At 46.2% G+C, this 142,349-nt stretch overlaps 5 protein-coding genes across 6 annotated transcripts in view; 3 read left to right on the top strand and 2 right to left on the bottom strand.

Moving 5' to 3' along the window:
* MRRF (mitochondrial ribosome recycling factor) overlaps window positions 1–32,440 on the bottom strand; it is a 42,778-nt gene extending 10,338 nt beyond the window's left edge. Inside the window, exons 1-4 of the mRNA XM_090274680.1 lie at window positions 32,236–32,440; window positions 29,101–29,256; window positions 24,635–24,753; window positions 18,100–18,191 (exon numbers count right to left, since the gene is read on the bottom strand). Coding sequence (XP_090130806.1) covers window positions 18,100–18,191; window positions 24,635–24,753; window positions 29,101–29,256; window positions 32,236–32,419 — 551 coding nt within the window. The 5' untranslated portion in view covers window positions 32,420–32,440. The remainder of the gene's footprint in view (window positions 1–18,099; window positions 18,192–24,634; window positions 24,754–29,100; window positions 29,257–32,235) is intronic.
* A 6,164-nt stretch (window positions 32,441–38,604) lies between these two features.
* Window positions 38,605–59,016, top strand: RBM18 (RNA binding motif protein 18). The gene is made up of 6 exons (XM_090274679.1): window positions 38,605–38,749; window positions 40,906–41,034; window positions 48,250–48,376; window positions 51,542–51,628; window positions 53,318–53,403; window positions 57,049–59,016. Exons 2-6 carry the CDS (start codon window positions 40,922–40,924, stop codon window positions 57,206–57,208), a joined length of 573 nt encoding a protein of 190 aa, XP_090130805.1. The 5' UTR covers window positions 38,605–38,749; window positions 40,906–40,921; the 3' UTR covers window positions 57,209–59,016.
* A 9,924-nt stretch (window positions 59,017–68,940) lies between these two features.
* On the top strand, window positions 68,941–91,912 carry LHX6 (LIM homeobox 6). Of its 2 annotated transcripts, XM_090275982.1 has the most exons (10): window positions 68,941–69,131; window positions 70,288–70,359; window positions 70,740–70,922; window positions 71,267–71,388; window positions 79,991–80,211; window positions 82,962–83,062; window positions 83,288–83,383; window positions 83,598–83,772; window positions 86,653–86,756; window positions 91,144–91,232. In XM_090275982.1, the coding sequence occupies exons 1-10, from the start codon at window positions 69,069–69,071 to the stop codon at window positions 91,162–91,164; spliced, it is 1,158 nt and encodes a 385-aa protein (XP_090132108.1). In that variant the 5' UTR covers window positions 68,941–69,068; the 3' UTR covers window positions 91,165–91,232. The 2 variants fall into 2 exon arrangements, with proteins under 2 accessions (XP_090132108.1, XP_090132107.1); XM_090275981.1 differs by lacking the exon at window positions 86,653–86,756 and having other exon boundaries at window positions 91,144–91,912.
* A 3,575-nt stretch (window positions 91,913–95,487) lies between these two features.
* On the bottom strand, window positions 95,488–127,233 carry MORN5 (MORN repeat containing 5). The gene is made up of 5 exons (XM_090275980.1): window positions 127,141–127,233; window positions 124,485–124,632; window positions 122,664–122,775; window positions 118,968–119,099; window positions 95,488–95,654 (listed from the first exon to the last, which is right to left on the bottom strand). The coding sequence occupies exons 1-5, from the start codon at window positions 127,185–127,187 to the stop codon at window positions 95,575–95,577; spliced, it is 519 nt and encodes a 172-aa protein (XP_090132106.1). The 5' UTR covers window positions 127,188–127,233; the 3' UTR covers window positions 95,488–95,574.
* A 126-nt stretch (window positions 127,234–127,359) lies between these two features.
* On the top strand, window positions 127,360–142,077 carry NDUFA8 (NADH:ubiquinone oxidoreductase subunit A8). The gene is made up of 4 exons (XM_090274677.1): window positions 127,360–127,523; window positions 132,812–132,975; window positions 138,208–138,373; window positions 141,760–142,077. Exons 1-4 carry the CDS (start codon window positions 127,473–127,475, stop codon window positions 141,895–141,897), a joined length of 519 nt encoding a protein of 172 aa, XP_090130803.1. The 5' UTR covers window positions 127,360–127,472; the 3' UTR covers window positions 141,898–142,077.
* The last annotated feature ends 272 nt before the right edge of the window (window positions 142,078–142,349 follow it).

Here is a 142,349-nt window from a genome sequence, read left to right as displayed (position 1 = left end):
GGTGAAACAGTGGCAAGCATGTGTTAACAATTTAGTGGCATCCACCTGGTATTTTTTCCCCTGATAGGATGAGAAGAAAACTTTAAAAGTTTGAGAAAGAATACTCTCTGAAGTCGACGTAGACAGCTGTATTATAAGTAAATCCTTCTGGATTCAGCTCATTGAAGGCATTCTCAAAATAAAAATGACCCTGATTACTACCATTATTAAGCCCCTCTTTGCCAGGTGAGTACTTTAAGTATATAACCTTAGGGATCCTCACAACTCTTCAAACTCGATTCTCCTACCCCCATTCTGCCAAGAAGAAACTGAGGTGCACAGATGTGAACTAAGTTGCCCAGGGGCTTAAGGGGCAGGACTGGGATTCAAATCCAGGTCCTCCTGGCCTGTATTCTCTCCATGACTCCAGGCTGCCTACCCCTTGTCATCTATTTCACATAAATTATGCACTGCTGCCATTACTTCTGCTTCCAGGCAGAAAGCTTTTCAAAGTCAGTAACATGAAGCTCAGGACTGAGAAGGACAAAACCACCATGTCAGGAGTTTAGGGATTTGGATCAGATCTTGTTACTTTTATGGTTTTTAATTCATTGAACAAAAATCATGCTGACATGTTTAGGTCTCTTTTTTGTTCTGCCAAAGCATATGTCAGTATAAGGAAGGAACAGGAAAATTAAAACTTGATCCACTGATTCAAAAAAACGTAATCCTGCTGAAATACTAGGAGGGGCAGGAAATAAATGAATCTAAGCCAGTAAGAAACCTCTTAAACTTCCCTAACAAGAAGTATTTCAATCTTATATTTCATATATAATTTGAAATACGTAGGTATCCTACCGTTTAGACAATCTTTAATAAAATAAAAATTTTTTAATCTAATCAACATCCTTTTTGCTAATTGTTTTATTTATATTTTACATGAAGAAAAAAACACACATTTAAAGTATATAAATTGGGGCTCAAAAGAATCTTAAGAGTAGAAGGCGATATAAAGAAAACAAAATCATACTATATGTAATATGGCCTTAATAAAGTGCATTTTGTATGTATTTAGTATAAATGGGGCATTACTACACTGTTAACACCAGGCAGTTTCCACGCGTAACAGTATCCAATTATGGACGCTGACAAAAATATTTCAGTTTCAGGATGCAAATATGGGGGCAATAATCTAAGGGAATGGAGAGGGGAGTACAGTGAGGAGGGGAAAGAGGGGAGGAGAGAGGCGGGGTGCCTGGCACTGGAAGGGCTGAGTTTGGGGTGTTGAGCTGAAAGGTAGCTAAACTACAAGGTCAGAAGCAGGGAGGGGGATGGAAAGACGGTGGTTTTGAAGTCAGACAGTCCTGTTTCATTCCCATACGTATCACTCCGAAGCCGGCCATGCTTGGAAAAGCTACTTAGTACTCTGAGCCTCAGTGTCCTCACCTCAAAGGTGAAGATATTAAAAACACCTTAATATCTTAAGTTATTGGAAGAAGCAATCACAACCTGTATGAAGTACCAATAAAGGCAGCAGCCCATAGTAACCTTGAGTAAATGACAGCATTTATGAATGTTTTAATCAAACACTTAATTACTTTCACGTGAAACAAGGCACATCTGTTTTAGAGAAGAAACATACTGTATTATGGAAATATTTTAATGTCTTTCCAAACCAGTGATTAATACATCCGATCATCTCCGTCTCGCATTCGCTGGGTTCTCTGAGTACACGCTAGTCTGTGTTCCAGGCTTCTGGACTCCGCCAGTGGGTGCTGAGCACCCGCTCTGCACCCGTCGTGCGCTGGTTCCTCAAGCACTGTCTGCGGCCCGTGTTCCGTGCCAGACCCTGGGCCAGGCTGAGCAGCTCCAGAGGAGGCAGGCCTGAGCCCACGTCTGCAGAGGCTCGGTCCAGCGGTGGAGACAGACGGTCAGCCGCTACAGGACAGAGGGACAGATGGTCTGTGGGAGGGGCATGCCGAAAGTACAACTCGTACTGCCCTGAGATTTGGAAAATGCCTAGGGGATGCACAGCAACTTGTCAGCTGCGGAAGAAAGGAAAGGGCATTTCCGGCAGAAGCGCAGGGAGAAGTATAATGGCAGGAGGGCATGGGACTTACAAGGAAGGGTGCATCGGGGTCAAATCTGTTCTGGAGGCCCGGAGCTTTCAAATTCTTCGTTAGCTACAAAGCCCTGGTTTCAAAGAAAATCCAGGCAGATAAAACGGGAGCTGTCCCAGTGACTGAAGGAAAGGGCACTAGGGGAGGGCATGGCCTAGGACGCTTAGCTCCACCCTGACTGCCCTGGACTTCTGAGCCACCACTTATACTGGCTGAGTGACCTTAAGCAAGCTATTTAAACTCTGAATTTTGCCCTGACCAGTGCGGCTCAGCTGGTGGGGCGTCATCCCGCAAACCGAAAAGTCGCCTGTTCAATTCCCAGTCGGGGCACATGCCTGTGTTGCGGGTTAGGTCCCCTGTCAGGGAGCATACAAGAGGCAACTGATCCATGTTTTTCTCCCTCTCTCTCTCCCTCCTTCCTTTCTCAGTTCTGATCATCTCATCTGGAAACAGAAATTGAAAACAAACCAACAAAAAGTAGCACCTACCTTTCAGAGTTACTGTGAGGATTAGATGAGATGCTACATGGGAAGCATATGGTACAAAGTTTGGTAGAGAACAAACAATCAGAGCGTGTCAGCTGTCTTTGTTGCCACTGATATTTACATGTTGGCAACCGCTGAGTCATCTTCAAATAATGAAGAGTTTATTCAGGAAAGCATTTATCAACAGAGAAAGAGTAGGGCAAACCATCTATCCTTCGGTAAGATGACTTTTTGAGATCTGACTAGCAATTTAACATCTCGTGGACATTTTAAAATACAAGTGCCCCCAGCATATAGCCCTGAAACTTTCGTTCTTCGGTATCCATTTGTTCATTCGGTTTACAGTTTCGTTCTATAGCTGTTTCCAGGGCACCTATTCACAGCCACTGTGTCAGATCCTGGGGATATAGCATCAAACACACTCAAGTTCACAGCACGGCAAGGAAGGCAATCGTTAAACAAACACATGCACAAGCAGTCAATACATCAGTCATAATGAGCACAATAAGGACATAGAGTTCCATGGGAATAATTAGCAGGGACAGGGTAGTCTGACCACGCTGTCCTTGCGGGACCCCAGGAACTGAATGAAGAGACAATTGAGCTAAACGATATTTAAGTTAAGATGAGTAAGAGTGGCGGGGCTCGGGGGGGACCATTCCCACCAGACGCAATGGCCTCTGGGAAGCAGGGGCACTTTTCCAAGTAAGAAGGAGGGCCTTTAGAGACTGGAAACAGGCCATGTGGCTGCAGTACGGAGCGCAGAAAGGAGACTGTCCCAAATGAGGAGGCTGAGAGGCTAGCAAAGGCAAGGCTACACTCGCAGGCCCTTCCGGCCATACTGAGTCTTGGCAGATGCGTCGATGGGTAAGTGGATACACAACGTGGCACACACACACAGAGGAACCGTACTCAGCCTTAAAAAGGAAATCCTGACTCACGCTACAGCTTGGGTGAATCTTGAAAACACGATGCTAAGTGAAAGAAGCCAGACACATAAGGACAAATATATGATGCCACTTATATGAGGTACCTAGAATGGTTAAATGCATGGATACAGAAAGTAAAACAGCAGTTATTAAGAACTGGGGGATCAGGGGATGGGGGGCTGTTGTTGAATGGGTACAGTTTCAGCTTTCCAGGATGAAGAGTTTGGAGATGGGCTGTACACTTAATCCCATTGAACAATACACTTAAAAATGACTAAAATGGCTATTTTTAAAATGTTTATCTTATCGCAATGAAAAAAGGGCGAGGGAAAAAAGAGTCTTGGTAGATTGCACCTAAGAACAACCAGGAACGCCGCAGCTGTCTGAGTGAGGCAGGGGAAAGGTCACCAGGTTTGTGCTCTGTGAAGACTGCGATATACAAACCAGATCTGAGCACATGGCACATGTCCGCCCAGGAGCCTCCAAGCAGGCACAGGGGCAGCTCAGGACCAACCCTGTGGGAGCTTCTTGGCTGAGTGGTGAGGACAGCAGCCTTTTCCGCTAGGATCAGAGAGCCTCTTGGCATTGGGCAGGGGTTTTGGCTGAGCTGGCAAAGTCACTCTTTGTTTGTACAAACTCCACCAGGCAGGTCTTCCAGGAACATCCTGGATGCGGGTGTTCCTGCAAAATTCCTTGAGCATGTTCCCATGAGCAATAAGCCGAGAGCATGCCCCACTGGGTAACTCGCACAGCAAAGAATCCCACTGACTGAAGTATTTCCTATCATTGCAATGAGGACGGGCACACGTACAAGGCCATTCACCAGGCGATAGGAGAGGAAGCCATGCTCAGCTTGGGCAATTACAGTACAAACCTGTTGTATGTCAGCACCTGACTTCAAAAGGACCTCTGGTCACTTAAAGGAGACTTTAAAAGGTAGAAAAGACATGGTTTAAAGCCGGAAGATGTAAGCTGGATCCCAGCTCTGCCACGTGTTAGCTTCAGAACTGCAGGCACACTTTCAACCTCTCCAGCCTCAGTTTCCTCACACAAAATGGGAGGAAGAATGTCACTGAGAGGGTGGGAGCAAGGATTACGTGAAATGACACTGACGAGGCTCGACCCCCTGCCAGTGTGCATGCACAGTAGAAGCACAGTTCAGGATGGCTGCATTCCTGTTTTTAATGCGGAATCCCCAGGACTTGGGGCTCATAGGATGTGAGTGGTGAGGGTGAGGATGAGCAACAGGATTTGGTCTCTAGGAGCTGGGGCCGTTGGGTGGGTGGTGAGCGGAGGGGAAGAGTGGGAAAGGCGGGGAGCAGCAGGCAGCAGGGCCGTGGAGGTCTGAGTTCTGCTCCCGCCGTGGTGGGGACAGGCTGAAGGAGAAGGAAGCTGCGTTTCCAGGACTGCCCATCACAATGCACTTCTGCCCGCTCCATGGACAGAAACCTTGCCATCTCCTCACTGGGCTTTGGGGAGACTTCCCCCCAGTGGAAGCATCAGCCTGCAATCAACAGCAGACACACGCTTTGCTTTATTGTTTGCTGGTGGGCGCTGCCCAGGGTCTTGGGGCCCCGAGCTTGAAGGAAATGTTTTTGTTTGTGTAGCTGAGCCAGACTTCCTATGCTTCTAGGTGCACAGTCCCCCCTCCTCTTGCCTTCCACTCCACCCCCCTTCAGCTTCACTCTGAAAGGACCTCTACCACCAGCAGAAACTTTAGTTCTCTCTGGGGACACAACTGGCCACCTGCTTTCAAAGGACTGTCCTGTGACTGAGGCCTGGCTAGCCCAGACAGACCATCCTGAAGCACAGTCCAGCATGGTGGAAAGAGAAACCAGGCTGAACTCCAAACGCTCATCTTCTCCTTCCTTGTCACCCCAGAAGGATCGGACATCCAAGTCCAGGAATAAGTAAAGGCAACACTTGCCTCAGCACGGAAGTACTGGGGATCACGGAGACTGGACTTGCCGTCCCAGCTCTGCCACTTGCAGAGTAAGTGGGTAACTGTGGAGGTTAAACTGGCCTCTCTGAATCTCAAAGAAGGATGTCTAGGAAAGCGTTTAGCAGAACTGCCTCTGAAGCCAGACTGCGGAGGTGTGATGCCCAGAACTATCATTTCTTAACTGTACGGCCCTGGGCAAGTAACTTTACCTCTTCGCCCCAGTGTTCCCATCTGTCAGATGTGCATAATACCATTAACTTAGTGGGACTGTTATAAAAATTAAGAGTTACTAAATGTGCTAGCACATGATGATGTGCTCAGTAAACATTATTTGTTTCTTCCTTCAATTGTCTGATGGGGGCGGGAGGAAGGATAATGTTACCTTTCTTCCACAGTGAGTGTTAGGAGCCAATGAGAGATACGATGATCAAAGAACTTTGCATTTGTAGGTATTGAGTTTTCTTTCTTTTCTTTTCTTTTTATTTTTAGATTTTTATTTATTTACTTATTTTTAGAAAAAGGGAAAGGTAGGGAGGAAGAGAGAAACACCAACGTGCGAGAGAAAAACAGCTATCGTTTGCCTCTCACAGGCCCTCAGCTGGAGACCTGGCCCACAGCCCAGACATGTGCCCTGACTGGGAATTGAACCAGCGACCTTTCAGTTCGCAGGCCGGCACTCAATCCACTGAGCCACACCAGCCAGGGTGGTATTGACCATTTTAAAGCTGCTATATCATATCATATCACATCATATCATATCATATCATATCATATCACATCATATCACTAGTAATAAAAATACCAGTGATGTATCCTACTGAAGGAGGGGACAGTATAGTAGCTAGAAGCGCAGACTCAGAAAGACCATCGATTCTTCCAAAGACCTACATTCCCCTGGGACTCAGTTTCTTCATCTGTAATAGGGTAACATACTCTACTTCAAAAGACTTGTGAAAATGTTAGTTAACATACAAGGAGTGCCTGGAACAGCAGTGGGCATGTAGCGAGTGCTCGCATTCACTGATTCCATCAACACCGGCTGCACTGTTGCATACGTACCACATGCTAGGACCTGTTCCAGGGGCTAGGGCTATAGCTTACATATATGAACAACAGCTTCTGCTTAGATATATGAACAAAAGTGACACAGCTCCTCCTATTCACATTCTAGTGAAGGAGACAGAGAGAAGACAAATAAATATACAAAAGGACACATAAGTGTGATGAAGAAAGCAAGACAGGAAGGTAAGGAAAAATCTTATTATCACAGTGAGGGCCCACTTATATCTGCCTAGACATCTGACCCCAAAGTCATCTGCTCCCCTTCAGTAATTAACATTTGCAGAGCTCTTGCCATGTGCCAGGCTCTGAGCTGATGCACTCCGTATGCTTTAGCTCAGTGAATCTTCGCAACAGTCTTATGACATTAGCGGTGTTATTACCTGGACTTTACAGATTAGAAAAGGGAAGCTCAGACAGATCGAGCGACCTGCCCAAGGCCACACAAGCTCCTGGCAGGCCTGGGATTTGAGCCAGCACAGTCCCACTCTTGAATTCCAGGCTTCCTTTGTTGATGCCAGACAAATCTAAGCAGCTATTCTCACTGGTGGCAGTAACGAGAACAGCAATGCTCTTACACCAAATGCTGCTTAGGTATGTGGTTCATTACTCCTCCTCCTCCAAGTCCAAGGGCAGTGGGGAGAAGGAGAAAGGATACCCACAGATAACTGCAATGGGCTAGTGACCTGACTCACAGCTACCAATTGCCAGGTTTGGTAAACAGGGCAGGACACAACAGAGGGGCAGGAGGAGGAGGAGCCTGTCCTGCTGGGTGTAGTTTTGGCACAGGTGTTGGTGGTAACTTTATCTTCCCCCACGCTCCACTCCTGATTCCTGATCGCATCTTCCTGCAGGTTTCAACTAGAACATCTGTGGCTGGGAGGGAGTCCCCAGTCCATACACTTGGAACCTGAAATAGTAAGAAGGGCTTTGAAAAAGCCCTAGGCCAGGTGGGAAGCAACACTGGAGAGGAGAAGGCAGGCATCCTAAACTGCATGGAGGCGGCCCAAGCCTGGAAGGCACAGGAACTCAATGTGCAGAATGAATGGCTCCAAGAAAGCAGCCTCGGCAAAGCAGGCAGTGGAATGAATGGGCGGGAAAGGCAGCTGCAGTTGCTCAAATGCAGTTTGTGGCTGCCCGGCCCAGATGAAATCGTTAGGCATTCTTCTCTGATTTCTCTTTTCCTTTCAAGATGGCTAAAGGTCTGTATGTGCGTGGGTGTCGCAAGAAAAGGGAATACTTGCTGGAATGTGCATGTTATACACAAGGCCCCTGGCACAAGCTCCACTCGGCCATACGGCCGCTAGAGAAGGAGGCCACAGAGCTGAAGGGGGCAGGTTCAGGACAGTCTCCCGTGGAGCAATGTGATAACGTGGCAAGGACTCGGGCCTCAGGAACAGACAGATTTGATTTGAATAATGACTCCTCCAATTGCTAATCTGTGACCCTGAACAAATTACTTACACTGATCCCCAGTTTCCTCATCTGTATTACGCCCATCTCAAAGGGAATTTCTCTGCAGCCACAAAAGCAATGAGAGCCCCATGAAAGATGTATAAGATATTGTTATGCAAAAAAAGCAGGTTGTGGTACTGCAGATATTTAAGCCCATTTATGTAAATTATATGCTTCCTTTTTTTTTTTTTTTTTAATCTGGAAGGATACATACTAAATTTACCAACAGTTACTTCTGGGAAGAATACTTTCAGTAGAGTAAGCAGTTTTATTTTTCTGCAGGATTTGAATTTTTGCAATAAATGTGTATTCTTTTTACGATTAAAAAAGAGAGGAACATCATATATCTGATAAGATTCTAGTATCCAGAATATATAAAGAACTCTTACAACTCAACAGAAGGACAAACAACACAATTAAAACATGGGTGAAGGACTTGAATAGACATTTTTCTAAAGATACATTTGGCCATTTGGCAAACAAATGCATGAAAAGATGCTCAACATCATTAGTCATTAGGGAAATGCAAATCAAAACCACAAGGAGATACCATTTCATACCCATTAGGATGGTGGAAATAATAATAATAATAATAATAATAATAATAATAATAATAATAATAAATAATAAGTGTTGGCAAGAAGATGGAGAAATTGGAAATGGGAACCCTTACGGAGGAAATGTAAAATGTGCAGTCCCTGTGGGAAAGTCTGGCAGATCCTCAAAAAGTTCACAGAGTTATCATATGACCAGCAATTCTACTTATATGCATAGACCCGAGAGAACCGAAAACACGTTTACACAAACACTTGTGCAATAATGTTCATAGCAGCATTATTCGCAATAGCCAAAAAGTACAAACAACCCAAGTGTTCATCAACTTATGAATGAATAAACAAAATGCGGGTTAGCCACACAATGGAATATAATCCAGCAATAGAAAATAAAGCACTGATACATGCTGCAACGTGGGTGAAACTTAAAAACATTATGGTAAGTGAAGAAGCCAGTCACAAAACACCACATCCTGTGTGATTCTATTTATATAAACCGTTCAGAAGAGGGAAATCTGAAGATCGAAAGCAAATCAGTAGTTGCCCAGAGCAACGGGGAGAGAGGGTGGCAGTAAAGTGGGAAGTGACCGCTGGTGGGTTTCTTAGTGGGGTGATAAAACAAAGTCATAAACTCTATACTTTAAGTGGGTGACTTATATTTTAAGTGAGCTGTTAAAAACCTCCGAGCCTGTCTGGCTCTGTCACTGAGCAGGGCTTCTCTCCCGGTCGGAAAACTTCCTGACAGGCAGCACACCTTGGTCTCCTCGGCTGTGTCACGGCAGCGACGGCTGCCCTGAACACCGAGCAATCACTGCATGCGCAGAAAAGGCCACAGGAACGCTCACTCACAACAGCGAACTTAATCACGACAATTTAAAAACGAACATTCTCTCTCATTTACTGAATATAGTTCCCTTACTCGCAGGCGTCAGACCCGCACCGCAGCCTAAAGGCTCGCCCTGTTCCCTTTATCCTTCACAGGAGTTTCTCCCAGTAACTGCACAAATATCAATATCGCTGTTATCCCAATTTACAGATGAGGAAACTGAGACTCAGAGGGTTGAAAGAACTGGCCTAAGGCTACATAACTCTTCTTACTGGTTTTCTTCTAGTTTTTCTGACTGTAACCGTGGCTCCTCCACGCATCAATTCCGGCTCCCGGGCTGCACAGCAGCTACCCCTCTATTTAACTCGGCCTGGGGACCTCCTACCCTGCCAGACCCCACTTGCTCTCCCTGGTCATCATCCATTGGAAGCTGTACATCAGTATATGGCAGAGGAAAACACTTAAGAAAGAAAATTCAGGCTAGGAGAACTATAATTCAGGGTTTTTCCCGTTACCTGTAAAACCCCTGGTGTGATCCTAAGTAGAATCCTCCTTCAGGCTGTCACCTGGGAACAAAGTCTGAGGGAAGGAGCCAAGTTCAGGCCTAGGTCTAGCATCCAAGCCAATTCCAGAAGGAAAGTGGGAGGTGATGATGGCAATTGCCCAACTTTTGTGAGGTCTTAGGGAGCAGGTCAGTGGGCCGAGGGGGTCTGGAAGGGCCAAGCTCCCTCGGCCTTACCAGACAGACACAAAGCAAATCTCATGCCACAGGAAGGACCAGCCATCAGATTTTCTTACTTGGAAGGTATCTTCCAGGAGGTCTAGTTCACCATAATTCATATTCAAAGAACAAACCAAGTGCTCATTAACAATCAAACTACAGTGTTCCCAAGCAACTTAAATTCCAAAATAATTACAACATAATGACTCGACTCCTCTCATCCCTAAAAATGAAGGAAAGCATAGGGGTTAAAAAATGAACATGGGTTGATGGGGGGTGCTTAGGGAGGAAGAGAGGGAAAAGGAATGTTAAGGACTAAAAGATGAATCCGTAAATAGAAATAAAATATCATTGTTTTTACTCCCAAACAATCAGAAAAAGAATGTTTTCAAGAACTTCTTAACCAGAATTAAATAATGACACATACTCTAAGATAAAGGAATTAATATTTATTAAGTATCTATGACACACTGGGCCTCATACCAGGAGCCTCATATATAATATCTCATTACTTCTCAAAACCATAAAAATTATTCCCATTTTACAGTTAAGGAGGCTAAAGCTTCAAAAAATTAAGCGACTTGCCTAACCTCACGGCAGCGGGCCCATCCCCCGGGCTGCTGCCAGCCGGTGACCACGCATGGCAGAGAGACGTCCCCAGTGGGGGTCTTCCCCGGCCTGGCTGTCCTCAGAGGGGCAAGGCAGTGTGTCTCCTTCTGCCCAAGACTCCTCTTTCTCTCTTCACTGGTGGCAGACCTGCATCTCGTCTCTTTCACAGGCCTTTCCTCCAATAAATCTCCTGCACATCGAATTCTGTCCTGGCGTCTGCCTCTCAGAGGACCCAAACTGCCATACCCAGAGTGACAGAAGAGGGATTTGAACCTAGGTCTGTCTAAGCCCAAAGCCCTTGTGCTTTCCTTTATGCCCAGACATTAACTGATATATAAACCAGGTCGCTAACTCCAATGATCAAGTCTCAGACCTTCTCTTCCTGACCCATCAGCAATATGCAGCGCAGGTAGGTGATGGCTCCCTCCCCTTCGATACACTTCACTAGGTTCCTAGGACCCCACACCCTCCCAGTTCCCTGGCCACTTATTCTCAGTCTCCTTTGCTGGTTCATCCTCACCATCCTGACGCATAAACCCTGAAGGAATATCCAGGTCTGCTGGGTTTACTGCCCACAGATCCTGGGACTTACTGGCCTTCATAATCACACAAGTCAATTCCTTATAATAAATCTATTTTATACCCCGTTGGTTCTGTTTCTCTCTAGAAAACCCTGCCCAATACAAAGACCTTGTGTGATCTTGGCCTCCTGACCTCACTCTGGCTTCATCTCCTATTTCTCCCCTCCCCCGCTCTGCTACAGCCACGAGAGCACGCTTGCTGCTCCTGAATGTCCCAGGCACACTCCCACCGCAGGGCCTTTGCACTCGCTGCTGCCTCTGCCTTAGTGCTGGACGTAGGCATAGTTCTCTCTCTCACATCCTCAGTTCTCTGCTCAGATATCACCTTCTCCCTATTCTATGAACACACCACTTAAAATTACACCATCCCCACTACCTCCACACGAGACATCCTTTATTTCTTTTCCCTCACAATTTTGTTCCACAGTGAGAAAAATATGACCATCTGACACGCACAGGGTAAGTGTCTGTCACTGCCTATCTCCCCAGTGGACGTTCCATAAGGGCAGAGGCTTTGTATGGCTAGTTCACTGCTGTATCTCATGTCTAGAACTATGCCTTACACATAGTAGGTACTCAAAAAAAATGTTGAATAAACTTATAAATGTCCTAGAAGTTTCAAATTTCAGCATAAGATTTCTATATCATCATAAAAGCAGTTAAGATGTTGCCTGGGGTCAGAGGAGAAGTGAGGACTGATGTGCAAAGGCGTACACGGGAACTTTTGGGGTGACTGTTCTAGATCTTGATTGAGGTAGAGGTTACAGGGACACATATTCTTCAAAAATCATTACCATATACACTTGAAATGGGTTCATTTTTGTGAGTTATACATCAATAAAGTTGATTAAAAACAAACACCCTATATTCCAGACCGCCTCTCACACACACAAAAAATGGTGCACAAATTCACTTTTAAACTATGCATCCTGATTTGAGCTTTGGAAATTCTGTTCCACATGGTTTGAATTGGTATATAATTAAATTTTAAAATACTAATTGCTGCTCCTTGCTACAAAAACAAACAAACACAAAACAAAAAGTGCTCTTAAAAGTCCATAGGTTTAAGAATAGACTTTGAAGTCAAGAGAACCCATATTTAACTTCTGCTCAACTCTGCTAGCTAAATGAACTTGGGAAAGTTATTTAACCTGCCTTGGGCTTACTTAGCTCATGTATTAAAAAAAAGAAAGAAAGAAAGAAAGAAAGAAAGAAATAGCCTTGATTAGGTGGCTCAGATGGTTGGAGCATCGTCCTGTACACCAAAAGGTTTCAGGTTCAATCCCTGGTCAGGGCAGGGAACAGGGGATGGAGGGACCGGGGAGGGGGGGGCCGGGGGTGGAAGTAGGGGTGGGGGATGAGAGGTGGGGGGGGGAACCAATTGATGTTTCTCTCTCACATTGATGTTTCTCTCTTTCTCTTTCTCTTCCTTCCTCTCTAAAATCAATAAACAAATCCTTGGGTGAGGATTAAAATAATAATAATAATAATGAATAATAGAATGAAGTGAGGTGAATAATATAGCATAGAGTCTAAAATATAGTTCACTCAGTACACAGTCACTTTGCTGAATACTATTACTGCCATGTACAGCTAGGAGAGCCATTTGAATATCAGTGGATTTTCCTAAGACAGGGAGGTCAAGTTTGGGCCTGAGGACCACTGGTGGGATCACCTGAGAGTGTTGCAGATGGTAGCTGGCCCTGAAATGTCCCCACTTGTACGAAGCACGGCACATGCAGCACAAGGTCACAAACAAGCTCTGAGACCATCAAGCAGCAATAGCTACACCGAGCCCCCCACATTCCATTCACTTCTCTCCCAATTACAGTCTCCCCTCTACCACGCCTCACTCCCGGCAAAACAGGAACCGCCCTAGGAAATCATAACACTGTGAGTAAAAGGGTAAAAAATTTAAACAACTAAGATATTCAACAATTGCGAACCAGTTAATGCTACATGTGAAATGCAAACACCATGCATCCTTTAAAAAGAGTGGGAAGAACTCTCATCAGAGAAAGCAATGACATACTGATAAGAAAAAGAGCAGAGCAGTATGCATAATAGCATCCCATATCATTACAAGAAAAAATGGAGGAGGTACAGACACGTATTAGAATTTGCACAGAAAAAAAATCTAGAAAATCAAGGTGCTAAAAGTGGTTCCCTATGGAGACTAGAACGGGGGTATTTTCATTTTTTAGTTAATTCTACTTAAAATAAAACCAATGCAGACATTGATAAAAAATAATGAGAGAGGGGGACAATCAAGGAAAGATGTCACCTTGGTGTAGAATGAGTCAATCATATACACTTTTATTTTTCTGGTGAATTTGTGATTCCTTACAGGTTTATTTAAAATCAGACAGGAACTCAGTGCTCTCAAACCAAAGCAGCCTCATCCTACTCTGCGTGGTCTTCTCACTGATGTCTGATAAAACAATGCATGAAAGAGTGTGTGTTTGCTTGTGTTGAGGTATAATGAAGACGTAAAATAGGGTGGAGGCAAAAATCTGTCTGGTCAAAAGAAGATAATGCTCAAAACTTTTCAGGGTCTCCGATGATGAAGTGAAAGACTGATATTCCAGAGACCTTCTATTAGGAGACAAGAACAGGAAAAAAGGCAGCAAAAGACACCCGAGTTCCAATCCAGGTGTGCCACTTAGCAGCTGTACAGCATCAGGCAATAACTCCCATGAACATCAGATCTCTCATCACCACATGGGCATAAGAAGAGTCTCCTGCCCTGACTGGTGTGGCTCAGTGGGTTGGGCGTCATCCCATAAACCGAAAGGTCACTGGTTCGATTCCTGGTCAAGAGCACATGCCTGGGTTGTGGGCCAGGTCCCCACTTGGGGGTGTGCAAGAGGCATCCAATCAATGTTTCTTTTGCACATTGATGTTCCCCTCCCTTTCTTTCTCCTTTCCTTCCCCTCTCTCTAAAAATAAATGAAATCTTTAAAAAGAAAAAGAAGAGTCCCCTGACCTCCTAGCAATGCTATGGGAATTTGGAGAGAATCTGTGAAGCTTTCAGCACTGCACGCACCTCCAGGCACTACAACTTGAGTGTAGGTGGGTAATAAACACCGCCCAAAATTTGATTCCATAGATTTCAGTGAATTTTGATCGAAGGGATGTCCAAAGGATCCCTCCAGCTGACGGACTTCTCTCAATGAAAGAACGCTGCCCAGGGAAGAAAACCAAAGCCACCCGCATTGCCCGAGGCATGGACATAAGCCAGAGCTCCTCAGGTTCAATGCCCTTTCACTGGGGAGAGCCAGGAGGAAAACGTGCATGCGGACACATAGAGCTGGCTTCCCAAGGCCGTGAAAGGAGGAGGCCCCAAGTCTGACCTCTTACTGAGTTAGGATTTATCTTCCACCTTCCTCTCCAAAGGACCAGAGGCATATTATGGCTGAGAGTCACATCCTCAGGAGATTAATTTTAAATGAGAAAATAAGAATCGACGGCATGTTTTGCGGGTGAAGCACTGTCTGAGATCTGCGGCAACTGAAAATAAAACTTAGCTCTGGGCGTCCAGAATTAAGGCAAAAAGGCAAACTTGCAAACTATCATTACGCTGAGGAAGAATCACGATCAATCAGGAAAGGCAAATTTTCCTAGAACTAAACTCAACATGCTATAATCAGAAACTGATCCTAGCAAGTTGTGCTTCTGACCCCCTCCTACCTCCCGAACTCCCGGCACAAGCCCGGGTGTGTCAGGTCCCTCCTCACAGCTTTGCCAGTTTCCAGCTGTGTGACCCCCAGCCAAAGCCTCTCCTCTCTGCATCTCGGTTTCCTCGTCCTTAAAAGGGAATGATGATCCTACTTATATCTGAAAGGGAGTAAAAGAACTTCCGCTAGCACCAACTGGGTGCTTGCTAAACATTATCTCACTGAAATCGCCCAATAACCATATAAGGCAAGTCCTATAAGCATTTTACTGATGAGCTCTCTGAGATTCAGGGAGGTGGGGACTGTTGCCATTGTCACACAGCTAAAAAGCAGGTGAGCCAGAACTCAATCTCATGCTTCCGTAATATGAAGGCACAAGTTGACCTTCCCTGTCAATGTCAAGTACAGTTCCTGGCACATAGTAGGCACTCAACATATTAATCCCCTTCCTCACCCCTTCCTTTTCTCCTAAAGTGTGTGTGTATATACAGGGTGAGGCAAAGGTAGGTTTACTGTTTTCGAATGGAAAATAATACAATAATTAATAAATAATGATACAAGAATAAACTCTGTTTCACATACAACTGTAAAACCTATTTTTTCACCACCCTGTGCACACACACACACACACACACACACATATATATATATTCAAAGTATAATAAAATAATATTAATATCTTATATTTACATAGCTTCTTTCCTCTAAGGAGATCATACTACTTAATCTATTTTCTCTACTAATCCTACCAAATCTCTACCTATCATTATTACTTTACTTATTTTACAAATAAGGAACTAGAAGGCAGCAAGCCGCTAGGGTGACATGCCCAGAATCAAATGGAAGTCACTGCCAAAACCAAATATAAACCTTGGTCCTTTATTCGTCTAAATCAACCTTTATCCTCTCACATGACACAGCCTCCATAATAAAGAACAGAGCATTCATTTTTTATCTGGAAAACTACCAAACGTACAATTCAGTAAGGGGCCTCATGACCTTATCACCTTGTCAAAGGGAAGAAAGTATATAAAAAATGAGGTTTGCAGGAACAGACGGTTTTGGTCCGTCAACTTTCTCTTGGATTACGCCATTAGCTAACATAAAATAATGTAAAATACAATGTAACAGATCCCCAGGTCTTTGGAAATTCAAGTTAAACTCACTGATCCTTCAAACTTATGTACACAGCACCAATGGTGACTGTTAAGTCCTGTGGGGACTGCAGAGGTGCGCGGTATGTGAACTAGATCTTCGAAAGAAAAATAGGATACACACTCTAGGAGGAACTGAAGCCAGCAGTGAGCATTTAGCAGCATAAATTCATAGCCTCACAGAATCCTTGAGCTCCACAAGGGACCTGGCAGACCACCAAGAGCAGCCCCTTCATCTGCTATGGGCAAACAGGGGCTCAGGGAGGTTAAGTGGCTTTCCCAAGATTTCACAGAGAGGAGAGCAAGGACTAAAAAAAAAACCAAAAAACAAAAAAAAAACCCTTCTGACTACTATCCATCCCACTTGCAAATCTGGCTTCTAATGTGCATGTGTACACTTATCACTTTCCAGGATCACACGTCTATTCAGTGAGTACAGGAAAGAGCCTGCATGCTGGTAACAGAAAAATCAGGATTCAAATCTGGACTGCCGCTTACTGACCATGTGATCTTGGGGAAGCCTCTTAATGTCTCTGAATTTAAGTTGTTCTACCTATAAACTGTGGGTACAGTAATTCCCACAAGTAAGCTGCAGGCAATGTAAACAAAGGGATAGCCTGTGAGCCCCATGAAGGCGGACATCAGGTCTCTACGTCTCTAGCATCTGGCACTGAGCTTGTCACGTGCTACCTGCTGAGTAAATCAACAACGAACCAAGCAAACGGATACTGGACTTGAACCCAGGTCTACCTGACAGTTAAACACTAGGCTATATTGCTTCCAATTCATATAATTTCAAGGCAGAGGATTAATGCTGACTTACACAGCACTGAGAACATAATGGAATAAGATGGTCATTTTCTGGTCAGAAAGCAGGAAAAAAGCGTAGTGGGGCAAGTTCCTGGACTCTCAGTTTGGGGAGTAATGCTTGTTGCTAACATGGGCGTATCTTGAGGCTTTGGAACGACCTAAACCCGGGTTTAGTCCCCAGCTGCAGTACCTCACAGCGTCGCAGCACTGCTACTCTTGCGCTTCGGGGCCATTATCAAGTAAAATAAAGGCAACTTGGACACAAGCACTTTGATACCACAACAGTCAGTCTGATAACTCCGACGGCTACCAAGTGACTGAGGACGGGTGGCACTCACAGCATCGGGTGTGCCGGCAAAGGGACCACTCGCATCCCAGGTGGGATGGAGCGGCCGGCTTGCGATTTCATCGCACCAGTCAGAATGGCGCACGATTTAAAACTTATAAATTGTTTACCTCTGACATTTCCATTTAATATTTTTGGACCACAGCTGACCATGGGTAAAAAGGCTGAAAGCTAAACCACAGATAAGGAGGTGGGGGGACTACTGTACCTTTTTATTCATTTAAAAGTCTAAGTTCTATATATTTATATAATTAACAACATTCTGGTCTTATGCCTAAAATTCTTCAATAAGCAAGGACTCAAGTAAAAATAACTGTTTAACAAACATGGATTCAAGATTACAAGTAGCGAGAGCTTTTCTGTCTTGGGGCCTTAGTCTTGGCAGTTCCCTCTGCCTGAAATGTCCTTTGCCAAGGCTGACTCTTCCTCAGCATTCAGCTCTCAGCAAGTGGTACCTCCTTAAAGAGTCCTCCCAGGCTAAAATTGTCCCTGCCACCACTGCCCACAGCAAGTCCCTCTCTGCTGGGTCTCACTGCCTTTTCTTTCCACTTTGCATTTCATGATCTGTAATGGCTTTATCTAGTTATGTGCCCCATCTTTCACACCAGGCTGTACACTAATGAGGACAAGGACTTTATCAGGCTGACTGCTGCATCTCCAGCCCCTAGTACATAGCAGGTACGCAATAAATATTTCTGAATCAGCAAACTAGACCTCAAAAGATGTTGGAATTAGCCAGAATGAGAAGTACAGGTAAAGTACTCTATCTGCCTAATAGTCTCATGGGGTTGGTTTCCTTTCAAGAACAACTTCCCCACTGCAACAAAATATGTAAACTTCAGCCAAACTTACTTGGGAATGGGTACCCGAATTAGCGTCCCTTCCATTTCTGGGTTCAGATTCATTCCACTTTCTCTTATAGCCTTGATAGCTGCAGCTGTACACTGAAAACCAGATCAAAAGGTAAACAGAATTAGTAAATAATTATTACCAGATGCAAGCCCTCTGTCGATAACTGGCAACCCATCTTGGCAGAACATGGAAACATTTAGTTCTGTTACCAGTAAGATCAGGAAGTTACATTGGTGCAGAGTGCTTTGATCAAGCAGAATAGCAAACTATGTCCACTCCTGGTACCAGTGTACTGCGGGAGGAAAAAAAGCAAAGAGAAGGAAAAAATAAAAAGAAAACAGCTCTGCTTCTTTGAAAAGATTTCAATGGTTTGAGGCAAGACAGATCAAAACCACAATAAATCCTCAAGGGAGGGGGGCTGGTCTGTGCAAAGATTGGTGTAAAGACAGATGAAAGATTTTATACATTAAAAATTCCAGTTGACATTTTACACTCAAAATATACCAGTGCCGATTTGGAATGAGTAAATAAATTTAACTCATTCGTATCTACACTCACACCAACCTCACTCGTGTTCTGGAATGAGCAGACTCCCTGTTGGTCCGTGCTCCAGGGAAGGCAGAATGATACACAGGCTAAAAGCATAGGCTTTGGAGCCAGAGAGATCTCAGTTCAAATCCCAGCGCTGCTTACCATGTGACCCTGGGCAGCAAGCCTAACCTCTCTGAGCCTCCATTTCTTAATCTGAGACCATGTGGGACCTACACCTCAGAGGGGATTGAATGAGGTGACATCTTGCTCTGTATCTAGCCCACACAGTCACATCCAGGGAAGTTACTATATACATTTTGTATACAAAGGTAAGAATGCACAAAACCCCCAAACGAGGCTGAGTTGATGCCATCCCTTAGCTCACGCACTGCTGTCCTGCCTGTCATCCTCCAGGGTCTTCTCTGGCACAGTCCTGCTCTCTGCTGTGCCAGGTTGTACACCGGTACACTGATTTCCCAGAGTGCCTCACCCCGCCTCAAGCAACATTATAACCACACGTGCTATGCAACCCTAAAGGATAAGAGAGCAGTGTGGGAGCGATACTTTCATTGGTGCGGCAATGTGGAATTCATAAAAACGAAGCCTCTGACATCTTCCAAAGCAACTTTAGGTTTGACCAGAGCCAATCCACATCCCTTGGATTCATGGGGCCAATTCTCAGCCTTGAGTTCCTCCCTAGACTTCTGGTTCACAAGAATGGGGTTTGTGGCATACCTATTTTACTTTCCCTGGGTTTGCTTTGGTTTTTGAGGGGGTGCCTAAGAAACTTATCTATTTCATTTTCTAAGTGGTCTTAATCTACAAGGTCATGAGGAAGAACCATAAGGTCAAAAGATAAACCAGAACTTTCACATGCAGATGAATCATTTCCTTGGGAGGCTGTACACAGAATCTAATAGTGTGGGCCACTGCTTAAAAGCATAAATTCTTAAAATGGTACCTTTGACCACAGACTATTGGAGCTGGAAGGCATCTATGACAAAACCAAGTACAGGCCCTCCCTTATGTCCACAGTGACCTGTGGACTAAGGTCACATCCCTAAGCACAAGTGGCTTCCCAGAGAGCGAAGCGCCTGGAGTAAGAACCTCACCCGTCGTACTTACGCTTGCTGGCTGCATTAAGAGGAGACACTAGACTCCTCAACGCTCAGTCCAGTGATATCACTCTGTCTACATTTTCTTCTTGATGCCCTAGCTCAATGTATTTAGTAACTGTAGCACAGGGGATTTGATTTTTTAAAAAACAGCCAAAAATAATTTGGAATTAGGTCTGCTGTATTGAGGGTTCAGCCAAGGTAAATAAAAGAGCTAGATAAAGAAATGAAATATTCCTCTGCAAGAGAACCGTTATTTTCCTTAATAAAATGAAGAGAATTTCCACTTTGAAGAGGCGGCCTGATCTCCAGTCTCCCAATCCTCCTTTCCGGATGCTTCTCACTGAATGACTGATGCCTCGTCTGGTAACATCCTACCACCACCTCACCCTTTCACAGTCGGACCCAGAAGTCTTCACACAACCTTCCCCTGTAAGCACAGGAGCACCGACTGCTGAAACCACGCTGGCCGGTCACTATGTCTCAATGTTTACATCTTCCCAATATAAGGCTCAGAGCCAGGCACACGGTAACGTGCTCTGTAGAAGCTTGCTGAATGAGTATACTAATAAACAGACTCAGATCTATTAGAAAAACTCAGCTCCTTACTTTTACTTCATATATAGTATATAACCCCCTCCAAACCTTACTTTATAGTTGTTCTATATCTTTTCACATGCATAAAAGAAAATGTAAATCAGGAGAGGTTTCATTTTGCAAAGAAACCTACTAGAAGAGGTAGTTCCAAAATATTCTAAATACAAATATTTTAGTTTGATGGGGTAGGATGCAGAGACTTGGGAGAATTACAGTCATTTTCCCAACATGACTTCCGAACTACTGATGGTTCAGCTAAAAAGGGCTTTTGTTTCAATCTCATTTTCATCTCTTTTTTAAATCCTCACCCAAAGGTATGTTTATTGATTTGAGAAGGAGAGGAAGGGAGAGAGACAGAAACATCAGTGTGAGAGCAAAACCCTGATCCCTGACTTGGGATCAAGCCTGCAGCCTAGGTATCTGCCCTGACCAGGGATCGAGCCCACAACCTTTGTGTGTGTGTGTGTGTGTGCATGGGCAACACTCCAACCAACAGAGCCACTGGCCAGGGTGTATATTTCCATCTTTTATCATAGCCTTTGTCTCCTCACTGAAGTGATGCTCACCAGCACCCGAGGGCAAACAGGCTGTTCTCAAACGGCAACACTGACCAACTGATCGTGGCTGCTTGGAGTACCACGTTAAGAAAGATCACAGACCCCATCTCGGGTTAGGCAGGAAAGAGTGCTGTCATCAATTAGCAACATCTGCTATTGCCATTCTTAAGTTAATCTGTACTGAAGGACAGAAGATGATAAAACTTTTGTAGACAGGTGAACAAGTCCTTGACCCTTTGGATTCAAGTCAACTCGGTTAGTGCTGTTTCAATTACTGGTGTTCCATTTTCTTTATATCCCAGGGTCCCTGGACTGTAAGGTCTATGAAAGCAGGAACCTTGTTTCTCTTAATCATTAGTGAATTCCAGCACCTCAAATAAAATCTAATTACTTGCAGGGATTCAAAAAATATTTGTTGAATTAATGAATGAACGGTAAAGGAGCATAGAGGTTAGTGTCAGACAGATCTATGTTCAAATCTTAGTTCTATCACAACAGCGTGAACCTACAGATATTTTACTTCTCTGAGCCTCAGTTTTCTCATCTATAAAATGAAATAAATAATGCTTAATTTTCGAGAGTACCTGTGTTGATCACATGAACCAAACCATGAGAAAGTAGCGCCTGGTAACAACAGCAGACACTCAATACACATTAGCTTTCTTCCTTCTACAAGGGCAATAATGGAGACTGTCTTTTTTTTTTCATTTGCCTTGTTCGAATCATGCCGTGTTCTTTTACTCCCTTCTTCTCTTTCCCATCATTAACTCTAGCTGCAGGCAAGTTTATGGAAAGCAGCAACTATGTGTATCATTTATCAAGCAGGACACATGTTAAACAAATGCAACACACTTTTCTGTCTTCGATGCATTTGAAAAGATTATGCATGTAAATCTGCATCATGTCACTACAGCATGACACAGAAATGCGCAGGTTTGGAAAGAAAGCCAACCGCATGTGAAACAGAAAGGAATTACATAAACACACAGAGTATCAGCTCAGCATTTTGAAGCTATGAACCTGGGTACTTGATGGACAGCTTCTAAAGTGGAGGAAGGAAATGTTTAGTTAAGATATTTGTTTAATATACACACCAGATGAGATAAAGGAATTCAAAAGACAATGTAACTCACACTTCCTCATTCTGCCCTTGTAAAGAGCCGCTCTCCTAAGATGCTTATAAAAGTTTTTTGTTTTTTGTTTTTGTTTTTCTCCCTTCAACACCCACAGAACTGCAACTTGGAGAAATGGCAAAGATGCCTTGGTTGAGAAATGAAGATATACTCCAACTTCCCAAGGAAAAATTAAGCTGTTAATACCTCCTCCTGCCTCCTAAGATGCGCTGGTGGCCAATCAGGGGCTTCTTCTGTGAATTCCATTTGCTATTTAATAACAGAAGTGGTTGGCTCTGAAAAGCAATCTGCCTGATGAGGTCTTCAAGCTGTGTAATTAGGGGGCTGTTCCCCAAATTGGCCGGCAGTGCCTATGGGATTAGAGGAACCAGGAGAGGGCTCAGCAGTTCTGAGGGGGCCAGAAAGAGAGTTGACAGTTCCCTTTTCATCCACTTCTCAGCTCCTCCGTAAAACCAGGAATGAAAGCCTCCCTTCCACCAGCCTAACAGCAAGTATCCATTCCAGGTGCACTGTTTCAGGTGCTCGACACAACGCACAAGCGAGATACGATTCCTACGTTCCAAGCTCACAATCCAGTGAACGTGAGATGGAAAATACAGGTGTAAATAAACATACAACTACTCACAGTGATAAGTGCAATGAAGAAAAGAACGGTGCTCATAAGAGAGGTTAGCGTGGAGGAATGATTTAGGTTGAGTAGGCTAGGGAAGCCTTCCCTGGGAAAGTGACACTTGAGCTGTGATCCAACTGATGTCACCCCAATAAATTCAATAAAAATATAAATAAATAAAAACAAAAAATAAAACAATAAATAGCAAATAAATAGATAGGTAGTAATTAGCCAGGCAAGGGTGTTCCAAGCAAAGGGAAGGGCACATGCAAAGCCCTAAGGACGCAAAGAGTGTGGCGTGTTTGAGGAACCGAATGACCGGTGTGGCCAGAGCGGTGTGCAAGGATGACAGTGGCACAAGACTAGAGACATTGGGACATACAGGCAGTGGCCACATCATACAAAGCCTTTTAAGCCACAGTAATCTTTTTTTTACTTAGCCCTGGCCAGTGTGGCTCAGTTAGTTGGAGTGTCCTCCCATAAACTGAAAGGTCGTGGGTTTCATTCCCAGTTCAGGCACATACCTGGGTTGCAGGTTCAGTCCCCGGTTGGGGTGCATATGAGAGGCTACCAATTGGTGTCTCTCTCTCTCGCATCAATGTTTCTCTCCCTCTCCCTCCCTTCCCCTGTCTCTAAAATCAATAAACATGTCTTCAGATAAGGATAAAAAAAAATCAAACAGATAAAAAGCCGTGGTGGTGTGGCTCAGTGGATTAAGCACTGGCCTATGAAACACAGGGTCCCCAGTTCGATTCCCAGTCAGGGCATACGCCTGGGTTGTGCGCCAGGTCCCCGGCTAGGGATGTGTGAGAGGCAACCACCCATCGATGTTTCTCTCCCTCTCTTCCTCCCTCCCTTCCCCTCTCTCTAAAAATAAATTAAATCTTTAAAAAAAAAAATTACTTGAAGCCACTGATAAATGTAAAGCATGAGAATGACATAACCCAATGTATATGTTTAAAAGTTCACTCTGGCTACAGTATGGAGAATGGAACGGGGGGCTGTGCCGGGCACATCGGCTACTGGAGCCCTCTGGTATGACAGTGTTAATAGCAAGGGCTTTTCCTTACTCCTGTCTCTAACCCAGTTTGTCAAATCCAGCAGGTTCACCTTTGGTTTATGTCTTTGGGATAGACACACTGAAAACGGGAAAGGAAAGGACTTCATATTCCTTCTTCTCCTATTAACAAATGAGGAAATGGAGGCCCAGAGAGGGACGCAAGGTCAGCGAGCCAGCTGGCAGTGGAGACAGGACCAGGCCCCAGGTCCTCTAGGCCTCCCAGTCCAGGTCAACTCCCACTGCACCAGTTAAAAAAAAAAGCCCGTTGTCTTCCCCACCTAGACTTAAAAGCACAGCTCCAAGGTTGCAATAATCTAATGCAACCCACCTGCCGGCCTTGGAGGCACTGTGCTCTGTGCAATATTCTGCAGTGGTCAGTCCAGTTTGAAAGGAATGGGACTTCCTAGACTAGAGGATCTGCTCCAAATACTAATGCAGAGGTCACAAACTAGTGGCTCATTAACGTGTTTTTTACTCACAATCTTTTTTAAAAAGTGAATTAGTTAGCCATATTTAACAAGGCTCTTACATAAAAAGTTGGGTTATGGGCTTCTTCTGGAAATAAAAATCTTAATATCTGCTGACACTGGCGATGACCAGCGCCCTCAGACAGGGCACAGGCTCCCCAGTTTATCACAGCCCCCTCTTGGTTGGCCAAGTGTCAATCACCATCACAGCATCGCACTATTATTCTCTTAGATGGGGCCTTTTTCAGTATTCAAATTACCTGCCTGGCTTCTGTAGTGTTTGAGTTTAACGGAAAAGGAATTTAGGAACAAGAAAGAGCTTTTCCCTATCCCTAAATTCCCTTTATTATGCCTTGTCTCTTGTTTTATCCCAAGCTGAAAGGAATACTTCTTCTTGACTTGACCCAGCCTCCTCCACTCCAAAAGAGACCATGAATAAGGACCCTTTTAGCAAGGTCGCCTTACCTCTGGGAAGCTGGCCATATTCACCAAAATCAGCTGTGGTGACTTCATGGAGATCTGGCCAATCTGGTTTAAAGCAAACTTCCCATCAGCAGTTACCACAGTGATATGATCAAGGGATCCTAAAAAAGATTACAGGGTCTTAGAATTCAGAAGGGTCTTAGCAGGCCCACACCTAAGTCCCCACTTAATTGAGATTCAACTAATATTTAGGGGCCCCTTATCAATGCGGCAAGACTATTCAAGGGGCTTTCGTAGGCACAGCAGCATCACGTGATGGAAAAAAGCTTTGACACGTTGACAGAGCGAGGTTGGAACTCCTTACCAGCGACCAGGGTGGCCAACCACCCCGGTTTGCCTGGGCCTGAGGAGTTCCAGAGACGCAGGACTTTGAGAGCTACAACTGGAAAGAGCGGGTCACCCCTCCAGCAACTTTGCCATTTATTAACCATGAAACCTCAGGCAAGTTTACTTACCTTCTCTATACCTCGGTTTCCAACTCAGTCAAAAATAACTATCCCACAGGATTAAAATGAGGATTATAGCTCAATACAAACAACCAAGTATATAAGCAGCAAAAAATAAGCATAGAAAAGGAACCCCTCAAGCTCAGGGATGCTTAACTCTAATTCCAGTCAAGGTTGTTTCCCTTATCCCAGTGGAACTCAAATTTGGCTGTGCATCAGAATTGCCAGGGAGCTTTTGAACTTAGACTTCTGGGCCATACCCCCAGAGATCCCAATTCTATGGGGGGGGGGGGGGGTCAGGAGTCTGTGATTTGGGAGGAGCCCAAAAACATATATATATATATATATATATATATATATATAAGATCACAGGTTTGAAGCCATTTCATTATACCACCCTGATTTTGGTACTTAGATCCCATTTAGAAAAAAACAAACAAACACCAACTATTAACCCTTAACTGTTACCTGGATCTAATCTTCATCCATAGCTGAGTTCTAGAAAACCCTGGGAAAAATTTTCAGAAACCCAATAAAGCAAGCAAATAAAGTCATAGTTACAGGTAGAAAAGGGGCATTAATTAAAAATCTTTGATTCCTCATTCAAATAAGAATGAGAGAAAAAAAATCCTACTATTAACAATAAGAACCACTCATGGATGCCTCATCTGAGATACACAGAGGAAGGAGTTGTGGGGGAAAGGAGTCTTTTAGACAAATGGGGAGCTGTCCCGGCAAACTGCTGTTAACATGATGCTATGGCCCAAAGATCTGATTAAAGTACCCAACCAGATTCAATGTCATCACAGAAAGAAGGTGGCTGGCACCGCTGCCTTCAATCCAGAAAGGCCCCAGAGGTATAATAGTAAAAGTTGCCTTGATTCTAAACACAAATGTTCTGGGTTCAAATACCAACTCTGCCACCTCCTGATCGTGTGACCCTGCGCAGAGCCCTTCAAGCTTTTGGGTGTCTGTTTCCTGATCTCTAAACGGGGCATAAGAATTGTACTTACCTCATAGGGCTGTTATGAGGATTAAATGAGTTTCTGGAAAGCACTAATAACTATGTTCTGGCATATGCAAGTGCCCAATAAATGATAGCTATTATTATCATTTTTTGACTCTCTCCTGTTTTAACCAAACTAACCTATTTACAATTTCTCTAATATAGTTTGTTCTTTCTGGCCTCAAGGCCTTTAGCATATCGGGGGGAAATTGGGACAACTGTAATAGAACAATTTAAAAAAAAAAGATCTTTAGCATGTATTTTTCCTTCTGCTGAGAATGCCCTTGTCTGTTCAGATTCGTCGGCAGCCGTCCGTCTCGAGAGACGATGGTGTAGCTTCCCAAGAGTCCATCTGCACCGCCGAGAATGGCTGTGCAGTCCGACTCGGGAGTGACATCGTATCTGTCTCCTCCCGTGTTGAATCAACATCTTGCGATGACGCTGAAGCTACAGAGCCTGGGCAGGGTGATATGGAGGGTCTGCTGTTGCCCATGCAGCAGACCCCCCCTCTCTTCGCAGCTGAAGGGTCCAAGGGAAAGACGGAGTCGATACAGCTTGGCTTCAGGTGCGCCGCAGGAGTTGCCGGTGTTGACTACAACGTCAAACCGCCTTAGGGACTCCGGCTCCGGATTTTCTGTCAGGGTTTACTCCCTTAGCCTTTCCCCTGAAGAGGTATGCCGCAAGGCAGCGGAGGTTTTTTGGAGTCAGAGTTTTCCTTCTCTGATGTTCAGATCTGTTCAGATTACTCCTGCTCATTTTTAACACTCAATTATAATAGCTTCTAATCTTGGAAATTTTACCTGACCTCTTAGGCTGGATTACAAATCCCCTTATGGGCTTCCAAACATCCTATGCAGGCTTCTATAATAATGATAACCAATATCTGCTGAACACTTCTATGAGCAAGACATTGTGCTAAATGCTTCTATCATTTATTTGCTTTCATTATCACAATAAACCTGAGATAGTTCCATCATTTTACAGATAAGGAAACGGAGGGACAGAGAGTTAACTTACTCAAGGTCATAAGAGCTCTTAATAATAGAGCTGGAACTCAAACCCAGGTCTGACCAACTCCAAAGCTAAGGTCTTCCCCACTCTGATTTACTATGACTTTATACATTTTGGTTTATGCCTACTCCTTCACATTAGGCCCTAGACTCTGGGAGGGTGGGGAGAATGTATGTCTTTTCTCTCTCTACAGCACCTATTAATCAGCATAAAATAAGTGCTCAGTAATGCTTTGATGAATAAATGAATGTATGGATGGGTGAATGAGAGAGGGCAAGAACAGACAAACGAATAAACACATATCTTAGACAACTATAAAAAAAATCAACTACCTTGGAGATAGAAACTGTTGGTAGACAGATGGAGGTGTAAGAAGAAAAGTGCCTGCTGGTTCAGATAGTAATGAAAGATGATATGGAAGAATCTAGCCAAAAAAAGACAGGCTACATTCAGCCGGCTTCACCCAGTCTCTTCATGGCCCCCAGTCCTACATAAAACATTACACAAACAAAACCCTAAAGAGAAAGAAGCAAAGAGGAAATACCAACGGGAGGCCTTTTGAAAATGGACCTTAAATCAGCCTTCCTGGTCTGCCTGAGCTCCCCTGCCACAGAAGTCCCAACCTGGGCTTCCCAGTACGCAGTGTGGTGCTCCCATTCCCTAAATCCGTATCAACATAATGCATCAAATCCTTTTCCCTCAATCTGTCCCCAGTGAGAATCTCCCTCAGCCTCATTCCTGCCCCTCATTTTCTCAGAGGTTAACTTTTAACAAATTACGCTCCCAACCTCTTTCCAGGCCCATCATCTTTTTAAGTTCAACAAGAGTGGAGCTCGCTGGCTAATTTTAAGGATCACATTTCTCCCTGAGCCCCTCTCAAACTGCTCTCTGGTTTCGGCTGCAGAATGTTAACAGGCCAGAAAGCACAGGGGAGACAGAGCACTTTATCAGTTTCATACCTAAAATAATAAGCAAGTTTAAAATAAACAGTTGGGAGAGATTGAATGGCACGCTCTACTGTCAGCAAAAGCACCAGTCTGAAGGCTGACAAATGACGGAATGGTCTCCTGGTTTCACACTGGATCTTGTCTCTGAACTCTGTATATTTCTGCTGGTGTTTGTAAGCGAACCTGTATATTTTTCACTTGGTTTTCTTAAGAAAAAGTTCATGAAATAGTCTCTAGTTTCCTTATGAACTATCCAAACCAAGATGTGAGTGGGAACAACCCAAGCTCCCGCGGATACCTTCCGAGGGGGTCCCCAGCTTGACTCTAGTATGATGACAATTTCCAAAAGGCCAATTTAACAGCAATTGGATTTTTCCTGCCTGCCTGCACCATTAGCTGACAACTCATTTCTTCTATCACATCTGCAAACAGTTCTCCTAGACAGTTCTGACATTTCCCACTTAGAAAAGCCACTTTCAGGAAGTTATTAACCCAAACGTAATCTTCCTGGTCAAGCTCAGGGGTACAGAAATGCCTCAGGTGGGCAGGTTTGCAGCCCGTTAGTTCCCAGTAAGGGATAAGAATGGCCAAATAGGACAAATTGGAAAAATCAGACCAAAGATGTCAGTTACTACAATGCTAAATACCTAGAAGCATATACAGTGTTTATTATAGCCAAAATAAAACTCCTAATTTTTCAGTGTAATTCTATGAGAGCAAAGACCATCCCTGTTTTTGTTCACCACTGTGTACCAGCACAATGCCTATTTCAGAGTAGACAAATATGGGCAGAATGCATAAATAAACGTTAACTGTGCCAGCCACTGTGCTAGAACCATTACATATGTTACCTCACTTATTTTAAAACCCACCCCAAAGCCATAAAGTAGGAATTAGACAAGGAAACCGAGGACCATAAAAGTATCGTAACTGCCCATGGTTGCCAATTAGTCAGTGTTAAAGCTGGGACTAAAATACAGCTCAGCCAAAGACTATCTTTCCACTGGCCATTCCCAAAATATTGCTTCAGTCACTAACCTGGTGCGGTCCTTATATTGACAGTCTTATTGAAATTATCCTTGAGTGCTTCCAACACAGACTTCATTTCTTCTTCCACCTCTTCCAGGCTGATTATATCCTCAACCAAGGCAGTATTAAGATTCACTCTGGTTTGGGACTGTCCTTTCCCTTTGGCTAGAAAGTCAACATTCAATGAATAAGAGAACAGCAGGCAATAAACAGAGACAATAAGTAATCAGTGAAGAAATGCCTACTATGTGCAGAGCAAAATTCCAAGTACTAGAAAATTATAGAACATTATCACTGCCCTATAAAAAAGCCTGCATCTCCGGAGTGTCTACTGGAGACCTGGCATTGTGTGGAACACTTTCTCAGAGTAGCGAAGGCACAGACTTTATAAAGAGGTAACCCAGGTGAAAATCCTGGCTATGATACACACTAGCCTTAGGACCCTGGGCACAGACTACTTTTCTGAGTGTCAGCTTCCTTAGCTGTGAAACAGGGATAATAGCTATATCACTAGGCTGCTACATGGACACAGACTAAGAAATTCAAAAACCTAAAAGAGCACTGTCCACATGGCAGGCACTCCAGAAGTGAATTAATGCCTTCTTTTTCAGAAAAATAAACAGAGATGAGAACGGTACAGTGACTTCCCAAATGTCCCAAAGTCATGAAAGAGTAAAACCACGGTGTGGTCCCAGATCTCACTAATTTTAAATCCATGAGCTTTCATCAGGCTGCCTCCATAAAATCTAATTGGAGATACAGGAAATATATTAGTTAATTTTAAAAGGAATACTAACACAAGGATATACAAAGTATCCGATGGCTGGTACACACAAACTGAACAACAGTAGTTCAGAAACATTAAGCACTAACAATAGTAGTGACATTGGCTTACACTGTATCTTGGAAAATTAACAGCATTGGAAGCTAAATAAAATTTTGTTTTCTGTCTAAACCATCATGGCAATTTTTACTGTACATATACACAGTAAATGTGTATATACACAGATCACTTCAGTGAGTAATACAAATATTCTTACATATCTTTATGGAGGATGGGGGAAGGAGAAAAATTAAAATATTTAAATAATAACCTACAGCAGTTTATTTATTAAATAGTCAACAAAAATTTATTGAAATTCATTCACAACATTTATTGAACATATACAGTGAGCTAGCTCCTATGCTATTTATATAGCATATTATAATTTTCAACACAAGTTCAAGTACATTCTTCTATTAGATAGTCAAAGCAGCTTTGAGGTAGGAAGAACAGAGATTATTATTGTTCCCATTGTACAGATGATAAATGTAAGGCACAGCCATTTCAATTTTCTGCCCAAAGTAACCAACCAGTAAGCAGCAAGAGATTTTTAAAACATTTATTTGTGTGTGTCCCCATCATGCTTAAAACCTCATTGCTCTTAAGTTAACAGGCTAATGACTTAGAATTTTCCAAACCAATGAAAGACATAAATCTTCAGATTCAGAATCACAAGACCCAAAGAGGAAAATAAAAGTAAATTCATACTCAGATTCTTGGAGTGCCAAAAACCAAGGACAAAGAGATCTTAGAAACACCCAACAAGAAAAGACAAATTATCCATAAAGGATCCAAGTTTAGGACAATAGCATACTTTCCAAGAGCAGCAACAAAGCGAGGAACAATGGAAATCATTTTTTCCATTTCAGGTTTTTTAAACCAAGGAGTCATGTTAAAACTTTACAGGTAAGGAACTTGATACAAAAGACCATCAAGTAAACAGCTAAGGAAATACTTGTGACACATACAATCAGCAAAGGATTAGGGTTCCTAATACAAAAAGAAACAATAAAACTAAGAGAAAAAGCCAAACCAACTTTTTAAAGGGGCAACCAAAGACAAGAACTAAATAGCCAATTAGATACGTAAGGATGCTGCTCACATGCTGCAGCTAATGCGTCGCTACTGGAAGACTACATTGCTGGGGCATCAGCAGCCCCGTTTCCAGTTCTGCCATTAACTAGATGTGACCGCGGGCAAATGTCTCACATATGCAGCTCATGTTTCCTCATTTACCAAATGGTGAGATCTGTGCTTCACTAGGTAATTATAAGAATTTCTTCACTGGATAATTATAATTCCTTCAACGGATAATTAAAAGAATTAAATTATTAAGTGTGGGTGAATTTTTAAAAAAATTTAATACAACATACAAATTAAAAGTTATTACTATTACTATTAACAGAATATAAGCCTTCTATGCATTGGTAATCTTTTAGCAACTTGTTAATTTTCCTATTAACAGAAAAGGGAAGGTCTGCACGAAACCATAAAAAGGAAAGTCAATGGAAAAATCATTTAGCAGCATATTTCTAACACCATCCTTAGGAGTGGACTCCCTGACCCACCACTGCAAATAGCAGGTCTGCTTGACAATTTCCTGTCACTCATTTATCCAACAAAAATTTTTGATACATACTATATGTCAGGCCCTCTTAGATGCGAACCAAGAAAAACAGACCCTACCCTATTGGGTCCAGCATGGAAGACATATAACAAACAATAATCAAACCTATAATGAATTAACTAATTAATGAGTGCTGTGCTAGGTACATCAAAGGTAAAATAACAGTGCGCGCAAGTGCATGTGACAAGGGACCTGACCCAGTCTAAGAGGTCAGGGAAGGCTTCCCTGAGGAAGCGACATTTAAGCTGAGATCTGGGGTGTATCAAAGTCTCATTCTTGGATGACACAAACCATTAAGATCATCCATCTAAATCCACAGCTCTAATACCCCGTACCCAACAACCTTCTGGTTTTAATTTTACTTCTAACATAGATCCTCCTATAAGAAGAAAATATGTTGATCCCTGCCTCAAGCATTCTGGTGTGCTTGGCACTTATACCTCTAATTCTAAATTTAAAAGAAAGAAATTAGGCATTTTTGAGCCATGATAACATATGAGGCAACATGATAATGAGAACACAGACCCCCAGGTTCTCTATCACTGTGACCTTTTAAGCTAATCAGTTGTATTATCTGAGACACCATTTCCTCATGTGGCAAGGGGAGGAATTCAGTATATCTCTGATATCCTTCCAGCTATAATAATTCAAGGGTTAAATACAAGAAAGGGGTGTGGAGGTCACACATCTCTACCTTTGGCTTTCTTGGTAGCAAAATGACGAGATGGGACAGCTGGATAGGCCATATATTGCTCATGGCCATTTTGTCTTCCACTCACTGTCTTCAGCATAGCTTCTGAAACAGGTCTGGTCAAAGCTGCAAGGCAGTTGCAAAAGGCAGGGTGGACCAAGCGGAAGCACCTTAAACCCAAGGCCATGACTGAAGACTCCGTGTGAACATCTACTAAAAAGAATAAGACAAAAAGATCGAAGTAAAGCAGACTCTACTACAATTTCAGAAAATATTTGGTACCAATTATCAAACAACTCCTATAAAACTAAGCTATGTGCTAGACAATTTGAATACATTATCTCTAATCCTCCTCCCAAAAGCCTACTAGGAAATATTGGGTTGGCCAAAAAGTCCGTACGGTTTTTTGTAAAATAAGACACATTTTTCATTTTCACCATTAACTTTACTGATTTGGCTACTTTGAGTATGTTGGCTCTCTCCTGCGTGGTCGAATGTTGATTGTTTCCAGTTAATGTCTCAATTTGACCACGATCAACTTCAACTTCAACTGGTCTCCCCGACCGTGGAATATCGTCCAGCAAGAAATCTCTATAGCATGAAACTTCACAAACCACTTTTAACACATTCATTCAGTCACACTGCATTCTCCATATACTGCACAAATCTTTTTTTGCATTTCAGTTGCATTTTAACCTTTCTGGAAATGATAAACCACAATAGGCCAAAAATGTTGCTCATTTTCTTCCATCTTCAATATTAAAATGGCTACACAAAAATTCACCAATTTTGGTAAGCTTTTTAATGCACACGGATATGACAGCTGTCACAATATGATCTAACAAAATTGTCTCGAATGAAGTTAAAGACACTAAGCGCTACTCGAGCCATCTTAGGAAAATACCAAACAAACATTTTGGCCAACCCAATATGATTAACCCCATTTTACAGGACAGAGGAACTAAGTTCACAGAGATTTCAGTAACTGGCCCAAGTCTGTAGGGCTCCAAACCACCATGCTCTTTCCACTGCACCAAATGCCTCTCAGTATACAAGGAACACAGTTACGCAAATGCACAGCAGCCTAAATCTTTAACGATGCTAATTAAATCCTTGTAGGAGAAAAGGCACAAAATCTTGATAAAGTTATACTATAAAAAGGGAGGGCAGAGCACTGGAAGAGGACTTGAAATAAGAAAACCATTCCAACAGGCATAAAATGACTGGAAAATTCACGCGACGGCATTTAATTAAAATTTTCTTTGGTTCCTTATGCACTGATTACCAATTAGAATGCACTTTACTTTAATGTGAGTCTGAAGCATGGTTGAGGTTTGAGGTCTTCCATATTATAGAACTAAAGCTCTGGAAAATGCCGCCCTTCTCTGTGCTAACACAAGTTACACATTATATATCTGAGGTCTTTGACCATGGAAAGATGCTAGAGCCTACGGCTACCTCGGAGACAGAACACAGTCCTAGCAAACCAACAAACATACTTCTGCCAGGAATCTGGCTATTACTTAGATAAAAATTAAGAACAATGAGCCTCAACTACCTGGAAGTTACTATCTTCGAAAATCAGTCCCAGACCTCATTAAAACAACAACAAAAGAAAGCCCCATCCTACATTTTGATGCAGTAACAATGGACTTTGCAGCCAGGAAGACTTGGAATCCAGTGCCAGCTCCATCGCTGACTAAATGTCCCTGATCAACTGTCAAATGGGGATAATTATAGTTATTTCTCAGGGTTGGGAAGAATAAATGAGTTTATGCAGATAAAACACCTGGCCCAGTGGCTAGCAGATAGCCAGCGTCCCCCAAAGGGATATCTATTGATAGCTTTGACACTTTTCCTTTCAAAGACTTCCATGACAGGAGCAGACACAATAAAGAAATCTTGCATTTCATTACTGATGAACAGGTAGCCCAGAGTCAGTCAGATCTGCATGTAAATTTCAATTTTGGGCAATTCACTCTTTTTCTGGGCATCACTCTCCTCATGTGCAAAATGAGCAAAATACCCTGATCTTATAATGAGATGGTGAGTATATGTAAAACACCTAGCACAGAGTCGGGAACATAACAACTGCTTAATAAAAACTATCATTATCATTATATTTTTTTTAAAAAGCAAATGAGTAGCACAAAGGCAAATAATTTCTCCTGATGGAATTTTTAATAACAAGGAATGCTAGATGTCAGTGATCAGCATATGAAGTCAGTAAAAACAGATCTGGATTTTAAAAAATAAAGAAATAGGTTTTCCTCTTCTTCTTTCTTATCAATAGCTATTATTAAAGTTGGGCCTGGGCTGCTTGCTTGATCCATATCATTTCATTTACTCCTCTTAATAATGCTACAAAAAAAGTATAATAATCTCCATTTTATAGATGTAGAAACTGAGGCTCAAAGAGACTGCCTCTGTCCAAGGGCATGGAACTAATAGCGCTGCCCTATTTCAGCAAAATTATTCACAAAAGTTTGGCTCCAAGTGTGTGGTTTCCATATCTAGGTTTTTGCCTAATATAGCCAATGCCTAACCCACACTTACATCCAAATTTGGCTGCATAATAATGTGTGGTTTTTTTTTTTAATCTACAGGGTTTCAATCTGGCTGCTCCATTTAAGACAGGTTTCCTGCTGTTCCTGTTGCAGGTCATAATACCAATCCAGAAAGCAACAGGAAATCAAAACGGGTTAGAAATAAACAACCTTTGACAGAAAACGCAGCACCCAAAAGCAGATCCAGTACACATGAACCGGAAAGCCAACTCTATAAATAAACCACATTGCTGAAATGCTTAAGGCATAGATTTTAATTGCACAGAAGTCAGGAAATTTCTAAGTGGAAGTTCAATAGAGGCAGTCCCTTGGACCCTTTTTACCTTAAGGATATGAATGTTAACACTCAGTTCGGCACAGAAGAAATCAAGGAAAGGAACCGTTATGGGAGACCAAGTATCATTCCAACAAAATTAACCTATATGCAGAAAAATAACATGGCAGGAAGCATCTGGGCTTTGGACTGCAGTCTTGAACTGGAATTTCAGTGTGTGACTTACTAGCTGTGTGACCTTGGGTATATCATTTAACCTTATTGAGCTAGTTTCCACTGCATCTTTATCATGATGATATTGATGAACCTTTAAAAAGATAACGGTAACAATAATAATGAAACAATAGCTAATACTTGTTAGGGATAAAGAAGCAAGCCAGTGACTCTCAAACCAGTAGGAGATAATTAACAGATGAATCATGGAAAAGGGGCAAGGAAATGACATTCCCCAGCTCCTCACACATATCTCTGGGATCAGAAGGAGGAAGATTGTTGTCACAAAACACAGAGAAATGGGAAGATGTAGCTAGATAACTATGCAAATAAGTTGGAGACAGACCTATAACTAGATTACCCATACTTAATCACACTCTGAGTTAAGTAGTTAATCGCGTTAGATCGTAAACCCGGATTAATTGTAATGGAGAAACAGAGGAGGAGAGGCGAGGGGGAGCTCATCGCATTAGTATAAAACCAGTTTTCTTTGTCTACTTGGCGCACACATGCTCCTGACTGGTGGTGCGCCCGACTCTGCAGACTTGTGAATAAATGCCTTGCTTTGCTGCTCAATCCTGTGTCCCGGTTTTATTGTGAGCATTTCTCACATACTTATATAGGGATGACTATGTGCTAGAAACAATTCTAAGTGCTGTACTGTATATGTTAACTCATTTGAGCCTTATGATAACCTTCTGAGTAAAGTATAATTATATCCATTTTATGGATGAAGAAACAGAGGCACAGATAAGTAATTTGCCTGAGATTTTATTTCAGACAGTCCAGCTCCAGAGTCTGTGCTCTTAGCCACTACACTATACTGTGTACATAAAACACTCGGTACAATTATTGGCATTATTATTCAAACTGTTGAGATATTTTTTAAAACTACCTGAAGCAATACTCTTTGCCCAAAATTGAGGTTCTTAAAACTTGAATTTTCCTATTTTTCATAGAAGGTTCATTTTAATTTCAGAAAGAACTAGATGAGGACACAAAGTCTTGACTTATCCACTATCCCAGCAACCCCTCCCAATCCAGCTGTGTATAGCTTATAATGTACATATTTTTATAAATATGGGTGTACACACACACAGACCCTTGCTGCATATAAAATACTTCCACACTGTGGACGAAAAAGGGGGTTCCACAGAAAGTTACCTTGCAGGGAGATTTACTGATAAATTCCTAACAGAGCAGGCCATTGTGTACAGTCACACCCCAGGAATATATTGTAACTTCTATAGCAAAAGGTTTATCTTTGCCTTAACAGATGTTGTCCATTGCTTCTGTGCGTCTAGGTTAACACACGTTTGCAATGCTTCTTTTTCAAACTAACCACCCTCAAGAGAGCACGTAATCTTTTAAATACAACTGTAATTCAACCCCTGCCTTGCTTTCCCCCACCCTAATGTAATCTTACGTTCCCTCCTTAGTTCCAAATGTATAAAGAAACTGCAAACTGTCATTCGCCAGAGCATCTGAAATCTTGCTTCCTGGCAATTGTCAGTTTTGGCGCAATGAATCCTCCACAGGTTTGGACGTTTCTTACATCAACAGCACAGATTATCTAATTCCTACAATATCCAGAATTGTGACCCTCACTGACATTTTACAAATAAGCAAACTGATCTTTCATTTCCTTGAATACTCCTCCTGCTCCAGGGTCTTCAAACACACTGTTGAATCTGGAATAATCTTCCCCCACATCTTTAATGAACTACCTTCCATTTTTCTTTCAGATCTCAGCTTAGGCATCACTTCCTCAGAGGACTGTCTTCCTTGGCCAGCTCCACCAGCCCAACTAGGTCACATGGTCTGCAGCCCACTTTCATAGCATCCTATACTTTTTTTTATAGCACTTACTTTAACAATATCAATTAATATTTGTGTAGTTATTTGATCACCGTCGAACGCCTTCCATGAGACTATAAGCACTACAAGGACTGACGTATGGTAGTCTTGCTCATTGTTGTATCCTCAGTGCCTAGTACAGTTCCTGAGCACAGAAGACACTGAATAAATGAGATGGATAGATGAATGAAAGTCTAGAGAAATGAAGTCCTTGATCAAGGTCACAATGCTGGCACCAGAATTGAAATCTAAGCCTCCGACAGTAGACCCTGAGCTCTACTTCCCAGCACTGCTTCAATTATCTTCTGGTTTGCCAAATTTTCACTCAGAAATAGTAGGACATGTTTTTCTCTAAATTCAGGGCCATGGAAAGTGATTTCTATTATCCGTCTATGTCATGTCCCTGGCACAGCCCAAGGAGGGATGGGATCCTTTAAAGGCGGAAAAAGAGCTTTGGCCCAAGAGGTGGCAAATCTGGATTCCAATATTCCTGTCTCATCATTCCCTGCCAACCATCCTCTTTAGATTCATAACCACCTTGTATCCAGAAAGCATTTGTGGCAGCTCTACTACTGACTTGTGACTTTTATCAGGTCATTTCTCCTACCTAGGTTTTGTTTCCTCAGCTATAAAATAAAGGGTGAGGCCAGGTTTTCATTCTTTCCCATTATAAATCTCTCCAAGATTCTGAGAAATGCAACATAATGTGGTAAAAGGAAAGGGCACCAAACTTAGAGAAGACCTGGAAAAGGGTCTTGGTTCCAGCACCTACTAGATGTGACCTTAGAAAGGTCAAACTCTCTGGACCTCAATCTGATCTGTAAAATGTGGATGACAATACCATTTGTCCGGGTTACGGGGTCGATCAAATGAGATAATGGCTGCAGAAACACTTTGTAAACAGAGAAGGGCTACTGAGATGACAACTGTTTTGCCACTGGAAGGCGCAGAATAATGGTTAAAAGTTGAGGTGAGGCTTTGGAATTTAAACTCCATTAATTACTAGCCACGTGATCCTGGTAAAGTTATATCTCTCAGCTTCCGTTTCTTTATCGCGGGAATAATGGTATCTACACCCATGGTGGTGGGCTACTAAGTTACTAAGTAGCAGCTACAATTTAGTAAGTGATCGCCCCCCCCCCACACACACACCCCAAATCGTCGAGGGTCCTAGCGGATGAGCTGTGTTCCGCGCCCCCACCAGTCAGACCGGCTCCCGTGAGACAGGTCCCGCCCCCAGCCTTAAAGGTCAAGCGGGACTCGAATGGGACATGTCGGGCGACCATGATCGGGCCCCCTGAGATCCCTCAGAAGTCCTTGAGTAGAGATCTCTGGCACCGGGAACCCTCGTGCGCCTCCACGCTGTGCCGAGGCCACTCACCAGCTATCACCCAGGATACTAGGAAAAGACTCTTGTGACAGCAGCGACGGCGGTGGCGGCGCTGACGTCGTGACGTCACGAGGCGGTGCGGCGGCGCAGGCGTACTGCGTCACCCGCGGCCTGGCTGCGGAGAGCGTTGAGGGAGAGGCGTATTCAGCGTTATCGACCGTGGGTTCGGAATCTGTTTTGGGGGCATGAGCCCGGGGAAGACGTCGAGACCAAGAGGTGAGTCCGTGCCCCCGCCTTTGCAGCGCCGTCCCGGGAGGGCCTCCTAGGGGAGGCTGCCCTAGAAGACGCTCCCCAGGCCCCGCCCCGGATTGTCCCGCCGCTGGCCCGGAAATAAGCCGAGTAGTGACCCATCGCGTCTGGGAAATCGCGGCCTGGATCGGGAAGCCGGGGTTCCAGGCTTGACCCCGCCGTTACGGTTAGCTCTTAGGAACAAGTGCCTTTGCTTCTCTGCCCTTCGTTTTCCCCAAATGACTACTCCTGGCCTCCAGGGTTGTTTCAGCTCAGCCGGGGGGATGGATGAAAAGGCGTTTTTGTCAATTCTGTTAACAATCTAGGGGGTTGTCGCCCGTGCAAACTCAAAGGCATTTTGAGAGTCTCATGCCGCCTTGATGTCTCACGACACTTTACTGTTCCACAGAAAACTCTGTGCTGAGCTGTCACAGATACTGTCTTATTTAAGATTCGTAGTAACCCATTAGGTAGGAGGTAATTGTGCCCGTTGAAGGAAGAAGAAACTGAGGCTCCGAGCAGAGACGTGGCTTGCGTCATCATTCATTTAGTAAATACTGAGCACCGGTCATGAGCCGTGCTGGGATTAGAACCATGATCTGAGTAGGCAAGACCCTGTCCTCTAGTAGCTTAAACAGTAAGTAACAATAAATGAGTTAGTATTGTAAGGAGAGAAAAAGGTGGCTGTGTTAGAGATCAAAAAAGAGCTCACTATTAGGGTAAGCTTTGCTGAGGAGAGAACCCGGAAGCGAGATTATGACTTTATTTATAGCTGGCCTCTCGCTTTTGGTCCTCTCAGCAACCTTAAATGATAAGCAGGGCAAGGTGTGTATTATGTGGAGATGAGGAGACTGAAGCTTAGAGAGAAGTGACTTCCAGTGGAAATGCCAAAGTTGGATACCTGGTCTTCGGACACCAGGTTTTTGCTCGTTCCACTACTGTCTCCATCGCAATCATCATCTTCCTTTCTTGTCTGTTAGATGAGATATTTCAGGAGCTAAGACTAGTAATAGTTTAAGTTAATATTAACATGTTGTGTAGTGGTACTTAAATGCCTTTTAATTTTGTTCCAGCAGGTTTTTAAGACTTAAGTATGGTTATATGGCTAATATTAATGAAATGACTTCACGAAATTAACAATTAAGCTACTACTATCATTAATTAATTAAAAAAACCAAATGAAGTTACTACTGAAGGTCTAAATAACCTTACTTAATTGTTTAAAATTACACGATCAAATGCCGAGAATTCTCGCCATCCGAACACAACGTGTTAATGGAATGCTTCTTACGTGTGTTAGGTGTATTAACTCTGAATCTACAACTCTTAGGAGTTGTTATTCCCATTTTACAGATGGGTAAACTGAGACACAGTGGTTAAGTAATTGGCCCAAGGTTACAGAACTAGTAATGGTAGAAATGGAATAACTAAGGAGGAAGTTAGTCTCTTCTTCCCAGTCTCTCAAAATATTAAACGTGATAATAGCTGATGCTTATTGATTATTTACTGTTGTCAGATGCTGTGTTTAGGTTTGTTTGTTTGTTTCATGCATCATCATTCATCTTCACGGTGGCTCTATAAGATGAGAAATGCGATCTCCATTTATATAAGTGAGGAAACAGAAGCCGAGAATAGCCAATTTACCAGGTCACACAACCTTTCAAACCCAGTTCTAACTCCAAACTCTATGACCTTAAATTTCCTATCTTGCCCCTTCCCTGAGGAAGAGAAGTACTACTGCTCTTCGCTACCCGTCTCCTTCAGTGGCCCTAAGACTCTTTCTGGTGGTTTCCAAAGCTTCTTTTGGGTGATAGTTGTTAAACTGGAGTATGTGTAATAGTAGAGACTGTAGAGTCTCTGGCCCCCTGCCAGCCAGCCTCTGGCTTCAGAAGAGGGAAAGCTTTAGTTTCTACACACACAACCACGCCCCATTTTGCCTTAAATGGAAGCTTTTGCCTTCTAGCTGCCCGAGGAGCTGTCCCAAGGGACTTGGTGCTGGGGGCCTGGTTGTGGAAGAACCGAGGCCTTTTGAAGGACTACCCAGGGCTTGCCCTCCTTGAATAAATGTTTGTTGAAATGAAGTTGAAGTCGTGTATTCACACAGTGTTGCTTTTCTCCTGCCTTGATGTTCACATTTCCTGTAGTATTTTATAAAGATTGATGGAAGCAGAAACCAAAACTCTTCCCCTGGAGAACGCATCCATCCTGTCAGAGGGTTCCCTACAGGAAGGGCACCGGTTATGGATTGGCAACCTGGACCCCAAAATCACCGAGTAAGTTGAAGTTACCTTGATTCACTCCCTATAAGTTGGGATATTTGCAGTGATGATGTTCAGAAGAATTCTCAAGGGATGTAGGATCTATTTTGACCCCTTTGCTTATGTTTTCATTGTTTTTAAAGGGGATGTGGTATTATTAGCCTGTTCTCCTATTATCTTGACATTTTTCTTACATTTGGACTCTTCTGCAGAGACATAACCTTGAATAGCTTCTAAACTGTGTACCTTTTTCCACTTACCAAAAATGTTCTCCTGTTTTCAGCCATTTGAAGTCCTTGTACCCAGCGACCAGGAAATTATTTTCTAGAATGAGCCCTGGGCGTGATTCTTTCAGAATGAAAGCACAGGTGGAAGAAGTCTCAGTACCTTCACAAATAGGCAAAGAGGCAGCACTTGACTCTAATTCACATTAAAAGCCATAGGAGGTCAGAGCTGAAAAGGATCTTAGAGATACCCCAGTCCCTTTGACTTTCATTCATTCATTAAGTGATTTGAGTGCCTGCTGTGTGCCAGCTGCCCCGTGCTAAGCAGTTTTCAAACTTAAAATCTGAGGACCCTTGTCTCAAAGGAATCAGAACTCATATATAAAGTAAAAGCTCAGAGCTGCTCTGATGAAAGGGGAGAAGAGGCGCACCCAGAGTCTTCTGGTAACTGCTACCCTTTAACAGTCACAGGACTCCATGAAGCCCATTTGAAAACCTCTGATATGTCCAGCTTTCTTAACCTACAGTAAAGGAGACCGAGGCCCAAGAGCTAGAAGTGCCTTGCCCGCCCCAGTCACAAAACTAATTGAATTGTTTTGACTGCTCACGCTTTCCATGGCAGATATTATAGTGGAAAGGCATTTCTTGGCAAAGAGAATAGAGAGGTCTTTCCTCCCCCCAGTTGTTCAGTAGGAGCAAGGTGGTGGTTAATGGCAGGATAGTAAGGGTGAATGGATTGAGCTGGTTAGGGACAATGCTTAAAGTAAGCATGGAAGAGACAGACCATCAGTCCTAGAAGTTACTCCCTTTGTGGTAGTGTTGAAAGGAAGGGCAGAAGAGACTGAGGGACCTCCAGCATCTGGGATAAGAGGAGATATAAAACGGGTTGGAATTAAGAGAGAGGAAAAGCGATGTAAACTAATGTATCATGACAGAAAAGTTCGGTTCCTTAAGCCTGCTCAAGCTCAAATCGGCTAAATGTAGATACTGCTGGGTCCTCTGGAAATTATGGTGGTATTTAAGATGTGTTGCCCTGTGTTACGTAACCTTGGTCACGAGGGCCCTAAAATATTGACTGTGCATTGACGTTGGTTCTCTTTATGGCTCATGGCTTTGAGGATGAGTGTGTGAATCTGCCCAACCTCTCAGTTAATGTGTGTTGATCAGAGAAACCATTTCCATCGTCTAAAACCCAAGCTGTGAGGGGATGCTCACAGGAGTGGTTTCCATTCCCACCTCTGCCTGTCCGAATGGAAATCTGGAGTCTGGAAACAGTGCCCATTGTTTTGGCTGCAATTCCCTGTAATGAGACCCTCATTCCAATTGTGTCCTGCTGCTTGACAGGAAGGTTCAAATGATGGCATCTGCCATCTCCATTTGTTGTCATAAGTTGGAGTATATGAACGTTTTCTTCAGTTAACAGCGTTATTGGCACATTGAATCAAAACTTCTCCACTGGTACCTCTGCTCTTTTTCTATCAGGCCAAAGGTGGATAACGAGTGCTAACCTGCAGGTTGGGGCCCTGCTGGGTCTATCTGTGGCTTCCCACCTCATACCACCAGAGACCATATTTACTTTTTCCTCTTATGGATTCCTTATTTTAAAACATTTTCTCTAATAAACAGATTTAAAGATTTTATTTACTTATTATTTATAAAGAGAGGGGAAAGGAGGGAGAATGAGAGGGAGAGAAACATCAATGTCCAAGAGATACATTGATGGGTTGCCTCTTGTACGCCCTTGACCGGGGGCCTGGCCTGCAACCCAAGCATGTGCCCTGACTGGGAATCGAACCAATGAGCCTTTGGTTCACGGGCTAGCACTCAACCCACTAAGCCACACCAGCCAGGGCTTGAAAGCTAACATTTTAGTATGGTAGTTCTTATCTTATAGAAGTATGTGATTTTCAAGTTTTTGAAGCACATAAACTTCTGGATTCTGTTCCTGTCAAGATAGACAATAGCCTAGACTAATTATTAAAATGCATTCCTTCACACACATTGAAGGGATTACATGATAAAACTTATGTGATCACGTGGTACGTGGTTTATACTCCAGTCTCAGGAAATATTATTTGAATCTGGATCTCTAAACTTCTTATGACTCTTGACAGAAGTTTGTAGAGCACTCTCCCATTTTCTTAAACTCACACCCCGCAAACAAATTGGTACTAGTTCCTGCTGTCTCCCATTCAACAAAACCCTTCTTATCTCTCTTTCCACTCCTTATTCATACTCTTTACCATCCCTCTCCCTGATCTCTTATGAACTGGTTTGAATACTCCTCCTATAGAAATGCTTTCTTACCTCTTGTTAGTAGACAAATTGTAGTATCTTTTTACTGTCATGAATGGTTAGAGGAGTATGTAAAACAGCAACAGTTAAAAACTTTTCCACTCAATTTTTTGTAGTAATAATCCTGTGTGTGTGCTTATTAATTATTAATCTGAGTTATGCTCAAGTTATAGTAGGATATCCATCCATCTCCTCTCAACAGCATATGCATTGCTAACTGAGTGTCCATCACTCTCATATTCTGCTGCTTGTTTATTTGTGTTCACTTTGTGGTTGCAGCGCTGCCCATTTTAGGACTGTGCTAGAGGCCAGGAATGTCTCAATGACTAAACAGATCTTAGGGATGTGGATTCAAGGGAATGATGACATACTTTTATTTACGGAAGTAGCAGATTCCAAACCCATGTTCCTTCTACTGAATGCTGATTCCTCTCAACTACATTATACTTCTTATTTCTTACCCATAAAGAGAATATTCAACTAAATGATCTGATTGTTTCTCCTAGCTCTAACGTTGCATTAGTTCCTCCTATTTAAGCTCAAACAACCTTGTGAAGCAGGTGAAATAGATGATATTTTCTCTCTTTCATAGGAATAGTTGTGAGTTGACTCAGTTTTCCACTGCTTAATATAGTGCCCTTTGCACAAATGGATAATAATTATGATAGTCCACATAACTGAATAGTTATAACCTAAAGCATCCTATTCTAAAATTTTAAATGTAAAGATTCCTTTTAAATTATGAGAGCCAATCTAACTGTAAAGTTAAAACAACACCTCTAAATATCATTACTAGTGCCTTCATTAGAAAAGCCGAAAAGCTCATGTCCTTAGATATTGTCTTTCCCACACTGCAGTTTCCTCTAAAAGAATGAATACTGCTTGCTTTTTCAGACATTAAATGTGCTATCTAGAAAGCCAAATTAATAGCCATAGCATTATGTGTAAGAAGAAGCATGAGCGGGAATAAAGCCAGAAGAAATTCTAAAAGAAGGAGCATTCTAAATGGTTGGTGAGTTATAAATAAAGGTAGTGCATGAAAGATTGTTGTGCGAACAGAATATCAGGAAGACCTTTTCAGCTGAAGGAGAGGTTAACTACTAAATGATAATAAAACTAATTGGATACTATCCAATTAAGACAGCCTTTAAAATTCATTCAAACGAGTTTGAATTTCATGTAGAAGAGACTCACTGTGGGTGTTTGGTAGGAGACTGACATCATGAAGTGATGTTTTAGTAGGGTGCTAGGCATCAGTGTGAAGGGTGACTTGGGCAAAGACTGGGGATGAAGATTAGCTGCAGATCTGCCATTACATCACCTTGATAGAGACAGTGAACTTGGAGGCCAGTGGTAAATCAGAGATGAACAAAAAGTGATTGAAGAGGAGTAGAGAGTTAAGATGTTTCTTGCCTGAGAAGTGGAAAAGAATCTTGTCCACACTGACCACTGGGATAGCTGGAAAGGGGCATCTGTTTGTGGAGGAGAGGATGTCAATTTGGGGTATATTCAGTGAACTTGAAAGCAATAGAGTGATCCAGGTGGAAATGTGCTTCTGATACAGACTTTCGTGGATAAACTAGAATGCATGGAAGAATAAATGCATTAACGTGTAAGAATGATGTGTTTGCCCCTGAAGAAACCCCGTCTTCTCTGCCAGCCCATCCCTTACTTTTCCTTTGTTTCCCATGCTTCTTTTCATGGCTGGGTTTGCATGAAAGAGCCTTTACTGTTTGTTTGCTTAAATTTGAAACACAGTAAGGCTAGTCTATTACAGAGCACAGAACGTAAAGTCCTGCCCCATTACAATTTTTGTAAGTTTAGAAAGGTTTATTTAAAACACTGTGCACTAAAAATCATCTTAAAGGTCATTTCATTGGCTCCCCGGTGCCTACAGCATCAAAGTAGAGTTTCCTCACTAAGCACAACCACGTGCTTCACAGCCTGTCCCCTGCCTGCCTTGCAGCCTCATCTCTTACTGCCACTCCCCTCAGTTGATCACCTTTATGTCCGTGCACTTGGCCTTCACTAACCACCACTCTCCCTGCACAATTCAATTGGTCCTCTTCATCCTTATGCCTACCTGTATACCTCTGTGTGCAAGCATGACCCTGGTTTGTAACTGATTACATATCTCTTCTAACCAGAGTGTGACATCTTTGAAGACAGGGACCCTGTTGTATTCATCTGGATAGTCTTAAGTGCCTAGTACAGTTTCTGACACAGAGTTGTCTGTTTAAACATTTGTATGGATTAATTACTTATCTGGGCACTTGGGGAGAGGGGACTGGGTGAAAGAAGGTGAAAGGATTAGCCAGAGAACATATATGCATCACTCAGAGACACAGACAACAGTGTGGTGATGGCCAGAGAGAAGGGGAGGCGGGGGCTGGATGGAGGGAGGAAATGAGGACATCTGTAATAGTGTCAACAATGAAAATAAAAATAAATTAATTAAAAAAGTTTTTAAAAGGAAGGCCATTTTAAAGAGCCGTTGCAGAAAGCAGAGTTAAGTTGCTGGTGTGGTAATGCTGTCGCTCCTGGCCAGCCCACGTTTCCTGAAGCACAGCAAGGCTCCGATGACTAGCGAGCTCTCCCCTACTTCAGCAGCAGATGAAAGTGCTTGCAGATGTGAAAGCAAGAGTCTTCAGGCTCTTTTCACTATCAGCGCCTGCAGTCCCATCTCCAGGAAGCAAAATAGTAAACATTTCATTTCTTTTGTTTCGCTGTTCCGATAATTTCAAGGAATTATCAAACAAGCAAAGAAATCCTGGAGAAGTTGAAAGACACAGACCTACGCAGATGTTCCTAGAATCTTAAGGTCTTAGTTCTCGGGCAAAACGTGAATGTTAGCTTTTCAAAGAATAATCTGTCGGCATTTTTATTCCTGAGTAAATTAAAATTCATTTCCTAGGAAATGCCGATTGCCTTACCTTCCTGCTATTAAGCAGAATAGAGCTAATGAAAAGATGACCAGCCCACTGTAGCCCTTCAGATTGTTTTTTTTAAAAAATGGGTTTGACCCTCCATTCATGGCAACTGGTTCAGTGTTAAGGTTTGAATGGGTATAGTAAGTAGGAAATGCAGCTGTGAATTAAAGATGTTGGGGGAGGCTCTTCTAGCCCATCTGTGTGCATTTCAGAGACTTATCCTTGCTGTTCCAAAAAATCAAGTAAAACCAGAAATCTGCACTTGAGGTGTCTCCCTTTCCCCTGATGAATCGCCTCCTACATTCTGGCTTGCAGTTGATGTCTCCTGATACGAATTTGGAAACGAGAGGGTTGTTTTTTCTTTCAAAATAGGTCTAAAGACCAGATGACTATCCACAATGTGCCTTGGGGTCCTTGCGTCCTGTGCCGGTGAAAGATCTGTATTGTGTCTTCCTTGCTCCACTGTGTCAGGCACCTGATCCAGGATAATGGGCCTGCTTGTCAGTGTACGTTAGTGTCAAATTCAGTATAGCTTATGATCCACTTCATACTTTTCTGCCTCCCAAAGGAGACTCTTAGTCAGGAATAAAATCTTGATGCGTTTCTCCTAGAAAACAATGTGAATGTAAATGTGGCTGTAAGGACAGCTTTACTGACTCCCTGTGGGTTAGAATTCCCAGTAATAACAGATTTATTTAGCATGTGGCCTGATACCTTTTTAGTATCACAGGGACAGCATTGTTTAGAGAAAGCCTTGACTCCGTTTGAATAGTGCGGAGGAAGCCAGGAGGAAGGCCAAAGGAAAAGGAAGCGGGAGAGCTGTTGGTTCGTCTCCCCCTTACATCAGATGACAGGAAGTCGGAACTGAGATTGGCCACAGCAACCTGCTAAGGCCACATCTGTGTGGGTAACTTAAAAGCTCTATGGAAACCAAGTACGTTTTAGAGAAAGGAATCCAAGAAGGGGATGAGGGATAGAGTGGCAAACAAGAGCTTGGAATAAATTTCTTCCTTGGCCATTTATATTCTCCATTCGGCCATACTCCACAGAGTGTAAACTGTGTTAAGCAACTGAGGCTGGTTAGTTACCACAGCTGGATGGTTCGTGGGACTGCTCAGCTTCCCCTCCCCTGCGTGGGACCAGCCTCAGTCACATTGTGGCTCCACATTGTCCTGATGTTCAGTCACGTCAGGATTCAAACACTCAGGCACTTAATAATGGAAGTGCCACTAGCTGTGACTTGGTTTTGGACAGAGTTTCTCACAAGTGCAATTTGAGTCTAACGACTTTGAAATCTAATCAGGAAGTCTTTCAGGATTATTTTGTTTGTGTGAATGTGTATGTGTTTGTTACTTTATTTTTGAGATGGGGTACGCTTTGGCTTTTGGAGTGTGGGTGTGTGTTTCTGATGGAGTTGTAGTTATTCACAAATACTATTTCATTGCCAAGAAATTAAAACTAAATAAATCGACACTATTTTTGAGCTTTTCTCCAAAAGAAAAATAAATGATGCTTGTGGGCCAGACAGCTGTTTGTTAGGTGTGGTTTTTTGTTTGGTATTTTTGTGCTGGACAGACCATAGCCATGACAATTCTAGTTCCCATTCCAAATAGAGGCAAACAACTCTGTTTGCCAAATAAACTAACAGCAGTTTGGAGGGAGACAGGAGGTGGGGGTGTGAGATTTTATCCCTGGGGGAAATGTCTCCTTTTATCTCACACTTCAGGCTCATTGGCCGAGAAGCTCCCAGAGCGTACTCATGGATTGTTCTTTCTCCGCAGATACCACCTCCTGAAACTCCTCCAGAAGTTTGGCACGGTAAAGCAGTTTGACTTCCTCTTCCACAAGTCGGGTGCTTTGGAGGGACAGCCTCGAGGGTACTGTTTCGTTAACTTTGAAACTAAGCAGGTAATTGCACTTTCCCCCTTTCACAGTACTTAGCCTCTCTCATAAGTATTTGTGGCTGTCTCTTAACTGCTAGAATAGCAGTTCCTTGCGGGCAGGACCCACGTCTGATTCATCCCTGTGTGCCTTGCTCTGAGATCCTTGGTAAACAAATGAAGTAGTGAATAGCTTCCAAAACCGACCCTCCCTAGGCTTGTGTACGCGGGCGGCTGACCTACTTTCTGATCAAATGCTTTGGGATGCCCACATTAAGCACATGGACATCCTCCTCCCTGTTCTGTTTTGTTTTTTCCCTTTAGTGGCTGACCAACAAAGCCTCCTTTTCTTTTGGTAGTTTTGCCCTGTGGTGCAGAAGCCCTCCCTGTCTGTGGTGAGCCACCCACAAACTCTTTTATTTTAATTTCTTAAAAATTTACCCTTCTTCTCAATGTCTCAGAATAAATGCATACAAATTTGAATATGTACAGAGGAAGAAAATATCCAGCCTCAATCATGATATATATCTGTATCTTAGTACTCTCTATAACTTCATTATTTTTATATGAGAACATTGCCTGGTTATTATTTTATTAATAATAATTGTATTTGGCCCTGACTGGTATAGCTCAGTGGGTTGGGCGTAGTCCCGCAGACTGAAAGGTCACCCAGGTTGTGGGCCAGGCACCTGGTTGGGGGCCTGTGAGAGTCAACCTGTTGATGTTTCTCTTTCACACTGATGTTTCTCTCCCTCTCTCCCTCCCTTCCCCTCTCTCTAAAAATAAATAAAATAATAATAATTGTATTTGGATTTTTTATTATAAAAGTAAAGCATGTTTATTATAGATGAAAATATAGATAATCCCAATACCCAGAAATAATCATTATTAATATTTAATTATGTATCTTTCTAGTCTCTTCTTCTTTTGTCACATTCTCACAAAGCAACAACCCTGGAGGACTTCATACATACACACACATAAACACATGTATGGCTTTATAACACGTGAATGGAAGCATATGATCCTGTTTATCCCTCGAAGTATACTAAATTTTTTTCTGTCACCTAATACATATCAACATACTGCATCATAATACTGTGGTTTCACCGGTGTAGATATAAATATATAAAATTTTATTGATCTATATCTTAATATTTACACATTTTATTCGATGTAATTTAATTTAGATCTCAGTTTAAAAGCTAATCAACAGGATTTTTGATGACTGCATAATATTTCATCATATGAACATATGATAAATTATTTGAGTAATTGTAGCTATTTAGGCTTTCCCCAGTGATTTGCAAGTATGAACAGTACAGGAGTGAATACATTTATAACTCCTAACTATGTGCATATTACTCCATTCAGGAAGATGGGAGTGGTGTCAACAAAGATCAATGAGTGTTTTTTTCTCAATACAACTGCCAGGTTGTTGTCAGAAATAATGTCTCAGTCTATTCTGAGATGTCATTTGTCTGGACCAGTGCTGGGAATTTAATTTTTGTAGCTGTGATAGCGAATAAGTGATACATTACTGTTCTAGTCGTTCGAGCTTTGGCAGGGGGAAAACTGAAAGAATGCCTAATGTGGTTAGCATTTTTAAATACTTTATTCTTCCTCAGTGATAGAGTGTGATGAGGATTCTTACAGAATGAAGTCAGTGGTCATGTGAGGGATGGATGTTGGTTTAAAACCACTGGACTAGAAGTCACAGGGCCTAGCTGCTATTTCTGGCTCTTTTATTTATCTACTAACATTAGGCAAGTCTCTTAGCCTCTTTGGCCTCAGTTTTCATCTAAAAATGGGGATTAAAAACCTACACTCTTCTTACCTTTTAGGAAATTGAGAGACTAGATGAGGGTGCATATGAAAACACAGTTGGCATTTAATAATAATGTTGACTACAAGAACTTTGAAACAAGATACAGAGATATGAAATTATTTCTTAGCGCATTTGACCTCTGCTGGCATCTTACTACTGCTGATGCTACAGAATTAATAGTGTCACATAAATTCTTATTCACCAAATGAAACTGAAAAGAAGAACAACATGTCTCTCTTATCTGTCCCTTTAACTTCATGTGCTGTAGTGAAGCAAGGATGCCCGTGACTGTTTAGTATCTGACACATTAGCGGGCACTTAATAAATACTTGTTGAATGTCATCTGGCGAGCTCCAGAGGAGTAAGACAATCACCGGTAAAACCAGACTGGCATGCCTGCTGGTATTACACTGAAGTCTCAGATAGACTCTCTGTTTCTCTTGTTCCTGAAGGGCTTCTTCACCCCCAGTAAGCCTGGGTTACTCTTGGCCTAATGCCTCGTCAGGATACAAGTGGAGCAGAGAAGGTTTGGCAGGATGGAAATGTACGGCCAGGCTTCCTGGGAAGGTCCTAGAGTGCCTATTATCCAGCTTCAGGAATTCCTTTCAGCCTCGCTGCCCCTGTATCTGATAAGGAAAGGGCCAGGGGACTTCTGGCTCTGAAAGCCAGGTGCATACGTTGGCTCACACAGATACCTTGCCCACAGTCTCTGACTCACTCCTGCTTTTTCCGGCCTGGTTTTCTGTACTCCCATCGCCTTTGAGGCCGTTACTGTTTCTCACTTGGGATCCAGAGAGGATGAGACCTAGTCCAGGATACAGTTACGGGGCAGTACTGTTTCTTGACCCAGTAGGTGCTGCCCTCACTAACAGAAGTACGGAGAAAGGTGTGACCTAATAAGAACAATACCGTTAGCTAATACTGGTTGAGTGCTTCCAGTGTGCTTCATGCTTTGCACGAACTCTTTTACTCCTCACAGCCACCATCGAGGAACAAAAAAATGTTACCCATATTTTACAGGTGAAAAAGCTAACATTCAGAGAGATTAGGTGTCCTGCCAGATACTACACTGCCAGTAAGTGACAGAGGCAGCCTATGAATTTTGGTTTGACTGATTTCACACACACACACACACACACACACACACACACACACACACACACACACACACACACACACACCCACCACCACCACCACCACCACCACCACCACTCCTACCCCTATACTCTCTTTGTTCTGCCCTTTTTTTTTCCATTATAAACTTCTTGCCAATTGTTTCCCAAAACCAGTTTGATTACAAACTTAGCCATTGGAGCGAGTGAGGCATTCGGATTTTTGACTAACCATAGTCTGTTTCCCGGACAGGAAGCAGAACAGGCCATCCAGTGTCTCAATGGCAAGCTGGCTCTGTCTAAGAAGCTGGTGGTGCGATGGGCCCACGCTCAAGTCAAGGTAAGTAATGCGCTAGAAAGGCAGCCTCAGCTCATCCCGACTGTCTTCCGGAAGGCAGTGGTCCACTTACCCGTTTGCATCCCAGTCTCTTCACATCTGGAACAGCCATACATTGGTCTCCTACTTGTATTCACCATGTGTGTTGGCAGATTTTTCTTTTGAGAAACATCTCAGGAGGGATTAAGTTCCTTCGTTGTTTCTCTCCACATACCCACAGATTCTGTTTTTGATTGATTTTTCCATGTGGCTGATGTGTGTGCTCAGACCTCTATCATATTTTTGGTGGGGTGGTTCTTTGGAGGGGAAAAAAATGTATTTATTTTTAAAATTAGTTGCTTAAGGCATTATTAGACTCTTCCCAGCCTCTCAACTCTGTGAAGAGTTTGAATATGTTTATTCTAAATGCTTGAGAAATGGGTAGTTTGCATGAGCGCGCAAAGCACTGACATCTCATTACACCAGTTATTTTCAGAGTTATTTTGGGGACTTTGCAGTGTCCGTATTGTCTTCAAGGCCTGAGAAGTAGTACACGGCCTTATTCGTCTTGTAGGAAGTCTCTTGGGAGAATGCACTGGAAAAGCTATGACCATTTAAAAAGTGAATAGCTTTCTGGCCTGGCCAGCACAGAGGTGGTGAAGCACAGGGCCTGGACTGATCCCAAGTGTGGATTCCCTGCCTTCTGCAGTGAGGTCTTGGCAGACCTGCCCGTGAAAAGATTTGTGGCAGTTAAAGCTGGAGCTTTGGTCGTTAGCTATATATAGCACGGGTTTTTGATTGGAGGCTCTCTACCCAACAGGCTTCCCAGTCAAGTCCGAAATTAAACATGTGAGCTCAGTGTCCAAGCTGTAAAAGCACAGACACTTTGGATTCTTATGGGTATTTCAGGTAGTCATTCCCAGAGTCTTTGAATTTCCAGGGCTCGTTCCCTTGACAATAAAAACAACAAGGAGAATTACCGAGGGCTTTTTTACTCAAAACCAAGTCACATTTGCCAGACTGGCTGTTATTTCCTCATTCTGCATCCCACTGCAAAGGCACGCAAGAGAAGTCTTTCTTCATCCCTTCTTTTCACTGGAGACTCTGCGCCTCACACTTCTCTGCTCCTGTGAGTCTTTTCGACCAGAGGCTCCTGATTGCTCTGTCGTATTATTTTTACTTTTTACAAGAAGTATGTAATTATCTCACATCAAATTAGACTGCTCCTTTACTAAGAATGTTTTCTGTATCAGTGGCTGAGAGCTGTTACTATTTTTCTTCTCCACTCAGGCCTATTAAGAGTTGAGTGTTATGCTTGGTACTTTGCAAAAATCTAGCAAAATTTTTAAGTGTTTTGGATGAAGCAAAATAAATATGGTAAGAGGTGATACGTGACTGTTAAAATAAGAATGTCAGAGGGCAATCCTGGCTCTGTATCTGTACCATCTGTGAATTTGAAACTTGAAATTCTTTCCCTACTGAATCAGGAGGACTGATGGCTAGATGGGAGGCTTCTCCTAAACTTCTTTTTCTAAACGTATAGCTTTAAGCCAAAACTGTGTGGGGTTTTAAATTTAAATGTAAAGGCAGTCCTGCAACTTCTAGAAAGGTGCCGATGATATACTCACGGGATTGAAATATATGAACTTATGCTCTGCAGTAAAGGGCTGATTTTTGCCCAGGTAAAGTAATTTCCCTTTTTCTTACTTCCAGAGATATGATCATAACAAGAATGATAAGATCCTCCCAATCAGTCTTGAGCCATCCTCCAGCACAGAACCCACTCAGTCTAACCTAAGGTAAGGTGGGGACTGTGGGAAAACACAAACATTTATTCAAGAGCTTGAGCCCCTTCTTCATGCCAAACCTTCATTCATACTCTAGTAACTCTTCGGGCTCTAAATTTACAACAGAATCTACTAACTTTTGACACGTTCAGAGATGTGTTCAGCAATCTCCAGAATGTATACATTTCCTCTCCTCCCCCCCCCCCCCCCCACATTTGTAGAATTCATTCAAAAAAGCTTGGATGTACCTGCCACATACCAGCCGATCCAAAGGTGTATCAGACATGGTCTCTGCCTTAAAAATAAGCATGTTAATAAGGTCTCGTGTCTCTTTGGCATCTGTCATTACACACTAATTCCTCCCCAACTGTGACTTCCTATATACAAAATTTTAGTTTGCAGCACTTTAATTCTATGTGCCATTTCAGCAGTGATAACAAGTTTGGTACTACTGTGTACAAGCTGTCAGTTACTTCTTTGGAGTTAATTCAAAACAGAAGGAATGGAGGGCTGGGTGGAGAAAGGGGAAGTGAAATGGGTGGCTGAGCAGAAGTAGAGTTTTGGATTTGGGTAGGGGGTCTGGGTTTTTTTGCATTGTAGCCTAGGGAGATATTTTAACAGTGACAATAGCCATGACTTATTGAGCTTACTATGAAGCAAGCAGTCTGCTAAACACTTTACTTGCCATATGTCGTTTAATTATAAAATTCTGGTAAAAGTACTGTCACACCCACTTTACGTAAGAGGAAACGATCTTAGAAAGGTAAGACCGTAAAATCTCTTGGCCAATATCATGCAGTTAGCTACTAGCGGAGTCCACATTTACGCCAGTTTTACTGGACTTCAGAATTCAGTCTTAGTCACTACTTCAGAGAAACTCCAGGCTGTAAATGCAGGGCTACAGCTCTAACGTCTGTTCCAGGGGAGGGAAGGAAGATACGTGAGGGAGGGTCAGTTTTTTGTTGTTGTTGTTTTTTTTTTAAGTATATTTTATTGATTATATTGTTACAATAGTTCCGATTTTTTCCCCTTTGCTCCTCTCCCCCAACAATCCCCCCCCCCCCAAAGTCCATGCCTATGGGTCGTACATACAAACTCTCCCGCTTCACCCTTTCATATATTCTTCTTCTTCTTTTAATAATTAATTAATTATTTTAACAATAAAAAATAACAATCCCTCCCTCTCAGACTTAAGAACCTTTATAATCATAAGGACCAGAAATCAGTACTCAGTCATCAGGTTAGGAGAGCAGTGCCTATTTGGATGAAGGACCAGACAGAAAACAAACAAAAAAGCCTTCTTGAGTATTATCTACACCAAACAGCAGATTTACAGGCCTCTCATTAAAGCATGGGGGAAGGTGATACTGCAGTGTTTTCAGGAGGGATGAAATTGGTAAATTAAAATTAATTATTTTTGTTACTAATTTAAGTTTAATACCATTGGTATTTCTTAGTTTTGTGCTGCTTTATTGTTTTGCACTTCCAGAAATTTAAAAAAAAAAACAAAAACAGACTTCTGTGGATTCACCAGGAACATGTATCCACTGTGCTATGTACCCCTGAGACTGAGCCTCCTTGACTACAGTTTGGGGTCCTTGAGGTTTTCGTAAATCTGACTCCTCCTGGGAAAGGGTGGCTGCATTTTTGCTGGGTGATCTTCATGTTCCAGTGAGCGTGTCTTTAGTTTCTTATTTTCAGTGTTTGCACTTTTTACTAGATTACCTAGTGTTTTCCATTTATTTTTTAATCCCGAGAACCTCAGCTTATATCTTTCTATTAACATCTATGCTAATTAGAGAAGATTGTTTCCCTGTGACTCATACGGGATGTATGTCTCACTGTCCCACTAATGAAAGTAGTGCCAGAGTACTTCTGGGTAATACCTCGGTGTTCCTTTTTCCTTTCTTCTTTTTCTCCTTTTTTCTTTTTTAGCTTTTATTTATTTATTTGTTTTTCTTTTTTTAGAGAGGGGAAGAAAGGGAGAGAAGCATCAATGTGTGAGAGAGACACTGATTGGTTGCCTCTCGCATGCCGGCAACCCAGGCGTGTGCCCTGACTGGGAATTGAACCTGTGACCTTTTGGTTCACAGGCTGGCACTCAATCCGCTGAGCCACACCAGCCAGGTGTAATGTAGCTTTTTAATTTATGTTACTCATATAAGATTTGAGTGTGCTGCAGATGCGTGCCTTTTGAAAATATCTAAAAGGCCGTGTGTCCATTCCCTTTATGTTTCTCCCTCTGACTGTAGACCATGGACAGCATCAAGATGGGAAAAAAAGGGAGCCAGGGCCAGAAAAGACCGCTCGCTGCCTGCATGCATTCTGGTCCAAGACAGCAGTGACCTTGACCAGAATGGAATTCCTTACAACTTCTGCAGAGTCCCCTCATTCCTTCTCTCTAACCCGGGGCTGCTCAGCTCCCAGCCTGATGGAGAGGGAAGAGCAAGGCTTGGGGATAAACAAACTGGGCTTGAATTCTGTCTCTGCGGTTTGTTAGCTGTGTGAACCTGGGCATATCGCTACGGTTCTGTGTTTGATTCTTTATCAAATGTGGGCACAGTGCTTGGCTCATTATAAGCACTCTGTAAATGATACTCTTTATAAACACATTTGTCAGTGAAAAGAGACTTTATAGGATTACCAGGATTTTTTTTGCCATTATTCTTCAGTGGTTCTAAAGGTGATAAAATGTAATAGTTACTAGAATGGGCTTTGGAGTCAAATGTCAACCAGTACCACTTCCTGGCTATGTCTGACATTGTCCGAGTTTACCTTTCTGTGCCTCAGTTCCTTCATCTGCAGAGTAAGAAAGTCACCTACCTTACCATGTTGCCTTCAGTGCTACACGAATTATTTTCCCAATTTTTAAGTTTATGGTTCAGTGGTGTCAAACATTTTCATAATGTGCAACCACCACTACCATCCCCTCCGTAATTCTTTTCATCTTGTGAAACTGAAACTCAATGCCCATTAAACGGTAACCCCTTATTCCCGCCTCCCCCCAACCCCTGGCAACCTCCATGCTTCTCTCTGTCCCTGTGATTTTGACTAAATCTCTCATATTAACTGGAATTATACAGTATTTGTCTTTTTGTGACTGGCTTTTTTCATTTAGCATAATGTCCTCAAGGTTCATCCGTGTTGTAACATGTCAATTTTCTTTCTTTTTTGAGGCTGAATAATTTTTTAAATGTGTTATGTATCATATTTTGCTTATCCATTCATCTATCAATGGACACCTGGGTTACTTCCACGTCTTAACTATTTTGAATAATGCTGTTTATAAACATGGCTGTACAAGTGTCTGTTCCAGACCCTGCTTTCAATTCCAACATGAATTATTTCTGAGTGCCTGCTATCTGCCAAGACACAGTGTTTGTGTCTTCAGATTAAATGTGACAATATGCAAAGTACTCCTAACAGTGTCTGGGCTTAGAGTGAAGACTTAACAGGTGGTTCAGACTTGATCTCTTTCCGAAAATGAGAGCATTAGTCATTCTTTGTGTGTATTTTGTATATGAAATGTTTGAATGTTCCTGTTTGAGTACCTTGTTGCTTTTCTGGCGTGAACGAGAGGCACAAGGGAAGTGAAGTACGCAACTGTTTTCCGCATGCGCCCAGGCCCACTCTGACCCTCTGCTGCCCTTTCTCCAGTGTCACTGCAAAGATAAAAGCCATCGAAGCAAAGCTGAAAATGATGGCAGAGAATCCCGATGCCGAGTATCCAGCAGCGCCTGTTTATTCCTACTTTAAGCCACCAGATAAAAAAAGGACTACTCCTTATTCCAGAACAGCATGGAAGTCTCGAAGATGATGGTTATGAATCACTGCAGCAGCGAAAGCAACCTGGTCTCCACACCTGAAACCCTCTTTGCCTTTGTACTTTGTAGATGTGACTGCTAGAACAGAGCACAATCACATGTTAGAGTTTTTAGGTAAAATAACATTTTTGGATGTTCCTGTGGATATTTCTACTCTGAAGTATGCGTGGAATTGAGCATCATCCAGAATAAATAGGATTGTATCCAAAATTGTAATTTGAACACTGGGATGCTCTAGTTGCCTGGTTTGTTTGGATTTGTAACTCCAGAAACACCATACAGTGTGCCAGAGAGAAAGGCAAACATAAAAAATGTTATTATTTAAATCAGGAAACTAAATTTATTATCGTCTGTCTTAAAAGAAAATAGAGCATTTTTCTGGGCTCAAGTGTCTTTACAATATAAAAGAGGCAGGGAGGGAAGTGAGAGATTTTGAGTCATGTTCAGAACTATTTTCCAGAATTCACTATGGAAATCCCTCCAACTGGACTAAAAAGGAAAAAGTTCTTGGCGAAAGAGAACTGGTTCTTTGAGCAAGTGTTGTAATCTATTTAAGAATTATGCTTATTGTTTTAAAATCCCAATTAGGAAAATACGGTGTATATCTTAAAATTGTTTGTGCCAACAAAACTATAGAATCAAAGTTAGCATTTTATACCACAGCAGGAGTTCTATTTGGAAATCCAACTTTTATTCTATAGTGATCATTTTTAAAAAATCTAAATAATCTTGCCTTCTATAATACCAAATATTGTTATTAACGTGGGACTTTTAAAATGCACTTAGTTATTGCATGAGATTGTTTTTAAAGCATGAGATATTCTATTTGGAATTGTATCATGGTCAATCTAAATAGAAAAGAAAAATTTATTTGAAAACCTAAACGTTTCTGTATTGATACCTATCAAACATTATTTATTCATAGTTGTTTAGAGGTCTGAGTAGAAGAAATTGGATTGTCTTACGTGGGGTGAGGTGGGGACATGTAATGGTCACAGTCAAAGGAGCAGGCACTACTCTGGCACCAGGATGATAATGACCTCATGTTTTAGGTAGTTTTTAAAGGCTTGAAAGACTGCATGACTTATAACAACAAGAGAAAAATAAATCGTCTTTATTTGGTCATGTGACTTAGGAGTGTGTTTCTCTCAGCAGTCTGGGTCATTTTGGTGCCGGGTTGACAGCTGTTTCACTGGGCAGCACCTTTGCTTCTTTACCAGGTAAATTTTTTTTTTTAACCTTAGGTGCCATTCTTCGAGATTATAGACTTCATACCATTATCTTTCTTAGCAAGAGGAAGCTTTCACTATAGGAACTTAGATCTTTCTATGAGCATAAATGAATCTTAGACACTTGATCCAAAACTTCAACATAGTGTGAGGTTTCAGAATTCACAGAACTAGTTCAGAGAAATTCTTACCACATTTCCCAAGGCAAATCTTTTTAGATATCTTTAGGTATTAAATACTTTCTGCATTTATTAGCTCTGTCTGTGATGCAAATAACTCTCCCTCCTTTGGGGGGATAGTTCAGGGAGGTGAGCGCATTATCTCCCATCTTCCAGGTGACTTCTTAGAGTACAGAATTCACCGTTTTATCCTCAAGTCCTCAAAGGGTTGTGGTGGAGTAGGACTTCCGTAATGTAAAATAGTCTTCTATTTTTAATAGGAACTTAGAAAATACTTGACTTTGAATTATCTAGAGCTGTTTCCTTTAGAAACCAGAACTATTTATTTGTATTTAAAGCAATGTTTATTTGTACCAATTCTTATTCCTCTGTTTGAATAAATGTAAGACTGTGTGGTTGTGTCTTCTCTATTTTCTGGAATAGTCCGCAGTTCTTTGATAGGCTCGTTTTCCCTCAGGACTTGGGCCTGTGTGGGGGTGGGGAGGAGGGGGTGCTTCCTCTTAGAGGCTTTTCTGCAGGCCAGAGGTGACTTCCACCTTTGTGCCTGCCTACTTCTGTAGTTAAACATGAGAAAAGAGACTAGCTGTTCTCACTGCACAGATATTTTAAAAGAAATTGTTGCCCTGACTGGTGTGGCTAAGTGAATTGGACATCATTGCACTGGTTCGATTCCCAGTCAGGGCACGTGCCTGGGTTGCAGGCGGGTTGCAGGCCAGGTCCCTGGTGGGTGGCATGTGGGAGGTGACCGATGGGTGTTTCTCTCCCTTTCTTCTTTCTCCTCTCTAAAAATAAATAAGATCTTTGGAAAAGAAAAAGAAGTTGCCAGTGGAACTCCCCGAAAGCATCACACTATGTTTAGCACCTTTTCAAAGTAGAGGTTTCAGAAGAATAAGTGTATGTCGTAAGTGTGCTGAAAGCGGTCTGGTGAAAGTTTTGTGAAATAAAAAGTTAACTTGTTAGAAAGTTATCTGTACTTTAAAATTATTCATTTACTGTTTTGCTAAAATTATGTCACATCCTTTTGATTTATACAAGAATGAAGAATTGAGGGAAATATTCAGCAGAGAGTTATGAACTATCTTCTTAGCCTCAGCTCCTGTTTTATCAAATGTAAAATGTAACTCTAACCAGCTGATTTTCTGTAATTGCCATCTCAGTTTTGGGGAAGAGGATCCCATTAGAAAAGATTTTTCAAAGCATGTCAGAATCGATAGCAAACTTTTTTTAAAAACCAAATATTCTAGAGCCCTGTTGTTTATTAAGGTGAATACAGTTAATTTTGGAGTCAGCAAATTATCTGATTTTTTCATATTACTGTATAAAAGAACAGGATTAATTCTTGCCTCATAAATTAAATGTTAACTATTTCCAGTATGTAATCATTGTGTTCCTAAAATAGGACTTGTTCCCCTCATTTTTATCCTTGTTTTTTCTTTTTTCTCTCCTGCTTCTTTCTAGTCCTTCAATAAGTCCTGTCAGCTGTCCCTTCAGAATACACCTTGAATGCAACCACTTACCATCTCCAGCCCTGCCCTTCTTGTTCAAGCCATTGTCACCTCTGGCCTGGCTTTCCCTCACACCTAGAAGAAAACCCAGAGACCACAAGGCCCTAAGTGACCCGTCCCTGACCACAGAGCCCCCTGTCGTTCCCCTTTGTGCGTGGAGCACCCGCCAGCCACCCTGGCCTCACCAGCCCTGATACAGGGAACTCCTGTCGCGAGGCCTTCCTTTCCATTGGCTGTTCCTTAGCCCACGCATCAGTCACGTCCCTACAAGTGTCAATGATCAGGTGGGACACCCCCCCCGCCCCCATTTTAAATCACAGCCCTGTCCTCAATCCTTTTTCTCTTCGTCATTTTCTAATTAGCATTTATTATTACCCAATATTATGTTTTTCAATGGCAGTTGACACTCAGTATTATTTTTTATTAGCTTCAGGTATGCAGCGTGGTGGTTAGAGATTTATCGCACTTAAGCGATCCCTCCGGTCACTTGAGTGCACACCTGGCACCCTACATATTACAGCAGTACTGACTACATTCCCTCAGCTGTCCTTGACGTCCTCATGACTCTTCTGTAACAGCCAGGGTACCTCCTACTCCCATCACCTTTCTCACCCAGCCCCCCACCCTAAATGGTTTTTCATTAGAATGTAAGTTTCATGTTAGCAGGAACTTTTATTCAGTGCTATATCCCCAATGTTGAAAATAATGCCTGATGTGTAATAGCTGCTCAAATATCTGTTGATGACAAATCAGAGCTGTGGTACTTGAAAGCTGAAGGGCCTTGAGAGGCTATCCCATATAATCCCCACATTGTCCAGATGGAAAAAAAAAAAAAACCAGAAAGACCAAGTGACGTGGCTGGGATCACATAGTTAATGCGCGAGCATTAGGTGGAACCCGAGCCCGCAAACACCTAGTCTGGGGTTTGTGGTGTTGGCAAACGCCTGTGCCCTCTTTGTGTAGCCCACAAAGCTAAGAATGGTTTTTACGTTTTTAAACAATTGAGAAAAGAGTCAAGCATCCTATTTTGTGACATGTGAGAATTGTAGGAACTTCAAATTCCAGTGTCCACAAATAAATTGTTCTGGAGTGTAGCCATGTCTATTTATTTACTTATTATCTATGGTGATTTTCCATTGCAATAAAAGTCAAGGCATGCAACAAAGACTACGACTCACAAAGCCTAAAATATGTACCATCTGGCCCCTTTACAGAAAAAGTTCGCCGACCCCTGCTCTAAACTGTATTCCATTAGTGGAAATGTCTTTCTAAAACCTTTATGGGTGTCAAAAGTTCCGGCGTTAAGGCCACAGAATAAAATCAACACGGAGGTGAAAGAAGGGTGTGCAGTGAGTATTGTCTGTTCTTACACCTCTGATCCTTCGTCTGTCTTTTGAGGGAACTGGCTCTCCAAACCCAGCAGCGTCACCACACTGAAAAATGCTGTACGAGTGCAGACCGGATCCCCTCCTACATGTGAGGCGCTCGGGTCCAAAGAGCTGCGGCATCAGGCATGCCTGAGATCGACTCTAGCCCCAGCTGTGTGAGCAGCTTAGTCAGGGCTTATTCAAGTGACAAAAACCTGATTCCAACTACCTTATGGTAAGAAATATATTGGCTCGTGTAACTGGAAAGTCCAGGTGTTCAAATGATATGGTCAGGAATCTGTCTATCTCTTGATTGTGTTTTCCTCTGGATTGATTTCATTCTCAGACAGGATCTCAGTGGTCTCTGGAGAGAGACTTGAATCCCAGGTTTTAAAAAAAAAAAACCAAAACCAGATCTGTCAGAATGTATCCCAGAACATGGTGCTGTACGTTCCTTCCTGTGCATTCAGTCTTACTCGGCTAGGATTACTGATTATGTAGAATGCCATTTTATTTTTGACATGTCCTGTGACCTAAGCTAGAAGTAGAATTTCAAATGTAGCCCTAAAAATAAAAGAAATGAAGTTTTCCTTGTCTGAAAACAGGCCTCTCCCCATTGAGGAGCTTTCTGGTGGGGACCGCTCAAAAGCCAAGGGATTGATTCCTCAAACATACTCAGCAGATGCCCTGTGCCAGGGGTGGAGGGTGGCGGACGCTGAGGCAGGGTCCCTGTGCACTGTCATGTGCCGGGATAAAGGGAAGACTGGGGAGCACAGAAGATGAACACCTAACCAAGCTGGAAACAGGTGAGAGCATATAGAGATGATTTCCCAGAGGAAGCAACACCTGAGTCAAGCACCGAAGGATGTTTTAAACATAAACCAGGCAAAGGTTTAAGAGAAGTGTTGGAGGAAAATCAAAGCCCACTGCAATGAGAGAGCTAATCAGAAGAGGAGTTAAGGCACTTCCGGAATATCCAGACCCACAGGATAAGCCAGGGGAAGGAGGACCTCTGTAATCTGCCCAAATATGGATTCTCCCCCAACCACAGGGAAGTGCTTGTCCACCCAAACACTATGCACTCTCCCAGCTCCCCATGTCCTTGTACGAGATGGTCCTTCTATCTGGAAAGTCCCTTCTGCACACCTGCATGCATCTAACAGACATCTTCCCACCAACCTCAGAATCCCCCCAACCTCCCCATGGCTGATAATCATCTTTTTGCTTCTTAATACCCGATTTTGTTTTAGTGCTTCTCTCTCTCCCCCCCCCCTCTGTATCTCTCTCTCTCCTCTATATAATTGTTTAAAAGTCATTTTTGCTGAAACTAAATGAGCTTCAGGGACAAGTTGCTTCCCCCTGAAATAAGCAAGCAAACCAGTCAACCCTCTTCTGTACGTGGAGTTAATCCTGCAGGCAGTCAAACCTCAGCTCCCGTGACCTCACCGGCCGTCCTGCGCTGATGTCGCTCATCCCTGTCAGCTCCATCCTGTCTTCTGAGCTACTACAGACCTGTGTGTCCAGTTCACCCGTGGGCACCTTCACCTGAATGTTCCCCCAGTACATTGAACCCAAGCTGAGCTCATTATTCCCCCTCACCCCTCCCCACCTGCTCCTGTGTCCCATGCATGTCTTTGGGAACAACAGAATGAAGAAAAAGAAATAAACAAATTAGAAACCTGGCATTATCTTTGACATTTTCTGCTCTCCCATACTCACACCCAGTCTCTTGAATGATCAGCTTTATATATTAATATTACAGATGATGTTACATAGAATCATATATTACACATATAATATGTATTAATATGTATTATACATGATTCTATGTTATATCAAGCTTTGTGTAATGTATAAAGATTATTTAGGAGACTGGATGTATTATAGGTTATATGTGTAGTTATAAATGTATAACATATAAGAGCATATATAATAAAGTGACATGATAATTCATTTTGCATTATATTTATCTTTCCATTCTTCTCGTCCCTGCAGCTGCCGCATCCCCTGTCCCCTAGGTTACTGCAGTATCTTCAGGACTCATTGCCTTCAATTCTATCCTCAAGCCACTGCTTAAGTCACCCTTCCAAAACCCCGATTTGACATGTCATCTTCATGTTTAAGAGCCTTTGATGGCCCCTCACCATTTACGTTTTGAAGTTGAAATTCCTTAGCATGCTCTACAAGGTTATCCCAGTCTAGCCTGTTTTTAAGCCTTATCTACACTCTGCTGGAAGACATTAATAGAAGAGATTTACTTCAAATAGTGTGGCCAGGGCAGGATTCTCTGAGGAAGGGACATTTAGCCCCAGGAGAACTCCCCACTAGCTAGTGCCTCCTGTGCCCTCTTTATACCCTCTCCTTACAGAGGACGATGGCACTGGGTGACTGAGTGCTTACTGGGTGCCAGGCCAGTGCCAAGCGCTGAACCCGGAGAGGCACCCTGGTCTCTTGCAATCGTCACAGCACCTGTGTGTGGGTTCTCTGTTAATGCCTATTTCGTGGTTGAGGAAACCACAGCTCATAGAGTTTATTGGACAGCTTAGGTCCCATAGGCAGGGTGTAACGGAGTCAGGGATCAACTCAGGCTACCTGCCTCTAAACCCGGGGTCCTTAACCACCACCGTGCCACGCTGCATCTGCAGAGACAGGATGCTGCTTCCTGCAAACTGTTGTCTCATGGACCCAGAGCTTTCGAGATGACTCCAGACTCCTCAGCTCAGTGCTCAGCCCTCCAGGCTCTGGCTCCTCACTACCTCCCTTGCCTCATCTCCCGACACTGCCCCAGAAAAACACTAACTGGGCACCCACTCTCCATTCTGATCCAATGCTCTTCAGGCCTGGTCTGCCTCACACTTACTCACCCTTAGGGCTTCACTGAAAGGTCACCTCCTCTAGGACGCCTTTCCTGATACCTACCTGTAAGCCAGGTTAAATGCCCCTCCTCCTCACTTCTCCAGCACCTGTGTCCCCATTGTGCAGCATCTGTCACACCTCACTGCAAATGCTGGCTCTTCCCTCCCCAGAGACTGAGCGCCTCATAGGCAGGGACCAGGATGATTTACTCTGCATTTCCTCTGCTAGCTTGGATCCTGGCTCCAAGTGAGCGCTTCGTAAATGTCTGCTGACCTGAATTTACACAGTGAACGACATCAGAACAGGAAGGGGACTTAGGGGGGACGACAGCTGCTCACGCTTGCAAAAAGCCCCTTTACACACATTATCTCATTTACTCGTCCAAGGTTGGCATTACCCCCAAAGTTCAGGAAACTCAGGTTCAGATGAGTGACTTTTCCAAGTTCACCCAACCAGGAAGTGGCAGGGCTAGGATTTGACCTCAGGTCTCTCCATCACTTCCCCAATCATCTGATTCAAACAACACACATACACCTTTTAGCGTTGAGGACACTGAGGCCAGGAGGGGTCACTTTCTTGCCTAGGATCATGCAGTTATATGCCCATTCCATGCTCTTCCCTCTAGTCAAACAGGAAATGCCCAGGAAAGTGACAAGGTGAGGATAGGGTCCTGAGCGGGGAGGGGCGTGCCTCCTGTGTCTTCCCACTGCCCCCTTCCCATTTGTCACAACCTGAATGTTTAAATTTTGTATTTAGTATTTACTCTGAAATGGCTTTCATCTGATTTCCCCCCTTGCTCACCAATTTAGCTGTCAGAGTAAATAAATGTGAAGCTGGGTCTCCAGCCTCCCCCAGCTCACATTACCTTCCTAGAATTACTCCCCGGCAGGGCAGAACCGCTGCTGGGGGCGATCCCACAGAATTATCCAGTTACTAATGAAGCCTCTTTTCAAGCCCAGACCAAGGACCAAGATTCAGGCGGAGGAAGGCAGCAAAGTTCACCGTCAAGGATGAGGTGGCCACATCCTATTTAGGGACCAGGAGAAGGACTGAGGTGAGAACTAGATGACATTGGACATGTAGGGTGCCGATGACATTGCATATGTAGACTCTTATAACAGTTTACATGTAAGGTCCTTATACGGTGCCAGGAATTGAGGGAACACTTTAAAAATGCTAGTTTTTAATACACTTAATTGTCGCCATAATCCTGAGAGGTAAATGTTATCCCCATTTTGCAAGGAAGAAAACCGAATCTCAGAGAAGCGAAGTGACGTGCCCAGTCTCCCGTAGGAAATCTAGTATCCCGATGGGATGTATTACATTTGCTAATCCTGATTTTGCCAAGGTCACTTCTGTCTGGGCTCTCTTTCCCGCTGGAGTCAGAAGTGGTTGGAAGAGAGTTTTTTCTTTCAAAGTTATTTCATTTTCATCCTCTTTGAAGTCAGGCAAGCTCTGGGTTGCAATAATGGTTCTGCAGCTTCCTTAGGCAAGTTATTCAGGAAAATATTTGATTTTTGGTTTATTTATGCTCTGCCTTCCTCCATAAAATATTTGAAGTGGCATCTAGTAGAATAACAACTGCACAATGCAGCTGCTCTGCACTGTATTGATGGCTACTACTTCGTGATTGCTTTCTGCATGCCAAGGATGATTCTGAACCCTCTTGTACACGCATCACTTGCTTAATTTTTACAAGCATAAGAAGTGAACTATGTTATCACTCCCGCTTTACAGATAAGGAAAGTAAGACCGAAGAGTGGCTGAATCACTTGTCCAGGGCTACCCTGGTAGTAAGGGGCCATGCCAAGATGGGCACCATGGCAGCTTTGTGCTTCACTGCTCAGTTTAATGCCTCTTGTTCCAGTTTTGATTTTTCTGAGCACCTGATCAGAATTAAATAGTAGATAAGAATTCAGATTCTGGAGTCTGAGTGCTAGAGCTTGTAATGAGGCTTCCACAAGCTTGTTTCTTCAACTATTAAATAAACATAATAATGTAACATTCTTGCTGTGAGGGTTAAAGAGGGTATGCAGGCAAAACAGTGCTTGGCACATAAATGCTCAATTAACGGTAGTTGTTACTATCCTCATTGAGAGTTTGCACACTACGCATTCCTCCTCACAGAAAAGCCACAGCTTGTTCGTCCAGCCTCTGGATCTGTGCAGTCAACTCTGCCTGGAATACTTCCTTTTCTCCACTGAATCCACCCAAATTTCATCTGCCCTCTAGTTTCAGCTCAAGCCTCCTCCACACCTGTTGCCTGAGACATTTCGCAAAGCCAGTACCATCCTCCTGGTCGTCTCCTTTCCTAGAGCCCTTCTGCACCACACAGCTGGCAGGTGTGCATCATTATATAATGCTCAATGACCTCCCACTTCCCCCAGCCTCCCAGTAGGGGAGGAGGAAAAAGAGATAAAGATTGTCCCATCAGTATTCTCATTTTGCAGTTGAGAAAAGAAGCTTAGCCTGTAAGTGGTGAGGCCAAAAGTCATATCCAGGTCTTTTGACAAATAAATTGTTTTTAATGTGAGTGTGAACACCTGTGTATGTGTATATGCAGAATGGACATGGTCACGTATACAGCCTAGAATTCTAGTATAAGCTCTGATGTCAGTTGAATCTGGTGTTGAGTTCTTGGCTCTGGCCATTAGCCATGTGGCACCACTTTAGACATATCACATGATCCCACTGAACCTCAGTTTATTCATCAGTAAAATGGGTACAATAAGAGACATTACCTCATAAGATTATTGTTAAAAGAAAATGAAGCCATGATTGTAGAAGGCCAAGCCTGTCACAAATTAAAGTACCCAGGGTTTATTATGTGCAAAAGAGATATTTAAGGGGGAATAGGTTATTTGTCTGTGGCCATCTGAGTGTTCGAGGGTGCATGTGTATGTATATGCACATGCATGTGTAAATGCATACACTTCACCAGCTTTCACACTGTAATTGTGCTTTGAGTATAAAAGATTAGGGTTCAGGGAGAAACTGTTCACTCTAAATTCCTGGGTCTGAGAGCAATAAGTGACTGGAATGCAGGGATGTGGGGGGTGGGGGAAGATGCTGTTGGCTGGGATTGGGGCTGTTTCTGGGTACCTTGGTGTCTATAAAGGAACAAATATTTGTATCTTTTGGGGATGTTTCTGTGTAGATACCCTTGTCTGCCTGTGTCCATTAAAATGTGCCTGTGTATGTGCGTGACTGGGGCTGTGACTACTGGGAATCCTGTGTCTGCAGAGGTGTGGATGCTCTTTCTGCCTAAAAAAGGTTATTTCACCCTCTGTAGGGATGTGTGTGCATATCTGTGGGTGTCTGAGTAGAGGACAGGAGGTTTTATGTGTGTTTGAAGCACTGTGGGAGTCTGGATGTGTGTACTAGTGTAAGAACACGTGTGGGGTGTTTACATTTGTATGTGAGGGTAATTTGGGTAGTTATGGTATGTGTGATGGCAGGCAGGTGAGGTGTCTGCGTCTCTGGGTCTGGGGCTGAGTCTGAGTGTGCATAATTGTTTTTAGAAGAGGCTGTGTATTTACAATGTCTGTCTAGGATTAGTGTGTGGAGAGGGAGGCTGGGGCTGTGAGTGTTCACTTTTGTGTGTGTTGTAGTGTGTTCATTGTGTAAGGTTCTGTCTTTGAGAGTTTTGTGTCTTTGTGTTTGGGGGCTGTGTCCTGTCTAAATGCCCAGGCCTCCCTGCCTTCCCCTCCTCTCTATCAGCAGAACCGTAGAGAAGGTGAGAGGGACATTACGCTGGATGGCTCAGCACATCCTGAAGGGAAGGGAGATGTCCCAGACAATCCCTCCCAGGAGGATTCAGGGAAACACCCCCTCCACCTCCCAAGAACCCTCTTCCTCCACCCAGCCGAGTCCCATTCAGTGGTTAGGAGCTGAGGCACTGGCTGGTTGATACGGTGAAGAGGTATCTGTGCAGGTGTGTCGAGGGTACTGGACGCCTGTGCTCTCAAAAAGGATGTGAAGGGCAATCCTTTGCCTGAGCACGTACACAGATGTACCAGGCACGGGCATCATGTGTGACCTTATATGGGATCCATCTCGGCTGACGGTGTGTGACCATGGGTCGCTCCCGTGCCTCTGAGTGGAGCTGCGCCCGAGAGCTGCGGGTGCCCTTTGAGGGAGGGGCAGTGTGAGAGCCGTGCGGATGTGTGTCTGCCGGCCGGTGCCTTTGTATGTCGGCGCGTTTCAGTCTCTGTCAGCAGCTCTGACTTTCTGTGTGTCTATATGACTGTGTGTGTGTGTCTCTGGGTCGCTGCCTCGCTGTGTGTGTCTCGCTCTCCCTTGGCGAGGAGAGGATTGGTCACGCATGACTCATCTTGAACCAAGCCGGGCTCCAGCGGCAGGGCGGCCGACGCCGCAGCTGGAGGGGGAGGAGGAGGAGGAGGGAGAAGAGGAGGAGGAGGAGGAGGAGGGCTACGGGGAAGGGGAGGAGGGGGAGGAGGAGAAGGAGGGGGCGGGGGACTCTCCAAGTTTGTCGGGACCTTCTTCGGAGGCAGCGGCGGCGGCAGCCGCAGCCGAGGAGGCCGGGGCTGTGCTCGGGCCGGGGGCGGGGGCTGGGGCCCGGCCGGGAGCGGCGGAGCGGGCGCCTCCGCTCTCCTCCTGCTCCTGCTTCAGCCTCTGCTCCCACTGCGCCGGCCGTGGACTCCCTCGGCGCGGCTCTCTGCGCTGCACGCCCGCCGGGCCCGCTGCTCCCCGGCCCATGTATTGGAAGCATGAGAACGCCGCCCCGGCATTGCCCGAGGGCGGCTCCGCCGCCGACCAGGTGAGCGAGCGAGAGAGTGGCTGAGCGGCCCCGGACAGGGTCAGGCAGGGGCCGGGACCCAGCCGAGCCGGGCCCGGGGGCCGGCGGCCGCTGTCGGAGGGGTTGCGGGGTGCGCCTGGGAGTGTGTGTATGTGAGTGTGAGAGCGCGCGGGAGCGCGAGGGGGAGGGGGTCGCGGAAAGCGGGAACACATTATGCAAATGTCGGAGGAATTTCTCAAAAAGCGATTTAGCAAAGACATAGGAGAATCAAGAGGAGGCGAGGCGGGTATTGTCCGTCTGAATAGGCGCTGATAGCGCCGATGCTCCGGGGGTTGTGCGGGCGCAACGCAGAGGATCCCGACGCGGGGCCGTCCCGGACACGCCAGGGGGCTGGAGGGGGTCTTTTCCTCCTCTCGGACACCTCCGTATTCTCTTTTTGGTCCCGTTTCGCCCCCCACCCCGACCTCGCCCCCCATTTTGCTCCGGGTCGCCCTCCGAGTGGCCCTCGAAAGGCGCCCGAATCCGTGTCAATATCGTGGAGTCAATTGAGACGCGCTCGCGCGGTCGGGCGGGCTGATGCTCCCGCGCTCCGCTTTTTTATTTTCCTCAAACACCCGCCCCCATCTCCTTTTTCTTTTCTTTCTCTCTTTTCTCCTTTTTGCATTTTGTGTCGAGAGGAGGAGAAGGGAACGAGGAAGGGGGGTAGGTGGAGGGAGAAAAAATTCGATTTTTAATTACTACCATTAAAAAATCAAATTTGCAATTCTTTGGGCGGCCTGATGGATCTCACTGATTGACAGTTGGAATTGACACTCTGGCTACCTCTTATCTTGGGCATTCACGACAATTTCTAATTGCAGGTAGTTTGTGTGTGTGCGCGTGTTTTTTTTTCCCCCTCAGAGGCTTGTATTGCAAGGGAACTAAGCGATTACTTCAAGAGCCACGGGTTAAGTGCAGGGAGAGGGGGAGAGAGAGGGAAAAAATCCAATCCAAATTCAAATTGCTTCATTAGAGAGACACCGCTTTTGTGGGGAAGGGCTTTAAATGCCCACTACAAAGTTAGGACTCATTGTTCCGCGCCGGTTTATATAACAGGCGCGGGGAGGCGCTGGGCTCAGGCTGAGCGGAGCCGGCTCTGCAGCCGCCACCGCCTGCGTTCCCTCCCCTCCTCTCCCAGGTGATGGCCCAGCCAGGGTCCGGCTGCAAAGCGACCACCCGCTGCCTTGAAGGGACCGCTCCGCCCGCCATGGTGAGTTCGTTCGGCCTTGCCTTAGGTCCGCTGTCAGGCCCTAGGGACCTGGCCCCGCTTTCCGGCCCGAACCGCTGCCCTTGCGCTTGGGGACTCCCGGAGGGCGCCGCCCCTCTCTGGGCCTCGGTTTTCCGGCAAAGAATATGGGCTTTGACTGCTCCAAACACCCAGAACGCATGTGTTAACAGTTGGGGCCGTCCCTTTCTCTCCAGTAGGCCATTCCATTCCTGTCCTCTAGCATAGGGCGCGGCATCTCGGCAGGATTTCGTTGTCAGTTGATGCCCTGGGGCCCCAGATTTGTCTTTGAGGAAGCTGCATCGCTATGCCCTGGGCTCAGAGCTCGACCCAGCCCTCGGCTCTTCCTCTCTTCCCTACTGCAGGCTCAGTCGGACGCCGAGGCCCTGGCAGGGGCTCTGGACAAGGACGAGGGTCGAGACTCCCCCTGTACGCCCAGCACACCATCTGTTTGCTCACCGCCCTCTGCCGCTTCTTCCGTGCCGTCTGCCGGCAAGAACATCTGCTCCAGTTGCGGCCTTGAGATCCTGGACCGGTATCTGCTCAAGGTGAAACAGGGGCGGGGTGTTGCTTGTGTGCTGTCGGGGTGTGGGTTGCAGCCCAGAAGGCTGTAGGGAAGAAACGCTGGCAGTAGGTCCACTTAATTCCGAATCCTGCCTGCGAGGCTTTGGGCTAATCTTAGCGTCTCTCTGGGCCCCTGGGGGTCCCGTCTGCAAAATGGGAAGAGTTTATTTCTACTTCCCTGAGCCTCAGTCTTACAGAAGAGAAGTGGGATAAGTCACACGAACCGTCAGAGCCCCAGCGTCTCCCTCTGCAAATGGGGCCAGGGAGCCCAGGGCCTGGAGTGAAAAGAGGCCCGCGCTGAGCCGCCCCCACTCTGCCCCCTCCCCAGGTCAACAACCTCATCTGGCACGTGAGGTGCCTCGAGTGCTCGGTGTGTCGCACGTCGCTGAGGCAGCAGAACAGCTGCTACATCAAGAACAAGGAAATCTTCTGCAAGATGGACTACTTCAGGTAGGCTGCGGCCGCCGCGCCAGCAAGTGTCGCCGCGGGCAGGCGCGGTTTCGCGTGGAAGCCGCCTTGGTGGAGCATGGTGTCTGGCTCCTGAGCCCCGAGTCCCGAGTGCGCTCCTGGTGCGCCGCGCCGGCCCAACCTGCGGGCTCTCAGCGCCACGAATCAGGAGCTCCAGGCTGTGCACCGGTGCCAGCACGGGTCCCGGCCCTAGATCCGCCTCCTGTTCCTGCGACCCACTCGGTTTCGGTGGTGTGTCTGGCTCCGCCTCGAGTCCTGACTGAGTCTCAGGCTCCAGTTGCTACCTCCAGCGTCTCGGTTGAGCTCTGATGTCCCCGGTTCTGGCCCCGACCCCCTCGGATTGCAGCCTTGATCTGGCTGCCTCTCCAACTCGGCTCTGGGTTCCAGCCCGACTCCAATTCCAGCCATGCCAGCGTCTCTCCTGGGCCGGACCCTGAGCTGTGCTCCGGACTTGCCCTGGCTCTGACCCCGGCTCCATCGGTCTCAGGACCGATCCCGTATCCAAGCACCTCTTACTAAGCCCCAACTTCAGGCTCCCGCTGCGCCTCAACTTAAACCCCGCGTCAATCTACAGTCTCTTTTCGAGTCTGGGGCCCTTGGTGGGTCCCAGGCGTCTGTTCCAGTCATAGCTCCGTCCTCGTTTCAGCCTCTCCCGGGTCTAGGCTGACTTTGGGATGCCGGGACAGGAAGGGGTGGGGGGAATGGAACGCTGCAGCCCCGCCGCGTTTGGGTGGCTTCACTCCACAGCAGCGGGGGTTCTCCCCCCTGCAGCGCTGCCACATCTCCCCTGCCTGCGCGCTCATCGCTCCTAACCAGGAGGCTCTAGTCTGACCCGGTCATGGGGTCGAGGTCACTGCTAAGTCAGGGTCTCAGCGGTCCTCCGCTTGACCCCCGCGGGAAGCATGAACCAGGCCGGATGCCCTAACACCGGGTGTACGGAGTGCTAAGAAGAGTGAAGTGGGACTGGTTCCTGGAAGGGGATGCCTGTTTGTTTACAGGGGGCTTTCTCAGGAAGTAGAGAAAACTACTCCCCTACAAACCACCTCCACCAACATCCCTCCTGTCCATGCCTAGGGAGAGGCTGTGGCTTCAGTCTTCTTGGGAGTCAGGGAATGGGGTAGAAAGCAATGCCAGCTCACCGCCCCCCTCATCCCCATTGAGTCTTCCGGGGACTTGGAAAGAGAGGACCTTGAATCTAGGGGGATGTTTGCTGCATTCTGGACCGGAATACTCTGGGGAAACTGGGAAGCATGGTTCAAGAACTGGACTCTTCTGAATATTGGTGTAAAAGTGTGTACAGGCAGGGTGTGCGGGTGTGTGGGGTCTCTTACAAGGTGGCCTAGGACTCAGCTTGTGAGGGACGTATGTGTGTGTTTTGTTTGGATCTCTGCAGTGGCACTGAGGGAATGCGTCAGTGATCAGGGTCAGGGATGTGTAGACAGCATTGTGTTCGTTCGTGACAAGCATTTGTCTTTTAGTTCACGTGCGAGAGTACGTGTCCATGTGTGAATGTCTATGTGAGGATGCCAGTGCACAAGGAGGTCAGGACAAGATTGCATCCGGACAGGGATCTGGAGGCAGGCGAGAGGGTGAGGGTTGAGAAATCCTGTCATTCTGCACCCTACCTCCTCCTTCTCTGAAGGGGCAGTTCTGCTTAAGGCCTTAACCCATAACCGAGGGCTCAAGGGTGTGGTGTGCATGTGGATTTGTGGGTGTGGACTGCTGGGTTCCGTGTGTGTCAGAGCAGGGTTATAATCATTGTGTGGTGTGTGACCAGAGTGTGATGTCTCCCTGCACTGTCCCATCTGACTATTGTCTGGCCAAGGCAGGAAATGGAGGTTAGAGCCCCTGTCTAGCCACCTTCTTGCTCTCGGCCTGACTCCAGTTGGTTAAAAAACAAACACCAACAACAAAAAGCCAGTTGGGGGCTGCTTGGCTTCATCAGCTAGCCAGGGACAGGGCTGCAGCTGAAGAAACCCAGAAGGAGGATGTCTCAGCCTCCTCCTATAGAGAAAGGCAAGGCTGGACCCCAATCCTGGCTTTCCTGGTGACCACAGACCTGGTAGCCTATCAGTCACCTGCCCATATTTCCTTGCTGCTTCTCCAGCCTCAGCTCACACCCAGTCTGGACCAAGCCTCCTCAAATGCCGTGCTTACTAGACCTTCAATAGTTCGTCAAAATTCAGATCCTGACCCTACTGTTCAGAGCCTCCACTGGCTCTAGAGTATCCCTTCCTGCTGCGGTGCAGGAGACAGGATAGAATGTGTAGCTATTTTGGGGAGAGGCAGAAGCTGAGCTCCATCAGGACAACACGGAATCACTGTGTGACCTTGGGCAAATCACTGCATCTCTCTGCCCTCAGTGTCCTACTTCCAGGGTTGTCTCTCAGAGCTGCCAAGGAAAGAGTAAAAGGAGGAAGGCTCAGCAGAGGCTCCTTAAATGACGGGGGCTGTGCGTGCCTTGATTATCACCATTGTCACCATGGCAGGGTAGATGCTGGGCACAATCGCCTGATGTCATTTTCTCAGGCACTTTGAGGAACAAGGCTTGCCTGGAGGGTTGGGGCTGTGCCATTTCTGGGCTGCAGGTTCTGAGCGCTAATCCTTTCCTGGGGACGAGAGCCCCAAAAGTAAACTAAAACAGATTTTGGTTAAGAAAATGGAGGGAATAAAAGCTCACATTCCCTTGGAGGAGGGAATTGTGGCTCTTTTGATCCTTTCTCCCCCAGCCAGGTGTCCCTGCAGGTATAACCCATCATTGACAAATAATGAAACGTACAAAAGGGAAAGGAAAAACTGGCAGAGTGCCAGGCAGGGGCTATCGCCTGCCCTGAGCAGCAGCCCAGGCTCTGGGGGCTATATTGTAAGGGAGGTCTCCCTGGAGAGAGCATGAATGATGGTGTGGGATGCAGAGTGCCCCTCTCAAGAGCTGGGGCTCAGGGAGGAACCCTGCTCTGAGGTTCTCTAGCCCCCTGTTTCCTGAAACCCTGGGCCAAGGATCTCGTGGGATAAGGACTGGAGCACTCTGCCCCTGAGAAAGTCAAGATCTTCATCAGGATGGAGGAAGAGAGCACTGTGGTCCTATCCCCCACTGAAGGGTTTCTTCTGGGGTCTGTCCCCCATCTCACCCCTCCTCGTAGATGGTCCTTCAGTCTCCTTATGCAGAACCAGAAGTAGGAAGTTAGAAAGGCACCCCAAAGTCATCAGAAGAAACTGCACAGTAGGGGAGAGGGAGTAAGGAGGTCCAGTGCTGCCCTGGCTCATTTGCATTGTTGGGAGGGGCTGCCTCACCCCTGGCTGTTTGCCCTCCATAACAGGTCGCTGAACCTCTCTGCCTCCGTTTTTCCAAATCTCCCTCCAAACAGGACCTCAACAGCTCTTGTGGGTTCAGATCCCTAACTCTCGTCACTCCCTGAGTCCTAGCAGAAAAACATTGCCATCAGGGAAATATGACATTACTTTTAAATTCTTTACTTTTTTTTTGGGGGGGGGGGGGTTAAGACCATTTTTCTTTCCATTTTCTTTGAAGTGAAGAAAAGTCCTGAGGAGAAACATAGTGTTCCTCTCTGGGACATTCATATCAACCACAACCCCAGACAGCTTCCTCCCATTGAATGACCTGCAGCTACTGCCCCCGCATGGGTAGTGGACCGATCTACCATGCTCTCCTGGCTCCCTCAGCCTCCTGAAGCATCATGCCCATTATATAGTTGGGGAGATAAATGTCCTGAGAAAGTGGCAGGTGAAGAGTCCCAGGTCACACAATGAGAGAGAGAGTGGGAAAAGGATGGGGGAGGGGGAGGACACACACTGGTCACACTGGCCATCAGAAGGTGTGGAGCTCATCTCTAAGTCAGGAACCATGTTATCGCCTTACAAGCTTTATCCCATTGGGTCCACCCTGTGATTAAGGTACTCTCATAATTCCCACATGATAGGAGGGGAAACTGTGGCCCTTAGAGGTGAGGTCACACAGTTAGTAAGTGACAGACCCTGGATAAGACCCAGGGCTGCCTGACTCCACCATCTCCGTGTCTAAACATTCAATGCACCTCTTCTCTAGGTGAACTATCTCAGCAGCTGCTCCCTAGGAAGGGGGCCGGTAGAATAGCAAAGACCCCTCTTTGCTGGCCCTAAGATTCCTTGCCCAGTTTGTTTTGCTTAACACAGGGAGCACCCACTGGGTGCTGTGATGTGAGACTCCCTGGGTGGCCTCTGGGAGCACTGGGGCCTAAGTGGCCTCCTTTAGAGGCCCTGAGTGGATCAATTTTGCCAGGATCAGGTCACCATGGTCTCTGCCCCTCTTGCCTTCAGACCATGGGAATGGGGAGTAAAGAGTTAAGTGCTGCTCCTGGAGTTTGTGGGGTAAAGTTAAGGGAGTGCCCTGCGCTGGTCCACTGGGGCTTCCCCCTTGAAGTTCCTGTCCCCTGACCCAGGTGACTTAGAGCAAGCACCTCAGCCTTCTCCTGCCTTCTGCCTAGAACCCAAGCTTGCATGGGAGAATGCCACCCTCTCCTTTAGAGCAAGGATCCCTGGGGAGGCTCAGAGCTGGGAAGCGACCCCCCATCACAGCAGAGAGCCACCCAAGAGCCTCCAGCTGTTGGGGGACAGATGTTGGGGGAGCAGAGAAAGGAGTTCGGGGGAGGGGCCTTGGGCCTGGACCTCTGAGACGTAGGGCTTTTAACCTCTTAATTGCTGGTTCTGTTGTTTCTGGCTTCTCCTAAGAAGAATTTGCCTAGAAGAGAAGGAACAGAGGGGATCGGCAGGGCTCCATGTACAATCCCCCTTGTTTGCCTCATAGACTCTTAAGACCATCAAAGGAGCAATCTGAACGTAAAATAAGTGAACTCTGGTTTGCGTTTTGGCGCCCTGGCTCATAGCGTTGTAATTAACATTGGCCTTCCCACTCTGAGCTTGGGCTTCCTCCTGCAGAAAAGGGGTAGCTTAATGATGGGGAACTGGGTCATAGTGAAAGTCCGATGGGCTCTTTCGTTGAGGCTCACTCACCCAGCAAATAATTACTGAGCGCCTGCTGGGTATCCTGGGGGAACTAGGCCCGGAGAGTGAGCCTGACTTGGTCCGGGCGCACAGAACCCAACGCACAACCATGAGCTATCACCGCTCCCTACTTGGGGGAGACACGGCTAGAAGGTGCGTGATGCCCACGCTAACTCCTTTCAGTAGTTGTTATGAGACGCGGCATCTGTCCTGCACCTCTCCATTTCCAAAGCACAGCTGTCCTGTGCGCCTTTGCCCCGAGTCGTGGGCCGGGACCCAGGGAGGGGCGCGGCCGAAGCTGGGGCAGTAGCCGTTCCTCCTAATCCCTTTGGCGCTCCCTCCACGGCTCCCGAACATCCCTTTCTTGAAGTTTCGTTTTCTCCGCCGCCAATTTCGCTGCTTCCGGAATCTGGCGGCTCGGGCCTTGCAGCCCGCCTGGAAAGGAATCTGTCGGTTTGTCAGAGCTTCGATCCCTAAGCCAGCTCCTTCCGCTTGTTTGTGCCATTGATCCCTGCCCCGGGTGGTGGACAAGCTTCAGGAACGGCCTTGCAAAGCATCCAAAACTGCATAATGACCCCACCCCCACCTCCATCTAAGGATCCAGCTTGAGGATGATTTCGTTGACTGAGTCGAGCCACAGCAAGCGCGGGGAGGTCCTAGGGCTGTGGACAGCCCCTGGAATTTGGAGCGGCATGGGGGGTGTTGAGAAAGTTGCTGAGAAGTCACTCGCGGAGCCCACCTGGGATCGAGGGGATGGGGGCGCCCTGAGTAGCCAGTGTAGGTACAGAACGCGCCCGCCCGGGCATTGCGGACTCGTGTAGCGGGAAGATCAGGGATGCGCGGGGCGTCTTGGACGCGTCCCCAGAGGAGAACTAGGAATCCCGAAGAGCCAGGCTCAAGGATCCGGGATGCTACCCTGGCGCGACACACCGGCCTCTGAAGGCCAGACCTCCCCTTCCCTGGCTCTTCCTACTCACTGAGATCGCACTCCCTGCCTTCCCCGAACTCCCTGGCCCCGGGCCCTACGCGCTGGAGTTTGCAGGAGTTTCCAGGACCCGCGGCCCTGGAGGGGGGACAGGACGGAGTCAAACCAGGCCCCGTTCTTGCTCATAACCCGGGATCCAGATTTTCTTATATCCAGTCTGGCTGTTTCCATACATTTCAGGTCCTTTTTGCATCTCCACGCAGACCTCAATCCTGGCCCCACTCTTTTTTATGGTCTTGAGCTAGTAGTCACTTGCCCGCTCTGAACCTCCGACTCCACGTGTGCAAAGTGGGTGCCAGAGTCCCCACCTCACGTGGTTGCGGGGAATCCGAGATTGCAGTGAAGGCTTTGCACCACAGGACTCTGGACCTCAGCAAGGGCCCTGCACACGGCTAGAGAGCTCCCTTCTCTCGGAGGCACGAAGGGGCTCCCAATCCGGTCACCACCGGACTGACAGCCCAACCGAGGCCGGCCCCACGACCGGCGTAGACGCGGGTGGGTAAAGCGAGTTCTTTTCCCCTCTACTGAGGGATTGTGAGCAGAAATGACAGCCCGTGCTGGGCTCTCCCCTGGGGAAGCCGAGTTTCGGAGGTAGGGAACCGCCTCGGTTTAGGGAGCGTTTGATCCAGCAAAGGCGCACAGCAGCGCCTGAGCTAACAATTTCTGGTCGGAGACAGTAGTGTTGGGGTTGTGTTGGGGGCTCCGGGCTGGCGGAGGCCTCTCTGCTCCCACACTCAGTTCAACCCAGGACCCTGTTTTTCAACTGACAGTTGCTTGCAAGGCAGAAGGTGGTGTAACCAGAGCGCGTTTTTTGCGCTGGTGATCCGGAGCACTCACAGCGTTTCCAAATGCTCCTCCAGGTGGGAGTGTCCTGGCCGTGGGGACGCAGAGGCAAATCTTTTTGGTCCTCTCCCGAGAATGCCAGGGGTGGGAGGGAGATCCAAGGAACCAAATATCTACAAACTAGTGTGATCAATGCGGAGAGGGTGGTGCTGGAAGCACTCTTCCTGGAGGGTGAGGGCGTGAGAAAAAGCAGCAGCCCAGGCAAAGGCCTGGGGTGAGAAAATGCTTCAGAGGGGGGCACGAAGACCTGGGAATGACCTTCCATTGTAGCTGACTGGGACTCCAACTTGCGTTTGGGGTGGGCATCTTGAGGAAGGTTAGGGAGGAGAAGGTGAGTGTGAGAGGATGTGGTCTGTTGGGCTTTGTAAACTCCAAGGATCTTGGAGCAGATCCCAAGGGTAGAGTGGAGCCACCAAAAGATTTTAAGCAGGGCAGGACAGGATGAATTCTTCGTGCTGGAGACTTGGCTTTGGCTGCTCTGTGGGGGATGGATCAGCAGGGGTGGCCCTGGGACAGGGAGACCAGGGCTAAGACCGGCAACGGCAACGGAGTGCATAATGGGAGCCCAGCCTAGGAGGCGGTAGTGGCAATGGAGAGAAGGAGATGGGTCCCAGAGATAAGTAGGAAAGGAACCACCAGTGCCTCCTGATTGGTTGGATGTAGGGTTAGGGGAGTGTATGATTTAGGTTACCCAGCCTGAGTCGCAGGGGCGGTGACTCCATTCCCTGAAATGGAGTGTGCACCAGGACAAACTGAGGCTCAGAGGGTTCAGACAGGCTCACATCCACTTAAAATAACAAACCTACCCTGGTGCTCAAGGGTCAGGCCGTGGGGTGGCTTCTCAGGCTGGGCAAACCAGATTCTGCTGCTTTCTGAGGGCTCCCATCCTTGTTTGGTGGTGGAGGCAGCTGCACCCACACAGCATGCTACAAAGGGGGGTGGGAGAAGGGAAAGAAGTAGAATCAAGGAAGCCTTAAGGGGAAAGAGGGCATTTGATCTGAGCTTTTTAGCCTTTTTAACATTTACTATTAGAATGTCATGGGGCTTCAGAGTCTGGGACTAGCTGGTTACTTAAGAGACTGCAAAGCACTGAACAAATATTAGTAGTCATTGCTGTTGTCATTTAGTTCAGCTCAGGACAAGGAAAATGAGAACTCAGAGGGGTTAAACAATTTGCTCAGAGTCATCAAGCCAGTAATGCATATCTGTCTAGGCTTCTGAGAAACTTTGAACTTCTCTGTCACTGGGGTACAGTTTATTCACCTTGGGTTCCTGTCCTTGCAAGCTGCATGACCTTATGCAAGTGACTCAACTCCCTGGTCCCGTTTTCCTTGTCTGAAAAACGAAGATTACCTGGGATAGTCAATATAAAATGCTTAGATTCTTGCTAGGCACATGGTAAGTGCTCAGAGATTTGCCTTTTATTATTACTATTATTATATTTACTTACCACTAATGATATATTTTAGTGAACAGGTTAATGTTATATGCAAATGTAAGTGATCACTGTAGAAAACTTGGGAAGTTCAGAAAAACACAAAGAAGAAAATAAAAACCACTCACCAGCTCACTTTCTAGATGGCTGTTGTCTGGAGGTGGGGGTGGGGTGGGGGTGCTGGATCCAGGCTTCAGGAATTCCTTAGCAAGGGACAGCCCTGAGGCCAGAAGCCTGGGTACAGGCAGGCTACTGGGGTTTGGAGGGAGGAAGGGGGCCTGTCTGAGCCTCTCCATCCCCTTCCCTGCCCCCGTGTCCCACAGCCGATTTGGGACCAAGTGCGCAAGGTGCGGCCGACAGATCTACGCCAGCGACTGGGTGCGGCGGGCCCGCGGCAACGCCTACCATCTAGCCTGCTTCGCCTGCTTCTCGTGCAAGCGCCAGCTGTCCACGGGCGAGGAGTTTGGCCTGGTTGAGGAGAAGGTGCTGTGCCGAATCCACTACGACACCATGATCGAGAATCTCAAGAGGGCCGCAGAGAACGGTACCCAACCCGCCCCACCTGGCACCCGCCCACACCTCTGCCCTCAGCCCTCCCCCACCCTAGCATCCCAGGTCCTGCCCACAGTCCTCTAGAGATTGGTGTTCCCGCTCTCACCTGGAGGCTGCACACGCAGCCAGATTTCTGGATCCACCATTTGCTTGGGAGTTGGAAGTCACTGCCTGTCCCTGTAACTGTGTTTTTTCATCTGTAAAATGGGGCTTATGATAGGACACCTTTTTAAAGAGAGATGAGCTCATGTATTGTACAGCCAGGAGGCAGCCAATGAATGCTAGACATGGTTCTCATAATGGGGCAGCTTACTCCAGCCTTGGACAGCGCGCGTTGGCCTGAGGGCTCATTCCCTACAGCTCTTATGGAGAAATGACCAGCCCTGATCTCTCAACTCCCAAGCCAGTAGCTCTAAGCCAGAGGTTTGGAGGTGGAAGTTTCATGCTGGACTGTAAGGAGAAAGACCTTTGAGAACAGAGACAGGAGCTCCAGTTTCACTTCTGGCGTGTAATTTTGATGTGTGAAATTCCCTTTTCTCTCTGAGCTTCAGTCTCCCTATCTGTGCAAGATGGATGGTGGCCTAGAAAGATCCCTAAATCTTTTAGAGTTCTAATACTGTGATTCCCCAAGACGCATATGTCCAGGGACAGGGGCCAGGTCTTCCAGAGATTGTGGTGGTTGAGTTACAGGAGGGTTGGGGGCTGGAAAGTGGGAGCACAGGCTGGGCTGTGGGCAGAGGCAGTAACTCGTTCCATAATTCCCCTATCTGGGTCTGTGAAAGCTTGTGACTTCTCTGTGATGTGTGACCTGTACAACAACCCTAAGATGTAGCTGGTGCATCCCCATTTTACAGGTGAGGAGACAGGCAGAGGTTATCTGTAGTATGTGACTTGCCAAAGGTTACGTACTAGCACATCTGCCTGACTCCAAAGCTCGGGTTCTTAACAACCATACCACACCACTACATTCTCCAGCCCCAAGGCCCTTTCATCAGACCTCACCTGAGCAGGGAAGGCTGTTGGGATGTGGCTCCCTCTATGAGTTTCATTTCTCTATTGAAATAACAGGCCCAGCAATCCTTGTCCTGCCTGTTCTCCTAAGACAGGGGTCCCAAACCTCCGGGCTGTGGACCCATATCAGTCCGGGCCTGTTAGGAACTGGGCTGCACAGCAGGAGGTGAGATTGAATGTAATGCGCTTGAATCATCCCAAAACCATGTCCTCCACCCCACCCCCATCAGTGGAAAAATTGTTTTCCATGAAACCGGTTCCTGGTGCCAAAAATGTTGGGACCACTGTCCTAGAAGACATTAATACCACAAAACGTCCCATCCACAGTGCCTCCTGGGAGGGGTATGGATAACCAACCCTGCCTTAATTTCCAGCCTGGAGACTAGTTAGGGATCCCCAGAGTGTTCCTGGCCAGGGCCATCACTTTCTCCTGCCAGGATTGGGGCTAAGTGGGTCTAGGGTGGGAAGCAAGTGAAGATGGGGTGATATGTCCACCTGCAGTGGTGGACAAGTTAGCAGTAGAGCTGGGATGGAATCCAAGGAGTCAGAGGTTTCCCCACACCATGGCCCATCAGTGACCCCAGGCTGCTTTCACACCTGGATCAAGCAGGGCCACTCCTAGGCACAGGCCTGCCAGTTACACTCCTGCTCTCCCAGCCAGGCCCCACCCCAGACTCCTACCATACAGAGGAACTTGAAGGCTTGGGACCTTGGATCTTCTTTACTGACCAGCTCTCAGTTTGGGCTCCTGTTTTACTTTTTAAATTTAAGCACAGACACATATCCATCACAGGAAATTTAGAAAAGACGGTTAAGCAAAAAGAAAATAAAAATCACTCCAAATGTCACCACCCCTTATATTTTAGTGTATGTCTTCCCAGATTTTTTTCAGTGTATGTATGTTGGAGCGTTTATTTTGTTCTTTTCTCAATGTAGTATGTTTCCTAATTTAAAAAAATACAATAAATTGTGAACAGTGGTGTAATTGCTAGTGATTTTAATTTTCTTTTTTTTTGTGCTTATCTGAATTTTTTGAGTTTTTGATAAGGAGCTTGTATTCATTACCTTTGTATTCAGAAAATGAGACATTAAAAACAAAATGAGAGTATATTTAGTGTGATTGTAAAAGTAATATAAGTGGAAAGAGAATAGCTAACAAAATTAAACCTTAGAAAATAAGGTGACCAGATGATTGTAAAAACCTCCATAGTTATAGAAACATTGAAAGTAGAATCTCCATAATCGCATTCCTTGCACCTTCCAACCTTTGTCCTTCCATCTGTTTAAAAAAAATTATATTCTTCCAATCTTTTTTGCTTTCATCAGTTTTTTACAAAATTAGGATCACGGTTCTATAACCTGCTTGCTTCCTATTTCTATCCGCTGGAGTCAGCCAGCTGTCAGAATACTAGTGAAAGATCCAGGGCAGTGGCTTTCTTTTCTCTGAGCCTCAGTTTCCTCCGCTTTAAAGCGAGGGCAATGTCGCCCATTCTCAGGGCTGTGAGAAGTAAGGGGCACACCGAAAGAGAAGCATCTGATACTAAGCGGGCGCTCAGAAATGAAAGGCCCCTTCCCCAAGGACTGAGCTCAAGGACTAGGACCCTGGGGTCCCCGCCCCCAGCCAACTCCGCTCCCGACCCTTCCAGGGACCAGTTCCCCCCAACCCCGTCCTTTCCAGGGTGCCATTAGAAGAGGTGCGGATGCGTGGTCAGCCACTTCTATCGCCCCCAGGGAACGGCCTCACACTGGAGGGGGCAGTGCCCTCTGAGCAGGACAGTCAGCCCAAGCCGGCCAAGCGCGCGCGAACATCCTTCACAGCGGAGCAGTTGCAGGTACCCGGGAAGGCCGCGAGTGGCCAGGTGTGGGCGGGGAGTTGCTGTGGGAGGGGCTGAGAGGGCCTCCTGGCTCCGCCTCTCCTGGACCCTTGGGATGGAGAGGCGGGGCTGTAGCTGCCTGGGGCGTGGCCTCCAGGCCGGGACCTCTGATTGGGCCAGGGCCCTGGACCTCTGTGGGCCCGTGACTATTCACCTCCGCCCCTTCGCCCCCTTGCTCTAAAGGTTATGCAGGCGCAGTTCGCGCAGGACAACAACCCTGACGCGCAGACGTTGCAGAAGCTTGCGGACATGACGGGCCTCAGCCGGAGGGTCATACAGGTGGGGCCGGGGGAAGGCGGTGCATTCTGATCTGGGGCGGGGCCTGGGCGCATGGGGGTGGGACCTCGAACGCTTAGCGGGGCAGCAGAGCCGCGGTCCTGGGCGCACGTGGCCGCTTTCTTCGGGAAGCGATGAGGCAGTCCTGTCTGGGGTTCCCCGGTGGCGCGTCCGACCCTTTAGTCTGAGGCTGAGGCTGCTGAGGCTGTCGTTCCAGGTGTGGTTTCAAAACTGCCGGGCGCGTCATAAAAAACACACACCACAGCATCCTGTGCCGCCCTCCGGGGCGCCGCCGTCCCGCCTTCCTTCATCCCTATCCGACGACATCCACTACTCCCCATTCAGCAGCCCTGAGCGGGCGCGCATGGTCACCCTGCACGGCTACATTGAGAGTAAGTGACCGCGACACCCAGGCCCCCCCCCCGGCCTGGGAGAGGAGCGCGCGTGGGCGGCAGAGGCGTGGGGAGGCCTTTCGGAGCCTCGTGGCTGAGCATGTGGGCTTCACAGCCACTCAGACCTAGGAGATGGGAAGAGAGATTGGGTTACCTGGCTCTGCTTTGGTGGAAGCAAGCCATTCAGCCATTCAGAAAGTACTTTCCAAGCACTGACTCCGTGCCAGGGCCCCGGGGGATTAGGGAGAGAACAAGGTGGGTGAAATCCTTGCTCTGGTGGAGGAGACAACATGGGAAAATAACCAGATAGATGAGCGTGTGTTTTAATTCTGATCATCCCTATAGGAAAGGTGCTGGATGGGAGGGTGGAGATGCCATCTCTCAACAAGCTGAGACCAGGATGCTGGGTAGGATGAGTGAGACACAGGGAGTGGGGAAATGGGTGCGCAGGGTGTCAACAGAACTGAATATAGGCAGGTCTACCGCCTGCCACAAGAGCATGATGGCATGGGTGCATTTGGGGTCGCCGAAAAAGGCCTGTGTGGCGGGAATACTCAGGGCTGTGAAGTCATGGACAAATCACCTAACCTCCTTGAACCTCAGATTCCTTATCTATAAATGGGGACATTAATAATGCCTACCTCACAGGGTTGTGAAAATCCACTCAAGTATTCAGTAATTATTTTGGGGGTGCCTTCCATGCCCCAAATACCGGGATACAACATAGAACACAACAGACCAAAGGCTGTGTGCTCCTGGGGCTCCCATTCCAGAGGGGGACATGCGTGGAGAGACTATAAACAAATACCGGGCAAGCATGTCAGTGGGCACTGAGCACTCTGGGGTGATGGAGGGCGGACAGGGAGGTCCTGAGCTTTGACCAGGAACCTGGAGGAGAGAGGGAGGAGCCTTGTGCATTTCTCAGGGGTGAACATCAGTGAATCTGCTACTGAGCAGGTGCTTCTCACACGCTTCCTTTCCCTTCAAGGGTGTTTCCATTGATTGTTTCCTCAAAGCTGGGCACGACCAGAAATATAGAAGTGGCTATAATATACTCACAAATTCAAGTCCTCCCTTCCGTAGCTCTAGTAAAAGGAAGAGGCCAGAGAGACACTGCTGTTTACTGAGCCCTTTATGGGCCAGACACTAAACATATTCCTGAACATCAGAGATCGCTATCGCATTATACAGATGAGGGAACCAAGGGTCCACAGTAAGTCAGTGAGAGCTGGTGTTCTTTAATGATTGGGTGTGGACTTTGGTGTCAGATCGGCCAGCCTAAAATCCCATCCCTGCCACTTCCTGGCTGTGTGACACGGGGCAAGCTCCTTAGCTTCCCTGAATACCAGTTTCCTCATCTGTAAAAATGAAAACAATAAGAATACCGATCTCAAAGCAGTGTCGTGAGCATTAAGTGAGATTGTGGACTTAAATCTTCAGTACTTACTAAGTGCTAGATAAGCATTAGCCGCTCTGTGATGGTGGTGGTTCTGGTAGGCAGAGCTGAGAGTGCAGTTTCCTGCCTGCCTCACCAGGCTACCAGTGCAAACTCTTTGTGCTGCTGTTCCATGTTCGAACCATCTGCTTTTCCTCCCCACCCTTTTTAAAAAACAACAACAACAACAATGACTCACATTCAGGCTGCAGAGAGCCTGTAGGGTATCTAGTTCATCTGTTAAAGGTGCCAAGGACCAGGGGCTCTCTAAGTACCAGGAATTGGGGCTACCAGCTAACATTTGCTGTGGAGTTTGTCACGGATCTAAGTGCCTCCCTTGGGACCAAGCCTAGGTATGTCTTTGATACCCAGAGAAGGGGCTGAGGTGCCCTTTCCTCTTCATGAGGAGATGGAACCCAGTTTGGAGCAGGAGTGGTCAGGTGTGTTTGGACCTGCTGCCCCTTGCTGCCTGGCTGACCCTCACCTTGGCAGTTTGCTTTGCAGTTTACTGAAGTCACAGGATCCTGAGTGTCCTGGAACCTTAGAGTTTGCAATCTGAAAAAAGTTCTGGAACCAGACCCCAGAAAAATGCACATACACACGTAGTTTTCCATGTCATCTCAGGCTGTTCAGGGACTCCAAGAACACTTCAGGTTAGGAATTCTCGATCTTGTACAACACCTTTATTCCGCAGATGAAGGAACAGCGGCTCAGAAAGGAACAGTGACTTGTCCCAAATTATATATCAATTGTTAGTCTCTATACAGGGCTCTTTTTTGGTAACTAAAGTGAGTTAAGTGTAGGGAAGAGAAAGCCATGGACTTCTCTACTGTAGTGGTAAAGAGACTGAAACATGAGAGATTTGGGTCAGACAGAAGGATGAACTTACCCCCCATAGTTTTAGATGTCACTCTAGGTACTGGAAATTCATAGAGATCTAGAAAACAGACAAAAATTTCTACCCTCATTGGAGCTTGCATTCTAGTTGGCAGACAGGGAGTGTGTGAGGATGGATGTTGGTGTTGGGTAGCAATTATAAATAGAGTGGTCAGGGAGAGCATCATGAAGAAAGTGACATACAAGTGCAGAGTCGTCTAGGAGGTATGAGGGGAAAGCCTTGGTGATACCTGGGACATAAGGTGCAAGACACCAAGGGAGGATCCTAATAGAAGGGGTACAGCCTTGCATGTAGGAGGTATTCAACACATTTTCATTTATGAGCATTTGTGTACATCAGCTGGACAGTTATCATAGAGAAATTTATAGGTCATAAAGTCTTTCCCATAGAGCATTGCAACCAACCCTACTGAAATTTTGCCCAGGGCCAATCAGCTGGTAATTAGCAGAGGTGAAAGTGGTCCCGGGCTCCAGCCTGCTGAGCACGGGGCAGGTGAGATCCTGCGTGGAGGGAGGGCATGGGCTCCAAGGCACCCTCTCGTCCACAGGTCAGGTACAGTGCGGGCAGGTGCACTGCCGGCTGCCTTACACCGCACCCCCCGTCCACCTCAAAGCCGATATGGATGGGCCGCTCTCCAACCGGGGTGAGAAGGTAAATGGAGCCAGGTTGGGTCTGGTGTGTCAGAGCCACCCTGCGGGATGGGTTCTAGCAGCGGTCCTCATTGCTGAGCAGGCACCATGCCTCTGCCCCGCACGCTCAGGCCCCCACTGTGTCCCTGAGGCAGTCCCTTGAGTGGGTGCCAGTGTCCTATGTGCACGGCCACTACAAAGGCCTCCTTGGCTGGTCTTCTCTTTTTCAGATTTCTGAATTTCATTACTTTGCTCAAACTCTGTGGTTCCAGCGGGGGCTCCAATCACACACCACCCTGCCTCCCACCATCGCCCTTCTACTTTCTCCTTTTTATTCCTGTCTGTTGGGAGTAAATATCCCGAGCCTGTGGGGCCCAGGGATAGCAGGTCAGCAAGTAACCTTGGTCAACTGGCAAGGTCTCCTTTGTGGATTCCTGGTCTATGGTTGTCTCCAGCATTAGGACTGAACATCCAGAAGGGTGCTTAGACATCACCCAGTCCAGTGGATTGAAAGTTTTGTTCTTAAGCCCTGGAAACCTTTGTTAAATCTTCTCCATAACCAATAATGCAGATGAAAGTGGATGGAGCTGCTCTGGGCAAAACTGCAGAGAGAGTTTCTCCTCCCACTTCCCTTCAGCTCCAAGACACCTCCCACTTAGCCTGAAAGCCACTGCTCTAAGACACTCCCATGTTAGAAAGGGGGAAATTGAGGCCCAGGTAGCTCAAGGTCACGGAACCTGAATGAGAACCTATGCATTTATTCACTCACTGATACATGTATTCAGCTGGCATTTGCTATGTGCTGACTGTGCCCAGGAGCCCCAAGCCAGTCGCCAGGAGCAGAGATGTGGAAAGCTTGGTCCCTGCCCTTGAGGAAGCCACCGTCTGGAGGGGGAGACACGCCCGAACAGTTACAACACTGTGATCAAACTGATGGGGAAGCCAAGGGAGCTGGGGAGTGGAGGGTTGGGGCGCAGCTCAGGAGAGACACAAGGAAGACTTCCTGGAGGAAGGCAGCATCTGAGCCCAGGCCTGACGGCTGAATCAGAGTTCATGAGGGAAGGCCTGAGAAGCTCTCTCGGGGAACACTGAGCAATTCAGTGTTGCTGGCACACAGGCTTGAGAGGAAGAACTGTGAGGGGTGGGGACCTTGGGCTGCCAGGTGTGGGCCTGTGGACTTTGTCTCAGGGGAGTGGCAGTGGTCCCTGGCAGCCTGTCAGAAATATCACTGTAGTGGTCCTCAGAGAAGCAGGGAGCTCTGGGAGTCAGAGTGTTGGGCCAGGGAGAGAGGGCCCGGGCCGTCAAGCTGGAAGGGGCTCTGGGGCCCTTGAGTCCAGCAGGGTGCGGTTGGTGTTGGTATGGTTTTCAGAATCACCTGCGTAGTTTGTAAAGATGCAGATTCCTCAGCCGAGGCCCCTAGAGAGCTGATGAAGAGGTCAGGGTGGGGTGGGGCGACACCAGGGATCTGCTAGTGTAATACCCAGCCTGTGTGATTCTGGCAGGCAGCAGAGGTGAGGCACACTCCTCCAGGAGAGCCCCTCTTACTCTGCCTCCTGATTGAGCACCTACTGTGTGCTGGGCTCAGTGCTGGGTACCATGTGTGTGGTACAGAGGTACAGACAACCTAGTTGGACAGATAGGTTTATAAGTAACTGGTAGTGCTCAAGGGAAAATCCTGCAGCACCAGGAGGTGGGTGAGCACGTCTCAGGAGGATCCCCTCTGGGACTGCCAAACTCACAGTGAGAGCTGTTGTTCATTGAACAACCCACTTGTTCACAGCAGACACTTTACACGCGTTGTCTGATGCCTGCCACCCACTCTGTGGGTGTGAGGATGGCACCCTCATGGTAAAGGTGAGAACAGAGGCTCAGAGATGTGACATCTTGTCCAGGGATGCAGGGAGCCTGTCTGACTCCGAAGGCTGCCTAGGTCAGTAACCATATCCTTTCACGCAGCACTTTACAGTGTACATGGTGCCCTCTCTAACCTCAGCCTCCACAGCCTCCCTGGGAGGATAGTTATGGTTGACTCCATCTCACACCTGCAGACACTGGGGCTCAGACAGAGTGGCAGCTCGCCCAGGGCCACGCAGAGGGCGTGGGTAGGGCTGACCTCCGTCCTTGCCCTGCCTGCCCTGGAGCTGTCCCGCTCCTGCAGGGGAGCATTCATTCCATCGGACCTGGTCCAGGGACTGCAGGGGCCAGCGGGCACCCTCCCTGTCCTCGGAGAGTGTGTGGCTTAGAGCAGGAAGTGGGTAGCTGCACCAGGGTAATAGGGCACTTGAGGTGAGGGGTAAACATGGCCTTCAAGGACCCAGAAGAGGGAGTAAAAGTTCTAGGGGAGAAGCAGGGGATGAGGAGAAGGGCATTAGTGTGGCCAAGGCCCAGGGAAGTGGGGTGAGGCGACAGGGTTCACATAATGAAGGGCCTGGACCATTGGGCGTTATCTGGGAGGGGAGTTAGCCTCGGAAGGGTTTAGGGCTGGGCTCAGAGTGTGGAGACGAGCCCTGGCCTCCTGGTGGCTCAGCGAAGCTTGTGGTTATGTCTGGTTCAGCCTGAAAGATGAGCCAGCCTGGGGTCTGGCAGCTTTGACTGTAGAAGGATTCTGGCCCCTGGGTATGGCTGTTGAGCCAGAGTTCTCTCTCTCTCTGGGCTGCGTCCTCAACTTCACATCCAGCAGCTCTGCAGAAAAATATCTCCCCCTCCTTCAAGATCTTTCTCCCTCTCACTGTCAAGCCTTGCTGCCAGCCCCTGGGGACCTGTTCTGTCCACATCTTGCCAAACCTCTGGGGCCTGGTGAGCTATGTGTGGTCAGTCGGTACAGAACTGTATGGGCTTTGTCCCAAGTCTCTGCAGGCCTGAGCCAGCCTAGCTATGAGGAGACTTGGTGCCCCCTGGGGTAGGCCCCTGAATCCACTCATAAGCCCAGCGCTGGCCTGGCCAGGAGACTGGGCTCTGAGCATTGGGGAAAAGCACCCTCTTCCCCGACCACATTATCATTTGGCCACACACCCCTGTGAGTTTCCAGAATCACATTTCTTTCTGGTCATGGCCCCTGATCCCCCAGTTTTGGAGCATAGAAGGTGCTTAGAAATCAGGGCCGAGCTGTCATTGGTCAGATGCAGAGACTGGGGCTCACAGAGGGGAGGAGTCTTACTAGAGAACTTCTTTTAATAAGAGCCCAAAGCCGGGCATCCTGGAGGCCAGAGGAGCGCACTGCCTGAGGCTGGGTGGGTCGGTGAGGCCATGCCCTGTGGGTCAGGCAGGCAGACTCAAATCCCAGCTCTGCCACTTCTCACTGAGACCTGGGAACAAGGTTAGCTTCTCTGAGCCTCAGTTCCTGTAGCTGCAAAATGGGGATAATAGTAGGTCCCACTGCCCAAGCTTGTGGCTGAAAACAAATGCAGTAATGTATGTAAGGAAGCCAGCACAGCGCCCGGTTCACAGAAAGCAGCCATAGATGGTGGTTATTGTTATGCTTACTCCCATGAACACCAACCCCGTTGCTTTCCTCTTCGTGGCAACTGACCTGGGCAGGTAACCTTCCTGATCAGAACATGGAACAGCCATATGGCCGTACCTGCTTGATGTCCTGGGACCACTTAATGCCTCTACCTGACACTTCACTGTGACATCCCATTGACCAGACAGCCAGTAATCCTTGACCTTAACTTCAGGGAACTGGCTGTGGCAACAGCATGAGAGGTCAGCCAGTGCTTTAGGTGGAAGAGGAGAGGGAAAGGCAGGGGCAGACAGTCCCTGATCACTCACTGTGTGTCCAGGTATCTGGCATGTCTGAGCCACCTGCCTCTTGGCTTTGTGGAGACTCGGTGCACATGAAGTGCCTGGCCCATCGCCTGGTGTGTCGTAAGCATGATGACCGCTGTCATGTGGCCTTGGAGAAGAAGAGGTGGTGTGCTATATAACAAAGAGAGCTTGCTCTGGAGCCAGGCCTGGGCTGTCGCACTGGGTCCCCCTCTTCCTAGCTTGTGACTGCGGGCTCACTGATTCTAGCCTCTCTGAGCCCTCCTCTGTAACATGGAGATAATGGGAGGGGACACCCTTGACAGATGGCAATGGGCGATGAGGCTTCCATGAAATCATGCTGGTCAGGCTCTTTACGTAGTACTGGGCAGGGTGTAATGCCCAGCAGACAGTCGCTGCTGCTCTTGTATATCACTGAATCCTCTCCATTCTGAGAGAGAGGTCTTGTCATTCCCATTTTACAGATGAGGAAACAGGCTCAGAGAGGTGAAGTGAGTTGCCTCAGGTCCCACAGCAAGTAAGTGCCAGAGCCAGGATTTGAACCCAGATCTGGGCCCTGAGTCATCCACATTCTCCATGCCTTCAAGGCCCTCTGGGGAGCTGCTGCTCCCAGCTTAGCCACCTCCCATCCCCTCCTTCTGCAGGTCATCCTTTTTCAGTACTGACACTTCCGGCACTTGCTCATCTGTCCAGGGGCGCCCCACAGCCGCGCCTCCACCGCTGAAATGCTGTGTCTGAGTGAGCAAGCGCTGCCAGGGATCCACCCACCTCCGCATCGCATCCACCCCTCATCTGCCATCCGGCCTGCCGCCAGCTGGGCCTGTGGGCCTGGCTGTCCCCTCTCCTGCTGAGAACCAGAACCCTCCAGGAGCGCGGCAGAATCCTCCTCTTGGAAGGCAGAGCTCCCTGAAATTTGGAATCAGGCTGAAAACAACAGCCCAGTTTTTCCATGTAGACAGGACTCATCTTCAACGAATTGAATCGTGCAACGCCAACAGCCTCCTAATTTACAGGTTTTCTCTCCTCCCATGTTGGCCTTTCTTCACTTCTTCCTTGGAGCCATCTCTGAATTCTGGAAGCTAACAACCCCCAATGTTATCCGCTCTGTTGCTTTTGTCTGGAAAACTCTACAGTGTCTGTGGGATGTCCCCAAAGGAAAGCTATGTCTAATTTTATCATTTCCATCTGTCTGGTTATGTCAAATTAATTCAGAGAGAGAAGAGACACTGACCAACCCTGAGAGGCCCAGCGGGGCAGGGTAGAGGGCTGCCCAGGCCAGGAGGTGGGGGATAGGCAGGGGCTGGAGGGACAAAGACCCACACGGGTTTGGAGCTCAAGGAGAAGGATGTGGCACCTTGGGCTGGGAGAGGAAAGAAAAACTTGGGGTGTATGTGGGGAACCCTCCCCCTACCTGGTTCCCCTGTACATATGTATACAGGTGACATAGCAGAGATGGTGCTTGAATGACATGACAGTTCTGAATGTTTGGGCAGGTGAGAACTGGGGCCCTTCTTCGCTACTTGTTGGCTCCTGGTAAGGTAGGGGTGCTTAGGCCATGTTTTGGGGGGCTGGGGCCTCTTCTGGGGGCAGGGGACTAGAGCCCAGGCAAATGGCAGTCAGACATTAATTCTGGACCCACATCTGAGCTGAGAGACGATGCCCACTGCCTAGGTGAGCGTGCCAAGCCCCAGATTCCAGCTGGCACCTCTGGGCTCCCTCACCGGCTCCTGAGAAAGGAGGCCAGACACATCTGTGCTCACACCCGCCCTGTCCTGGTGCAGCTCTTCCACCCCAAACAAGAGGGCTTGGGTGACACGAGACTATGACTTACGTGTTCAGGGGATGCCCATCTGTCCCAAGTTTACCCCGTAATTTTACAAGTACTTGGTGTCCTGATGCAGTTCCCACTAGAGGCTGCTAGTAAGCATGTTTTAGCCCAAGTTCTCCTTCGTGCTCTAGTTAACCTGGTATGTTGCCTTTGGGAGGAGACTAGGACAGGGAAAGCCAGGCCACTGCCCGTATGTATCGAGTGTCCCTGTTTTCACCCGTGGCCGACACTGCTAACCAGTTATAGCACTCTCTCCTACTGAGTCTGGATAAGGCTTCAGAATTCAGATGGTTGAAGCTGGCACCTAACACAAAAGCCTGTGTGTCATTCTTGCTCTGGCACCTGGAGAAAGGCAAGGCGTGGGTGCAGCTGAAGACGGGAACCTACTTCCTTTCCCTTCAGCAGATGGTCCCAGCTGACTCAGGGCAAAAAGATGGCACTGGGGGCTGATCCCTGGCCTGGGGGAACTCTAATCTTTCCTTTGATTTTTGCTCCGGGGGCCGCCAAAGCAACCATGTAGTCCTACCCAGGGTCACCTAGTACTCACTCTGCCTTGAGCGTCCCCCCAGGGTCTGTCCCTTGCGTGGATCACGTGGTCTTAGCATGTTGCCGTTCAGACATGTCTCCGCTAGCCTGTTAGAGCAGCCTGGGAATGTACAGGCATCAAGACTATTTATTTAAATAAAAAACAAAAGGGGAACACACACATACACACACACACAGAAAAAAATTGTAAGCACTTTTTTGTAAAACCAATGTCTGTTTTGTTACATACCTTTCATGTTGTGCTTTGTAAATGTCTTATTTGTGTAATAAATAAAGTTAATGCAAGTAGAAGTGCTGGCACTTAAATCCAGAATGCGATGGGATTCCGTTTCTTTCCTGCTCTCTGGTTAAGGGCTCAGGCCCCTGAAGCCCAGTGCAGTCCCCGTCCTGGAAGCCTGGGTACTGTTTCTCAGTTGGTGAGCAGAACTTCATAAAGGTGCGATGGTGGGTATCTTCTCTGGTCTGAGCTTTGTAGGAAATCTGGCTGCTGTCCTCTGGCCCACTCCTGAACACATGTTCTCTGCGGGGCCTTGGGCTGGCTCTGCAAGGCTCAGAGAAGAGCCAGCCGACTGCCCTGGAGGAGCTCTCAGTCCGGCCAATGCTGTGAATGGACGATCCCACCAACATGTGGGAGCTGGGGTAGGGGGTGAGGGGGGTTTCTGAGCTGGATCTTATCAGATTAGAAGTTCACAGAATAGCTGCAAAAGAGGAGGTGTTGGGGGCCCAGAGAGGGGGGCACAGAGGAGCCTATTTGGAAGGTGGGGGAGAATTTGATATGGTGATGTGATGGGAGCCAAGGCTTGAACTTTGGCCCAAGTCTGGGTCTCATGCTGGCCTCTCTGGGTTCCAGAAGCACCAAGTACTCTGGGGAGTGAGAGAGAGCACCTTTCTGCTGGCTGCCAGTTGTTCCTCTCTCCTCCCTTTCCTTCCTTCCTTCCTTCCTTCCTTCCTTCCTTCCTTCCTTCCTTCCTTCCTTCCTTCCTTTCTTCCTTCTTTCCTTCCTCCTTCCTTCACTTTCTTCCCTTCCTGCCTTCCCTTCCTTTCTTCCTTTTTTTCTTTTTTCTTTTGTAGCAGCAGAACAGTTCAAGCCCAAGCTCAGAAAGAGGGGAGGGCTGTGGCCGTCTGGGGCAGAGGCTCCCCAGCGCCCTTCTACGTGCCTGGCCCGTGGTCCTGCGCAGTCGCTTGCAAACCGCAGCCCAGCATGTCCAAGGTCATTGCCTCTGCAGGGCCCCTTCTTTGTTCGTTGTTTCACCCCTATCCCTGACCCCATCTCTGCCCCTTCCTCCTCCACTCTTCCATTTATCAGATGTCGATTTAGCTCTTTGTATGTCTTTGAAAATAGTTTAGTTGTGTGTGTGTGTGTGTTTACATAAATGAATATACCTTCTGTTTTCAAAACCCAGTTTGGAAATCCCCAGTGGAACTCAGCCCTATCATTCATTCTACTGAGGTGACTGTTGCCTCATAAGAGAGAGGAGACCCTCTGGGACTCCTCCATGGTGCAGTTGAGTGGGCCCAGGCCTTTGACTCCTGGCATGCCCCTTCTGGCTACTTAGTTTGAGGGCCAGTTTCTGGCTCCACTGACCTTGGCAGAGCCCTCCCAGGCAGCATCACTCTCCTGGGCAGCTCTTGGTGAGCCAGGGGACAGGCACAGTGAGGTAAGGGGCTGCGGGGTCCAGCAGCCTCTAAGGAGGGACAGTTATACAACGACCCAGGATGCCTGTGGCCCAAGTGTGGCCCTAGAACACGTCACAGCTTCCTCTTCTGGCTTTCAGCTGGCATGTGATATCTGGGGACGGTTGGGAGGAATAATTCCTCTATGCACAGCTAACAAGTTATTTAAAGTAAGCACACATATTGAACACCTGCTGAGTGCCAGCTCCTCGTATTATTCCGTTTGATCCACACAGCTACCTTCTTGTTTTCAGCCTCTGTATACCCATTTTACAGATGATGAAACAGGCTCAGAGAAGTGAAGCGATGCCTCAGATTGCACACTGCCTATGGTTGAGCTGGGATTTAAATCTAGGTGTGTACGATGCCAGAGCGACGTCTGTTCTTTGGCACCATGCTGATTCTGGGCCTAGGGTATGAGGCTCAAATGGGGCAGCTGCCAAGAGGGAGAGGCAGCCCCTGGGTAATCATTCCTGGGCTGACCCGAAGGTACCGGCTGCGAAGCTGGGCACAGTCACCTCGTTCTACTGCCCTGCGAGACCGAGACTGGTACGGCGGGCACATCAGTATAGTAACAGATCTGGGCTTTGTTCTCGGAGGGACTTGGGTTCAAATGCTTTGTGACCTGGGCTAAGTTACTCAGTCTCTCTGAACCTCAGATTCCCACTCTTGCAAGGCTGACGTGAGGGGCAGAGATAATATGCATACACTGCCTGCTCACATTAGTTGCCCATTCAATTCCCGTTACCTATTATTGTAAGGTGATGGTTCTCACAATTCCATGCACATAGTGACTATGTGGGAATGCAAAGTGCTAGACCTCCTTCCCAGAGATTCTGATAGGCGGGAATATCTAGCTCACAGGTTTCCCCAGTGATTCTTGTGCAGGTGAAATGAGGATCCCACTCCAAGAAACAGTCTAAGGAAAGTACACCGGGGGCACTGACTGCAGAAAGCCTTTATTCCTGAGTCAAAGGCCAGGTGCCATGGGGCAGAGGGGAACCTCTGGTGGAGGCAGGTGCAGAGCTCACAGTTTGGGCCTGTGACCCACGATCTCGTCCCAGCCCTTCCGACACGTCCGGATGATCCACTCATGCTCGTCGTCATCTGCAAGGGAAGAGGAAAGAGCTGGTCATGCCTGGGGCTCCCTGGGCCTTCTCTGCCCTGGGAGACCCCCCGGTGGGGTCTGGGGATGTGTTTGCATTCCAGCACGGGGGTGAGGGTGGCCTTGATGGCCAGTCTCTTTAGCTCTGTGTTGGGAAGGAAGAGACCGTTCACTAAAACCAGATCCTTCTTGGGAGAATTAACACAAAAGGGTTTGTAGCTGGTGGGTGCTGCTGATGGAGGCAGGTGAGACGCTGGCCGCTAGGAGCTGGCCCGCCTGATGGGTCCTCAGGGCAGCTGGCTTGGCGTCCGCTCAGCCTGACAGCCATGCGCAGCACCTCCAGGATAGCTCAGGCCTTGCCAGCAGTGCTAGGAGCCAGAGCCTTCAGATTTTAGCTTCCTTTCTGGGCTTTCAGCCTAGGGCTGTTTGACTATAAGGCCTGGGCTGTGTTTTAAACCTGAGAGAGAGCTGAGCGAAACACATTCTTCAGTACCCAGTACACCGCCATCAGGCTCTTCTGCAGACGGACTTTATTGTTATTTTTCCCCTTCATCCCTCAGATCCACACCCAGCCCCTCCCCCAACAACGACAGAGACTCTACTGGTGGGATATAGGCCCGTAAAAATGCATGCAGCTCTGTAAAATATGTACTGTTGTTTTGTGTGCAAATGTGGTTTTAATTTACACAAATGGCATTGTGCTGTGAATTTAATTGTCTTACTTTTTTCACTGAACACTACATTTTCAAGATCTATTCTTTTTTTTTTCTTATTAAAGATTTTATTTTTTTTAGAGAGAGGGGTAGGAAGGGAGAAAGAGAGGGAGAGAAACATCAATGTGTGGTTGCCTCTCACACACCCCAAACTGGGGGACCTGGCCCACAACCCAGACATGTGCCCTGACTGGGAATCGAACCGGCGACCTTTCAGTTCGCAGGTGGGCCCTCAATCCATTGAGCCACACCAGCCAGGGCTCAGGACCTATTCTTGTAGCTACATGTACATCAAGTTCTTTGCTTCTTGTGCGTGTTTATGTTGTTGAGTCAGCTCTGACTCCTGGCGACCCTATGAATGAGTGACATCCACAGTGTCCCGTCCTCAGCAGCCCTGCTCAGCTCCTGTAGACTCACGCCTATTGCTTCTTCTATGGAGTTAATCCATCTCGTATTTGGCCTTCCCCTTTCCCTGCTGCCCTCTATTTTTCTGAGCAGTATTGTCTTTTGCAAAGAACCCTGCTTTTTCATGAGGTGCCCGATGTAGGACAGCTTCAGTTTGGTCATGTTTGCTTCCAGTGACGTTTCAGACTTCATTTGCTCCAGGACCCACTATTCATCTTTCTGGTGGTCCAGGATATCCGCAGTACCCTCCTGCAACACTGTATTTCAGATGAATCAATGTTTTTCCCTATCAGCCTTCGTCACTGTCCAACTTTTGCATTTGTACATAGATAGCAATTGGGAATATGAGGGGGTGAATGATCTTAGCCTTGGTCTCTAATGACACATCTTTGCTCTTGGTGATCTTTCCTAATTCTTGCGTTGCACAGTTTTGTTTTGTTTTTTCTACTGCTGCCCAATATTCCATCACATTTTGCTCTCCGTCTTCTCAGTGATGGACATGCAAGTTGGCCCCAACCTCCGTTACCAGGAATAATCCTGGGACAAATGTCCTTGGGCACATCCCTCCATGGATATGTGGGAGAACTTCTCTGGGGTTATATTCTACCTGGAGTGTCATCGAACCATACACATGCTTCATCCTTGAGACTCCCAAGTATGCCCCTTTGTTCGTTTGTTTGGTTTTTTTGGTAGCACCATGCGGTCTGCAGGCTGTCCCTCATTCCCACTTTCCCTCTGTGTCTTGCCCTGGGGACAAAGCAATCTAGCCCAAACCCCTGCCCTCAAGCAGTTCTCAGGGCTCCAGCACTGGAGGAGCTCTTGCTTTCACCTAAGAGGTGGGAGGGTAGGACTACCCATTCTCCTTGGGTGACAAATGGCGGTAGCTGGAGATCAAGGGGACTCCCTGACAGCTTGACGTGGAGGGCCAGCAGAAATCCTGCCCTCTGAGTCAGATCCTCCTGCTCACCTTCCTCTTCCGTGAAAGCACCAAGCCCAAGATCAGGGAGCTGGATGCATACTGATGGCCTACTGTGTGCTCCGTGCTTTCCAAACACCAGATCTCATTGAACCTGTGATAGACCAAGAGCATAGGGGAGATGACCCCCATTTTAGAGAAGGGATGAACCTTGTCCCACGTCTGCACCCACTGGGATTCAAACCAAGGCTCATCAGACTCCAAAGCCTGACTTCCCACCCAAGGCAGAAGTGGCTGTGCTGGAGGGCGAGGCTGCCCCCACCCCCACTGTTTCTTCATATGTGACCTGAGGAAAAAAGGCTGGCTGCTGGCAGCTAGGGGGTCTCCATTTCCCCTGGGGAGGCGGCCTGGGAATTTGCATGTGGCTGCCAACGGGGCGGGGGCGTGGCGGCACACAAGGAGTTAAGTGCTGGTGAAGCCCACTTTTGCCACCACACCGAGAGCAGCCTGGTTGGTAATTACAGTCCTGAAGTCTCCAGGCTATTCGAATCAGTGCAGCTGCAACCTCTTCAGTGGTAACCCCTGAAACCAGACAAACTGGGTTTATTGTGCTGAACCAGTCCCTGGCCCCTCCCTGATCGTTACAAATTGACAGCAACGGACTTAACAGCCCTCTTCACAGCCCCTTTCACTCTCTACCTGGCTGCACAGCCGCCAATTTGAATCGCAGATGCCTACCCTCCCGGCAGCTGCTCCCAGCCCTCCCTCCCTCCCTCCCCTGGCCCACGGAGGCTCCCGGCCCCGCCACGCCAGGGTGAGGCATCCCAAGCACATTTCATCAATATTTAAAATGGAATTAAACCTGCCGCTTTGATTAATGCCTCCCAGATCCCGGGAGCTGTGATTACTATTTTGCAAATTGCGATTGTTGGAATATGTTAATATGATTGTCTGAGAACATCTTCACCTTCTCAGATAATTTCTCCCCTTTTGGGCAGGAGGGGAGGGGGAGAGGAGGGAGGAAAATGATGGGAAAAAAACACCCCACAAACTCTTTAATCAATTGTACATTATTACCCTCAGGACAATTGCCAGTGGTTCAGAGGGGAGAGGGAGAAAGATTTCTGGTTTGGTGCCTTTATCTTGAAAAGTTTTGGCCCCCATTTAATTCCACTCTGGGGTGCGACCCGGGGGGAATAACCTGTCTGTCTCAGTACTATTTAGAATCAAGAAAACTGAAATAACCTGCACCCCTAGAAGCAAGAGAGTGATTACTTTGCCATATATTCGTTCACTTAACAAATTATTTCTAAACACTGACTACATGCTAGGCTTTGAACTAAATTTGTGGGGGTTGGAAACACTATGAGCTACATGAGAGAATATTTAGCAGCTGTTGAAAAAAATATGATTATGAAGTCTGGTCTCAACACAGAGGAAATGTTTTTGCTATGATGATAAGCAAAAAAAGAAAAGAAAAGAAAAATGGTTGGAAGAGGCAAGAAACAAAATTACATAGGTAGTATAATCTGTGTAAAAATTGTCCACAGAAGAAATATTAAAAATACTAAATCAAATGTGAATAATGGTCAGCCTGGGTAGGGGGACTAGAGAGATGCTTCTATTTTTGGTATTTCCCAAATCTCTCATTAAAGTGTATTGACAATAGAAAAAATTTAAAATAGCTATTGGCTTTTTTTCTACTCTCCAATTTAATGCTTGGTAATTTCATGCATTTTAGTAATTGAAGTAAAATATTTGTGGGTTCCTAGAAATACCAGTAGGGTTCTTGAACTTCTCAACACTAAAAAGTTCCAGCATAAAAGTGTTGGTAAAAATACATAAAAATTGGAGACTAGGCAAATCTCCTGAGTAGAAGAATTCCAAGTAATTTGTGAATATGATGCCCTCAACAAACATAACTCCCCACTTCCTCCCAAAGAGGACAGTATAGAAAGGGAGTAAAAAAAAAAAAAGGTAACTTGATAGTGGAGAAACCTCACAAGCACACCTGACCCATGTGACCAAGGTCAATACCAACAGTGATCAGTCGTGTGGAGAGCGTGTAGCCTTGATGTGAGGAAAGTGGCACTTTATCTCTGTGATCTTCCTCCCCAGAACCCTTAACCCCAGTCTAGTCATGAAAAAAATATCAGACAAATTCCAATCTGGGGAAATTTTACAAAATACTTGACCATAGTCCTCAAAGCTGTCATCCAAAACAAGGAAAGTCTAAGAAACTGTCACAGCCAAGAGGAGCCTAAGGGGACATGAAACTAAATGTAATGTGGTATCCTGGGTGGGATCTCAAACAGGAAAGGGACATTAGGGAAAGAGGGAGGAAATCAGAAATATGGACTTTAGTTAATAGTAATATATCAATATTAGCTCATTAATTGTGACAGGTGCACCACACAGTGTAAGATGTTGATAATAGGGGAACTGGATAATCTGGGAACTCTCGGTACTATCTTGACAATAATTCCGTAAATCTGAAGTTGTTGTAAAATAAAACATTTGTTTTTTTAAAAAAAAGCATTAAAATCTAGTATGCTCCTGAAAAGGTAAGATTAGCATGTTCTCTAAGAGAAGTGGAAGGCTTTTGGCACATGCAGCCATCCAAACTAAGTCTTGCACACCCTTTTCTCTCTCTCCTGGCACCCGCACATCACAGTTTATGAGTCTATACTTAGTTGCATATTTTGTTATATGCAAGCTGTCAATGCAAGGACCATGCCTGCTTATTGACCACCGGACCCGGCATACAGGAGGTGACCAATCAGTGCTTTGCCCGCTGAAGTCTGGAGGAGCCTGCCGTGTTCTGACCTGCCTTCACAGCCGTCAACAAGCCTTCCCTGAGCACCCAGGTCTCTGCTCAGCCATCACCTCCTCAGTGGCCCCTGATCTAACTGACTTCACTCCTGGTCACTCCATCCCCTCTTCACTGTATCTTCTCCATAGCATATGGCTCTCTCTGCTATTTTCTTGTTTATATGTTGTCTGTCTCCCCCATCCAAACCGCAAGCTCCAGTGAAAACAGGAGCCTTGTCTACGTGTGCACTGCGGTTTCACCAGGGTTTGGACAGGTGTCTGACACATAGGAGGTGCTTAATCCACACCTGTTGAATGAGTGGATGAATGAATCAACCAATCAAAGGCCCAAATCTGTGGTGGGCCCTGAGCCCAGTGCTGGGGGACAGTAGGACTGAGACCCAGCAGGGAGTGTTGCCCTAAGGCTTCACTGAGGCATTCTTCAAGTTTAGGTCTGTTTGCCTTTGGTGCAGAGATTTCTTTATCCTCTGTCCAAAGCTATGGAAGTGACCTTGGTGCCACCTGCATTTCCACTCCTGTCCCCCACTGCAATGAATCTCACCAGTCATTAGGAGAACTGGGCTTCTTGTAGAGAAGAAAAGGAGCTTGCTGCAAGAGAGACCCCAAATCTGGCCTTGGATCCCCATGTGGATGCCATCCCTGCAAAGGCTCCCCATTCCTTTGCCTGGACCTCAAGGCCCTCCAGATCTTCCTGCTTCCTTGTCTGCCTCCCTCCCCTGCCTCCCTCCCTGACACACCTCACACTGTAAAATGCAGCCCCCCCCACCCCCCAAGGTGCTGCAACTGCCCGTGGGCACATGCTCACCAGCGCCTCTGTGCCTTTGTACATGCTGTTCCTCGGAGGGGAACACCCTTCCTTTCAGGGCCTGGGTCAGGTGCAGGGCCTCTCGGAGCTCAAGAAAGAGGCCCAGGCACCTCCTGTTTCTGTGCCTTGGTATACACAGAAATGAAGAAAGGCCTAAACAAGAGTATAACAATTGTGGTGAATTTTAAACATGTACAGTAGACAAATTAATGCTTTTAGCGTAAGCCGCCAAATGTAACGTGTGTTATTCCAGCATTTCTTTCAAAGAAGTATGAATCCACAGTACAGTAGAGGCTGTGTGGTCAGGAGAAGGGGTGTGAATTTAGAGTTGTCTGTTAGTCCTATTGCAACCCAAACCTAAGGACCCCTCATGAACATGCATGGCTGGGGCCTGCACCCTCCTGGCTGTTCTCTGCCCCCATGGGCCCTGCTTGAACATCACCTTCCCTGAACAGGCCAAGGTCATGGTGTCAGTCACAGCCTGGGGCAGCCATATCTGTTTCAGTTCAGGTCTTCAGGCCTCAGTACAGATTCGGCACTTAAAAAGTATTTAATAAATCCACAATGAATGAATGAATAAAGTAATGTACATTTGGGGACATAAAAGTAATGGGTTTACCCTGTGGGATTTGAACAAGGGGGGAGAATTTCTTCCCCTCCCTCAGCAAACAGAGCTCCTGAGGGCAAAGCACATGCCAAGTTCAGGGCCAAGGCCACCGGCTGCTGTTCCCTTTTTCTGTCTTGAAACTATGGACTGAGCAGCCCCACCGCACAGAGAGGGTGGGTTGTCTGGGCTCATACCTGGGCGCCAACCGCACTCAGAAAGCTCAAAGCCCTGGCTGGCCTGGGGCCTACATCACAGTGAGGGGGGGAGGGCAGGCCTGCACAGGCCACCGGGTGGAGCCCAGGTCACCAAGGGTGTCACTAGTGCGGTCTGCAGGTCAACGTGCTGTTGGGGAAGAAGAGAGTCGGAAAATCTCAAAACAGCTGGCTGGCAATATTAGCCCCCAGATAGTTGGCAGGGAGGCTGTGGGGCACGATGACTGAGGGCACAAGCTTTGGGTTTGGGGCCCAGCCAGCCACCACTAGCTCGGAGCACTCTCTGGGTCTCCTCCTCATCGACGGAGGTGCCTGTCTAGAAGACTTCTCGTGAGGAGCAAGTGAGGTCATTCCTAAAAAGCATGCATCACGGTGCTTGGTGCACAGGAGATGCCCCGAACCCAGAAGAAAAGACAGAAATGGTCTGCATAGGGTGGGCATCAGGGCCGGGGCAACTCTGTTGCCAGCTCTCCGAGTGATCTTGGACAAGTCACTCTCCCTCTCTGAGCTGGGCTTCCTGAGCACACAGCAGCTTTAACCAGACCTCCCGCAGAGGGCTGAGTGAGGACTGGCCGGGATGAATAACACTGGGGGGGCATCCAGGAAGTGGGAGCCAGGGTCAGCATTTTGACAGGTCTTTTAATTCCCAAACTGGGTGCCTTCAAGGGTGAGATTCTGGGGAATTCCCTCAGAGCACCCCTGGGACTTATGGTTCTCTGCAGGGTACAGGAGGAGCTGGGGAGGAGGAGGCCTTTGCACAGGGATCATCGTCAGAAGGATGAAGAGCTGCAGCTCAGCTAATGGGCTTTGTTCAAAGCGCGGTGGGCAGGCTGGGGCAGGCACGCCCAGGGAGGGCAAACGGGCGGATTGGAGTTCCTGGGAACCACAGGCTACCTCGCTGCATGCCTCTGAGCCAAGCACACCTGCGGTCACCAGGGCGGTGCACGCCCACCCTGGGGGTCGGGGCGGGGACTGGGAAAGGGAGGAGACCTTTGGGAGGAGGGCAGACCGCCCTCTGACCCAGCACCTAAGAGGTGCCCAGCTCTGTGGGCACAGGGTCACGTCCGTCCTCTCCTCGGTGAGAGAGGCGGGGCTGTCCTCATTTCAGATGAGGAAACTGAGGCACGGAGGGGTGAAACGATTCACCCACCTCATTCCACCAGGCAGAAGGGAGGGCTCAGTGTGCTGGCGGGAAAGTCACACTCGGGCTGTGTGTGCACGGGCACAAATGCACAAATGGGCAGATGTGTGAGAACCTAAGGGCGAGTGTGTGTGCAAGTGTGCATAGGTGTGTGCTGTGGGTGTGCAAGTGGCTGGTCTGAGGTGAGGAGGAGAAGATGTGCCCATGGGAATGGTCAGCGTGCACGCGGCACGTGGTGAATGGCAGTGTGCGAGTGCGAGAGGTCTGAGTGTGTGTGTGATCAGATGCCCAGGGAGGAGGCATGTCCAACCTACAGAGACAGCTCAGTGCTCATCCAAAGAGCCAGGCAGGACCGGCTCTGGGGAGGGTGGCTCTGATGTGAGGGCTGTGCTCTTGTCTTGGGCTCAAGGCCTCTGTGAGAACCAGGGCTCCAGGCCGAGACGGGAGATGCTCAGCAAACCCCACAGCCCAGCCCCCTGTGCAAATGCAGGGCTGAGTGAGCTGGTGGGGCAAGGTCAAGGCCCTGAGCAGAGGAGCCATGGCCTGAAGTGAGGGTGGCCACACCCTGGCATCCTCATCACAACTCCTGACAAGAAAGAAGCTTTGAACTTTGCCAGCAGTGGTGGTGGCCAGAGGCCAAGGCCATGGCATCACCAATATTGACTGAGGGGTGGTTGGGCGGGCACAGACGGCCATAGAGAATGAGGAGGGACTTTGGGACTGCTCTTGCTTTTCCCTGTCAAGGAGCATCTTCTGAGTGCGGGTAGATTAGCCCAGGCCGCTTCAGCCACTGGGAACTAGAGGTGCAGACCCACAAGCTTTTCAAAGCCTATGCAAATGTAAGTGGCTTGGGAAAATGATTGACTCTAAAATAAAAAGAGAATCTGTAAAGCTGAAATTAATAAATGTCATAATTAATACATTTGGGCTTTATTATTAAATTGAGAAATCAAAACAATTTTATGACACTTGAAACCAATTTATAGGCTTGGTTTCCTCATTTTGCAAGAATTCTGCAGTGTGCCCATGACTTTTCAGAAATTACAGCCAATTGTTCAAGACTGGTAGTCAAACCATTTGCCAAGCAAAATTTAAAAAATCCTTTCAAAGTGTTAACAGCAAAAAAAAAATACGTTTAATGTGGGAGCGTGGATATGAAACGATTGGGGTGAGGCCTCCAAGATCAGGCATGGGAGAGGTGCGTCTGGGCAAGGCCCACGGCTGCCTGGTATTAGGAAGCACTTCCATGTCCCAGGTGTCATGCCCTGCATTCGGCATGCCTGATCTCATGCAGTCCTCACACACACCCCGGTCAGGGGCACAGCTGGTCTCAGGCAGGAGTTCCGGGTCCTCCAGTTGGTGGGGAAAGGGGAAAGTGCCCATCGTCCTGATGACCCTGGGGAATCTCTTAGGAAGTCCCCGTGCTGCAGAAGGTCACCTCATTAAGTCCATATGGTCAGTATTCTGACATTGTTGGAATAGTTATTTCTGCTTTTGAGGTCCAGATGCAGACCACAATGGTAAAAATACATTTCCTTAAATACTAGAATCATCTTGTGTGTGGCAAGGTGCTCACGCGACAGGAGGCACAGAGGGCCAGAGGCCAAGTGCTTCACGTCTCCCCACACCCCCTGCAGAGCGCGTGCGTGCCGAGTGGGGGAGCATGCCAAATCGCCAACACCAACACCGCTCCTGCTCTTCTTCTTGCTCCCCCAACCCCCACGTCTATTTTCCAGCACTCATGATAGAGTCTGCATGCCCTAAACATGTTCACTATGCTTAGTCACCATGCAAAGGCAGCTGAGGGGGGCAACGTGCCAAAGCCAAGGTGACTCGGTTGGCCTGCCCCCTGTTGCCTTTGCTCTGCCCTCTGCTCCCTCTGTCCCGGCTTTCCAGCAGGGTGCGGACGATGGACTGAAGGGGACAGAGTTGGTGGTTGGGACCTCTGTCCTCCAGCTGGCAGAGGCTGAGGGCTGAATGAAGGCTGGGGGCTCAGTGAAGGTCTGTGTCTGGGGTGATCTTAGGTGGATAAGAAATGTTGAGGAAGACAGTCAACACACCCAGAACAACGCTGAGAGGGCTGGAGAGAGATCAGGGACCTGCAAGCCTCCAGCACAGTCTCAGGATTGGCCTCAGAAGCAGGTGGGAGGGGGTCAGAGGGCCTTTGGGGCATGGAGTTAAGGACGCCCCTGCTTCTCAACCAGCAACCCCACACGGGGTATGAAGTAAGTGCAATTGGGATCGCTGATGTGCATTAAGCTCCTCCTGGACCAGGCATGACTCTCGCTGTGCCCCCTGCATCAGCTCAATGATGCTCGCCATGACCCCGGCAGGAAGGTCCTAGTTCTGCACCCATTTTTCAGATGAGGCAATTGCAGCTCAGAAAAGTCAAGAGATGTGTTCAAGGTCACACAGCTGGCAAATGACAGAGCTGGGATGTGGTGGCAGATCTGGCTGTATCTAAAGCTGGCCCCTGATCATGCCTGCCTCTCCCGTCCCGAGGCTGAGCAGGGCTCTCAGCCAACTGCTGTAAGACCCAGAGCTCAGGCTGAGGAAGGAGGTGAGACTTCCGCCCCCAGTGCGCTGGCCTCGCGTTCACTGCTGTTAAAGGAGGCAAAGTGCCCCACTGCCGCGCTGGCTGATCCGGGCTGACTCCAGCCCCAGAAGGGGAAGCTGTGTCCTTTGGATGTCTCCGGGAGGCTGCCCTTGGCGGAGGGGACAGATTGTTACCAGAATTCAATGGGCACAGGCTGGAGGGGGAATTTCCAGGATGGCAATGGGCAATTCCCGCAGGTCAGACCGGGAGAGGCAGCAAGCTGGGGCAGGTGGTTATTCCTGGAGCGAAGATACTGCCGGGCTGATTCCACCCTCTGTAGGCAAAATTCTGCCCATGGGGAGATAGATGGTCCATCGCTTTACCCAGATTCTCAGAGAGGCTCACGGCTTGGGAGAGGCCATGGCATATCTCATTGGTTCAGAGCATGGTCTCTGGTGTCAAAGAGACCTGGGTTCAAATGGCAATTCCTCCTTTTACCAGCTGCATCCATCAGTAACTAACTTACTTTCTGGGCCTTGGTTTCCCCACCTGCCAAACAGGGATATTGACATACTCCTCAAAGGACTGGGAAGGGGTTACATCTCTGGCACAGTGGAGGCATTCAGTACTCATCGTTTCCCTGGGTACCCCTTTTGCTTGAAGCAGATCCCCAAGTCTGCTGGCGGGATGTGTGATCTGTGTGGGCATTTCCTCTGGCAGTTACGAGTGTGATATTATCCCTCACAAAGCCTTCATTATGGTGCTGCTAACAATATCGCAGAGAAGGCCGGGATGCTCCTGCCTGCCAGCCTCCAGGTGATTATAACATTTGGGTAAATTGCCTTTTGTCTTGCTGAGAGATGACGAGCAGCGGGGGCTGCGCTGGAGACTTTCTGGCTGTTTTTCGGAACCTGCAAGGGAAGCCTTGTGGACGGACAGCCTGGGTTTGCGGAGGGACGGACGGCCTGCATTTGTGGAAGGAGGCCTGGCTGGCAGCGGGGAAGCAGGCTCCAGCCCCAGCTGTCCCACAGGCAGGCTGCGGAGGGTTAGGCAGGTGTTCTGTTCTCTCTGGGTCTCCGGTTTCTCACCTAGCAGCTGAAGGCAGCGGCTTCAAGATTAGAGGAGTCTTGGTTTGTGGGTGGCGTTGAAAGACTCTTTCTTGCTCTTTGGCCAGTTTTTGAGCAATCAAGTAGGCAGAGGACTCTTGAGAGAAAAAGAGCCCCACTGCTATCTTATAGTCCTGGGGTCTTTTTCTATCTCTGGGCTGCAAGGAAGTCTCTTGCTTTGGTCTTTCTTTCATCGGTATACTCCAGCTTCTCATTCAGAGCCAGTTAAATGGCATCCATCCTTAGCTTTGAGCCAGCTAGACCTGGGTTCAAAGTCCAGCCCTGCCACTTATCACCTGTGTGACTTTGGGCAAAGCATTTCTCCTCCCCTCCATTTCATCTTCTGTAAAGTGAAAAATGCTGCACTAGAGACCACTATCTCACAGGGCTGCTGTGAGGACTAGATTAAACAAAATAAAATAAAATATGTGGAGTGCTCAAGCCAGTGCCCGGAACCTAGTAAGCACTCGGTGAATGCTGGCTGTTATGATCATCCTGCTTTTTCACCTGACATAAAATGGGGACACCTTTGTACATCAGTAGATCCATTCCTTCACTGCTGTGTTAATAGCTGCATTGCATTTTATTGTATGAATATACCATCTATTATTTCAACAGTTCCCTCCCGTTGGTCATCTGGGAGGTTTCCAGTTTTTGACGGTAAATCATCCCAGAGAAACGTCAGAAGACCAAGTAGTCCTTCGTTTCTAGGTGTTCACTCTGCAGCTTTTCCACAGTTGGGTGGGAGCAGCTAAACACCACTGTCTGGGAGCACTATGCCCTGCCTCTGGGGACAGATGACTTGGAGCTGGCCTGGCAAAGTGGAAAGGGAAGAAGCTCTGGAAGCAGATGAGCCTCAGTTTCCTCGTTTGTCAAACAGGGATCATGCCAAACTTCCCCTTCCCCTTAGTTGAGTGTCTGTGCATGGTAAACGCTCAATCATTGTCGACGGTCACCACACCATCATCTTCATCCTCATTCTTCCAGAGTCACCTCCCAAAGACAGCAAATCGTACAGGCCAGGTCACTCTTTGGACCCCAATCACACCCTTTCTTCCCATTGTCCATTTAACTGAGCACACGTTCAAACGAGGCATGCGATCTTGATTTTTAAATTCTGCCTGGCACCCACAGGTTCAAACGCAAAGGGGCCCTCTCTGCAAATTATCACTGGTGTGTGATATTTTTAAGAAGCCAAAGCCATTGTTTCTGATTGAAGGAAAGTCGGTGCTATTTTGAAGAGCAGCACGATTAAGCAAGCGGTAGCGTTATCTCTTTAACAGTTATACGCTGAATTATACGCTGTTTGAAAGATTTGTGAGCTCTAGGACATTTGCCAGATGTGCTTGATTCGACATTTCAGACAACAAAGGCGATAATGTTGGCGGGAATCTTGACGGCATTTCTGATGATCAGGATATTCTTTGAGGATGGTACTGAGACCTTTCGGGAAAGAATTTCAGCTTTTACATAAACTAATTTGGGATGCTCACTCTCTGTCTTCCACAAAGCAAATTTAGTTCATTGTTAGCTGTACATGTTAAAATGGTTATGAGGGTTTTTTTCCTTTGAATATTAATAATGTGCCTTTCAGCTGAGACACTTGCCTGGGGTGTCATTAATTGCGGGGAGGGAGTAAGGGTGGTGCAGTTATTCCGTAAACGATTTCTGCGAGTAACGTTGAGGCAAGCAACGGCTACATGCAGAGACACGTGTACAAGCCACCAACACAGTTCAGGCTCATCCTTTCTGAGAGCAATGAAGGGGTGGGCAGCAGGGGAGGGGTTAGAGTCCATCTCTCGATTTCCTACCATATTAAAGGTAATTATCTCAAATGCCTTCAAATGATTCCTTATTGGCCCACAGCATATAAAGGACCCTTTATCAAATAAGGTCGCATCTCAGTTTGGGAACTGTGGTGTTTTTGTCTCATGACCCTAAAATGGACAATCTCATTCATTTAGGAACATCACTGTGGTCCGACTGTGCTTGGTGGGGGAACAACTGTGAATGGGTCACGTCTAGGAGCAGAGATGGCCGAGGGAAACAAAGCTGCAAAACACAGCCGACAAGGAGAATGATAACAGAGTTGGGGCCGACTTGGGTTCAACTCTGGCACCAGCTGTGTGGCCAGGAGCAAGTTATCAACCTGTCTGAGACCAGGTGTCCCCATTGCAAACTGTAGCTCCTACACACGACTCACAGGGGACGGTAGAAGAAAGCAGAGGAGATGGGCAGGGAAGGCGCTTAGCAAGGGCCTGGCAAGGGTCCCTCCCAGTGGTCACTCCTTTCCCTGAGCCGTGGATGAGAGCCACTGTTGGAGACTCCAGATGCTTGAGCTGTTAAGCTTTTTGAGATGCAGAGAAATGCGCAGCCATGCGCTGTATAACAATGTTTCTGTCGACCGTGGGCCATCTATATGACGGTGGCCCAGTAAGATTATAACGGAGCTGAGAAATTCCTATCACTTAGTGGCACCATGGCCCTGGTAAGGCCGTAGCACAACACATTACTCATGTATGTGTCAGTGGTGATGCTGGTGTAAACAAACCTACTGTGCTGCCAGACGTATGAAAGTATAGCATGCCCTGGCCGGGTAGCTCAGTTGGTTACAGTGTCGTCCTGATAGGCCGAGGTTGTGGGTTTGATCATCGGTCAGGGCACATACAAGATTCACAACCAATGAATACATAAATAAGTGGAACAACAAATCAAATTTCTCTCTCTCTCTCTATGACCAATAAAAATATGATAGCACACACAATTATGCATGGTATGTAATACCTGATATTAATGGGTATGGTACTGGTTTACGTATTGACTATATTTTTCATATTATTTATTTATTTTAAATGTAATCTTTATAGTGCTTTTTTAGATGACCTTTTAGTCCCCTTATACCCCCCTCCCCCCAGCAATCACCACACTGTTGTCTGTGACCATGAGTCCTTTTTCCTTTTTGCTCCATCTCTCTACCCCCTAAGCCCCCTCCACGAGCTGTCAGCCTGCTCTCCATCTATGAGTCTGTCCCCATTTTCCTTGTTAGTTCAGTTTGTACATTAGATTCCACATATGGGATTTGCCTTTTTCTGACTGCCTTATTTCTCTTAGCATAATGTTCTCTAGGTCCATTCATACTGTTGCAAAGGGTAAAATTTTCTTCTATTTTATGGCTGAGTAGTATTCCAGTGTGTAAATGTCCCATAGTTGTTTTATCCAGTCATCTACTGATGGACACTTGGGTTGTTTCCATGTCTTGGCAATTATAAATAATGCTGCAATGAATATAGGGGTCCTTATGTCCTTTGGAATTAGTGTTTTGGGGTACTTCGGACATATTCCCAGAAGTGGGATTGCCGGGTCAAAAGGCCGATCCATTTTTCATTTTTTGAGGTATCTCCATACTACTTTCCCCAGTGGCTGCACCAGTCTGCATTGCCACCAACAGTGCAAAAGGGTTCCGCTTTCTCCACATCCTCGCCAGCATTTGTTGTTTGTTGACTTATTGATGATAGTCATTCTGACTGGTGTGGGATGGCATCTCATTGTGTTTTTAATCTGCATCTCTCTGATGATTAGTGATGTTGAGCATCTTTTCATGTCTATTGGCCATCTTTATGTCCTCCTTGGAGAAGCGTCTATTCAGGTCCTTTGCCTGTTTTTTAATTGGGTTTTTTTTTTTGGTGATGAGTTTTGTAAGTACTTTGTAAATTTTGGATATTAACCCCGTATTAGATGTATCAGCAAATATGTCCTCCCATTCTGTGGGTTGTCTTTTTATTTTGATGATGATTTCCTTTGCTGAGCAAAAAGTTTTTAGTTTGATGTAGTCCCATTTGTTTATTTTCTCTCCCCCCACTCCCTTGCCTGGGGAGATATATTTGATAAAAAATTGCTATGAGCAATGTCAGAGATCTTGCTGCCTCTATTTTCTTCTAGGATTTTTATAGCTTCAGGTCTAACATTTAAGTCTTTGATCCGTTTTGAATTTATTCTTGTATGTGGTGTAAGAAGGTGGTCTAGTTTCATTTCTCTGCATGTATCTGTTCGATTTCCCCAATACCGTTAATTGAATAAACTATCTTTAGCCCATTGCATGTGCTTGCTTCCTCTGTCGAATAGTAATTGACTATAAAGGTGTGGATTTATTTCTGGGATCTCTGTTCTCTTTCATTGATCTATGTGTTTGTTTTTATGCCAGTACCATGCTGTTTTGATTCCTCAGCCCTTATAGTTAGTTTGATATTAGGTAGTGTGATTCCTCCAACTTTGTTCTTCTTTCTCAGGATCACTGTTGCTATGCAGGGCCTTTTGTGGTTCCATATGAATTTTTGAAATATTTGTTCTAGTTCTGTGAATTATGTCATTGGAATCTTGATAGGAATTGCATTGAATCTATAGATTGATTTGGGTAGTATGGACATTTTAATGATGTTAATTCTTCCTATCCATGAACACGGTATGTACTTCCACTTATTTGTATTCTCTTCAATTTCTCTCTTCAGTGTCTTATAATGTTCTGAGTCCAGGTCTTTTCCATCCTTGGTTAGGTTTATTCCTAGGTATTTTATTCTTTTTGAAGCAATTGTGAATGGGATTGTTTTATTGATTTCCCTTTCTGTTAGTTTGTTATTGGCATATAGAAATATGTGGATATTAATTTTGTATCCTGCTACTTTGCTGAATTCATTTATAAGTTCTAGTAGTTTCTTGGTGGAATTTGGGGGGTTCTCTATGTACAGAATTATGCCAACTGGGAATAAAGGGTTTAACTACTTCCTTTCCAATTTGAATGCCTATTATTTCTTCTTCTTGTCTGATTGCTGTGGCTAGGACTTCCAGTACTGTGTTGAATAAGAGAGGTGAAAGCAGACATCCATCCCTGTCTTGTTCCTGATCTTAAAAGAAATGCTTGAAGTTTTTGCCCATTGAGTATGATGCTGGCAGTGGGTTTGTCACATATGGCCTTTATTATGTTTAGTTATGTTCCCTCTATTCCCACTTTGCTGAGAGTTTTTATCATAAATGGGTGCTGGATTTTATCAAATGCTTTTTCTGCATCTATTGATATGACCATGTGGTTTTTATCCTTCATTCTGTTTATGTGGTGAATCATATTTATTGACTTATGAATGTTGTACCAACTTTGCATTCCCAGAATTAATCCCATGTGATCACGGTGTATGATCTTTTTGATGCGTTACTGCATTCGGTTTGCTAATATTTTGTTGAGGATTTTAGCATCTATGTTCATCAGAGATATTGGCCTATCATTTTATTTCTTTGTAGTGGCTTTGTCTGGTTTTGGAATTAGCATAATGCTGGCCTCATAAAATGAGTTCGGGAGCATTCCCTCCTCTTGAATTTTATGAAATAGTTTGAGAAGCAAAAGTGTTAGTTCTTCTCAGAATGTCTGGTAAAATTCCCCTGTGAAGCCATCTGGTCCAGAGCTTTTTTGTTTATTGGGAATTTTTAGATTACTGCTTCAATTTCACTAGGTGTAATCTGTTTATTCAGATTCTCTGATTCTTCCTGATTTAGTTTTGGAAGATTGTATGTTTCTAGGAATTTATCCATTTCATCCAGATTGTGCAGTTGTTGGCATACAGTTGTTCATACTATTTTCTTACAATCCTTTGTATTTCTTCGGTGTCAATTGTTGTTTCTCCTCTTTTGTTTCTGATTTTATTTATTTGGGTCCTTTCTCTTTTTTTCTTGATGAGTCTGGTTAAAGGTTTGTCAATCTTGTTTATCTTTTCAAAGAACCAGCTCTTGGATTCATTGATCTTTTGTATTTTTTTAAGACTCTATTTTGTTTATTTCTGCTCTGCTCTTTATTATTACTTCCTTCCTTCTACTTACTTTGGGCTTTGTTTGATGTTATTTTTCAGGTTCCTTTAAGTGTGAAGTTAGAATGTTTATTTGAGCTTTTTCTTGTTTTTTTGAGATAGGTGTGTAATGCTATGAGTTTCCCTCTTAGGATGGCTTTCTCAGTGTCCCACAGATTTTGGATTGTTGTGTCCTCATCTTCATTTGTTTCAAATTATCTTTTGATTTGTTCCTTGATCTCATGATTGACCCATTCATTGTTTAATAACGTTATGTAGCTTCCCTGTCTTTGCTTGTTTTTCAGTGTTTTTCTTGTGACATCGTGGTCAGAGAAGATGCTTGATATGATTTCAATCTTCTTATATTTATTGAGACTTGTTTGGTGTCCTAACATATGGTCTATCCTAGAAAACGTTCCATGTGCACTTGGAAAGTACATATATTCTGCTGTGTTGGGGTGAAATGCTCTGAAGGTATCACTTAAATTCATTTGGTCTAGTGTGTCATTTAAGGCCATTGAAGTCACTGTGGTGTTGAAATCCCCAACTATGACTATATTTCTGTTGATCTCTTCCTTTATGTTCATCAAGATTTGCTCTACATATTTAGGTGCTCCTCTGTTGGATGTATAAATGTTTACTGGGGTTATATCCTCAAATAAGTTCTTGAACCCTTGCATGGTCTTTTTTCTCCTTCTGGTATTCCCATGATGCAGATGTTGTTCTGCTTCATGTTGTCCAAAATGTTTCTTAAGGTCTCCTCATTTTAAAAAATTTTTTCTTTTTGCTGCTGTGCCTGGGTGTTTTTTTCTACCTTGTCTTCCAAATCACTGATGTGATCCTCTGCTTCATCTAACCTACTCTTTATTCCTTCCAGTGTATTATTTATCTCAGATATTCCATTCTTTATTTTTGGCTGGTCCTTTTTTATGTTTTCTATGTCTTTTTTCATGCTCTTGAGTATCCTTATAATCATTACCTAACCTCTCTATCTGATAAATTGCTTGCTTCCATTTCATCTAGTTCTTCTTCTGGAGAATTCCTTTGTTCTTTCATTTGGGGTCTGTTTCTTTGTCCTCCTGTTTTGGTTGCTGCTTTGTATTTTCTGCTTTAGCGGTTAAACAAATCAGCCATTAAACTGATCAGTTGTTAAACTAATCAAGCTGCAATCAGCGTGGTGGGACAGAGTAATTCCTTTGGGTGGGGCTCTTGCTTCTCCTCAGGCTGATGCCATTTGGAAGGGAGTGCTCTGCCTAAAAAAGATGGCTTCTGCCATATGGGGAATGACTCAGCACAGAGATCCTGGTGGTTGCTCCTTCAGTTCTCTCCCCAGAGTCACCAACCCCAGACTCTCCTCAAGTGTCTCTAGTCCACTCTGCCCTCTCTTTGCTGGAGCCCAGGGTAAGTGGCTACAAACAAAATTTTGTGTCTTGGCCCTTTAAGAAGCTCTCTGAGTCTCCAGCCATCTCTCCCTGGCAGACAGAAGCCCTGCTGCTTTTCACAGCTGGATGTACCTGGGTTCCTTTCTGGTTCTGGTGCTGTAGGCTGGGGAGCCCAGCTTGGGGTTTAGGTCCCACACCTCTCAGGGGAACCCCTCAGCCACTGAAATATCCCTCCAGATCTTCAGCTGCCTCCCGCGGGGGCCCAGCCGCCCCTATCGGGTCTCTGCCCTCCTTTCCAGTCATGTTGTGGTGAAGTGGTTTCTTATGTCTGCTCTCAGTTATAAGCAATGTGCTGGAGGTGGAACATAATTAGCACGCCATCAAAAACCACACGGGTACTGGCTGTTCTTGGCCACTTCACCCCTTCCTGCTTTGCTGGGATCCTCACATCGCTGCGTGTTCACCAACCTAGAAGCTCCTGTCATTATTTTAGAGTGTACTCATACATCTCATGTTTACCATCTCTCCTGATTGCATCATCTTCTCTTGTGATTGATTTAATCTGCATTGTTTTGTTCAGTAATACGTTGTACAGCCTTGTAGCCGAGGAGCAGTAGGCTAGACCATACAGCCTCAGTGTGCAGTAGGCTAGACCATCTAGGTTTGCGTAAATGCACTCTATGATGTTTGTATAATGATGAAATCCCCTAACGACGCATTTCTCAGAGCATATTCCCCTTTGTTAGGAGACACATGACTGCAATGGATTGTTTTTATTACTCAAAATAAGCTGTTTATTATGTGCCAGGGGCTGAATTTGTATGATTTGTTGAAGAATATGAGGGACTTGTGGGCAGGTCCTCTGCCTGCCTGCCTACTTTTATAATCAGCTCTGAGTCGTGGGACCTGTATGAGGTGCAGGGGACACAGCGATGAATCATAGTCACATTGTCCCTGCCCTCAAGAAGCTCCCACCCTACTTGGGGAGATAGACAAATGAAGCTACTTTCACTGTCACAGTCTAAGTGCTGTGAATGAGGCTTGTGGGGGCACAGAGAAGAGACACCTAATGCAGACAGAGCGGTGGAGGGACCAAGGGAAGGAGGGAGAGAAAGGCTGGTTAGGGAAGGCTGCCTAGACCAATGGTCTACCAATGGCTGGTCCTGACCCTTAAGAGGGTTGTGAAACCAATTTCGTACATAGCAACCAGCATTTTAAAAAGGAACATCACACATAGAAAGAATACATACATATATGTGCATGTGTTTAAATGCATACTGATCATGATATAAATTGTTCCTTACTGCCAGCCAGGGTCCAAAGCTTTGAGAATTTTTGTCTGCCTGGATCCCCAAAGCCTGGCACATTGTAGGCATTCACAGACTTTTTGATGAGTGGAAGGATGGATTTAACTTCTCTCAGCCATCCAGCAAGCAGGTACCATCCTCCCCAGTTTAGAAAGGCATTCTCAAAAACAGGTCCAGCAAACCCAGACTGGCCAAGCATGCTTGCAGTTTGCAGCTCAGCAGTACAGGGCTTTCCGGTCAGGCCTCAAGCAAGCTCCTCTGCCCGGGGAAAGAAGCCAGCACAGGATGGGAATGGGGCTGAGGCAGTTCAGAGAGGCTCCAAAGGCACCCCTCCCTGGTGCCACAGCGCATGACCTCGTATAAAATGAGCATCCCAGGCTCTGACCCACCCAGGTGGCATGTGCTTCATAACAGCAGTGGCTCAGGCCACTGTGTTTACTCTGGGATGGCCATAGTCACCCACCTCAGGCCTGCAGAGCTCGCAACCCTGTGCCTTTAGGACGCCAACAGGAAGCACTGTTCATGGGGACAGACCGGAATGCATGGGAGAAAAGGTCCTGGGGAAAACAGGAGGCGGGCAGAAGCCCGAATCAGTCCCTGGCAGGGCGAGTCAAGGGTAATGACTAGGTAGCCACAAACAGAGACCCCTTTTAGTGGTTTCTCAGGACACTCCGAACTAGATCTGTCCTGTAATATCAGAACCAAAATACCCCTGGGCTGCCTTTCTCCTCCATCATAGACTTTTAAGGTTGGAAGGCCCCTAGAAATTATCCAGCCCAATGCCCTCATTTTACAGATGAAGAGAAAAGGGCCCAGAGAAGAAAGGCACTGACCCAGGGTTAGTCAGCAGGCCGCCTGAGAGTCAGGGCCAGGACCCCAAACTCGGGTCTCGATGCCACCAGCAGGGGCTGGGGTCCTTCAGAGGTCTCTCTTTTGACATCTTGCCAGAAGGATCTCCTATATAATTTACCCCCTCCCTTGGCTCCTTCTCTATATGTAACCAGAGAAATCTTTCTACAGGACAAATCAGTTACTACTCTACCTGCCTGAAATGTTCCCTTGTTCTCCACTGCCCTCAGATGAAAAGACACCCACAATCTTTCCTACAGCCTTCACCTTTCCCACCTCTTGGTCTTCGTTCCTTGCTTTTCTTCCCCAGACGGTGTTATCTCACCTTCCGGACTGCCTGTAGCCCCCTAGACGTGTGGGGTTCTCCCCCATCTCTAACCCTTTCAGGTGCTGTTCCTCTGCCTTTTAACACTCTCCGCAACCCCGCTGCACTGGTCTGCCCCAATTTAGGGTGCACATTTGATCTTGCTTTTTCCAGGAAACCTCCCGAGCCTGCTGGCCTCCAGGGTTAGGTATCTGTGCTAGGTTCTCTTGCAGCCACTTGGTGCTTTTATGACCCATTTCGCTGTCAGTTTCTCCTGCTCCCTGACAGAAGGTGCTAGGATGCTGCTTTCACTTTCATGCCTAATACGAGGCTAGACCCAAAGCAACTAGTCACTAAGTGTTCATCCTTCTCCAAATATCCTAAGAAAGGCCTTCCCTTCCCATGATGTTTTAAAAAGACTTGATTTTTTTTTTTTAGCAGTTTTAGGTTCACAAGAAAATTGAGATGAAGGAGCAGAGATTTCCCACATCCCTCCTGCCTCACACACGCATAGTCTCCTCCCACATGATCAACATCCCCCACCAGAGTGCTACATTTTTTACAATTGATGAGCCTACATTGGCAGATCATAATCACCCAAAGTCCACAGTTTATATTAGTATTCGCTCTTGGTGCTGTACATTTTATGGGTTTGGACAAATATATAATGACGTGTCCATCGTTATAGTATACAGAGTATTTTCACTGCCTTAACAATCCCTGTGCTCCATCTATTCATCCCCCAAATGCATTTTAAAGTCTATGATCAAGCATAGCTTTTGACCGCAGGGGTCTAGGAACACAATTTCTGATTCCTCAATCACACCATGGCTTTATGCCTCTGTGCCTTTGCACATGCTGTTCCCTCTGCCTGAAATGCCCTTCCCCAACATTCCTGTTTATGAAACTCCATCACTTCTGGCACCATTTTTCCTGACTGACACCCTTCATCTCAGCCAGGTGATTAGTTCTCTCTCCTTAATCCCCCTTCATCCTCTGGGCTTCCCCCAACCACAGCCCACATCATATTACACTGCAATTTTATGTTTTTGTGTCTGTTTCCCCTACTAGACGGGGAATGTCCTTGGGACCAGGATGTCACCTCAGTGAGGCAAGACTAGAAAAGCTGAAAATGAGTCAGCTGCACTGTAGCACAACTGAAGAATGATTATACTAACACAGAATTTCCAAAATATGTTCCATGGAAACCTACTTCCATAAAAATGGTCCAAAGTAATTTATATAGTGGGGGAAATTTACTGTGTAAAGTGCTCGCATCAGCCAGGACAGGCCTTCTGGTCTACCTGGCAGTCTCTCATTACAGAACAGAGTTTCTTGAGCTGGGTCTTTAGAGGGACCATCGACCTCTTAAGATTATGTGCAAAATACATGGTGTGTGTGTGTGTGTGTGTGTGTGTGTGTACACATGTATGGTTGTGTTTGTGCATTAGTGGGCATTTTTCTAGGAAGAGGTCCCTAGTTTTTGTTATTTCTATTGGGACTGAGACTTTAGATAAGAGAAAGGTTAGGAATTACTGTGTTAAAGGAAGATGTTCATGTTCTTATTTGTAGATTGGCTTCCTGCTAGCCTGGTCACTGTCAGTCCTTCTCAGTCTGATCAGCTGTGTTCTCTTACCAAACCGAGGTTCTGGAAGCCCCCTGGCTGAGGGGCCACCAGCCTTCCTGGACCGCAGGTATCACTCACGTCCAGGCTTTCACCTGTGCTGTCTCTTCTGGCTGGAAAGCCTCTCCACATCCCATGGTCAACTCCCAGCTATCCTTTGGGTCTCAGCTCGGCTGTCATTTCCTCCTTGAAACCCTTTCTGAATTTCCAGTTCCCGATTAAGCACCCCTTCTTTGTGCTCCCACAGAATCATTCCGACCTCTCTGGAACGCCACCTCCCCCGGCCCCCCCGCCACATCTAGGGCCATGTTTTTCCCCTTTCATTGTGTTTATTCCATGATGCGATCAACTATTTACAGTACTTGTCTGCTACCTGTCAAAATATAAACTCCACGAATGAAAGGGCTTTGTGCCTGGCTTTGCCGTGTTTGCTGCTCACACCAGGCATACCGTCTAGAAGACAGTAGGTGTTCATTAAATACTAGATGAGTAGGAACATGCAAAAACAAGTCCTTTAATCCTTTGTCACAGTCAAACCATAATGTTCTTTCCCTTGTTCTCTATGTACAGACTTGACAGTTGTGAGAATTTCAAATAGTGAAACATTCAGATAATCAGTTTTTGCCTTTTATCAGCAAAGGATTCCTTCTCACCTAATACATGCCTATGTGCACACACACATGCACAAACCTGTGTGTGAATGAGATAAGAGAAGAACACGTGCCACAGGGTGTCAGAATAAACATACCTGCATTTCTCAGAAAGCGATTACTATAGTCCTTGACTATCCTCGTGATCGGGTTATAGAAGCCATCTCCACAGTCATAACAGCCTTCAGGGATTTTTCTAGGCGGGTCCATGTTGGTGAGTTGAGAGATACCTTGAAAGGATGTAATGGATAATTAACCCACTACCAAGGTCAAACTGAAACCTGGCCCCTGCCCAAGTCCACTTTTGCTGGGTTCCTCCTGTGAATATTGGCACTGCTGTTGGACTAAATGCTCCCCATGGAGGCTCTGGAGCAAAAGCAGCAGGAGCAGTGCCCCAGAGGAGCGCCCTGAAAATAGCTCAGTGAGGGGTCTTGGGCACCGGACCCCACCCTCTTTTTTTGACCCCATCCTCCATTTCTAGGAACACCATGACAAGGGCACATTTCTGGAGTCAGAGAGACCCTGAGGATGTCTCAAAGGTGTCTGTGTGGATAGAAGGCATGTAAGGAGAGGGTGAGCATTCAAGGTGTGGGCAGAGGCCAGAGTAGGTGCTCACGTCTTACTCAGAAACCTGTGGGGCCATGCATGAATAAGGAAGAACAGTAGGAAAGAAATGGGCAAGGTGGGCAGGGATCAGGGAATGGAGAACCTTGACTCTCACCCAAAAAACCATCATGGCTGCCATTTACTGAGTGCTTATTAGGTGCCAGGTGTTTTGCTAAGCGCTTAACTCCTACTGTTTCCCTTCACTCTCACAGCAGTCCTGAGGCCCTGTATATTAGAAAAGAAAACTGAGGCTCAGAGAGGTCAAGTAGCTTGCCCAAGGTTACCCAGCTAAGAAGCAGCTAGGTGTCCAGTTTTGTAACCTGTATGTTAAGTTGCTGATATCAGCTCCGGCTGCTGTGGCTCTGTGGATTGAGCGTCGGCCTGCGAACCAAGTGTCGCTGGTTCGATTCCCAGTCAGGGCACATGACTAGGTTGCACGTCAGGTCCCCAGTTGGGGGCGCGTGAGAGGCAACCACACAGTGATGTTTCTCTCCCTCTCTTTCTCCTTTCCCCTCTCTTTAAAAACAGGTAAATAAAATAAAATAAAGTAACCTTGTTAAAAAAATTTAATTAAAATCAATACATTCATTTAAAAAAAAAGCTCTTTAAAAAAAAAAACAAAAACGTTGCTGATATCAGGGGAAGAGAGGGCCTGGGCAACCCCCACCCTGACCCCAGGACTGGGGACAAAGGACCCAGCACGAGAGAAAGAGGACTCAGTGCACCTTTTAGGTCACGTCACTCTGTGCTGTCCTTGGGACTGGCACCATGCTCACAGCTCAGGGTCCTGTAGGTGCTCCGCTGTTGGTGACCGATGACGAGGCACACCATTGGCTAACAGCTACTGGGCTCATACTCCATGCCAAGCACTATCTAGCCATTCTCTCCCTGAAGCCTCATGCTCACGGCCACCTAGACAGAGGTGAAGGGGCAGCCTTACCCTCTCTCTGCCCTCACCGTGCCTGCCCTGGGTCCGAGAGGCGGCTGTTGGAGAGGCCTGCAGAGTGCTGAATGACTTGGGAAGGAAGTGGGTACTCAGGATCGAGCTGCTGTGGTGGGAGTCACAGGAGGAGAAGGGAAGGGGACGGCGAAGGCCACCATACTGCCTTCAAGTCTGGCAGAGGCCCAGCTTTGGCCAAACCAGCCGCTGTGTGACAGCCGAGGACCTGCGGTCGGAGGGCTCCTGGCTTCTGGGGCTCCATTCATGTGAAGAGCCCACAACAAACTCCAGGCCCCGTCACAGCTAACCAAGGAGGAGCCACTTACCAGTTTCTTAAGTGGCATCTAGACTGGCAGCTTTCTGAAGTCAAAGACTATGTCCTCTCAGCATTCAGTCCCCTGGGGCCCAGCCAAAGCCTGACCCAGAGTAGGGGCTCAGGGAATGTCATTGCCACGACTCCCCAAAGTGCACCCCGTCACCCCACACTATGTTGCCAGTAGGGACATGGCGGTGAGTGAGCTGAGCCCCTGCCCTCAGGGAGCTCACAGTCCTTCGGGAAGAGAGATGCCGAGCGCTCACACAGAACTCCGGAGGAACCCCACGCTGCTCCGTGGCAAGCCCTAGGACAGTGGTTGTCAACCTTCCTAATGCCGTGACCCTTTAATACACTTCCTCATGTTGTGGGGACCCCCAACCATAAAATTATTTTTGTTGCTAATTGCATCGTAATTTTGCTACTGTTATGAATCGTAATGTAAATATCTGGTACGCAGGATGTATTTTCATCGTTACAAATAGAACATAACTAAAGCATACTGATTAATCACAAAAACAATATGTAATTATATATGTGTTTTCTGATGGTCTTAGGCGACCCCTGTGAAAGGGTCGTTCAACCCCCAAAGGGGTCGCGACCCACAGATTGAGAACTGCTGCCCTAGGGAGACCTGGTCTTGGGAACCCAGGGAAGGGGTCTGAGAGGAGGGGACATTAAGCTGAGACCTGGAGGGTGGGAAGCAGTTATCTGGGTGAAGCGAAAGGGAGTGGTAGGAAGGAGAGAGAAAGCAAGCGTGGCGAAGCAGAGAGAAAACCTCGGAGCACGGGCAGCGCAGGACGAGGCTGGGAACCTGAGCAGGAGCCAGAAAACACAGGTCCTTTTAGTTGCCGGGAACCTTAACTTCAGGACAGTGAGGAGGCACTGAAGGGTGTGTGTGTGTTAAGGGTGGGGACTGGCAATCGCATTCACATTTTTCAAAGTGGGTCACACGTGGACCTCAGGAGAGCAGGTAAGGGAGGAGAGAGGGTGGAGGTCTGGAACAGGGCGGTGGCAGGGAATGAAAGAAACCCAGCTTGGCACATGGAGGTGCTCCGTAAATATTTGTTTGATGAACAAGTGAGTGGACTGTATTTGAGGGGCAGGACCCACAGGACCTAGTGCCTGACTGTCCGTAGGGGAGGAGGAGGCAGGATTAAGCTTCCCCAGGGAAATGGGAGTGACAGTCTCTCAGGGAGCAATTGCTGGGGGGAAGGAATGAATTCAGTGCAGACAAGTTGAGGGATGAGCAAAAATATAGGTGTTAGGGAAGCTGGATGCAGGAATCTGAAAATCGAGGGGTTTCATTTCAGTTTGGAAGCGTATGGTACTGAAGGCTTAGGCATGAATCAACTTGTTTAGGGAGAGTGTACAGACTAACAGAAGCGGGCCTAGCGAGAGAGCCCTGGGGTCCCCACAATTAATAACAGGGGGATGCGGAGCTGGCAAATGGGACTGGGGGTAGGAAGAAAATGGGAGACTGAGGTGTCAGGAAAGCAAAGGGAGAGAAGAAGGCTCACCTGGTCAACTAACTGATCCAAGGTCACACCGGCAGGTTTGAGCTTAGGTCAGCCTGGCTCCAGCCCTGGGTGCTTTCTGGAGACTTTCGCCCTCCTGGAGGTGCCCTTGCTCAGGTTCACCCAGCTATGAACAGGGAAGGCTGGACTCAAACCCAGACCTTCCAGCTCCACACTGTCAGCTCCAGCACATGATCTCAAAAAGTTAGCATTCATTTTTATAGTTTGCAAAGTCATTTTCCCACCTGTCATTTTGGATATATTGTCTGCCCTTTCTGGCTCCAGAACCTGGCTCTCTTGTGTTCTGAGACCCCTGCTTGATTAATCCCCTCCTTTGGGTTACTACAAAAGGCCACGGCCCACTTATTAAAAACTGCCTCTCATCTCCCTCTGTTTGGGAGTGAAGTTGCCTGGGTACCTGTAGGCTTCAAGCCATGACAGATCTCCGTGTAAAACCTCCGATCGTAGCCGTCACAGTAATGCCAGTTCTCTGCCTCATACTGAAGCCCGTCCGCGAAGGTGTACGTGCCCTGGAAAACAAGGAGCACACAGGCGGGGCTGAGGAAGCCTTTCTTTATCCAAGAAGGACAGATGTCAAGGAAAGTGGTGGCTTGCTCACTGCCACAGAAAAGAAGTGCCAATCGTCACAGTTATCATGGCTGTGATGATGAGAGGGAATGAATATACAGTGGTAAGCCTGGTGCCTGGCACTCAAAATGTGACAAAATGTGACCTTGGGCAGATGACTTACCCTCTCTAGCCCTTGGTTTCCTCTGCTATAAAATTAGGATAATAATGGTACATATTAAATAGGGTTGATTCAATGAAATAGTAGATGCAACGCATTTATCACACTGCCTGGCATGTAGCAAGCACTCAATAAATGTTATTATTATTCTTTTATTGTTATCATAGCTCAAAAGGTCAGAGCCATCAGTCACGGCCCTTTGTCCAAACATGTACATTCTGCTTTTGCTGCCTTAGTGCTAAAGGAAGCCCCAGGATGTAGACATCGCATTGGCCTGAGCATCAGGAAACATGGGTGGAAATTCCAATACTCTTAACTCACTATGCGACCTTGGATAAGTCGCATCCCCTTCCTGGGGCTCAGATTCTTCAAACTATAACGCAAGGAGTGTTTCTTAATATTTTCTAGGTCATGAGCCAGCCCCGTACACACCCTTAGTGAAACTGATGAGTTATAGATTCTTCCCCCAGAGGAAAATATAGTCCCCTACACACAGAAACTATTTAATAAAAATCAGGAGCTTTCACTGCCTCCTTGAATTCTATTTGTGATCCACAAATTCCAGGTTAAGAACCCTTGGATTAGACGACTTATCGGGATAGTGGTACAGGGGTGGCAGTGGCAGTGAGAGCTAACACCTATTGAGTGCCTTCTCTGTGCCAGGTACTGAGCAAAGCGCTCGCACATACCGCCTCATTTACTCTCACAGTCGGCCCAGGAGGTGCCTGGTACTATCGTGGCAAGCTGAATAACAGTTCCCAAAGACACCCACGTCCAGTCTCTGGAACCTGTGAATATGCTGACTGTACATGGCAAGGGGACTTTGTAGATGTGATTAAGATAAGAATCTTGTAGTGGCAAGATTATCCCGAGTTATCTGGGGGACCCGATGTAATCACCAGGGTCCTTACAAGAGGGAGGCAAGAGAGTCAGAGTGACAGGAGACAAGGTGATGACAAAAGCAAAGGGAGATGAGAAGTGATGATAGATGCGGAGGTCAGAGCGATGGGTGGCCATGAGCCAAGGAATGCAGGCAGCTTTTGGAAGCTGGAAAAGGCAAGAAAATGGATCCCCCCACAGAGCCTCCAGAAGGAATGCCTTACTGCTGACCTGTTCAGACTTCTGACACTCCCAGAATTGTAAGATAAATGTTTCTGTTGTTTTAAGGCACTGAATTTGTAGTGATTTGTAACAGCAGAAATAGGAAACAAATACAACTCTCGTTTCCAATTTATTAGACAAGGAGCATGAGTCTCAAAGGGGAAATCCTGGCCTCACAGTTAGTGCTTTCACAGGATTCAAGCTCATCATGGTCTCCCCAGGGGCCCTTCTGGATCCAGAGGAAGAGGTCCCCAGAGCCATGGATATTAAGAGGAGGGAAGAAGAAAGCACCAGACAGGAAAAGCAGGGTGTCATGTGTGTGTGTTGCTGGGGTGGGGGTCCTCCTATCTGAGGCTTGCCCCTCTGCAGCCCACCTCCCAGGCTGATCACCTTAATGACCAATCCCTTTTCCCAAATGGCATCATATCGGCTCCCGCTGGGGAAGAACAGGGTTCCTTGGCCATGAAACATGCCGTCCTTCATTTCCCCAACATATCTTGTTTCGGTAGGGAGGATGTATTCAGCATTGCCTTCCATCCTGTAAGGTCAAAGGGAAATCACTGAGTCCTGTGTGGCAGCTGGATGGTCTGACCTAGCAGGCACAGGAGAGCAGGTGGGAACCTTATCCTCAAGGTCCTCAGATGTTACCATCCCAGCAACATTCTGCTCAAAACGCAAACTTCTGTTTTGTTTCCCTCAAAAGCTCAAAAATAAGAGGGACTGATGAAAGGGGGCAGAGTTTGGTCTGTTCCTCCACTCACTCACACAGAGGCTGTCCTGACACCCTCTGTATGCCCAGAGAGGGGAGGGATGTGCCCAAAGCCACACAGTCAGCACTGTGACGAGACTGGGGCCAGGTTTCCTGGCAGCTGGCTCTGTGTCTTTCCTGCTAAGACCAGCCCAACCCTACCCATTATACCCCAAGTGGGATATTTGGAAAGGTATGGACAGCATAAATGAGTTTGAATCTTACTTCACCATTTTCTAAGCGTATCATCTTAGATACTTTCCTAAACCTTTCTGTTTGTCTGCTTTCCTTCCCTCGTTTCTTCCCTTTTCCCAACAAATATCCACAGTGCACCTATTATATGCCAGGTGTCTTGTGAAGTCAGGTCTGATGGATACAATGTGGACATAGCAGCGATCAAAGAAGATGCTGTCCCTGACCTTGGGGTAGGGCTCACAGTCCATTGGAGGGCACGATTAAGCAATGGCATAAATAAAGTGTCATGTTGGGGGAAGACAGGCCCCTATGGAGCATACGGAAGGGACACTTCAACCAGTTGAACATTTGACCAGTTTCTTCATGTGTGAAAGTCTGAGATTAATGCCTTCCTAGTAAAGGGCCTGACATATAGCAAGTGCTTAAGAAATGTTTTCATTCATTCCTTCATTCATTTTTCATTCTTCCCCACTAGCTGGAAGTCACTGCTTCTAACTCTTACTTCTTTAGGCTTTTGTTTTACCCTCTGTTGGATGCTTAGCACTTTCTGCCTTGCCTAGTAATTGTATATCTCATCTCCCTTATCTAATCAAATCATCTGAGAGGAAGGCCTTGGTATTCTCAGCTCTTAGAATCATGTTCCTTTTTAAACAGATGCTCTGTAAACATCTACTAAGAAATTAAGGAAACATGAAGCCCAGTGAGCTGGCTGAATGGATGACAGATACCACTGTGGCACAGGCCCAAAGCAAGAGAGCACTGTGGTTAAAGTACAGCTTCTGAACCCTGGCCAGGTAGCTCAGTTGGTTAGAGCATGGTCCCAATATACCAAGGTTGCCGGTTTGATCCCTGATCAGGGCACATACAAGAATCAACCAATGAATGCCTAAATAAGTGGAACAACAAATCAGTGTTTCTCTCCCCCACCTTCCTCTCTCTCTAAAATCAATAAAATAAAACACAAGGACTGAGCTGTCCAGGCCTGGCTCTAACTCTCTATGCCTGTGCGACCTTGGGCAAGCTCCTTCACCTCTCTGAGACCATTTTTCATCTGTAAAATGGAGAGAATGACAACAATATTCCCAAAGTTGTTGGCATATACTGACAGCTCAAAAAGTACTTTTCCTTTTTTCTACTGAAAAACATAGGAAAAAGAAGACTTCCTTCTTTCCTCTACTTCTTTCCTTTATTTCTTGCTCTTTCACTTGGCTTGTGATCAGGAAACATAAGTTAATAAATAGGTATTCTTTTCTTTCTTTTTGTTCATGCTTAATCCCGTCATATTATTAAAAAAATTTTTTTTTGAGATTTTATTTATTTTTAAAGAGGAGAAGGGAGGGAGAAAGAAAGGGAGAGAAACATCAATGTGTGGTTGCCTCTCACACGCCCCTGACTGGGGACCTGGCCCACAACCCAGGCCTGTGCCCTGACTGGGAACTGAACCAGTGACTCTTGGGTTTGCAGACTGGTGCTCAATCCATTGAGTCACACCGGCCAGGTCCCTTCACATCACTTTTAAGCATAGGTTCCATCTAAGTTTGTCTCTGAGATTAGAGGCCCCCCATTTTATGACTGCAAACTGGACATCATTGTCCTTCTACACACCTTCTACTGACAACTGCAGCTCACCCAAAATGGAACTCATCCTCTTTTCTTCCAAAGCAGCCCCTCCTCAGAGCTTTTAGTTTCTGTGAATGGTATCAGAATCCTCCAGGCTCAAAACCTGGAGCTGGGCACTGGGCTGGGACTGGAAGCAGACTCCGAGTAGGACCAGGAGCTAATCAGTTGCCAAGTCCTGGCAATGAAATCCCAAACTTCTACACTTTTCGCTTTCCTACAGACCCACCGCCTCCCCTTGGCCCACGTTTATACGGAATGAGTGTATCTCATCTCTGCCGCTTGAGAAAGTTACTTCACTTCTCTGGGTGTCATTTTACTGAACTGTAAAATGGGAATAAACAATCCTACTGGAAATTGTTCTGAAAGTTAAAAGGGATAAAGTTTGGGCAGGTGTATGGTACAAGGTCTTCTTCAAGGGCAAAAGGACAGCTGTCTCTTCCCTGTCACAGGTGTTCAAGATAATGAATCAAACGGGGCCCTTACCTCCCATCTACAAATTCCCCAATATATTTGCTCCCGGTGAACTGCATGGCGCCCGCCTGTAGCTTTCAGCCGTTGGGATCCCGGGCTTTCAGTGTATACCGCCTCACTATGACAACCGGGGGTGGGGTGGGGGGGCGGAGCCAATGCGCCCGCACAACTTCCCGGCATTGCGCACGCTCTGTGGTTCGCAGATGGGCAGAGCAGTGCGCCTGCGTGCCGCCAGCGGCGCATGCGCAGTTCCTGGGTGGCCCTAAGCGGTCGAAAGGGGAGTTCAAGGAGACGGGGGGCGACGCGGCTGCGGCTGCCTCGTCAGGGTCGGGGCTACAGACATCATGCCGGGAATAGTGGAGCTACCTACTGTGGAGGAGCTGAAAGTGGAGGAGGTGAGGCTCGTCTGGAGGACAGGCAAGCGGGACATAGGGCTGGAAGTTTCCAGGGCCTGGCCCAGTTCTGCTTCGATTCAGCGGACCCTGGGCTCCGGAGCCCCGATCCCATACCCTCACCCCCAACACATAAACAGGTCAGCCCCGGATGCCCCTTCCTCAGCTCCGGGAATCGCCCCACCCCAGCCCGCAGTGGCTAAAGAACTCTCCCCCTCCCCGACAGAGACCTACTTCGTTACGTGAGTAGTAGTGGTACTTTTTGTAAAGCACCAGCCAGGGCACCTTTACTTACTTCATGTCACTTAATACTCAAACCTCCGTGCGAAGTAAGTATACATCCCCGGGTGTTCCCAGTCGAGGGAGAAAAGAAAAGAGCCACCTTAAAGTAGTATCATCGGTGCACAGTGCATTAGAATGAAGGTAGGAAGCTGCAGAAAACGGGGACGGTATTGGAAGGGTGAGGTTGCTAACAGCCCTGGGAACGTGGTTGATAATAGCACATTTCAAGCATTCAGTTATTCAAGAGATACCATTTGAATAATGACCATATGAACATACACTGGAAAATAAGAGAATGCCTCTGCCCTCGTTGAGTGTATAATCTAAAAGGCAACGACAGTACAGTGTAGTTCGTGCTGTGAGCAGTGAAGACAGTGTAATACTGATAACGGCAAACACGAACAAGCCTTTTGGAGAGGTCAGGCGGGATTTAGGTGCTGTCATCCATGGAATCCTTCCAGCAGCACTAGGAGGAAGGATATAATTGGTCTCTCCATGTGGCAAGTAAGGATCAGGACCCGAGAGAAGCGATTTGCCCAAGGTCACATAGCTAGTAAGTGGCGGAGCTGGAATGTGAACCCACTAAAATTTATTTGCCATAAATTATATCGCAGGCACTGTGTTAAGTATTTTACCTGCATTACTTCAACTGAATTTTATATGCCTGTGAGAATGGCAACTATTATGCTTCTCAGATGAAAAAATGTTTAGTGTTTAGGGACGTTTCCATAAAGTGACATTTACTAAAAGGGGGGAGGGGTAGGGATGGCAGCAAGTGCTGCCAATAGTCAGTCTTTGGTTTCTTGTCCCACCGTGAAGCTGGCTTACTCTCCAGTTGCTGTGTTTTTCGTTGGAACTTTAATTTATTTCAACAAACAACGGAGGTTTACTTTCTGCAAGTGTTCTTTATCTGGAATAAATTTGCCTTTAGGCTTCACACAGTGAAATTGAGAAACAGATAATTACATAAATAACTAAAATACAAGACAAAGTATAATTAAATGCTATGGAAGAGGGGCAGACACGGTTTAAGAAAAGAGAGTAGGATTTGAAGCTGTAGCTCAATTCTAGCCCTAACTGCTCGATTACCTTGATTAGTCACTTTTAGCATTTGCAGACACAGTTATTTTATTTGTAAGATGAAGCGATTCCAGCTGTATAATTCCCTGAGGCTATAAAAGGAACAGAGAAAGCACTTCTCGGGCATAATGTAAGAATTATAGGCAGAGATGGAGCGAACAGCTTCCTAAGCCTGGGTAGGATCTGAGCAAAGGTAAGGAGATGGGAAAAGGCAGGGGACCGAAAATGGGTCCTGGGACTGGGAATTCAGTGTCCTGAGAGAACAGCAAGAAGCCCATTTTTAAAGTGTCGTGGCTAGAGGGCTGGAAAGGTCGTTTGGATCCAGAAGGCTTCTTCTTGTTTTTTTTTTTTTTAATAACTCATTTGTTTGTTTATTTATTTTTGGAGAGAGAGGAAAGGAGGAAGAAAGGGAGAGAAACATCACTGTGTGGTTGCCTCTCACTCGCGCCCCTAACTGGGGACCTGACGTGCAACCTAGTTATGTGCCCAGACTGGGAATCGAACCACCAGAAGGCTTTTAATACCCTATGGGAAGTTTAGGCTTTATGCTTCTGTTAAACCTGAATCCTTACAGGTTTTGTTGCTAATTTGTTTCAATAGCGGAGTAAAATAAGAATTGTCTTAGAAAGATCATTCCAACAGCTCTGTGAAGGATGGACTGAAGGAGGGCAAGAAAAACAGGGAGACTATTCTTGGGGCTGTTGAAATAATTGAGGGGGATAGTAAGGGCCCCAGCATAACTGGCAACTGTGCTTACAGAGAGGAAAGGACAAATTTGTCTAGAATCGATCAGACTTAGCAACAGCTTAGGCCTCAGAAGCAGGAAAGGTTGAAGAATTCATGTCGGACTTGCAACCTGCCATTAGAACCAAGGAAGCCCGAGGAGCAGGTTTGAGACAAGTGAAATACATTATGGACCCCAATGGACTTTGGAGCTATGACACACCCTATGGAGAAGGCAGTCAGAAGCTTTGGGATGGAAAATCCTGGTCCACATTGACAGTTTTTAGTAAAAATGCTAGCTGATATCTATGTGCCAGGCACTGTCCTTTATATTATTAATCATAACAGTTTTTTTCAAATAGGTACTACTATCCCTCATTTTACATACATTAAGTAAAACATAAGGCATAGTCTAAATTAAGTACTATAAAAAGAGATGCAGACATGGTTTAAGGAAGGGAGAACAGAACCAGAAGATTGGTTGTAGATTGTAAGACTTTCTGCCTCCCTTTCCACACCTGCAGACTAATGCTGCACACCTGCTGTGCGGTGAGGCTGAATGAGGAAGGACGTTGGAGTTCTGTGTCCTTTGAGACAAAGGGAGCTGAATGAATTTGAGAGGGTATTCATGGTGAGCAGCTGAGAAAGGAGGTTGTTTCTGTTGGAATTCGTCAGTCTCAGTGAAGAAGCAGGTGGGGGAGAAGGTGACATCTGAAGTCCTGTGCCACCTCCGTGCTGGTGATGTAATGGGACGAGGCCTGGTTGGTTGGAGGTTGCAGTCTCTGGATTCCAGGCCCGTGGTTGCCCCTGACCTGCTGTGCCGTCTTGTGCATCTTGCTCTTTTGCCTCGGGATAGATTCAGCGTGTGGTTCTCATCCTTTATTTCTCTGTAACAGCTTATTTTATGCTCGGCAGCATAGGTGTACTTAGATTTTGGTAAGACCTCTACAATTGTTGGGAAGTAATACAAAGAACGCTGTTGCTGTTGTCTTTTGGGGCATGATAGCTGCTAACTTAATTTTTAAAATATGCTTTAAGAAAGTTTGCATCCTGATTTTTATTCTCCCAGTTCTTTATAGATAATATAGCAAACAGGTATATGCATTCTCCTCCTCCTGTAGTGTGTAGATGAATTACTCTCTTCATCTTTCTTTACGTTTTATCTTAGTAATGATTTAAGATAAGCTGGGTAAAAGTCATAAAAAATAAAATTATAAAATTTTTATTATTATAAAAATAGTAATTATAAAATTCTCACATTAAAATCCTTAATAAAATATTTGCAAATCAAATCCAGTGGTGTCGTAAAGCATAATACATTATGACAGGCTAGATTTTATTCTAGATACAGTGGATCAGTTTTAGAAAATCTATTAATGCTCTGTACTACATTTATAGATTAATGAAAAAGAAACCTGAACATTTATTTGTCTTCTCTGATGGAGAAAATAACAGTAAAACAAAACCAGTTAGGATTAGAAAGCAAGTTTCTTAATGAGGAATATCTGAACAGTCATATCCCAGACACCAACAGTTCATTCTAAACTGTACTTTAAAGTTTGGGGAAAGGCAGGGATGCCTGCTGTCATTGCTGTTCATCCATATTACGCTGGAGGTTTTGGTCAGAGCAGTAAGATAGGAAAGAGAAGAAGAAAAAAAGGAGATAAATATCAGAAAGGAAAGGAAGCAGTTTCTATTTGTAAACGGAAGTTTTTCATGAATTCTCTTTGAGTTTTGTATCAGAACAGATGGTAGTTTAGTAAGATGTAGCTAGAGAGAAGGTACAATGTGCAAATAAGCAGTAACCAGTTTGAACATCGAATAGAAAATCCTATTTAGATAGGATCAAAAATGTTAAAATAACAAGGAATAAACAAGAAATGTGCAGGGTTCCTGTATGAAGGAAACTAATTTTAATCGAAGGGCATAGAATGACCTGAAAAAATGGAGGAATGAGAGGCCACGATTCATGTATTCTTAACTCTTGAAACTATCGTGTCCCCAGTACCTGGCACAGAAGTGAGTGCTCAACAATTACTTGTGCTAGACACTATTTTGGGTGCTTGGTGAACTATAGTAAAAGACACGTTTTCATTATAGGACATCTTTATTGGATCTGTGTTGAAAATATCCTTCCTCTCTTGGATCTCACATGCTAGCAGTCACACAGTGTGACCACCGACGCTAGCTTATATCAGATGATTAAGGAATGACTCTGAGGCGGTAAATTTGAACAGAGCTCCAGTAATATCAACGTGCCAGTCCCCTTCTCATTTACTCTGTAACTAAACTTAGTGTAATTCCAGTGCGGATTTTTTGGGAGTGTGGTGTTCTTCTGGAATAACAGCCAAGAAAAATTTGAAAAGGAACAATAATCGGAAGGATAGTCCTCCCAGACAACAGAGTGTTCTAATAAGTTGCAGTAATTAAAGCATTGTGGCACTGGCCCAGGAAAAGGCACAGAAAAGGCCATCAGGGCCGTCGCTGCAGCAGCTGGTGGGCGGGCCCGGGTCTGTGCAGTTCCCCGTGAGCCAGCGGCGAGTACCCTGGGCTGCTCAAGAAAAGGTCCTGGGATGCAAGTGAGACTGACCTCGTTGGAGGGATGGCCACCGTGGACATACTCTCTAATATTATTAGTAATAACTTGCTGGATACATGCCCACACTGATGCCTTCCAGTCTGTCGTCTTCTGTGATTCTGCAGTCTCCTGGGAATTTTATATATCTTCCTACTATTAGCTGTAGTCTACTATTCTAATGTTAGAGGGGTATTACCTAATATTCTCCTGTGTTCTGTTACTTCTGTTCCTGGAGAGGAGACTCATGAGAGCTCCCCAGGGTTGGTTTCTCCCATGACGTCCCAGAAGCCTCCGTCTTCCTTCAGAGCTCCACTTCTCTGTCACAAAGACCTAACGGTTCTATTAGGGCTGCCATTTCCTTCGTCTAAACGTGGATAGTAACGGCAGCCCGATGAGGTGGTCCCGAAGTTGTAGAAAGCCACGGGTGTGAACTGGCTTTGGGATCTCGGAAGCACTGTAGATCGTCCAGGGTCACTGTGGCAATCCCCTCCCTTGTCGTTACTTTTTTCTGGCAAAGTCAGAACAGCTATCTCTGTGTCCCTCTGTTTCGACCAGCATGAGGTGAAGGTGCGGACGTGATGACCTGGTCACAAGTCTGTGGTCTTTCTCCCGTCGTTCCTTCCCCCAGGTGAAAGTCAGCTCCGCTGTGCTTAAAGCCGCGGCCCACCACTATGGCGCTCAGTGCGACAAACCCAACAAGGAGTTCATGCTGTGCCGCTGGGAAGAAAAGGACCCGCGGCGCTGTCTGGAGGAAGGCAAGCTTGTCAACAAGTGTGCTCTGGAATTCTTCAGGTAAAAGTCTTCTCCCCTCAGTGCCTCCGTGGTTGAGCCGTCAAGGTACATGGATCTCGGCGAACATCCAGCTAATTAAAGGGGAAGGGGTCATTTTCGTGACTGATTTTAGCAAGCAGGGCAAGGCTTTGAAATCAGATAGACCAAAATTAGCACACAATAACTGATAGTTATTTTTGTTGTTTGTTTTTATTATTTGGCATGTTCTTTAATCTCCATGAATCTCAATTTCCAAACTGTAGGATAATACTTATCTTAGACAGGATTGTTATGAAAAATTTGAAGAGGCACCTAAAAACAGTTCCGCTCAGTGCTTGCTAGCAGGTATCACTAGATTGCCATCCTTACATTAGCGCAGAACACACAATTGTGACAGAAAGCAAAGTGTGCTCAGAGTCCAATTTTTGGGTAGGCCACTGTGCTTGATACTATATCTAAAGAAATCAAAATTTACAAAACTTTTTAACAGCCATATTAATCAGATCTCTATTAAAAGGGTCAGGAACTTAACTCAAAGGGAACTGGCTCATGTAACTCTAAAGTCCAGAAATAGTACTGGCATCAATCAGGGCTGGATTCAGGGGCATAAATAATTTCACAATGACTTGGTGTCTTTTTGCCTCTCTTCTTTTCCTCCCAATCTTAGTTCTGCTTTTTTCTTTTGAACTCATTTTCAAAGAGACTTTCCTTATTACAGCAAAAATGGGCACCAGTCACTCCAAGCTGCTCTGCCACTTGCTTAGCAGATGTGGACAAAAAGTGCCAATTCTCCAGTAATATGAGTTGCAGGAGATAAAATGTTGTGATTGGTCAGGTCTGAAGTGGAAGTAGACTTAGATTTATCTAAACCATGTTGCTGAGAGAGAGGGAGGCATTGTGGCCGGAGAAAAATTAGAAGGATGTTACAGAAGAATGGGGAATGACTGCTGGCTAGGCAGAACGCACAGATGTCCACTATAGTGACGTTAGAGGAAAAAGCAAATTTTGTCACATAATAGCTGCTATTTTTGTTTCTGCTGTCTTTGGCCACATGCATATTTTTGGCCACGTGATATTTTTGTGGTTAAAATCATTGTGTGTCTATATTTAATATTTTTCACTGTTGGGAACATTCTATTAAGTTACTATTATTGTCTTCATGATCACCGTTTTTACTGGCTATATAATATTCCATCACTGGCTAAACCAAACATAATGTACCTGACCAATTCCTCTTATTAAACATCATTTTTTATTCCAACTTTGATCGTTTTGGGTAAATCTGCAATGATGACCTTTTTGTGTAGATCTTTTTCATTTTTAAATTAATTCCTTGGCATAAATTTCCCAGCGGTGAGGTTACCAAGACTTGGAACATTTTTACGTTGAGTCATTTATGCTGCCCTCAGCACTGTATCTTGGTATACCTCACCAGCATTGCATGTTATTTAAATATTTGGTAGGTACAAAATGATATTCTTGCTTGGATTTGCATTGATTTGATTGACAACAATGTTTATTTTTAAATTTTTCTTTCTTTCTTTTTTTTAATATGAGTTTATTTGAGTCAAAACTGACAACATTGCCAGGAAGCAACGATCTCAAACGCTACCAGATTTTTTATTTGCAAAGAGAACTTTGACAAAGCATTTTTCCTTTGGCCCAGAAATAGTACCTTTAAATGGGAAATGTTGGATTTCATGAGTTCCCAAGGTGCCTAACTGCCTCCATGAGAGGAATTTCTCACTGCTGAAGTTGCTTGTTTTAGGCATCAGTAGCTAACCATTGGGTGTGGGTGCCAGGATGACAGGGCCCAGACCAGAGACTAAGTACCAGACCAGTGGTTTGCAGGCCTTCTTCTGCCTCAGCAGTTGAGGGATACAGATGCATTGGAAACGGTAGATCAGGTAGAGGTTAGGAGGGTCCAGTTTTGTTCACCATGGAAATCCAGCCCAGTGGGGCTAGAGGTCATGCAGAAGAGCTCCCTATGGCTCTGGTGGTCCTTCTTCCTTCCTGTTGTACACTGTGCCATGCCCAAGGTTATACGCAGAATACCTGGAAGGGTACACAAGACACTGGTAACAACGGAAGTAGCAAGAATGCAAAGCAGATATTTCACTATGTGTTTCTGTAGACCGTCTCTGAGGTTCTTCCTGGGTCATGGTAAGGAAAATTCCTGGGCTAGATTCTTGGAGTATGACATGCAAGTGGTTCAGAATTATTCCTGTGAGTGCAGGAGGTGTTCTGCGTTTCTTCCATAGCCTCAAATATGGCTTTTACATAAAATAATGGTGTCTTATCTTGCTTTAGTTAGTATATATTTGATTACTAGGAAGAGTGAATGGTAAAAGAAGGGGAATTCTGTAAAATACTTGAGGCTTATCCCTTTTATACACAAAAGTTATGTTTTTCTTTAGTTTGGTGGTCACAAAATGAATTAATATGCTACCTTAGTAGAAAGCACCAAATATATTTTAATTTTTTATTATTTTAATTATATTTTATTGATTATGCTATTAGAGTTGTCCTGACCTTTCCCCTTTTGCTCCCCTCCACCCACTACCTCAGGCAATCCCCCCAACATTGTTCATGTCCATGGGCCATGCGTATAAGTTCTTCAGCTACTCCATTTCCTATGCTGTACTGTACATCCCCATGGCTATTCTGTAATTACCTATTCGTGCTTCTTAATCCCCTCCCCTCTTCCCATTCCCCCCACAACCCCCTCCCATATGGTAACCATCAAAACACTCTCTGTATCTGTGATTCTGTCTCTGTTCTTCTTGTTTGCTTACTTTGTTTTTTTAGATTCAATTGTCGATAGATTTGTATTTTTTGCCATTTTATTTTTCATAGTTTTGATCTTTTTCTTAAATAAATCCTTTAACGTTTCATTTAATAATGGTTGGGTTATGCTGAATTCTTTTAGCTTTTCTTGTCTTGGAAGCTCTTTATCTGCCGTTTGATTCTAAATGATTGCTTTGCTGGGTAGCGCAATCTTGGCTGTAAGTCCCTGCTTTTCATCACTTTGAATATTTCTTGCCAGTCCCTTCTAGCCAGCAACGTTTCTTTTGAGAAATCATCTGACAATCTTATGGGAACTCCCCTGTATGTAACTAACTTTTTTCTCCTGCTGCTTTTAAGAGTCTTTATCTTTAACCTTTGGCATTTTAATTATGATGTGTCTTGGAGTGGGCCTCTTTGGGTTCATCTTGTTTGGGACTCTCTGTGTTTCCTGGACTTGCATGTCTATTTCCTTTACCAAATTAGGAACGTTTTCTTTCATTATTTTTTCAAATACATTTCCAATTTCTTGTTCTTTCTCTTCTCCTCCTGGCACCCTATGATGTGAATGTTGGACCTCTTGAAATTGTCCCAGAGGCTGCTTATACTATCCTCACTTTTTGGATTCTTTTTTCTTCTTCTTGTTCTGATTGGTTGTTTTCTTCTTCCTCATGTTCCAAATCATTGATTTGATTCTCAGCTTCATCTGCTCTACTGTTATTTCCCTATAACTTGTTCTTCATTTCAGTTATTGTATCCTTCATTTCTGACTGGATCTTTTTTCTGCTGTTGAAGTCCTCACTAGGTTCCTTGATCATCCTTATAACCAGTGTTTTGAACTCTGCACCTGATAGATTGCTTATCTCCATTTTGTTTAGCTCTTTTTGGGGGGTTTTGGTCTATTCTTTCATTTGGGCCATGTTTCCTTGTCTCCTTGTTTTGACAGCCTCCCTGTGTTTGTTTCTATGTATTAGGTAGAGCTGCTTGGACTCTGTGTCCTGTAGGGTCCAGTGGCCGAGCCTCCCCTATCACCCAAGCTGGGTACTCGAGGTGTGCTCTCTGTGTGAACTGAGTACACCCTCCTCTTATAGTTGAGCCTTGGTTGCTGTTGGCAGATCAATGGGAGGGACTTACCCAGGTCAGTCAGCTGCAAGGACTGGCTGTAACCACTGACCACCAACCTCTGCCCTCCGTGGAGGATCAGCTGTGCAGGGGCAGGGTGGTGTTGTGCCAATGTGGTCTATAGCTGTCCACTGGGTGCACTGGCCCTGGGGTTTTCCGGGTGGTGCAGGCCAAGGTCAGCCCCCACCTGTGTTCTGCCTGGGGGCCACCCTGCCTGAGCTACAAAGCAATCTGAGATGGCTGCTGCTAGTGCCTGGCCTGGGGCTCACTGAGGCCAGCTGTTTCTTGTTTGATAGGATTTAGGAAATTGTGAAGCATGAACCAAGGCCAGCCAGTCATATGGAAAAGCAGCATGGGTGGGCTGGTAAGTTGGGTGGAGCAGAGTCTCTAGGGATCTCCAAGGCGGGTCAAACAGTGTTAGTCAGATTGATGGAGTCTCAGATATGGCACCAACTTGCTGGCTCTGGCGGGGAGGGCTTAGAAAAGGGACAATGGCCTCTGCTCGCCTTGATGCCCAAGACACTTCAGTTTCTCCCTGTATGCCACTGGTACTTTTCAAGCTGCTACCCTGGTGCTGGATCTCAGAGTGAGTTTGAGTAGGTGAGTCCATGTGAGGGTTCTTTAAGAGGAACTTCTTGGGGCTCTAGCAGTTTCTTCCACTGACTCAATCCCTGCTGGATTTTGCAGCCAGAAGTTGTGGGGATTTATCTTCCAGGCACTGGAACCCTGGTTGGGGGGCCTGATGTGGGGCTGGAACTCCTCCCTCCTGAGTTTTTATCCACCACACATGGGTGCGGGACCAGCCATTCTGTGTCTGCGCCCCTCCTACCTGTCTGGATGGATGTGGTTTCTTTAGCTCTGTAGTTGTCAGAGTTCCATTCAGCTCAATTTCTGACCGTCCTGAGTGGTGGTTCTATATTTTAGTTGTAATTTTGATGTGGTTGTGTGAAGTGGTGAGCCATGGCTCTATAATTTAATTTTATTACTGACAACAGTAATCTCTGTGTTTGTTCAGGCATCAATAGGATGAGGATCTTGAGCTTCTGCGGAGTGTAAGGCAGTTGGCCTCTACACTGAATGCTCCCAGGGTCTTTGCTTGGCAGTCTGTGTATTTGCTTTTTATAATTCTGTCTCTTCCTTTGCCATTATCTGTCCCCTCTGACTTCTGTCCGCATGCCCGTCTCTGATGATGCCTCTGTCGCTTCTAAACTTGCTAAGCTGATAATCTTTAGAATTAGATCTAAAGAATAAATAGGCTCCAAGTGAGCAGGTTTATACTTATTTTTTTCCCCACATCTCTGTTTTTCTTTTGCAAAAAACTCCCCCTAACCTAGCCATCTCTTCCAGGCAGATAAAGCGCCACTGTGCAGAACCTTTTACAGAATACTGGACCTGCATCGACTTTTCCGGCCTGCAGCTCTTTCGTCACTGTCGCAAACAGCAGGCCAAGTTTGACGAATGTGTGCTGGACAAGCTGGGCTGGGTGCGACCTGACCTGGGAGAGCTGTCCAAGGTAAAAAGGGTGTTCTGCTGGCGGGCTCCCTCTGTCACTAAGGGCAGGCAAAGGCAGGCGGAGGTCAGAAAAGGATCCTCTGTGAGTGCAGGTATGACATGAGAGATCCAGATGTACCTAACAGGTTAATTGGGGATGATTATACACAGTCCCCAAGGGAGTTTATTTAACAGAGGTACTCCTTTAAATAGATCTTCCAGCATGTGCAGATTTGCTTGTGGTTAATTAGCTAATTGGAGAACAGAAGGGAGTAGATAAGGATAAAGTGTTTGGGGACACTGTCAGTTGCAAACATTGAGTCTGTTGTGGAACTCCGTGGGGAGATAGGATCAGGGTTCTGTCAGAGTTTCCAGGAGCAGACCAAGGTAACAAAAAGTATGTGCCTGGACTTTCAAGCGCACGTTTTCCTACCCTTTCTCCTGTATTTCCTGTCTCGGTTTTGAAACCACCATCTGTTGAAACATCATAGCCAGAAACCTGAATGTCTTTTCTTCACGTCTCACTCTTTCTTCCTTTGTACGCCCATCAGTTCCTGTAGATGAGCATCTCCTGGAAAAGCTGTTGCATCCCCTCACTGTCCCCACTTCCTGGACAGGAGCTCCTAACCTGGGCTACGTGAATTTCTGGTGGACCAATTCGGATATTAGAAGGCAATGCATCCTCCGAAATTGAAGAATTTAGGAAATAATTACATCTTCATGATAGGCATGATCTGTGTGGGAAATAAATGTCACTTTCTTTAAAAAAATCTTTTCAGGGGCTCCCTACTGCTTGCCAGATAAAGCATTCTCTCCATATCTGGGCATAGAAAGCCCTTTCTGATCTGACCCATCCCTGCTTCTTGAGCCTCCATTCCCTCTGGCACGGCATACGTACCATGGCGTGGAGGAAAAACCCAGGTTTTGAATGGAGACAGATAGTAGGTTTGAATCTTGGTTCCACTAAAGTGCTGTGGGATCCGGAGCAAATTGCTTAAAATTTCCTATCACACCAGGTCTATAAAATGGAATTCGTGTTAAATCCCTAGTTTTCTGTGAGGCTTAAGCTAGAGAGCCTATGTGAATATCCTGCCTTGTGCTGGGCACGTAGGTCCACATACTGTCCGTTCCCTTCTACTTGTGTGTGGTATCAGCGGGTAGTTGGGTCTTAAGCTTGTTACAAGTAGATGAATGGCCTAGCAACTGGGTTTTTTTTTTGTATCTGGCTTGATTATTTTACTTCAGATGCCTTCCTTTGCCGCACTGAACAAATTATTTTTAATAGTTGATAATTCTAAGTTGGAAAATGGTGGAACTTATATATTTAATAATGAAAACTACCCTCATTTCTCTCTCTTGAAAGAATGAACAAATCATGCTGTTAAGAAGACATGTTAATTTCTGAGTTTTTGTGTTAACATTTTTAAAAACTTAAAAGTATTATTTTTCTTAACTTCTCAGAAGTGTACTTCTTTAAGAGGCTTACCAGTTATAGTTATGCTGCGGTCAGTATCCAGTCTCTCTCTAGAAAGGTGATGATCAGCAGGACAAAGCCTGACTTCACTCACACTCGCATTCTCTTCCCTCTGGGCTGCCTGCCCTCCTGTGTTCCCTAGTGACCTCCTACCTGTCTACTCTCAGCCCAAGGTCATGTCCTTCTTTGGCGTTTCTGACGTTCCTGGGCACAATTGCTCTCCCACCTGTAATTCTATCATCGTAATATTAATACTGAAAATAACTTAGGGAGCACCTGCTGTATGTACATCCACCACTTTACATAGATTATTCTAATAACACTGTGAGCTAATAGCTCCATTTTAGAGATCAGAAATTGAAGGTTAAGTTCGCTGCCTGAGGTCATTTACTTAGGAATTCGCTTGACCAAACATTTCTGCTCCTTTTTTCTTTTGAGTTTGGTGCAGAAGAGGAAGTCGTTCTACTGTTCTTTCCACAATAATTTGTCTTTTAAAGGGGTCCTTTTATTACCTTCAGTTTGAGAAACATTTTTCTTGATTTATTTCATAGATATCTTGAATTCCTTAAAGGAGCTTCAAATACCAGCTGGAGGTATTTGGAATGAACTCTATCCAGCAGTAAAGAGCCATTAGTGATCTCAAATTATAGCAGAGAGATGAGAAGGCTGTGTTAAAAACAAACAAAAGACTACTTTGGGCTTGTAATCAGAAGACTTGGGTTTCGGCAGCAGCTCTGACATTTACCATGTGTCTTTATCTTAGGCAAGTCAGCCTCTCTTGTCCTCGTCTGTGAACTAGAGATAATAATACCTTCTAAGTGGTTATAGTAATAATTATTCATTGTGCACATGAAAGCTCCGTTCTGATAAATGCTTTTTTATTTATACATATAGGAAGACTAATCTGGTCCTATTACGGGGAGTGACTTAGAGTTCAGACCACTAGATAAGCAGGCTGTTAATAATTACGGTCATGTGTCTTCTCTGGGCTGGTGTTTTCATCTTTAAAATGAGAACAGTTTCTACTCAGTTTCCAATGGACATTTTTGTGGCCATCGGGGGATAATGTGGGTATAAACACCTTCCATCTCTCTCCCTGTTCCGAAGTTCAGTGCTCCACCCTCTTGCCTGGCCTGTTGGCTCAGCTCCCCACTTCTGGTCTTGTCACTTGTACAGTTTAGCTTCTACACCTTTTGGTTACTTCCCTGCTTCAGATGACATCAGGTTTAAGTTCAAACACCTTGGCATATTATTCAGTGCCCTTCATCCTCTGGCCCCTGCCTACCAGTGCAGCATGTTAATGAAAAACACAGGCTTTGGAGTACACAGATCTGGCTTTGAGGATTAGCTGGATGGCCCCTGGGGTGCGAGAATGACATGGGACAATGTGCCCAGCATTGTTCCTGACAGCACTCGCTGGTGGTTGGGTAGGTGCTTCATCTCCCTCCACAGTTTGTACAGCTAAAGATATGCCTCTCTGCCTACATTTGTACTGTTTCTTTACTTCGAGTGTCTTCCCTTCCTAACCTTCCTGCTGGCTCCTGGTCGTCCTTCAGGATTAAGCTAAACATTGTCCCCTCAGAAATAGTCTGGGCCCCTAGCCCTCAGGACGGGTTAGGTGCAGAGTCCTTGCTCCTCTGGCACTGAGTTCGCGTCTCAGTTACGGTAATTTGGTTAGGAAGTCGGGGTTGATTTTCTTGTCTGGCTTGCTCACTAGACAGTGAGCCCCTTGGTAGCAGTGTCTGTCTTCTTCCCTTCTGTGTCTCTGACTTCTTCCATGGGGCATGACAAAAAGAGCTGTGATTTGCTGGGGCTTCAAAGAAGAGGAGTAGTTGAGGCAGAGGAGCAGAGAGGAAACAGGGGGGATGTGTCTGTGGTCACAGACTGCTCCAGCTGACTGTCACCTGTGCTGCTTTTCTCTTCGCCCCTTGCAGGTCACCAAAGTGAAAACAAATCGGCCTTTACCGGAGAATCCCTATCACTCAAGACCAAGACCGGAGCCCAACCCTCCGGTAGAAGGCGATCTGAAGCCTGCCAAACATGGCAGCCGCCTTTATTTCTGGACCATGTAAAGATGGGCCCGTGGCCCACACTCAGTCACGCGCCCAGACGACAATGGATGAAAACTGACATGCAGTTTGCATCGGCCGATCGAGTCCTTTCCCGGATCACAGACATTAACAAAAAGTTAGTTTATGTGACTTGGCAGTTATTCTATACCATTTCCTGGCCATTAAAAAATGTAAAGGAAACAGTTGTATTTTATTATGTTTTATATAACCTTTTGGCCTTTAAAGATGACTTCCCCCGGCTTTTTCTTCTTGTGGTCTTGCCTGTTCCTCTCTCTTTGCCTTCAGTAGGCATTCACCAGTGTGGTGGCAGGGGAGCCACATTAGATCACGGAGAAATGACTCTAACGGAAAGGCTTCATTGCCCGAGACAGCTCCTGGGGATATGTGTGTGTTCACACGTTTTGGAGTCTCAACACTTTCCCATCCAACCTCTCAAATGATTTCCCTAAAGT

Source organism: Furipterus horrens, unplaced genomic scaffold (assembly GCF_987537825.1).
Source record: "Furipterus horrens unplaced genomic scaffold, mFurHor1.1.pri manual_scaffold_4, whole genome shotgun sequence".
Classification (NCBI taxonomy): Eukaryota; Metazoa; Chordata; class Mammalia; order Chiroptera; family Furipteridae; genus Furipterus; species Furipterus horrens.
This window is presented reverse-complemented; position numbering and strand designations above follow the sequence as displayed.

Bases quoted from the DNA above. Each gene is read 5' to 3' on its own strand.
- LHX6 (XM_090275982.1), top strand. From the start codon at position 69,069: ATGTATTGGAAGCATGAGAACGCCGCCCCGGCATTGCCCGAGGGCGGC. The intron at 69,132-70,287 runs GTGAGCGAGCGA...CTCCTCTCCCAG, and splicing joins GCGGCTCCGCCGCCGACCAG to GTGATGGCCCAGCCAGGGTC. The intron at 83,063-83,287 runs GTACCCGGGAAG...CTTGCTCTAAAG, and splicing joins TCACAGCGGAGCAGTTGCAG to GTTATGCAGGCGCAGTTCGC.
- RBM18 (XM_090274679.1), top strand. From the start codon at position 40,922: ATGGAAGCAGAAACCAAAACTCTTCCCCTGGAGAACGCATCCATCCTG. The intron at 41,035-48,249 runs GTAAGTTGAAGT...CTTTCTCCGCAG, and splicing joins CTGGACCCCAAAATCACCGA to ATACCACCTCCTGAAACTCC. The intron at 51,629-53,317 runs GTAAGTAATGCG...TCTTACTTCCAG, and splicing joins GGGCCCACGCTCAAGTCAAG to AGATATGATCATAACAAGAA.
- MORN5 (XM_090275980.1), bottom strand. From the start codon at position 127,187: ATGCAGTTCACCGGGAGCAAATATATTGGGGAATTTGTAGATGGGAG. The intron at 119,100-122,663 runs GTACCCAGGCAA...CATCCTTTCAAG, and splicing joins TCATGGCTTGAAGCCTACAG to GTATCTCTCAACTCACCAAC. The intron at 95,655-118,967 runs GTATGTTTATTC...CTTCCCTTGCAG, and splicing joins TCGCTTTCTGAGAAATGCAG to ATGACGACGAGCATGAGTGG.
- NDUFA8 (XM_090274677.1), top strand. From the start codon at position 127,473: ATGCCGGGAATAGTGGAGCTACCTACTGTGGAGGAGCTGAAAGTGGAG. The intron at 127,524-132,811 runs GTGAGGCTCGTC...TCCTTCCCCCAG, and splicing joins AGGAGCTGAAAGTGGAGGAG to GTGAAAGTCAGCTCCGCTGT. The intron at 132,976-138,207 runs GTAAAAGTCTTC...CATCTCTTCCAG, and splicing joins TGTGCTCTGGAATTCTTCAG to GCAGATAAAGCGCCACTGTG.